At 43.6% G+C, this 144,179-nt stretch overlaps 1 protein-coding gene and 1 pseudogene across 1 annotated transcript; both read left to right on the top strand.

Annotated features, from left to right (window-relative positions):
- The first annotated feature begins 25,688 nt into the window (after nucleotides 1-25,688).
- LOC117368259 lies at nucleotides 25,689-40,440 on the top strand (annotated as a pseudogene).
- A 34,770-nt stretch (nucleotides 40,441-75,210) lies between these two features.
- LOC117350013 lies at nucleotides 75,211-143,446 on the top strand. The gene is made up of 3 exons (XM_033923883.1): nucleotides 75,211-75,354; nucleotides 124,413-125,056; nucleotides 141,825-143,446. The coding sequence occupies exons 1-3, from the start codon at nucleotides 75,286-75,288 to the stop codon at nucleotides 142,162-142,164; spliced, it is 1,053 nt and encodes a 350-aa protein (XP_033779774.1). The 5' UTR covers nucleotides 75,211-75,285; the 3' UTR covers nucleotides 142,165-143,446.
- The last annotated feature ends 733 nt before the right edge of the window (nucleotides 143,447-144,179 follow it).

The following is a 144,179-nucleotide window of genomic DNA, read 5'->3' as shown; positions in this document are numbered from 1 at the left end:
AACCGGTTCCTACTGAAGGACAAATATTGAATATTACTGAGATATTGGAGAAGTCAGGCAAAGAAGTGGTAACACCTGCAACATTAGTAGCTATTCTAGCTCTTTCTATAGATAAATCTTGGTTATTGAGTCTATTTTTTAAGAATAAACAGAAGGAATTTCTTGGTTGTAAAATTCAAATGTTCCCTGATGTTTCAAGGGAAACTCAAAAACGTAGACGTGATTTTCTTCTTTTGAAACCGGGGGTCATCTCGTTGGGGGCTACCTTTTATCTAAGACATCCTTGTAAGTGCATTGTCCATTATCATTCCACTAAATATGCATTCTTTGAGCCTCAACATTTGATTAATTTTCTGGCTATGTCCCCTCTGGACAAGGAGAAAATTCAACTTGAGCTCTAAAAGAAAATAGTAACTCCCAACCCGATCTATATGCATATTTTTACTTCTTTTGGTTGTTTTCTTGTTTTTTGTCGCAAACTAATTCTTGGATCTAAAGAGGACTTGAACTGATTTCACCATAATAGTTTTTCTTGTAAACTACTTAATTTGTTAAGTATGGATTTATATGATTGTAATATGTTTGGTTAAATTTGCTTTCTGTACAAGTTTTACTTGATATTATATTGAAATCAATAAAATACTTAAATACAAAAAAAAAAGAATATCTGGAAAGAGGGGTAGAGATATGATATGAAGTATCTGGAGTGGCCAGGAAGAGGTTGAGAGGGAGCGTAAAGGAATGGGAGACTCAGATTCTGAAACAGTTCCAGAAGCTGAAGAAACAAAGAACATAAGTACAAATCTCCTGGGGACCCATCACATATCCACATGAAAGGTCACTTGGGCAGCCACAAAAACCAGAGATGTGAAGAAAGTACAAAAGTATCTTTATTCAGCAAATGCAGTACTCCTGGGCAATAAAAGTTCTGCCTCAGAAGTGCCCAAAACAGGAAATACTACTGTTATTTATACCATTCTCATATACATGTCGGGATGCTACAGGGGGGGGGGGTTCTATAGGTTAGTTACAGACAGTTTAACAACTCATGATTAGTCCTTATACAAAGCATACCATTGGTCATCTGGATGTCCTTATGAACTTATAGTAAATACACAAGTTATCTAAGCATTGCAGTTTTGATACATGTCCAGCAGAAACAGAAATGTAACACGTGATTTCCCAGAAAAAGGCACCCTACTAAGGAAGTGAAACTTATCCTAAAATAATCAGCAAGCTAAGGATATGAAACTTATCCTAAAATAATGAGCAAGGCCCACATTCCTTCAGGCAAAGTAATTCAGGTAAAATCATAATAATAGAGGTCGCTGACCCCTTCACAACCAGGACCAAACCACTTAAAGCACTGCTTAAGAGCCTCAGAATCTCTGCATCTCCCAGCATATCAGCAAAGACTAAGTGATAATCATCTTGAAATTTACCTATGCTGCCTGATAACACTCCTGCTATAAAGAGTTAAGGAGAAAATACCCAATTCTCACAAGGAGAGAAGATTACAAGGGCTGCCTCTGATATTATTATAGTCACATTTAATCATCAAAACAAACCTGAACCAAATTTGTGGGTTTTGAACACCAGTATTGGAGTGGTCTGACTTATTGAAAGGAGCACACATCATGTCTCCTAGATTTGGTTGGTTTCAGCCCTGCTCCCAAACCAAGAAATCAGCTATGTGAGCAGTCTCTTCATACAGTCTCCAGACATAAGCAAGGTTTATGGAAATTTCACTTTGAAGTTTCATTATGAAGTTCACTGCTGTGCTCCCTAGGATGCCCCACTGCCCGGCTGGAATGTCTGTGTGGCCAATCTGCTAACAACATCAATCCCTACTACAGTACATCCCAATGGCTTGTTTTGTGTATTTTCCTTTTGAATCTGTTTTTTTGAAATTGGTTCAGAAAGATAGATGCACTCAGGACAAGCACATCTGAGACATGGCCATTTTCGAAACACAAAACGTCCAAACTTGGATTTGGACAGCATATTGAAAATGCCCCTCTATATCTGGTGGGATTGCCTGAGAATTCAACTATTCTGGGAAACAATCTAATATAATAAAATGCTAGGCCGCGCATGCACACTAAAAAAATGTGTTCCCTGATCCCGTCGCGAAAACACGACTGCGCATGCGCGCCCCTGGCTCTCATTGTGCACTATGCTCAAGCTGCCGCCACGGCTCCTCTCTCGAACTGCAGCAGGATCGAGAGAGGAGCTGCGGCGGGGGCTTTCAGGACAGAATATGATTACCATGTTTCTTTAGGCAGCCCCGGTTGTTTACTTAGATTCAATGTCAGCATTAGGGTTTGCCGGCCGCCAGCCGTGAGAGCCGGGTGAGGAAGGCCGCCACAGCCTCGCAGCTAGGTAGGGGGACAACAATTGCGTTTATGCTCAAACCGCCGCCACGACTCCTCTCTCGAACCGCACCAGGATCGAGAGAGGAGCTGCGGCGGGGGCTTGAGCATAAGCGCCATTGTTGTCCCCCTACCTAGCCACGAGGCTGCGGCAGCCTTCCTCACCCGGCTCACATTGAATCCAAGTAAACAACCGGGGCTGCCTAAAGAAACAAAGTTTCACTGTGCTTGGCCCGCCAAACCATTCCTGCCGTTGCCGAAATTTGCCCCACCATTCCTTCCCTTCCTCCATCAGGTACAGTTCAGCTCCGCCTATGTTAAAAGGAGCTGCTTTGAAATTGGAGCCCTGCCGCCACCGTAACACGTTCCCTCTGCCGCGGTCCCATATGTCAGAGAAGGGGCGGGACCAAGGCAGAGGGGAAAGTGCTATGGCAGTGGCAGGCCTCCGATTTCGACGCGGCTCCTTTTAACATTGGTGGAGCTGCACTGCACCTGATGGAGGGAGGGAAGGAAAGGTGGTTGTGCGCTGTTGAGCCCCTCTTTGCCCTCAGACCCTCTCCTAACTGCTCCCTTCAGACCCTCTCCTAACTGTCTCAGACCACTGGGGGGAGGTGCCTGTCTTCAGCTGCAGGGATGGAGGGAAGAAGAAAGAAGGGGCCCTGGCAAGCGAGTTATCAAAAGCCAACCATAGCCTGGGATCCCTACATGGTATGACCAGACAACAAAAGGTAAGAAAAATAATTTTATTTTCTGTTTTGTGATTACAATATGTCAGATTTGAAATGTGTCTTGAGGGAGGCTGCCGCGGCGGCTTTGGACATAGGGGTACCATTTTCGTGGGAGAGGCTTGGGACACGGGGACGGATACGGGAGGGGCTGCCGCTGCAAAGGGCTTTGGTGGGGGAGCCAGCCAGACCGCGAGTGTGGGGCTGTTGTAAGCGCGGATTGGTCAAGGAGCCGCCGCTGCCGAGGCTTTGAAATTGCTCTCCCACCGTCACTCCCTCCCGCCCCGGCTCTGCCTCTGCCCCTGCCCAGGTTCAAAAGCAGGAGAGGCGGTCATCTAGCACCCGTTAATCTAACGGGCTTAAACACTAGTGAGAATATAAATTCATAACTACAAATGAGACATTCCCATGAACTACACCATAATGTTATTAGGTACAATCATAGAATCAGAAACAGTGGCGTAGTGAGGGCGAGAGGTGCCCGGGGCTGTGTTGCCCTTCCCTGCCTTCTTCTCCACCCCCCCCCCCCACCTCCATACACTGCTTCCCTGCCCCCCACCTGCCACGTGTGCACTGCTTTCCTTCCCCTGTACCTCTGTAATGTTCTTGGCACGAGCAGCAACTCCCAAGCTGCTGTTGTGCCAGTGTCAGCTCTTCCTCTGATGTCACTTCCTAGGTGAAGATGGTTAATGACATCTGAGTGAGGTGTTAAACTGATAACTGACTTTGCAACTGGCATCATCACAGACCCAGTACAGCATGAAGCCTTGTTGCAAGGAGTTGAACAGCATTGCAAGCTTTATCCTGCCTATTTCAAGAAGACAAATTTCTGTTATTTTCCACAATAAAGTGCAGATATTGAAGGTTCATTTAACAAAATACTGCTAGGGTTTTTTTTTTTTTTTTGCATAAAAGATGTTCACTGATCCTTACTCTGATAGTTCTAGTAATGTGCCTTATATAAAACAACTTATATAGACATTCTATAAGATAGATACACTACTCCAGCTGTCTCACTTGTTATTTTGGAGTCTAACCTATGTGTACATTGTAAATGGGGGTGAACCACAGTGTCAGTGACCAGGGTGTACTATCACGTGCTACAGTGTCCACATTTATCATTCCCCCCCCTCCGTATTATAGGTGGTACAAATCATTTAGAGGAATGATAATATGACCTACTAATCAACTCCCGTTGATTACGTGAAAAAGCAAAATGGGGAGCAGTGTGAAAAATCTCATGGTGTTGTAAAATGTACCAGTTATGCTTAATTATGCGTTTGTTCTGAAACGCTTTGTGTGAATAGGGTAAAACGCAGACTAAAGCAGAATCTTCCATCAATGTAGTATCTTGTAGCAATAGTTGTCTCTGCGCAAAAAGGGCTCTTTTTATAACTCCCTGTTGGTAGCCCCTCTCTTGAAATCTTTGCCACATATCTTTGGCGCGTATCTTATACTCAACAATTGAAGAGCATAATCTTCTCAGTCGTAAAAGTTGTCCAACGGGAAGATTTTCCCATGAATGTCTGGGGTGATGACTGTCAAAATTTAACAAGTTATTACGATCCATGGGTTTGCGGTGAATGGTAGTTTCGAAAACACCTTACAAACGAATACTGATGTTCAAAAAAGCAATGGTATTTGAATTGATGGTAGCTGTAAAAAAATAGATTTGGATCACATTGAGTCAACCATTGAACAAATTCCAAAAATCCATTCAGAGGACCAATTCATATTACAAAGATGTCGTCAATAAATCGTTTCTACATGTGTATTTTTTTCAAAATATCAAGAGGTGTACAAAATGTTCTCTTCAAAAGCACTAGCAAAATCAACTCGGATATGTGAAAATTCAATAATACTCAAATCTACACTTTCACAGTAGCAAAAAATAATAAATCATGTGTCAGTGGACAGTGCTGCCTCAGTTCAAGTGAAGAGGAGTTTCAAAAAAATGGAGGAAAAAGCCTCAGACTGGAGCCCTCCCACCACCATAATGGTGGTCCAAGGTGGTTAGACAATAACCTCACTGGCAAAACACCTCCATTTGCACTCCCCATACATAAAAACTTTAGGCAGGGCTGTTTGTGCATACAAAGAAGATAGTAGAGATTGTCAACTTATCTTCGAATGATCGGTACACCGACGGTGGCCAGCGTTTCACAAATCTGACATAAAGACAAGCAACAGTGGGGTCAGGTGCCCATTGCCGTGCCTTTTACCAGCATGTACCAGCATTATTGTCAAATTTGAAATAATATCTCCCTAAAGCTATATTAGCTATGGTTAGCAGAAAATCAATTCAAGATGTGTCAGAGCTACACAATCTGCATGTTTGTTTTACTATTATTTTCCTATTCTGGCTGTGAAACATCTTATCTGTAGTGTAGTGTCCTCAGGGCCAGTGTTCCTTCAAAGCTGGGCGGGAGTCTTCCAAATGCAGTGCTGCCAGTAGGTGATAGTGCTTCAGTATTGAGCAGGTCCTGCAGAGTCGTCTGTACCTCGCTATTGAAAATGTAGTGAAACCACACCCCCACTGACAGAACTATAGGTGAAGGAATCCAGGGAACAGTTTTCAGGGTTGGCCTTGTCACTTTTATTTATTTATTTTTTTATGTATAGCAGTAGCAAAGGCAGAAGACTGACTGTGTTCTGAGACTCTGCTGATCAAGGAAGCCAATGATAAGAAATTCAGATAACTTTGATGGGAACCTGCCGCCTTCACCCCTTCTCTAGTCCTTTTCAGTGATTTGAAAACATCTGCCCTTAAAAAAAAAAATATATGGGGGCCCCTGTTTTAAACATTCAAATTCATGTCTTAGTGTACTGTGTAACTTATAAATGAATCAGATTCATCATTATAAACACAGCATAGTAGTGAAGTTTAATACTGCCAAAGAATGTTTTTGCCTGCCTTCAAAATGTGTTTTAAAAACATCTGCCTGAGGTGTCCAGGGGTTTCCTGCTGTAATGAGTTTTGGCTGGGATTCAAGGCATAACAGTAATATAATTTGTAGTAGCACCAGTTACATCGTTCTCCCTCCCCCCCCCCCCCCCATCTCTTTTGTTTGCTTATGTTTTGGGGATGTGAGGACGGGATAGCTCACTCAATTCAGTTTCATAAGAGAGTGAGTGGATACAGGAAGGAACGGAGAGGGAGGGAGCAGGGTAAGAGATAAAGAGAGGTAGAGAAAGGAAAAAAATAGTTAAAAAGAGAAATGAAGATAGAACAAGGGGGAGAAAGAGAATGAGAAAGGAACAGAGACGTGTTTAAAGAGAGGGAAGGGAAATGTGTTAAGAAATGAGAGAGGAGACCATGAGAATGTGAATATGGAAAAGTAAAACAAAAGGAAAGAGAGAAGAGAGGGGAAAAGCTGAGGGTGAGGAAGAAGGAGAAGAGCTGGATATTATATAGAATATAAATTTCAGTGACTGCAGCACCCAAAGAAACCAGAGACGGAGAGAAAGAGGAGGACGATCTCACCCTGGAGACACTTATCCAGATGGGGATGCATTGACACTACAGGTGAGGGCAAGCTTTTTTCCATCCTGTTTAGGTTACCTGGGAGGTCACAATGGCTTTCCCTTTCTCTCCCACCCACCATCACCTGCATGAACTTCAGGAAGTCCTTTTCACTTCTCCCTGCTTAGCTTTCCACTGTAAGCTCTTCTCGGAAGGGGGGGGGGGGATGTCATTGCAATCGCGTAGCTTTTCTTGTACAGTTCTATGTACCCTGAGAACGCTTCTTAAAATTTTGCACAATTGTTATGCTGTCTAGAATGCCAATAGGAAAGAGGCATCAGTCAGAAAAACCAAGACGGGATTAAAATAATCCTCCAGGAGTTAACAATAAAAGGAAAGAGAGCTAGAAAGAGGTATGTAGAGAGATAGATAATGGGAGAAAAGACTCGGACAAATGAGGTCATGTAGGATAGAAGAGGAGTACTGTATAGAAACCCACGACCCTGCAAAATTTTGCTGCTATTGAATTGAGGAAATTTATGGGGTCCATATTCGCCGTAAACAGGACAGGAAAAACTCATGCTTATTTCAACCAAGCTGACAGTCTCTAACGTAGTCGTATTTCCTCATGCACAGAGCACGCTGAGCAAAACTCTCTGGCAATCAATCAAAGGTATGCCAGTCCTGTTCTTAAGTCTTTTTCTCACATTATTATTATTTTTTTCTGTGGGGAATCTCTGCAGCTTTTGGGATTCAATCTGAGAATAGATTTCAACAGTTTTTTTTCCCTTATACAGTATATATAATACAGTATATTATATACAGTATATATAATACACATACATATAGAGCTCCTTTTACTAAGGTGCGCTAGCATTTTTAGCGCACGCAGGATTTTAGCGTGTGCTAAACCTGCGCTACACTTCTAGAACTAACGCCAGCTCAATGCTGGCATTATTAATAATAATAATAATAATAATAACAACAGTTTATATACCGCAGTACCGTGAAGTTCTATGCGGTTTACAATGATTAAAAGGTATTACAGATCAAGTGGAATAAACAAAGTTCAGAGTTGGTGAATAGCAGTTCTAAAGATCATTTGTTGAGGACTAAGATTGTATAGGTCAGTTGCCTAAGTATTTCAGGAACAGATGTGTTTTTAGGCGTTTCCTGAATTCCCTATAGGTAGTAGACACGAGCAGTTGTTCCAGGTCTTTACCTCATAGTGCTGCTTGATGTGAGAAAAGATGTTGGTGATGGCTTTTAAATTTACAACCTCTAACCAGTGGAGAGACAAAGTTTGGATGTGAAGTTGGATGTGAAGTTCTCTCTGTTGGTTGTGAAGGAGAAAAGGTTTGTTATATATTTAGGGGCTAAGCCGTAAAGTACCTTGAAGAAAAAACAGCCAAACTTGAATTTCACACGTGCCTCCATCGGCAGCCAGTGCAGAAGTCGATAGGAAGGTGTCACGTGATCAAACTTCTTCAGTCCACAAAGTAACCTAACCGATGCATTTTGTACCAGTTGCAATTGCCGCATGTTTTTCTGGGAGAATGCCAGGTAGGTGATGTTACAATAATCGAGTTGACTCAGTATGAGAGATTGTACCAGAATTCTAAATGATGGGACATCGAAGTAAGCTCTGATGGACCCAAGCTTCCAGAAGGTGAGATTGATCTTTCTAATCAGGGAATCTTTCATGGTCATGCTCTGGTCCAGTGTTACTCCCAATATCTTCAAAGTGAGTTGAATGGGATAAGTAAGGTTATTGATGTACAATGATGCTTTAGTGTCAATTGGGCGTGGCGATGCTATAAAAAATTTTGTTTTCTCTGAATTTAGCTTTAGTCTGAATTCAGTCATCCATTGCTCCATCCGATTTAGTGCTGCTGTTGCTTTGGGGGTGACTTCTGAGACAGAAGTAGTAAATGGGATAATTATCGTAAAGTCATCAGCGTAGCTGAATAGTTTTATCCCTAGTTGGGACAATTGTGCATCCAATGAGGCCATGTAAACATTGAAGAGCAGTGGGGATAATGGTGATCACTGTGGCACGCCGGATGGTTTGCTCCATGTATCAGAGAGATCGTAATTAAAACGGACTTGGTAGGTGCGTGATATAAGGAAGCCTCGAAACCAGTTTAATACCTCTCCTCTGATTCCAATTGCATCTAAGCATTGTAATAGTTTCCCATGGTCCACCAAGTCGAAGGCAGAGCTCATGTCAAATTGCATGATTAGGGCGTTGAGGCCCTTACTAAACAGCCCTTACTGTCTCAGTGCTAAACTGAGACCTAAAACCAGATTGAGTTACGTACAAGAGAGAGAACTGGTCGAGATATTCCATCAGTTGGGTGTGTGCCATTCCTTCCATGATTTTTACAATAAATGGGATGGATGCTACTGATCTATAGTTAGTTACTGATGTTGGTGATTCTTTACGATTTTTTGGAATTGGGGTTATTATAATATGACCATTATTAGTGAGGAATTTTCCATTGTTTAGGTTATTGGTTAGGTAATTCATTAGAGATAGTTTAAAGTCTAATGGAGCTGCTTTCATAATTTCTGGGGGACATGAGTCCAGGACGCAGTATGATTTAGAGTATTTGTTATATAACTTGATGTAGTTATTCCATTCTAAATTGTGGAACGAACTCCAAATCATGTCCACTGGTATTTCATTTCTTTGTATATCAGTTGATTGATGTTCGTATTCGGCAATCATTGAGTAGCTATTTCTTAGGTTTTTAATTTTTGAATCGAAATGTTGTGCTAGATCATTTGCTGAGGGTAGCTTGATGTTATGTATGGGTTGAGTGTAGCATCTGGTGTCAAATAAATTCGTAACTATGTTGAACAGTTCTTTAGTATTAGTTCCTTTTGAGCTAGTGTTTGATGAGTTAATTTTGGATGAGTAAAATGTTTTATGTTTTTCTTTTATCTGCTGTGTGTAGAGTTTAATTTTGGATCTCCAGTTATTCCGGTCTGACAGCTTTCCCGTTTTTTTCCAGATTGTTTCTAATCGTCTTACTGATTGTTTCATTGTTAGGAGTTCAATGTCAAACCATTTGTTGTATTTGTTTGAGCAGCTTTTACTATTTCATTTAGGGGCAATATTATCTAAATGGATATGCTAGTTTTCATCCAGTGGTCATAGAAATCAACTCCTTCTTCTATCTTCGCTTGTAGATTATATTGTGACCAATATTCCTCTGGGTTGATATGGCCTCTTTTTGTCCATGGGCGTGTCTTAGATTTTAGCCGAGTCCAGAATAGATTGAAATAATAAGTTAAGGCCTAGCGTGTGCGGCAATTCAGCACACGCTATTCCGCGCGTTAAAGCCCTAACACACCTTTATAAAAGGAGCCCATAGTGTGTTCCTCTGCACTCGGGCAAGCTATCTCTGAGCTATTCTTTGATAAAGTGTGATAAACTTTCAAACTTCTTTGCTTTGCTTTCTCTATACAGTGATTATTAATCACAATCAGAAGATAGTGTTGGGGAAAAAAATCAAGAAAACAAACAGTATGGTAAAAAGTCTAAGAATGTTTAATTCATTTGCTGGCAGAAAAATCAAATGGGCAGTCCCACATGGCTCACACAGCATTTGGCAAGATGACATAATTTGCCCATGCCAAAAATGTGTCCACTTGGGCAGGTGACTAATTTTTTTTTAAACCAGCAAATGAACTAAATTATTCAAGAATTTTTATCATATTGCCTTGTTTTCTTGATTTTTTTCAACCTTTTCTTCTGACTGAAGACTGTTTATTGGTTCTTTTACCTTTCTTTGACGTTGTTATTCACTGCTGTTCAAACGGTATGCTGTGTCTGTTAGGTGTACGTTGTCTTATATGTGTCATAATCCAAGAAAAGGGACAAAGTCTTAGAAACTGAGTTATTCAACTGGCTAAGTAATCAAGAAGATGCCAGAGATATACCGTTTCAATTAACAAAAATTCTTAGTTATAAAAAGAAGCCAACTGACATTGTTGCCTCGTTTCTCAAGTGAGCGTGCACTAAGACTTGGTCCCTGTTCTTAGATTGTGACACATATTACAAATCTTAATAAAAAGGTTGAACTACATAGTAACATACATAGTAAATGACGGCAGATAAAGGCTTGAATGGTCCTTCCAGTCTGTCCAACCATACATGCTCCATAAATTAACCATTTAATTTAAAGAGTCCTTTTTCTTAGATATTTCTGGACCAGAAACCCAGAGCCTGCCTGGTAGTGTGCTTAGGTTCTATCTACTGGAGTCTCCATCAAAGCTCACTCCAGCCCAGCCATCAAAGCCCTCCTCAGTTTGTCCTCAACTGAATGTCCATATATGGGACACAGACCGTGTAAGCCTGCCCAGTACCGGCCTTAGTTCCTTCAATGTATACCCATTATAAGAACATAAGAACATAAGCATCGCCTCTGCCGAGACAGACCACAGGTCCATCATGCCCAGCAGTCCGCTCCCGCGGCGGCCCCCCTATAAGTGATCTAATGCTCCAAAGCATTTTGTACTGTATAGTAACCCTCTAATAGTACCCTTCAATCCCCTTTTCCTTCAGGAACTCGTCCAATCCTATTTTGAAACCCAAAATCGTACTCTGCTCTACCACCTCTTCTGGAAGCGAATTCCAGGTGTCCACCACCCTCTGAGTGAAGAAGAACTTCCTAGCATTTGTTCTTAATCTGTTTCCCTTCAATTATTTTGAGTGCCCTCTAGTTTTTGTTGCCCCCGCCAGTCTGAAGAATCTGTCCCTCTCTACCTTCTCTATACCCGTCATAATCTTGTAAGTTTCTATCATATCTCCTTCTGATTAGAGATCCTATGTGTTCATCCCACACTTGCTTGAATTCTGTCATCATTTTCTTCTCTACCACCTCCCTCAGGAGCGCATTGCACGCATTAACCACCCTCTCCTTAAAGAAGAATTTCCTAAATTACTTTTGAGTCTACCACCCCTCAACCTCAAACTATGCCCTCTGGTTTTACCATTTTCCTTTCTCTGGAATAGATTTTGTTCTACATTAATAATGAAATTAAAGCTGGTCAGGCCAGGAGCAGATGTGCAGGTCAATATTAGCTCTGTCAGCTGTGGCACTAAATGGTTAGAGTTGACAGGAGCTGGGAGCGCAGTTAGGGTGGAGTTGAGACTTATCTGGGAACCGCTCATAGCATGACATTTTTGCTGTTCTAAGTAGCTACATCCACTAGGAGGAAGATTCTCAAAACTTACTGTCAAAATCTGACGGGCCACTGTAACGGCTGTAATTGTAACAATTTCAAAAAGACGAGCCATTCTCAAAAAACCACGCATGCAAATGAGGTTCGCAGAGCCTTGCGACGGGCTGCTAAATTTATATATGATGAGCCACTGGTGATAGCAATCGGAGCAAGTGAAAAAGAGGCTTAAATGTGTGCATGTGTCAGGGAAAAGCAACGCTGCCGTCATCATCTTTGGGTCTCGAAGCATATCTTCTCATTGGGACAACGTGGAGAGCGCGAGGATAAGAATCACCATCCATAATGCCGCCCGCTTATGTAGTATAAAATGTGCGTGGCTGACAAATGCCTATAATTCACACTTTTTGTAATTTTTTAATGTCGAATTTTATCATGAGCCACACAGCCAGAAACACATGCCTGAGATGTGATTTTCACTGCACCGGCACTTCTCGAGCAGTCGGTGATTTTTCCTCACCAAAAATGCTGGCACCGCACTTGGGGAATCACACGGCAATGATAGAGAATCGCCAGGAGTGCTTCTTTGAATATTGATGAGCCCATTTTACTACCATTTTAATATTATTGACCTTGTTGTACTACAATTGCATGGCAGAGTCGGAGACTGCTAGAAAGCTTGGATAAGACCACGGTAAGCCATTTTATAATCAGCCGCAAAAATAGATGCATGCTAAACTGGCTGGAATAGGTTTAGCAGCCATTGTTATGGGCACAGTAAGTTTTCAGAATCTTCCTCTGAGTATCAGCAGGGCCCACACATCCAGTGGCTATTCCAGACATGGAGAAGAACCAGCACTATTATTGAGAAAGACATAGGGAAAGCCACTGCTTGCCTTGGATGGGTAGCATGGAATATTGCTACTCCTTGGGTTTTGGCCAGGTACTAGGGACCTGGATTGACCACCATGAGAATGGGCTACTGGGCTTGATGGACCATTGGTCTGACCCAGTAAGGCTATTCTTATGTTCTTATTCAGGCTTAATCCATTTAAAAAACGTTTTATTGCTCCTGTGTTCTCCTTTCTATGAAACTAAATTTCCAGTATCTTCCCACTGACTTTCATCTTCTGCAAAGCAGTGCTTCTGAAACCAAATGCTTCTCCACAGTTGAATAGTGCAACAGTATAGGAAATAATATTCCAGTTGAGAGAAATGTTCTTTTTCCCTGAAGTGTGATACAGTGGGACAGAAGCGCTAGAAATGCCTGGGGATATTCTTATTCCAGTGTGTGATACTGAAAAGATACAGATGTCTTGGGATGCTGTTTATTTCCTGCAGTGTGATGAGGCGGAGTGTTTTCAATAGGATGTCTAAATACGATTTTGGATGTTTTGTGGAAAACATCCAAAAATCCAGTAGCGAACATGACCATTTTCAAAACAGGAAAATGTCTATCTTTTTGTTTCAAAAATGGCCATTTCTTAGATGTTTTTGTGCTCAGTGCATCTACTTTTTTGAGCCATTTTTGGAAAAAAAAAAACAACAAAAAAAACCAACAACAACCAAAACCCCAACCCAACATCCCAAAGAAAAACACAAACAAGCCATTGGGATATAGAAGGGGCCAGCATTTTAGTAGACTGGCCAGACATCCCAGCAGAGCAATGGGGCACTGCAGTGGACTTCACCTAAAAGGTCCCAGTTACATATTTCTTCATAACTTCCTTATATTGTGTGGTGAGCCCTCCAAAACCTACCCAGAAACTACTATACCTACATATAGGTAACACCAGCAGCCAGAAGGGCTATTGTTGTGGTGTACAGTTAGGTACTGTACATTAGGTTTGGGTGAGCTACAGAGGGCTCGCATATTCCACCACAAGTGTACTTGGGTTGGGGTCTTTATCTCTATAGTCCATTGCACTGACCACTAGGCTACTCCAGGAACTTGCTTGCTGCTCCAGTAGGACTGGCCATAACATCTGAAGCTATCATAGAGGCTGGTTTATAATGTTTCTTTCACATTTTGGGGGTAGGAGGGAATGAGTGACCACTGGGGGGAGTAAGTTGGGTCATTCCTTAATCCCTCTGGTGGTCATCTGCTCAGCATGGGCATCTCTTTGGCATTTATTTGTTATTGAAACAGGTCTAGCCTGAAATATTCAGTTTTGATTCTGGGTGTTTTCTACAATGTTCCATTATTGCAAAAAAAAAAAAAAAAAAAAAAGGTCCAAATCATAAGCTTGTCCTAGTCTCGCCCAAAACATGCCTGTTACACCAGTAGCATAGTAAGGGGGGGGCAGGGTGGTGGACCAATCTGGATGCCTTCTTGATGGGGGCACTGGCACCTCTCTACTCTCCCTCCCCCACACCAAGCTTGCGCCCTCCATTCCCCTGTGCCTCTTTAAATCTTCACCAGAACGACCGTCTCTGGCCTGCTGCTTGCGCCAGTCTGCCTCCCCTCTGAATTCACTTCCTGGTCACAGGGTCAGGAAGTGACATCAGAGAGAAAGCTAGCACGAGCAGCAGGCCAGAGAAGCTGCTTGCATTAGCAAAGATTTAAAGAGGGATAGGGGAAGGAAGGGCACAAGTGAGGCATGGGGGGGTGGAGAGGAGGGTGTAGGAGCTGGAGCCCCAGGTGCCTCCTACCCTCAATACGCCACTGTCCAACATGCCTCCTTGAGATTTAGATACATTACAGGAGAACAGCATAAAAAATCGTGTACAAAATGCATTTTGAAAATAGCAATTTAGATGTTTTAGAGAAACCCCCCCCCCATCCATTTGCCACTTTATTTCACTTTTTAGACTTTTTTGGTTTTGAAAATGAGCCCCATAGTGAGATAGAAGAGTAGAAGTGTCTGAGGATGTTCTTTATAAAACTTTCACTAGCACACCATGGTTTGCATTCCCAGTCTGCAGACTGGAACATGAAAGAAACCTGACTTCTACCAATTCCTGCAACAGAAACATTCTGGTGGACTCTTTCACCTCTACCGAACATGCACAGCACAGACCAGACAAACTTTCGGGAAATACAGAACTCAGTAAGGGCTCGGATCTATATATGGCAGCTAAAAGTTAGATGCCGACTAGTGCGGCGCTAAACATGATTCTACAAAAGTTAGGGTCACTTTATAGAATCATGCTTAGCACTGCCCAAGTGGCCTTAGGCATCGCTCAGCGTCCTAACTTCAGGTGCACCCTATTTATGCCAGGGTTTTCTTGGCCTAAATGCCTGCACCTAAATTAGGCACCTACATGTAACCCACACCCACGATTCGCCCCTGACCATGCCTACTTTGTAATAGGTGCCTTGGATTAGACACCTGCCTCAAAGTGATAGGCACCTACCAAGTTACTTCCAATTATTGGCACCAATTGTCTGTTACACAATTAAGTTAAGCACCTTCGTCGGCTAGGGGGAGGTGGACCAAAAGTGCAGGGAGGAAGGAAGAGATACGTATGCTGGACCTGCAGGACGAAGAGCAGAGGAGATGGATGGATGCTGAACCCATATATGTGTGTTGGGGGGGGGCAGATGGACCAAAGGTGTAGGGGGGGGAAGAATGGACATGGATGCGGGAGATGGATGGATGCTCAACCCATACATTTGGAGGGAGAGGGGAAGTGATGTAGACCAGAAAGGAGGACGGGAAGGGAGGAAGAGATGCTGGACCTACAAGTGGGGTGGGGATGGTGGGATGATAAGGAAGAGAGAGTTTATTGACTGCCATTTAACTAAAATTGCACACTGCATTCACAAAGCTGTTTTTTGTCTTAATTTACTTTTATTTACTGTATTTCAATATTAATATCAAATCAACACAGAATCTATGGTATGGGGTATAGTATTGGTTAGGCCTATCTTTTATAGTAACTCTCAAGCAACCAGAAACTACATTTATCTGGCATCTACCAATCCCCATGGGTGCCGGTTAACTGAGAGTCTACTGTACACAGGTGAAATCTGAACTGGAACCCTTAAAAAGCCAGACTTGCATGTAGTTGTAACACTGGAGAAAGAGATAAAGAAATGCTGTGCTGTGTGAAATGCAAAGTCTTAAGATATATACATTTCCCTAAACTGACAAACAATATAAAACACTTTCCACAAAAGAATGATCCAAGAACATCTCTCTACAATCGAGGGGAAACAGGAGGTGTAGCAGAAAAATATGTTATCATACTGCCAGGCCAGCAACATGATCTGACCAGTGACCGGAGACAATATGGAACAGTAAGAGAAATTGGGAATGTCCCTTGTCATTGGCCTTTCTGTGTTTTGTGAGTCTTTCCTTTTCCCACATGATGGCTGGAGAAAAATCAAATGTACCCGCTTGATCTGCCTAGTTAAGATTTGTCTATTTTGGGTAGATGTGCATACGAATTTTCCAACATATCCAAAACCAACGTCCCCTCCCTAACACTTTTTATCTGAATTCACAAATCTTTTCCTTCCACTGCCTTCCGTATCTGTCCCAAGGATCTCCAAAATATGTTACAGTGATGGCCTCCTCCATCTTTTCTAGTAGATCATTTTAGGATTTACCATCTTCAAAACAGGCAATCCACACACATAGGTCCCCTTCTGTGTATTTTTAAACCTTGAAATCTACAAAAGTGGTCAATGGTTTCTGTTATAAAGCCTATGTGGAGAGACTTAGACACCTCAATAGGTATACTCCGGAATAAAGGCAGGAGAGACTTTAAATATCTCTGTGGCATTAATGTATGGCGATGAGCCTTTTTCAAATAAAGGAAAACTCTGGAATGAGAGGACATAGGATGAAATTAAGAGGTTATGGGCTCAGGAGTAATCTAAGAACATAATAATAGCCTTACTGGGTCAGAACAATGGTCCATCAAGCCCAGTAGCTTGTTCTCACAGTGGCCAATCCAGGTTGCTAGTACCTGGTCAAAACCCAAGGAGTAGCAATATTCCGACAAGAGCAGGCAGTGGAGGCTGGGTCTGGGGTGGGACTGGGGCATAACCGGATGGGGATAGGTGGAACTGAGTGGGCCTGGGGGCGGGTCTAGAGGTCCAGAGTTTACTATAGTTAAATCTGGCAACCCTAGTTATAGATGTAAATTATTATAACTAACCAATCAAAGTCCAGCCCTCCCATTCTCATTGGATTTTATCCATGGCTGTTCTTTCAGCTTGCTGCAGCAGTGCTGTACCACTACTGTTTAAGAGATGCAATGGCCATTCTGTGCAGGTTACCCAGTGAGTTCTTGGAGACACAAAGCAATCATGCCATGGCTGTCTAGGTCTGACAACAGATATACGTACATAGTGTCTTACCAATAAAGTTTTGTGAATCTGAATCTGAAGAAAACGGAAGAGAGAGAGAAAAAAAATAATAGACATACAGAAAGTGGGAGGAGAATAGGACTGAGTAGGCAGCACAGCAGGAAGCAGAGGAAATAACAACCCAGAAGCTAGTTGACCTAAGACCCACCAAAAAGTACAATCAACATTTTTTTCTTTTCATCTTTTCCACCGGTAGCCCTAGATCAGATTAGTATGTTGGTTGAAACAACTGCCACTGGAAATGTGTCATGGATCAGACATGAACTGCAGGGAGGAAAAATGTTGATGTTGCACACACAGACCCTGTGATTTTAAGGCATGGTGACATCCTCACTGAAGAACATACTCTGACTATAAAAGGGTAACAGTTGTAGTGAGAGAAGGGTTTTTTGCCGAGATTTGCTACAAGGGAAATCTGTGGTGACTGTCTTACCAGGGCACAAATTATATTGCTGTGATAGGGTAGATTAAATTGATGGAGGCGTAGCATTATACATCAAGGAGAGCCTTAAAATGGCCATACCACGTTCTATCATACAACGTTCTACCACACCACATCATACTGTGCACCATTGTCTTCCTATGCTATACTATAAGCCAGTGTTTCTCAACTTCTTCAAGCCAAGTATCCCCTAAGCCTAACAAATACCAACCGAGTACCCCCGCCCAAGTTCCGCCCCTAACTCCACCCCCATAATAATAGTACTAATTGTAATGCAATTTCTTCCATCCAATTTTCATATACACAGAATATAATCTTATTAATATATAATGGTAACCACAAAATTACAAAAAAATTCAAAGCACACTGTACATAGAGAAAATGTTAATTAGCATTTATATTTGGGGGGTTTTCTCCTAGAGGTCAAGGCAGATGACAAATATAGTGCAAAATATAGACAGCAGATATAAATTCTCAAAACGGACACATTTTGATCACTAAATTGAAAATAAAATCATTTTTCGTACCTTAGAAACATAGAAACATAGAAGATGACGGCAGAAAAGGGCCACAGCCCATCAAGTCTGCCCACTCCAACAACCCTACCCCCTTGAATTTACCCCCCTAGAGATCCCACATGTGTATCCCATTTCCTTTTAAAATCCTTCACGCTGCTGGCCTGGTGATTTCATGAGTCTCTAGTTGCATGTCCTTCTGACTGTGCATCCAATATTTCTTTCTGTCTGCCTCCTGCATGCTTCCTCTCCTCCAGACCTCATTCCCTTCACCAACCAACATCTCTCTCTGTCCCTCCATGAGTCCAACTTTTTTCCTCTCTCCTCCATCCCCCATTTGAAACATGTTTCCCTCTCTCTCTCTCACTGTCCTTTTCTCATTCTCTCCCTTGCTGCAAAGGGAGTAGGGAAAGAAAGAGAGAGATCCAGGGTGCATCTCTCCCACTCCCTCTACTGCCACATCTAACATTTCTCCCTCCTTTCCACCAGCCCACCATCTTTCTCTCTGCCTCCTGCACACTTCCTCTCCTCCAGTCCTCATTCCCTCCTCCAACCAACATCTCTCTCTCTCTCTCCATGAGTTCAACTTTTTACTCTCTGACCTCTCCCACTTCACCTGAGTGTGACATTTCTCCTTCTCTCCTTTCTGCCCTCCCCATCCATCTCTCACTCTCCTTCTCTCTCCATGGGTCCAACACTTTCTGCATCCTGCACGCTTCCTCTCCTCCGGACCTCATTCTCTTCCCCAACCAACATCTTTTTCTGTCCCTCCAATGAGTCCAACTTTTCTTTCCCTCTCCTCCACCCCTATTGGCAACAAATCTCTCTCTCACAGTCCATCTGTCTTGAGAGATCTAGTCATCTATCTCACCCCCTCTACTGTCACATCCAACATTTCTCCCTCTCTCATCCCCTGTTTCATGTGCAGCATTTTTCATCACTGACCACCAACCCCATGTCCATTTCTCCCATGTCCATGTCCCTCTGCAGCACCATACCACATCTCCCTCCATCACTATGTCCAACATTACTCCCCCTGTCATCCCCTTCAATCTGTCCCTCTGTTCCCTGTACACCACTATATCCAACATTTCTCATCCTTCTTTCCCCATGCATCTCTACCTCTCTCCTCTTTCTCTCTATGCCCAGTTTTCCTCTTTCTTACTTTCCCTTTCACTCACAAACTAATGCTCAACAATTCTCCTTCTATTCCCTCCCTCCTGTACCAAGTTAGTGCCCCCTCCCTCCCTCCCTTCTGTGTTCCATGTTCATGCCCCCCTTCCTTCCGTGTCAAGTTCATGCCTGCTCCCCCTCCATGCCTTCCAGCTGTTGTCCAAGAATTGTACTCCTCCAATGTCTCAATTTGCTCCTTCTCCCTCCCCCCCACTCCTTTCTCCCTTTGTCCTCTTATTCAAACCGCACTGCTCCTTCTGCCTTCAGCGGCATGTTCGGGGAACGCACAGCAGGCAGTGATTTACACGCTGCATGTGGCTGACCCACAAGCCTTACCTCCGACGTCAGCTCTGATGTCAGCAGTAGCTATGCCACTGCTTGGCAACATACCCATGGCCTGTCCATGCTCTAGCAGTTATGTCCTAAGGAGAGAATTCTATAAATGGCTCTCAAAAATGGGCACCGAATCGGAAGCCAAGGACAGGCCTCAACGACGAGATGAGAATGGGCACCTGTAAATTTGGCGTCAATTGCTATTCTATAAAGGGTGCTTGCCCTTTAAAGAATAGTGCTCAGCACCAATCCCTACGCTAAATGTAAGCACCAGACGTACGCCTGCTGAAACCTGGTATAAATGCTGGTGCCCAAGTTAGGTGCACTGAAGCTTTATTCTATAACTATGCAAGCAACATTTTGGGATGTCCCAACATGCCACACCCCCTTATGAGTTACATGATAGTAAAGTTAGGCGTCCCACCATATCGAATAGTGCGCTGCCAGATGTGCATGCAGATCCTAATTGGGGCCAAGCAACTTCAATTATTGATTGTTGACACCCAATTATTGGTAGTTAAGGGCTCATTACTCAGTAAATTTGAACGAACATCTTGAGTGCACTTTTGGGTACCATATATACAATCTGGAATAAGTGCCTAGTACTTATAAATGTAACTGCCAATTACTGATGCCTCTCATGCGTTTAAATGCTATTACATTACATTAGTGACTTTTATTCCGCCATTACCTTGCGGTTCAAGGCGGATTACATAAGAGGTTATCTGGACATTTCCAGAAGAGTTACATAGTTGAGCGGGTTATTCAATAACACATGCGCAATTGGCCCCAGACCCTGCTCCTCAATCTGCCTTATGATGGCCAGAAAAGTAGGAGCCAAAGATGATTTTATAACATCACACTTTCCCTAGAAAATGGGCCTTCTTTTATTGCCTCACTGTTCAGGAGAGTTCATTGGTGGCTTGACAAAATCTCTTCAGACAAAAAGTCATGATGAAGTGACCAAAATTTCATGATCAACTATATACGCAGTGGTGTAGTAGTGGGCACTTACACCTCTCCTTTGCACATGTGCCTTCACTCCCCCCCCCAAAAAAAAAAAAAAAGTACCTCTAGCTCTTTGCTGGCATGAGCAGCAGCTCCAACCTTTCGCTTGTGCCGGCCTCAGTGCTCCCCTCTGATGTTACTTCCAGGTCCTGCGATTAGGAAATGACATCAAAAGGAGAGCTGAGACCGGCTCAGGCAGCAAGTTGGAGATGCTGCTCGCGCCAGAGAAACTAAACAGGTATGGCGGAAGGAAAGGGGTATGTGCACCTGGGGGGGGAGGAGTGGGGTGGAGAAGAGGGCGAGGGGGGGGGCTCCCCTGCCATGGACGCCTCCCACCCTCTCTATGCTAGTGTACAAGTATATATGTGTAAACCCTCCTTTAGATAAGTACCTAGATGAATGCCTAGACACTGCCAGAAGGTGGCAGGAAGGGCACATTAAGAATTTTTTGGCAGGACTGAGGCCAGGGCCAGCTATAAAGCTGGTAAGCCAGGCAAGTTAGGTATCAGACTTCCATTCCACTCATACAAAATTCCAGACCACTCAATGTAGTAAAGTCAAAACTTGAACTTTACTGTTCTCTCAGTTGATGAAAGCACATTTCACAAAAACATTAGCAACTCGATATCCTTTCTCCTCCAGCTCACAAGATTTCACACACAAATTTTTTTTAAGGTATACAGGGTAAGCTGATGTTATTTTGTTCTTGTCAATTTCTCCCATGACATTTTATCATCATGACATATTGTCTGAGGGCATTTTATCATGGAACTGTGCTCTCCTATTGTTCTGTAATATGCTGGGGGTTTTACAAATCAAAGTGTGGTAATATAGTAGTGCCACTAGAGGTCTCTGCAATCTTCATAATGCAGAAGGTTAGAGACGAAAGTGCTGCTGATAGTACAAAGCAGGTTCTTACAGAAAAAAGGAGCACTGTAGTTCAAATTCCCTGCTACCCCTCCCAATCATTATAGCAGAAAGGAGGTAAAAGTAGGTTTCCCTGCAAAATACTACTATTTATTAACCTACTGATGTCATATTTCCACTTTGGCATCCCCCTCTCCAAGTGGGGAGAACCAGCTAGTAAAGTCATCTCCGATCTTTAACAACTCTTAAGCACAACAGCAATGGCTATAAAAATATACCATTTCTTTGGTCAGCATCAATCTGTAATCAATAAAAGCCTCCCCATGATTATTCCCATTCCCCACTGTGGTTCCTCTTTGCCCCCCACCTAACACCAGTAGGCCATCCCTGGGCCTACCTTAGGAAGCCCTGGTGGTCTAGTGACTTCTTCTGAGGCAGGAATGGATCCCACTCATTCCTGCCTGGAGCCATTGTTCCAATGGATACAGCTAGCGAGATTTCCTACGGCGACCTCACAAGACTGCTGTGGGAGATCTGGACAGCCATTTTGCGGTTGGAACGAACATAGGCAGAGAACTCGCTCCTGCCCATTGGTTCCAGTCACAAAATGGCTGCCAGGATTTCCACGGTGGTCTCCCAAGGTTTTAATGGGAAGTCTTAGCAGCAGCACAGGAGTAATTGTAGAGGGCAGGGAGTAATCACAGGACTGCTGCCAGTAGGGGGGTGGGCTTTTTCATTTACAATTTCAGTTTCTACTGAAACCAAGTGGCCAGTTTTGGTTACAGATCAGTTTTGGCAGAAACCAGAAATTCTTGGTTCGGCCAGGCTGTATCCCATTGCAGGGAGAGATTTGTAGTACCCAATCCTGCCATTTGAAATCAGTGCTACAAGTCCCATAATGCACCAGGATGGAATGATCAGAAATTCAGGATTGTCCCAAAATCTCTAGCCTGAAACTGCACATTTTGGCATCTCTATAGATCTTTGTTCTTATCTGAAACTCAGATCAAGGTCTTCTCTCTCCATAAAAGACAGATCCAGAGAGGAAGATTATATACTCTGAATAGCAACACTCTCCACTCCCTGGCTAGATCCACCAGGAACAGATACATATAATATCACAAGCAGCACCAGGACCCTGCCACATAACTCTACTCCCACAAGCTGGAGACAGAAGGCAGGATTCTTCCTTTCTTCTAGAAAGAAACCCCCTAAACCAAAATGAACTAGGGTTTAGAACTGTTCTCTTTACCTGTCAGTGTCATTACCTTCTTATCTTCAGCCTGAAGCTGGATGCTTGGGCCTATAGGACCTGCAAGCTGAGAGAAGGAGTATAATTCTCTCCTCTTCTTCCTCTGAGTGAGAGATACAGAAAGACAGCTCAGGACCAAAAGTAGGTATACAGTATGGGGCTCATAATCGAAAGAGAAATGCGTCCAAAAACCGGCCTAAGTCGGCACTTGGATGAACATTTCTCAAATACGTCCAAGTGCCGATACTAAAAACGGGATATGGACGTATTTCTGAATGACCTAGGCCTTCATAGTGCCGCTGAACGACCAAAGTTAAATGGGGCATTTCGGGAAGAGTGTCGAGGGCGGGAGTTGGGCGGGATGTGGGCTGGCTTAGACTTAGTCGTACAGCATGTATAATCAAAAGTTATACAGCCCACAATCAACGGAACTTGGACGTTGACTTAGACCATGTAAAACATGGTCTAGGTCACAAAAACCCACCTAAAGTCACCAGATAAGCACTGCAAACACATAATACAGACCCCCATATACTACCCCAGTGATCACTGACCCCCACCCCCATAAAAATATTAATCACATCTTTAAAATTCAGCCTCCAGACCATCATCACCTGGCCGCCTGGAATAGGAAAGCCTAGTCGTCCAGCACAGAGGCAGCTTAAGTCATCTTGGGGGTGGGTTAGGGACTCATTGAGAGGAGGATCCATGCCCATAAGCTCCTGTAATCACTGCATTGATACTTAAACATGTGCACTGCTCTATACACCCCCAAAACCCTTTTTGACTGGCATATAAGTGGTTCCTGCAGCCATAAGGGCTATTGGGGTGGTAGATAAGTGGGTCTAGGGGATTCTGGAGGTGGTTTGGGCTCACCGTAACCTATAAGGGAGCTGTAGGGAGGAGAAGACATGGCACCCTTTTTGTGAAGTTCACAGCAGTGCCCTATAAGGTACCCCACTATTTAGGTGGCATATCTGAGTGTACAGTCCATCACTTTGCAGACCCCTCCCACAACCAAGAGGGCTTGTTCTAGGCGTTTTGGACTTGGACGAAAAGTTGGACGAAAATGTTGTATGAAGCGGCTTGGACGATCAGATTGGCAGGATGTATAATTAGACGATTTTCAAAACAAAAAAAAAGTTGGACGTATTTTTCGAAAATGTGTCTTAAGCTGTTTTTTACTTTGGACGACTTGCGAGATAGACGTAAACGGACTTAGACGTCCCTTTCGATTATGCCCCTCCACGTATTCATTATTTCTTTTTATTTTACAGGAGTCACAAATAACAGTTACATTGTTTTGTTTTTACTTGATTATTGTTCAGTAGTGTATTATACCTATGCAATACCTGTACATTAAAAATAAATAATGAATACATACTGTATACCTACTTTTGGCCCACCCTGAGTATTTCCTGGATAGAAAACAAGATGGCTTATAAAAGGGAATGTGGGCCTTAGAATTGGAAGGACTTATCAGTTTGTCTCAGAGACCCAGAGAGGCCAGAGCATTTTGCATATTCTATCCAATTTGGACTGAACCATTTTATAATAGTTGGGAGACACACATGCATCCATATACTGTACATGTTTCTATTATTGTACTTTAAAATTTTTAAAGTTCACAAATACAACTGACCACACCAGCAATTAAATTTTCTGAGTCAGAGACAGAAAGATACAGAGAGAGCCAGAGAGGGAAAGTAAAAGTCTTGCTAAACCCGAATGGGAAATAGTGCTTAGAGCTCAGTGTTGCGAGTTTCACCCTGCTGAATTGGATTGTGCTCAAGCAGTCCAGCGTAACACTCTTCTAATTGCTTCTTGGATAGCTTTCAATGCTCTTTGCTGCAATCTGCAGGGCCCAGGAGGCTCATTTGGATCATTCATTACTCTAGCGTATGATTACCATATGGCTCCAGAAAAAGGAGGACGAATTGAGACATCCAGGTTTTACTTCCAGTGCTTTCAATGGAAGAAAAGCCCATATGTCTCAATCTGTCCTCCTTTTGCTGGAGCCACACAATAACCCTACTCTGGCATATTAGCTGTAAGGTTATTTATTTATTCATTCAATTTTCTATACCGTTCTCCCAGGAGAGCTCAGAAAAGTTTACATGAGTTTATTCAGGGACTCAAGCATTTTCCCCTGTCTGTCCCAGTGGGCTCACAATCTCTCTAATGTACCCAGGGCAATGTGGGGGGGGGGGGGGGGATTAAGTGACTTGCCCAGGGTCACAAGGAGCAGCATGGGTTTGAATCCACAACCTCAGGGTACTGAGGCTGTAGCTTTAACCAGTTTATATACTGCAGGACCTTGAAGTTCTATGCGGTTTACAATAATTAAAAGATGTTACAGATTGAATGGATTTAACAATGTTCTGCCGGTTAATATTGATTGAAAGATGCTACAAATTGAGTGGATTTAAAAAAGTTAAAAACTAGTGATCAGTTACGCTCTCCCCTTTATGTCATTTATGTCACCTTCTTCCTCAGATTCAGATTCAAAAATTTTTTAGGCACACAGCAATGCCAAAGAAATTCATGAAACAATGAAAGGAAGAAGAAGAAGAAGAAAAAAAGCAGAGTACAAAAGAGAAGGATAATTTTGCAGCTGCTGGTGATGCTATGTAGTATTTCTGGTGATTTCAGGGAAAAGTTTTAGGAGGACACTCAACTGCAAACAGCAAACTTAACACATTCTTTAAAGCCTGCACAAAACAATCTGATTTTGAAACACAAGGTACACTCACCAGTTGGGTTTAAATACTGGGCTGTCATACAGCCAGATCCCTGCTTGTAAATATGCTCATTGCAAAACTAGGCAAAGTTACTTGCATTACTGGCCTGATGGGTACAACACTATGCAACACTTTTTTAATGCAGCCTATTATGAAGTTACACACAGAAAGTTTAGGGGGCTTTAAATCCATCTAAGTACCTTCAGGCAACCTGTGCAAACCTCAGTGGTCCAGAAGGAGGTGGGGAGTGGAGGGACCATGATTCGCAGGTGCTATGTTGTTGGAGCATGCCTGGATCTTCCACTGCAGCAGTACAACTGGAATCATGCAGGACTTCTGAGCCCGTGTGTACATTCATTCAAGGTCTTGCTAAGTTTCAACCTTCTCAGGAAATCTGTATGAAGAAAGGCACAAAACACAGCAAGACCCAGAGCTCAGAGGACAGCGCCATGATTCTACTAAGCAACTTTGAGCTGCTTGGAAGTCTTCTGCTGGCACCCCTGCTAGTGGGGAGAGATGTGATGATATGGTATTTTCAACTGGAAGGGGCATAAGTGGGAGCCCCACCTAAGTCTCACTCATGCTTCTCCCCAGTATACACCCTCCTTGCAAATACACAGGTAAGCAGAAGTTTGCAGTTTCGGTATGGAGTATCCTTGAAGGATACTGTTGAACATTTAGGGATTCCCAATAGAGGTTTCAAAAATGTTGAAAGAAAGCCAAGAGTGCTTAAGAGGGAAGCAGAGTAAAGAGGTCAAGTTATCCTTGTCATCTTCTCAGCAGCCTGTAGATACAAGGAAAAAAATCAATTTGAAGTATCTGTATACAAATGCAAGAAGCCTAAAAACTAAAATAGGAGAGTATATAGCACTGAATGATGAGATAGCTATAATAGGCATCTCAGAGACTTGGTGGAAGGAGGACAATCAATGGGAAACTGTATTATCTGAGTACAAATTATATTTCAAGAATAGAGTAGATCAAATTGGGGTTGGGATATGCTCGAATGTTAAAGAGGGAATTGAATCAAATAAAATAAACATTCAACATGACATAGATAGCAGTGTGGAATCCATATGGATAGAAATTCCATGTGTGAAGAGAAGAGACAAGACCCCACACACATACACATACTGCTAAACGACGTTCCTATTCCCACATCTACCAACTCCTCAACTTTAGGAAAGCAATAAAAACATACCTGTTCACCTAACTCCCATGACCGATAGATTACAAAGAAATGTATATTGATACAAGATCCTCGGTATGTTTCACATTAGGATAAAAACGTCTATTGTAAAATCTTGTACTATAACTGTGACAAATTTAATCTGTATATTATGGTTATTGATACTAGATCCCTAGTATGCGTTGAATTAGGATAAAAACTTATACTAGAACCCTCGCTCCCCCCAAAAAAAAACCTGTAACCTGTCCTGAGCTCTTTGGGGAGGACAAGATAGAAAATGAATTGAATAAATAAATATTTTCCCTTTGGGGGGATGTATCCCATAAGTCAGGAAGGAAGACATAGTACCTTTTCTAGAAGTTTTGGAGTTAGAAAAAGGTCGGAACTCCTTTACTGTGATAAAGCAACTGAAGGTTCCAGAACAGCTCAACAGCCAGAACTTTAGCTGTCTGTACAAGAACTCTGACACATTCCACAATACTAATCAGTAACTCATGAGTTTCCATTTTTTTCTTTTTTACCAGATGTCAGAATCAACCTCCAATGTTTCTGAGGTGCCTGGAGAGGGAAAGGAGGCCACAGGGGAGCCTGAGGCAAATCAGCTGGACTATGAAAGGTCCTCCTCCCCTTGCAGTGGTGAGAATTTATTTTTTGTTATTATACAAGAGGAGAGAAGCCAACCTCTGAATTAGGCATTAAAATTACAGTGGCTGTCCTGTGATTAATTCAAGAGTGGATAACTCACGCACAAATATGAATTTATTCTGTTTGATTTATCAGCAACGAGGCAATCACTCCAAATGACACGTCCAAAACTCAAAGCAGTAAGTAATCTGAACTAACTTGGAGCTTTAATTTATATTCACATAAAAGAATACTCAATGGCATGGTGACAACAGCTTATATGTTAGTTCAGTTCTTGTAGTTATCATCTCAACATGTTTCAAGTTTCTTTATTTTTAATATACCGTTTATCAAGCAAGTGTCTAAACCAGGGGTGGGCAACTCTGGTCCGCGAGGGCCGGAATCCAGTTGGGTTTTCAAGATTTCTCCATTGAATATGCATTGAAAGCAGTGCATGCAAACAGATCTTATGTATATTCATTGGGGAAATCCTGAAAACCCAACTGGATTCTGGCTCTCGAGGACTGGAGTTGCCCACCCCTGGTCTAAACGGTGTACAATAAAATCAAAGTAAAAAAAAAAACCATCGTATCAAAGGTTAAAAATACAGGGCATAATCTCACTGAATACATAAGATGGGAGGAGAAAGGGGGAAGGTAAGTATGTAATTGCATCGAGATAAAAAGAAAAGGGAGGTGAATTGGGAATGGAAATACATTAGGGTAAGGCTCGCTTCAAGAGAAGCGTTTTGGTTGTGCAAGTGAACTCAGCAGTTTGATTTTCCAAAGGACATCAAGGAGTGAAAGTATTTCTATGTGAGAACTAGGATTAAAGAGCAAAGGCGTCTTTGAAAAGAAATATCTTAAGTTTAGCTTTAAATTTTTCAGTTTGTCTACCTATATCAGGGGATACTAGATGACTAAGGGCCCCTTTTACAAAGCCGCAGTAGCAAGTCCCATGCGACGAATGCAACGCAGCCCATTCCTGCGGGGTGCATTGCATTTGCCACACCAGGACTCACTACCGCAGCTTTAGAAAAGGGGCCCTAAGAGTAACTAGTGTTGTGCCACCTAGAAAAAGACGATGGGAGTAAAATTTGAATATTAATAATACAAGATTTTTTTAATATAAAGGAGTAAATAAAAATGAACAAAAACTTTGCAAATCAACAAAGCACAAAATGGAAATAAAAACAAAAAGAGAGAAAAAAATGAAAGTAAAAGAGAAAGTCAACGATAATGTCCGCCCATTTTTGTGCTCACATTGAAACAGCATATTACCTTAGCCAGCATTGTAAAGTGGTTAAGCAAAACGTCCTTTGAAAAATGAATGACACAAATACTGTGAGGTTTATGAGGGGGTACTGAAAAGTTCCACAGTAGCAAAACACCCCACTTCCGAGTGTCCAGCATGGACAGAGGTCCAAAGGGTCTCCAACATCCACTTAATTGCACACAAATTGTATATTACAATTATTCCAGTGGGTAATCATACTCGTCCATGACCCTTATGTTCACCTCCTCCTTGATGTCTTTCTGAATACATATTGTTGTTTCATAACCAAACATAAGAACATAAGAATTGCCCTGCACTCCATGCTTACCTTTCTAGGAGTAAAAACTTGGAATGGCCTTACAGAAAGGACCAGAACTGAACCTTGCTACATCATCTTCCGAAGAAAACTGAAAACCCATCTGTTCCATACTATGGGCTCCTTTTACTAAGGTGCATTAGGGCCTTAATGCGCGGAATAGTGCACGCTAAATTGCTGTGCACGCTAGACTTTAACGCCAGCATTGAGCTGGCATTGTTCTAGAAGCGTACCGCGCAGTTTAGCATGTGGTAATTTTGTGCGTGCGCTAAAAACGCTAGCGCACCTTAGTAAAAAGGAGCCATTAATCTCCTTTATCCTCCCCTCTCCTCCCTTCCTCCACTCTCCCCCTCTTGCCTCTCTTTACAGTCGCCTTGAGCCTGTATAGGTATGATCGATGCACAAATAGAAGCTTAGATTAAATATCCTACAATTCTATGCAGATTACAAACTATTCAGCATTATTCCCTAACTGTTCCGGCGGGCTCCCACTCTATCTAATGTACCTGGGGCAATGGGGATTAAGTGACTTGCTAGGGTCACAAAGAGCAGTGTGGGATTTGAGCCCACAACCTCAGGGTGCCGAAACTGTAGTTCTAACCACTGCACCACACATTCATGCAGTGCGCTTCTGTGCTATATTTTTAAAGTTTTCTTTCTTCTCTTAGCTTCTCTATCCTTTAGGCTCCTTTCACTCTTTTACTCTATGCTCTCATCTGTCTCTCCCCCTACAACATTTATATCTCACTGCATATCTCTTTCTCTTCCAGGCCCTGCTGTTACTCGCAATGAGAGCTCCAATATCACTCCAGACTCCTGTGAAAATGGTCCTGACCCCCACTCCAATGGCCATACTTACTCCTATGGAGCTTCATCTGTGTGCAATGCCCCAGGGACACAGATTCTTCAGCAGAAGCCTCACATCAGTCCAACCTCCTCCGTCTGCACTAGGATCATCAGAGAGAGCCAAAGCAGCCACAAGTCCAGATCCTCTCAGATCCAGGATTCCGCGGGTGATGGTGAGGCAAGCTTTGTTTGAGGACCCATTTTTCTGTGCTTTTGCAACTGTGAAAGTTGCACAGAATTTCCCTCTTGTTGCATAATTGTAGGAGATTGGATGACCAACTTAATTTGAGGGGCATAGCTAGCCCTCCAATTTTTGGGGGGTGGTTGGGAGCAGAGGTGGACTGGGGGGGGGCAGCAATGCATTCTTTCTTTTCTCCCTGACCCCGGCAAAACAAAATAATACCTTTCCTGGTGTGGATGCCAAAGTCTTGCCAGCCAAACCTCATCCTTGTGCTACTGCAGTACACAGGAAGTTGGGAGCATGCCACTAGCCGTTGATGCCTCGAGCACGCTTAGTTCTTGCGCAAACTGAGCATGTATGAGGAATTCCGATGTAAGCAGCTAGAGACACACTGCTGACTTTTGTACTGCAGCAGCATGAAGGGGAGCAACTCAGCAATAAATTTCTTTGATTGGCAGGACTTATTCCCACCAGCCTTGTTAACAGGAAGTGCACGTTTGGAGGGGGCCTGAGCCCAAAGTGAGGGGGAAGCCTGCCCCCACCTTGTGGCTATGTCACTGCTATAGTCTTATTTTCCTCCACTATATTCTGGAACTTCTTTTTCATCCTTTTCTCCCTGTGATCATCTGTAAACTTCTTCCTGCCTCCTCTCTCTTTCCTAAGGTTGTCAACTAGATCCAGATTTGCCTGACAGGATTGATTCAGTCCTAGATGCAAGGACATGTAATCTTGCTTTTTTTAGGAAATGAAATGGAAAATCAGAAACTACAAATCCTAATACAGTGGGGTAAATCCAGAACTGGATCAACCTTTTTAGGCAAATATGGATCGTGTCAACCCTCCAATTTCTGATCCCCTCTCTTTCCTTATTCCTTCTCCCCTTTCCACACCACTGGCTTGCAAAAACGTCAAAGTGCTGATTTTCAAAATGTTTTCTGGATGTCTAGCAGGACGTTTTCCCCACTGTGTGTCCAAGGATCAAGGGGTACATTGGAGGTGTGTAACTGGGCGGGCTTTGGGCAGGTTTAGACTTGGACGTTTTGCAGCTATAATCAAACATTTTTTAAGACATCCTGGACGGAACTTTGATGTTTTGGGCTAGACCTGTTTTAGAAGTGTCAAAATGGTACCCAAATTGACCAGATGACCACTGGAGGGACTAAGAATTGACTCCCCCCACACTCCTCCAGTGATTACACACCACCTCCTACCCCACAAAACTCTGAATGAAAAAGTACATACCTGTCTGTAAAACAGCAGCATCTGGTATGGGAAAGCCAGGTAGAGCATCACACAGATGTCTTAAGTAGCAGGTGGGTGGACTAGTGAACCATAGAGAGGAGGAGCCAGACCTATAGGGCACTCTAACCACAACATCTATGGTGTTAAGTGTTAGCCAACCAAAACCCTACTCTACTGCCATATAGGTGCCACTTGGTTTTGGGGGGGCTCACTCTAAATTATAAGGGGGTCATGATGAGATGTGCATGTGGTACTGTTTGTGTGAAGTTCACAGCAGTGCCCTCTAAGGCAGTGTTCTTCAACCTTTTTACACCTATGGACTAGCGGAAATAAAATAATTATTTTGTGGACCGGCACCGGTCCGCGGACTGGCAGTTGAAGAACAATGGGCTAAGTTGTGGACCAGACCCCACCCATCTCTGCCCCAGACCCCGCCCCCATAATAGTATTAATGTAACACTATTTTCTCCATTCATTTTTCATATATACTGTACACACAATATAATCTTGTTAACTACAAAATTAAACTACACAAAGCACACTGTATGCTTCTCAACATTTATTCCTACCAGAACACAGATAACCCCTATGCAAATACGGGACCAAAAGCTAAAAGTACTAATATATACAAACAAACAACTAAGATGCAAGACTCTGCATGCAGTACAACCCCCAGAGAAATAAAATGCATTTCTTCCTGAACAGTTTAAAATATAGACAGCAGATGTAAATTATCAAAATTGACACCATTCGATCACTAAATTCAAAACTAAAATCATTCCCCCTACATTTGTTGTCTCCCTCCCTCTTTGCTGTGCCTTAACTTCTGGCCTGCTCCCGCCTAGCCGTTTTATGCTGCCCCCGGTGTTATTTTTGAGCCGGCTCCCTCTTCCTCACTGAGCAGTGCACAAAGCTACGGGCAGCGGCTCCTCCCACCTCCCACACCTCATTCAAAAGCCTTCCCTCTGACGTTGCGACATCAGAGAGAAGGCTTCTGGTTCAGGTGCAGGACGTGCATAGGAGCCACTGCCTGCAGCTTTGTGCACTGTGGCAGTGAGGAAGAGGGAGCCGGCCCGAAGATAACACTGCATCGATTGCACTGCAGACTGGCAGTTGAAGAACACTGTCTTGGGTCTGATGCATGTGCCGGCCCTGTGGACCGGCAGGAAAATTCTGTGGACTGGCACCGGTCTGTGGACACTGCTGTAAGGTGTCCCACTGCTCTGATGGCATGTCTGGGTGGCCAGTCCGTTACAAGGTTTGCCCCTCCTAAATACAAATACAGACCATTTGGACATGTCAACTTGGACGTTTTTTGGATCAAAAATGAGGTATAATAAGTTTGGATGTTTTGGTGGCTTGGACATCCTGGCGGCCTGAACATCCAAGTAGATGATTTCTAGTGGCTAACCATTCCAAAATAGCTGCTTGGATGTTTCTGACTTTGAACATTTTGCAGGAAACATCCAAAGTCGGACTTAGATGACCTTTCAAAAATGGCTCTCTAAGCCTATTTTTGAAATACGTAATTAGTCCATGCCTGAGGCTGAAATTTTGCAGGATTCTGCAGTTGATATCCTTCTGTCTTGTAGTATAAATAAGTCACATACTCCACTTTTGGTACCTTTTTGCTTAGCGGGTCATAACTGGTGGCCATGTTTTCACCTGCTGTTAGGGCAGGCAGTTGAGTAAGTCTAAAATAGGACATGTGCATTTTGAAATTCAGAGCAAATTCTGTAAGGAGGCCACCGATATTTATGTGCCATATATGTGCATAAATGACCAGAATGCTGGCATATACCGTACATGGTCTAGCTATACACTATCCTTTAAAATGGCACCTAAATGTGATTGTATGTACTTTGGAGATGGGCACAAAAAAAAGAGGCAAAAAAGACATAAAAAGTGATCACACAGTGACCCAAGCCAGAGAAATCAGCAATCAAGAACACAGAACCCACCATAGCCATGTTTGGCAAATGCGAACAGAGCCTTCCCAGGACAGTACAAGGGGAGAAAATTCTGGCCTAACTGGCATTTAAAGGAAAAGGGTGTGTATGTCCCTTTGAAGGGGAGGAGGGTGAATTTATGAGCTCTAAGAAGAGTTGCCAGATTTTTCAATCAGAAAATCCAGACCCCCCTAGACCCACCCCCCAGGCCCGCCCAGTAATGCCCTAATCTTGCCCCTAGTCCCGCCCTAGCCATGCCCCCTGCTGACTGCTCTTGTCGGGCAGGGAGGAAGTCTTCGCGTGCGCGAACTTGTGAACTTTCTCCCCGCCCGACACGATTTGAAGAGGCTTTTCAAAACCCAGATAAAGTGCTGGGTTTTGAAAAGCTGTCCAAGGAAATCTGGACATCTAGTAACTCTAGCTCTAAGGCAAACCTGCTAGTTCTGCACAAACTGGATGGAGTTAAGGGATGAAGGCAGTCCAACTACATTACCCAGGAATTAGCCATCTGAGTGGCCCAGAGGAGAAGGGGGAGGGATGTGTCAGATCCCCCTTGGAGCATATAAACCACCCTTAGATGAGTAGGAAAGGAGAAATCTCATAGCCTCAGAAGCAGGAATGTAACCAGGAGGCAGAACTGAATAGGCCTGGCCTGCCAACCCAGCAGGCACAGGCTTCTAGCCACCAGCAGCAGTTCCTATGCATTGCCGGTGGCTGACCCAAAAGTCTTCCCTCTGACGAGTTTGCATTTTGCGTTAAAGGGAAGGCTTCTGGGTCTGCAGCCAGAAGCGTTTAGGAGCTGCTGCCGGCAACCTGAAGATGCTGAATAAGGCAGGGGTGGGTGCGAAAGGAGGGAAAGAGAGAAGCTGCATGGGCGTAGGTGGGTGGGAAGGGAGGGAAAGAGAGGCTGCTGCACAGGCTGGGGGTGGGGGGGGGGTATGGTTGGAAGAAAGAGTATAGAGAGCGATGTCCACCCATTTTGGGCTCAGGCCTGCTTAAAATTGGCTGTCTGTCTATGCCAAAGGAAAAGGAGGACAGTTGGAAGCTGGGACCTGGAGAGATTATGATGGAGAAGCTCTATTGGGAAGCCTCTTTTCCCAGAACCAAGGTAGACATTTGGAACTGATATAAATGGAGAGGAACAAAGTACTGTTCTGCTCAGACTTAAAAGTGGTAGGGGTGGGAGAAGTCAGCAAGAGGAATTGGCTGGCAGCTGTTGGTTTTTTTTTAAACTAATTTTTGTTTGACAGCTGAAGGTAAAGTAACTGTGGAAAGCGTGTGTGTTCCAATCCAGGGAGGGGAGGCTGTTGAAGAAAAAAACACTAAAACAAATAGTGGGTACCATCCAAACAACATGTATTATAATTTGTTTTATTTATTTTAATTTTTTATCTTCTTTCTTTATTTCAATTTTTTTTTTAAATTAATTTTGCTGTTTTTTAAATTTCTTTTTGAAGTGTAACTTATCGCCACCTTGGAATTGTATTATATATATTTTTTAATTTTAACCAGGTACCTTAGCTAGATTGTGAGCCTTTCGGACAGATAGAGTAGGTTTTTTTTTTTTTCAAGTACCTAATTTCATTTTAGTTTGTAAGCCGCACTGACCTACTGCATTAAGCGGGATATCATAGTAACATAGTAACATAGTAGATGACGGCAGATAAAGACCCGAATGGTCCATCCAGTCTGCCCAACCTGATTCAATTTAAATTTTTTTAAAATTCTTCTTAGCTATTTCTGGGCAAGAATCCAAAGCTTTACCCGGTACTGTGCTTGGGTTCCAACTGCCAAAATCTCTGTTAAGACTTACTCCAGCCCATCTACACCCTCCCAGCCATTGAAGCCCTCCCCAGCCCATCCTCCACCAAACGGCCATATACAGACACAGACCGTGCAAGTCTGCCCAGTACTGGCCTAGTTCAATCTTTAATATTATTTTCTGATTCTAAATCTTCTGTGTTCATCCCACGCTTCTTTGAACTCAGTCACAGTTTTACTCTCCACCACCTCTCTCGGGAGCGCATTCCAGGCATCCACTACCCTCTCCATAAAGTAGAATTTCCTAACATTGCCCCTGAATCTACCACCCCTCAACCTCAAATTATGTCCTCTGGTTTTATCAGATGTACAATAAACATGAACATAATGTTAGTTTTGATTCATAGGGCTCCTTTTAGTAAGCTGCGATAGAATTGCCATGCGCTCTAGACACTAACGCCAGCATTGAGCTGGCGTTAGTTTTTGGCGTGTAGTACAGGGTTAGCGCGCACGGCAATGCAGCGCACACTAAAAACGCTAGCGCACCTTAGTAAAAGGAGCCCATAGTTTAATTTAATTTATAAATTTTTTTTACTTAGTTTATAAGGGAGAAAAGACCTCAGCGGGTCAGGCACGCCATTGTAATAACAAGTTTATGGCTGCCAATAAAGACCTCCCATCATCTCTTTCCAAAATAAATGCACTATAATGTACATTCAATCTTGATCTAGATTATATAACTTGCATGAATTTTAACCAGTACCGTACACTTTCAGCGGCGTTTATAAAAATAAGTGCTTTTTTGAAAGTATAGGCACTATCTTATCTTGTATTGATGAAATTTTAAAAAATGTTGAAAATTAAGTTTAAATATTTATAAAATATATTTAAAAAATTTCAAAATGATTCGTAACATAAAAAAATTATCTTTGGGTCTGGGCTGATGATTGAGATATTGACCTGCAACAAAAACTAGCAGTCAACTGCCTGAATTCCAGGTCTCTGAGGCCCACCCCCAGTGTTAAAGTTGATATTTTTGTGCAAGAAGGTTGTAAGATATTTTTTGGTTTTGACTATTTATCTTAACACCCGATTTTGTATTTGTATCTATGGTTTTACCCCTAAAAATCTCCCCACACCCCATTACTGCTGCTATTCCAGTAACAGCAAAACAAAGATAAAGGCATCAAGGGGCCGCTCTAGTCATTCTCATAGCTGATGGATCTGTCCCAGAACTGAAAGTGATGTCAGAAGGAGGTGGGGCCAGCAGCCACAAGGATGAATAGAGTGGCCCCATGATGCTTTTATCTTTGTTTTGCTGCCACTGAAGAAAGGGGGAGAGACACGCTGGATGGAAAGGGGAAAGAGGGGATCAGGCAATAGATGGAAAGAGGTTAGAGAGGAGGTCAGTTTCTGGATGGAAAAGGGAAGAGAGAGGATCAGGTGCTGGATAGAAAGGGGGAGAGAGGGGTCAGATGCTGGATGTAAGGGAGAGAGAGGAGGTCAGGTATTGGATGGAAGGGAAGGAGAGAGAGAGGAGTCAGACACTGGATGGAAGGGAGGAGAGAGAGTGCAAATGCTGGATAGAAGGTGAGAGAGAGGAGGTCAGGTGCTGGATGGATGGGGGAGATGAAGTAGATTCTAAATGGAAGGGGGAGAGAGGAAGTCATGCATTGGATGGAAGGGGAGAGAGTTATCAGATGCTGGATGGAAGAGGAGGAGAGAGATAGGGGTCAAACACTGGATGGAAGGGAGGAGAGAGAGAGTGCAAATGCTAGATAGAAGGGGAGAGACAGGAGGGCAGATGCTGGATAGAAGGGGGAGATGAAGCAGATGCTGAATGGAAAGGAGTAGAGGGGACAGATGCTGAATGGAAGGGAGAGAAAAGAGGTTAGGCACTGGATGAAAGGGGAGAGAGAGGGTTCAAGTGCTAGATGGGAGGAAGGGGGAGAGAAAGAAGGGGCAGCTTCTGGATAGAAGGGGGAGAGGAGGTCAGGTGCTGGATAGAAAGGGGAGAGAGGAGGTGCTGGATGAAAGGAGGATAGAGAGAAAGGGCAGACACTGAATGAGGGGGAAGAGAGGGAGGGGGGCAGGTGCTGGGTGGAATGGGGAGAAGCGGAGAGGGAGCAGACACTGGATGGAAGGGAAAGAGAGAGGAGGGCAGATGCTGGATGGAAGTGGGAGACATGGTCAAATGCTGGATGGGGGAGAAGAAAGAGAATAGAATTAGAGAGAGACTGGGAAATAAGAGGAAGTGAAATAGGAGAGCCAGAGTGATAGAAAGAGATGACAAGCTGAAGGAAGACAAAGTAAGTTTCAAGTTTTATTAAAATTTGATTTAATGCTTATCAATAGTTCTAAGCGATTTATAAGTTAAAAAAATAGGGGATACAAAATGATAAATAAAATCACATATACAAGACATAACAACCCCCCCCCCAAAAAAAAAACCAACTAACCAATAACAAAAGGAGAAAGGGAGGAACTACAATTATTATTTTTTTAAAATCTTTATTGGTTTTCCTATCTTCAATATAATGCTCTTGAATACATAAATATATCATATATAGAACATAAGAACATAAGAATTGCCACTGCTGGGTCAGACCAGTGGTCCATCGTGCCCAGCAGTCTGCTCACATGGCAGCCCTCCGATCAAAGACCAGCACCCTAACTGAGACTAGCAGGAACTTGTCTAACTTTGTCTTGAATCTCTGGAGGGTGTTTTCCCCTATGACAGATTCTGGAAGAGCGTTCCAGTTTTCTACCACTCTCTGGGTGAAGAAGAACTTCCTTACGTTTGTACGGAATCTATCCGCTTTCAACTTTAGAGAGTGCCCTCTTGTTCTCCCTACCTTGGAGAGGGTGAACAACCTGTCCTTATCTACTAAGTCTATCCCCTTCAATTTAAGCACATTTACCTTTCAAATATACAAAGCTAATCAATTTCTCCCCCCCCACCCACTCACCTAATGATAATTTAATAAAACACAGAAATATAGATTTCCCCAATAACCTTATCCTATTAGCCATATCTTTTCATCTTCCCACCCATCCCAAGTGTAAATATTTAAAAATCAAATTATGACAGAAATAACCCCACCCTCCCACCCTTCTCTAGATGTGTACCAAAATAAACAAAAACTGACTCACAATCAAAAACCTCTTATAGTGAGGTAACATAAGATGTCAACGGGCCCCATACCAATTTAAACATATTACCATGCCCCAAACTATCATCCTTTCAAATCTATAACTGGAGCAAAGATTTGCCCACCAGAAAGGAAAATTTAAACGATCATAGTTCTTCCAGTTTCGGGTTATCATCTGGATGGCTATTCCAGTCATTATAAGGAAAAGACGGCCTTTATATTGAACTACAATTCTTAATAGGATAGAAAACATGTAAGATAATAACATCGGGAAAGGGAAAATAAGAGAGAAATAATAATTAATTGAAAAGAAAGAGGGCAGAGTTAAAAATCCTGAGTTTGATTACTGATCAACTGACTTATTAGTCTGCAAAGGTGTCTCTAAAGAGAAAGCTCTTCGATGAACATTTAAATCTTTCTAATGAGTTCCAGATTTGGGGGTTGTAACCGAAAAGATGTCTGTGCGTCTAGTATTAATAACTTTCAAGGACGGGATGGATAATAGGTATTGTTCAGCTGATCTCAGGGATTTTAGAGTATTGTAAGGAATTCATCATTTATCTGGGAAGGCTGGCATATTTGAAGCCCTGATTTTGAAGGTTATGAGGGCTATTTTGTACATTATTCTGTGTGTGATCGGGAGCCAATGTGTGTTAAATAAAAAAAGGGAAACTGTAGACTGTATAGTAGGAAAGAATGAAATCTGGACAAAGGCAGAAAAATAAATTGAAGAAAGCTGAGTGGAAAAGGAGAAGAAAGAGAAAATGACAATTTGACAGGAAATATTGTCAAGAGAGTTAGGAAAACAAGGAGAGCAGAAATCAAAGACTGGCACCAACTTATTTAGAAAAAGTAAATGACCAGACAACAAAGGTAGAAAAAATTAATTTTAGTTTTAGTTTAGGATAAAGTAGTGTGGTAGCTGTGGCCCCCTTTTATCAAGTTGCATTAGGGTTTTTTTTTATTGCTGTGGTAAAAACTCCAACACTCACAGGGCAGGGTACCATAATTGCTGTTTACTGTCCTGACCTGAGGAAAGTTTTGCCTCTGATAGCTAATTGAGAAATGTGTTTATTCCAGTAACATGGTATCATATTACCCACATTTGATTTGAATGTTATTTCCTCAGTAGTGGAAGCTATGATAAAGATCATTCCAGAGTCTGGTAGAGGCTTTAGCTAGAGTGTCTATAACTTGATAATCTGCATCAAGGGTACAATGTCTAAGAAAGGTTAAAAAAAAAAAAAAAATCCAGAATGAGGATTCAATGTCAGTCTTATTAAAATTCTGACCTAGAGAGTTGCAAACAGGCCAGATTTATGGGATATCTCTAATGAATCTGCATAAGAGAGATTTTGCATACCCACTACCTCCATTGTATGTAAATCTCTTTCATGCCTATTCATTAGGGACATAAGAGCCAGCTCTGTGGGTGCTATGGGTGCTTGAGCACCCCTAATATTGAGCAAACCTCTTGACTGTGTCCATGGAGGGGTCATTTCTGTGGGATTTAGCACCCTCAATCATTTTGATTAGGGATATCCCCAAATTCTGATCTGTTTCCAGCCCAAACTACTCGAATGCGCTGTTCACCGCCGTTGCCTGGACTTCCTTTCCTCTCAATCACTGTACTGAAACTGCCCTTGCTAAAGTCTCTAACGACCTGCTCCTAGCCAGATCCAATGGACTATACTCTATCCTCATTCTTCTCGATCTGTCTGCTGCCTTCGACACTGTTGATCACTGCCTCCTCCTTGACGTGTTGTCCTCGCTGGGATTCCGGGGTTCTGCTTTCTCCTGGTTATCTTCCTATCTCTCTCGTCGTACCTTCAGTGTATGTTACGGTGGATCCTCCTCTGATGCCATCCCGCTGTCTATCGGTGTACCCCAAGGCTCTGTCCTGGGCCCTCTCCTCTTTTCCATATAAACCGCTCTTTTGATATGCTGATCTCCTCTCATGGTTTTCAGTATCACCTCTGTGCTGATGACTCCCATATCTACCTCTCCACGCTGGATATCTCTGCGGGAGTTCAGGCCCGAATTTCAGCCTGCCTGTCCGACAATGCTGCTTGGATGTCTCGCCGCCATCTCAAACTGAATATGGCTAAAACTGAACTCCTTATCTTTCCACCTAAACTTGCCTCCCCCCTCCCGCTGTTCTCTATTTCGGTGGATAACACTATCCTCCTCCCTGTCTCATCGGCTCGCAACCTTGGGGTGATCTTTGACTCTTCTCTGCTCAAATCCAACAGACCGCCAAATCCTGTCGCGTCCTCCTCTATAATATTACCAAAATCCATTCTCTTCTCTCTGAACACATGACCAAAACCCTTGTCCTTGCTCTTGTCACCTCGTGCTTAGACTACTGCAACGTACTTCTCTCGGGCCTCCTGCATGCCCACCTCTCGCCTCTTCAATCCATTTAAAATGCTGCTGCACGACTCATGTTCCATGAGAGCCGCTATTCTCATATTACCCCTCTCCTCAAATTGCTTCATTGGCTCCCCGTCCATCTCCACATACAGTTTAAACTCCTCTTGCTGACTTACAAGTGCATTCGCTCTGAAGCCCCCATATCTCGCTTCACTTATCTCCCCCCCATGCTCCTCCCCGTTATCTCCGTTTGTCGGGCAAGCCCCTCTTATCTGTACCCTTCTCTTCCACTGCCAACTCCAGACTCCGTCCCTTCTTTCTTGTGGCGCCGTATGCCTGGAACAAGCTACCTGAATCAATACGTCATTCTCCCTCCCTAGCAGCATTCAAATCCAAACTACAAGCCCACTCCCTGCTGTCAGATACCTAGAGCCACTGTATCATTTCCTCTACTATAATCTCCCCAACCCCGAAATGTCCTGTCTAAATTAGATTGTAAGCTCTTCTGAGCAGGGACCATCTGTTGTATGTTAAAATGTACAGCGCTGCATATGCCTTTCAGTGCTTTAGAAATAATAAATAGTACCGGTAGTTGTAACTTGGGACAAACCTAGTCTAAGAACATAAAGTTTGAGCAACATGTTTTTGAAGTGCAGATGCAGATATAAAAGGTTCAATTAAAAACACAGCGGTGTCTAAGATACCTTTTGAAAAGAAAGGAGCCTCCTTGCAATCTAATTGACATGCTGTAGTTCTATATATATAAAATCGGAAGTATGTATGTGTGTATGTATGTATGTGTGTGTGTATGTGCCGCGATCACGCAAAAACGGCTTGACCGATTTGAACGAAACTTGGTATGCTGATCCCTCACTACCTGGGATGATATGTTCTGGGGGTCTCGCGGCCCACCTGCACACGTGGGCGGAGCTACAAACAGAAAATCTGATTTCACCCATTCATGTCAATGGAAAAAATGTAAAAAGCTGCCAACGCAAAAACGGCTTGCCCGATTTGAACGAAACTTGGTATGCAGATCCCTCACTACCTGGGGTGATATGTTATGGGGGTCTCGCGGCCCACCTCCACACGTGGGCGGAGCTACAAACAGAAAATCAGATTTCACCCATTCATGTCAATGGAAAAAATGTAAAAAGCTGCCAACGCAAAAACGGCTTGCCCGATTTTAACAAAACTTGGTATGCAGATCCCTCACTACCTGGGGTGATATGTTCTGGGGGGTCTCGCGGCCCACCTGCACACGTGGGCGGAGCTACAAACAGAAAATCAGATTTCACCCATTCATGTCAATGGAAAAAATGTAAAAAGCTGCCAACGCAAAAACGGCTTGCCCGATTTGAACGAAACTTGGTATGCAGATCCCTCACTACCTGGGGTGATATGTTCTGGGGGTCTCGCGGCCCACCTGCACACGTTGGCGGAGCTACATACAGAAAATCAGATTTCACCCATTCATGTCAATGGAAAAAATGTAAAAAGCTGCCAACGCAAAAACGGCTTGCCCGATTTGAACGAAACTTGGTATGCAGATCCCTCACTACCTGGGGTGATATGTTCTGGGGGTCTCGCGGCCCACCTGCACACGTTGGCGGAGCTACATACAGAAAATCAGATTTCACCCATTCATGTCAATGGAAAAAATGTAAAAAGCTGCCAACGCAAAAATGGCTTGCCCGATTTGAACGAAACTTGCAACACATCTTCCTTTTCAGTTTAAGAGATTGCAAATTCCAGTGAGACTTGCATTCTCTATCACAATCAACAAATCACAGGGACAGACTATTACATACTGTGGAGTGGATTTAAGATCCCCCTGTTTTTCCCATGGACAACTCTATGTTGCTTGCTCAAGGGTGGGTTCACCCAAGAATTTATATGTTCTTGCTCCTGGAGGTGAAACTAAAAATGTTGTTTATAATCAAGTTTTGTGTTAGTTGTATTGTATTCATTTTGTCAAATATTTCACATTATAATTTGAATATTGTACTTTTTATAAAGCTGTAAAAAAAATAATTTCATTCACCACTAAAAAGTATCTTTATTTGAATCCATTTACAGTGTTCTTGCTATAATTAAATACCCGTGCAACGCCGGGGCATCAGCTAGTATCTTCTACTTTCTTGGCAACTGGTGTACTGTTCCTGGTTTTCCCTGTGTGATCACTCTTTGGAGGTGGGCATTTACATGGGCAGAGCTTGGATGGCGCATGGGCAAGGTACACAGTGATATTCTAATACATAAAACTTTGGTTTGCGAGCATAATTCGTTCCAGAAGAATGCTTGTAATCCAAAACACTCGTATATCAAATCGAATTTCCCCATAGGAAATAATAGAAACTCAGACGATTCATTCCACAACCCCAAAACTTTAATACAAAATACTGTACGTACTTGTATTTCAAGACCTCGCTCATTTAGAACAGTCACTACACTCCTGCAGTGTGTGACATGTGAATACTGTGTGAACTTGTATTGCAAGACATTGCTTGTATATCATGTTAAAATTTAATAAAATGTTTTGCTTGTCTTGCAAAACACTTGCAATCCAAGGTTTTATTGTTATCTGTTGAGTCTTCTTGACCATTGTAATATAGTCTATTTAACATGCACCAAGAAAGAGATGGCTAGACTTAGATTAATTTAGAATACGGCAGTGAAATTGATTTATGGTTTAAAGAAATATCACCATATGACACCCTTCTATCGCGAGTTGCACTGGCTCCCGGTGGAGGCTCGCATTTTGTTTAAGTTGGGATGTCTTTGTTATAAAGTCGTGCTTGGTATTGCTCCAATTTATATAACTGACAGATTCCTTATAGCATCTTATAAACATAGAAGAGGATCACATGCTTTGTTTCTTTTTCCATCTGTTCAGGGTTGTGAAAGCAAGAAATCTTTGGATCATACATTAGCATTCCAGGCTGCTTCCTACGATACGGAATTTCGAACTTTGTTGAGTAGCGCTTGTTCTTATAAGCATTTTAGAACTCAATTGAAAACTTACCTTTTTTCAAAGTACCTGGTGAATTTATGTATATGCTTCTTATGTTGTTTTATTATTAATCTTTTGTTAACCGCGTTGAACTTACGGTTATAAGTACGATGTTATGTTATGTTATTTAATTGTAACCACAGAAGGGCTGTGGATTAAATCCCTTCCCCTTTTCCTTTTTAAATAGATCTTTCTGAGGGTAAGTTTGAAATGAATGTCCAATGTTGTCCCAGGCCCCTCGTGTAGAGAAAAAGTGAACATGGGCACAAGATCATGCAGATAGAGCACCACAGAGATTTCATTTTAAAATCCCCTTGCCCGTTTCTCACAGATATAATCCATACTTTGTATCTGCAAAGCATGTGGATTAAATACTCCCTCTGGCTGGACCCTCTAATGAATTTTCTAAAGGCACCTGCAGAAAACTATCCTCTCCAGAATTGCTTCTAAGAAAAAAAGCAATTGTCAATCTATACAGCGGCCACTGAAAAGATCTCAGCCCAACCAAGAAGAGAATGATGTGAAGCCATGACACTTTTTGTTCCATTTCATATCAATGAAACAAAAAGTGTCATGAAAAGTGTGGAATAACGTGTAGGTTTCATGGTTCCACATCATTCTCTTCTTGGCTGGGCTGAGAACTTGTATTCTCTCTGACATATCCCAATATATATTAAAAAAGAGATCTTTTTGATAGAGCAACTGTGTGAAAGTAACCTGGAAGTTGCAGTTCCACACATAAACATTATCAGATGAAGTGCAATCGGTCACTCAGTACATCTTGGTGATAACATCAAGAAATGCATTCAGGGCTGATGTTGAAGGTAATGGAGAGGAGGAGAGAGCGGATATTGTGGTTGGGCCATTTGGCCTTTATCTTCTGTCATGTTTCTATGTAATATAAAGAAATAAAACAAAACATAGAGGAGATAAGGTGATATCTTTTTTATTGGACTACACTTATCCCTCCGTATTCGCTGTGATAGGGGATTAACAGACCCGCAAATAGAGAAAAACCGCGAATAACTTTTTCATATGTTATTCGCTGTTTTCTATTAAAAACCGTGAATAACATGGTGGGAGACCTGGCCTGTTCCCGAAGGAGAGGCATAACATGGTGAAGAAAGTGCTGAGAATCAGCGATTTTCTCTGTAAACACTTGGAATCAACGATTTCTCTATGCAAGCTGACATAATTTGGGGGGAGGAGCCAGCAAGCTAAAAACCATGAATAATCGAAACTGCGATTGCTGAAACCGTGAATACGGAGGAAGAAGTGTACATGAATTTCTTGATTATTAATTCAAGTTTCAAGTTTAGTAATATTTTGATATACTGACCATCACAAGTATCTGGTATAACATCAGCGCTGATGTTAAAAGCACTTTGCTCTTGAATCAGTGGGATTGTGGGCTTCTGTTTTATTCCCAATCAAAAATTCTTTCAGCTTTGTAACATGTATCTCCAGTGCCTTGAATATATGATTCTGATGCTCTGTCCATTCTGTCTTTTCTCTCTTCCCATTCCCTATCGTCCTTCTCTGTTCTGTACTCCACCCCTCCCCCACCCCCTCCTCAGACCTGTGTGCTTCAGCCCTGCTAGCCTGCCTTTTCTGCCAGTTCTATGACTGCCTGCTCCTAATTCCCAGTGCCTGCTGCCTGTGCAGCCATGCCCTCTGCTCCTGCCACCTCTGCTCCCTGCCACCTTTTTGCTGCTCTGTCCTGCCAGACGCTCTCCCCTCCCTGTGTGATACCACCTGTGGGGGCTGCTGCAGCGGCATGGACTACTCTTTCCTGGAGACCTGCTACCAGACTACTGAATGCGTAGAGCTGGCGCTGGAGATCTCCGAGCTCTGCTACCACTGAGTAACTTTCCACACCTTGACTAACAACCCTCTCCTGTTTCCTGCCGGCAAAGGTGAGACACAACAGGGAAATGTGTGCCGCCCAACTTTACTACCAACTCAGAGCTCTGCAGCCAGATGAGGAAAATACATACACAGCTTCCTCCTGGATGAAATGTCTTAATGCTAGTTTTTGTGCTTGTTTTCCAGAGAAGTTCATATAATATTATTATTATTATTAGGGATACCAGATTTTCCGATGTAGAAATCCGGACACATGGCCAAGCCCTGTTCTACCTCCAGCACCGCCTCAATCCACCTCCAGCCCTGCCCCTTTATGCCCCACCCCCACAAAGCCTTATCTTTCTTCTCCAACCGTCAGGCCATGTCTGGAGGGCCTCCGAGCATGCGTAGATGCATGTGACATCGCCCCCGCATGCTCAGAGGCCCTCCAGATGCAGCTGGAGCTCAGGCTTTCCAAAACCTGGACAAACTACCAGGCACCCAGACAGTCCTATAAAAAGAAGACATATATGGGTTTTTCCAGATGTCTGGTAACCCTAATTATTATTTTTCTAGAGAGACAATTGTTTCTCAAAGTTGCACAAAAACAATTACACTTCTCTCTCCGTATTCGCTAGGGGATTAACAGACCCATGAATAAAGAAAAACCGTGAATAACTTATTCATATGTTATTTGCTGTTTTCTATTAGAAACCATCGTGAATATGGTGAAACCGCGAATAACATGGTGGGAGACCTGGCCTGTTCCTGAAGGAGAGGCAAAACACAGTGAAGAAAGTGCTGGGAATCGGCGATTTTCTCTGTAAACGCTTGGAATCAGTGATTTCTCTATGCAAGCTGACGTCATTTGGGGGGGAGGAGCCAGCAAGCTAAAAATCGCGAATAATCGAAACCGCAAATACGAAGGGAGAAGTGTAGTAACAAAGCCTGACATAGGAACTAAGAAATAGGGCAGGTCTTCCCAAACTATGTGGAACACAAAATCCATGTATGGGGTCACAACCTGAGCAGGCCTTCTATAAGACGTCATTGTTCCATGCCCTGGGGAAGTTGCATGTATTCAGGAGCCACAAAAAGGTTGATAAGCATTAACATAAGATATAAAATGACTCCTCCTCTTTCTCCTCAATCACACAGAGGAGTCAATGCCATTGCCTTGATTATTGTCAGTAAAATTAGCCCAATCAGTCCTATTATAATTTTCTTGTGAATTCAGCTTCAAACTGCTCTAAACAGTTTTTTTCGATTGTTATTCATTTTCAGTCACAAGGGTCCAGAAAAGAAACTCCTACCAATATAACAGCAGATAACTTTCCGATAACATTTGTACTTTACATAATCATTTATCTGTTCATGAACACCTTCTTCAGACTCTTCTCCCCCTTTTCTTCCCCCCCCCCCCCGGTTTCAAAACCTGTAAGGCTATCAGCTCCGGATACTCTGAATTTTCTTGGTTCTATTTGGTCCACTTTCATCTCTGTCTCCACTCTAACGATCAGTAGGGCTCTGTATGTCCTCCTCCAAGACAACTTTATGCTGCCTGGATTCTTTCTCTTTCTCATGGCTTTGCCTGCCTCTTGCTCATTATTCATAAGAGCATAAGAATTGCTGTTGATGGGTCACACCAGTGGTCTATCGTGCCCAGCAGTCCGCTCACGCGGCGGCCCCCAGGTCAAAGACCAGTGCTCTAAATGAGTCCAGCCTCACCTGCGTACGTTCCAGTTTAGCACAGGGGTGTCCAACCTGCAGCCCGAGGGCCACATGTGGCCCCGTGAAGTATTTTGTGTGGCCCTGGTCGAGGGCGATGCAGTGTTTTCCTCTGCTGCCTCCGGGTGTTTACCATCTTGCCGGCTCCCTCCTCTGTCTTGCTGCAGTGTTTGCACATTTGTGCGGCCCCAGTAACATTTTTTTCAGCCAATGCGGCCTAGGGAAGCCAAAAGGTTGGACACCCCTGGTTTAGCAGGAAATTGTCCAACTTTGTCTTGAATCCCTGGAGGGTGTTTTCCCCTATGACAGACTCCGGAAGAGCATTCCAGTTTTCTACCACTCTCTGGGTGAAGAAGAACTTCCTTTCGTTTGTATGGAATCTATCCCCTTTTAACTTTAGTGAGTGCCCTCTCATTGTCCCTACCTTGGAGAGGGTGAACAGTCTGTCTTTATCTGCTAAGTCTATTCCTTTCAGTATTTTGAATGTTTCGATCATGTCCCCTCTCAGTCTCCTCTTTTCAAGGGAGAAGAGGCTCAGTTTCTCCAATCTCTCACTGTACGGCAACTCCTCCAGCCCCTTAACCATTTTAGTCACCCTTCTCTAGAGTCTTTACTGATGCATGAAGACAGGCCAGGATCTGCTCTCTCTTGAAGAAACCAAATCTTGATGCATTAGTTCAAATTATAGACCAGCCTCCAGCTTAGATTTTCTATCTAAAATATTGGAGATGGTTTTTCAGCAACTTCCTTAGTACATTGATAAATCCCTGCTATTAGTCAGAGATATTTTGCATTTCTGAATGATATTCATAGAGCAGTTGACCAGGGCTAGGTAATGTTAATATTGTTTTTTGACCTTTGACCTGATCAATTGTAAGCTTCTTTTAACCTGGTTAGCTTCCAGAGGTTTATCTGGAAATGTACTAACTGGTTTTCTTCATTTCTCCAGGGGCGTACGGTTAAGGCATCATTTGATCAGTCTGTTTCTGTAGCACATAAACAGTTTTGTGGGATCCTGCAGAGCTCAGTGCTGTCTCCCGTACTGTTCCACATATGTATCAGTCTGCTTCAAGGAAACACAGACACAAAGATGAACGAATCCCAAGCAGATCTAAATTAGTTCTTTGTTCAAAAGTCCAATATTCCACAAGACGGTGCTTTAAAAATTATACAAGATGCCTTGCTTGGAATTATATTTTTGAAGGGTATTTTTAAAGACTGTTTTATTTGGACTTTTGAATAAAGATAGGGTTACCATATGGCTCCAGAAAAAGGAGGACGGATTGAGACATCCGGGTTTTACTTCCATTGCTTTTAATGGAAGTAAAGCCCAGATACCTCTATCTGTCCTCCTTATTTCCATTGCTTTCAGCAGAAGTAAAACCCGGATGTCCTCCTTTTTCTGGAGTTATATGGTAACCCTAAATAAAGAACTGATTTTACAGTCAAAAATTGATTTGTCATAAATTACAAAAACTAGCGTCCCGCTTCATGAAGTTACAGAGAAATACTTTAAAACACAATAGGAGAGGTGTGCTGAAGAATGAGTAAAAGTCCTGGACTGATGACAAATGAGTATCTGCACTCATCAGATTGCATTCATTAATAACTATGAAGTCAATTCAAAGCGGTTTACATGAGCAGCTTTGATGGACATGTGAACATTAACTTCAGTAATGATGATATAGTCCAGGGGTAGGCAATTCCAGTCCTCGAGAGCCGGAGCCAGGTCAGGTTTTCAGGATATCCACAATAAATATGCACAAGATAGGTATGCATCTCAAGGAGGCAGTGCATGCAAATCCATCTCATACATATTCATTGTGGATATCCTGAAAACCTGACCTGACTCCGGCTCTCGAGGACCGGAATTGCCTACCCCTGATATAGTACATGAGTTACAATATATGAACTATATTGAAGGGAATTGATTTAGTAGAGAAAGAGAGATTGTTCACCCTCTCCAAGGTGAAGAGAACGTGAGGACGCTCGCTATAGTTAGAAGGGAAAAGATTCCGTACAAATATAAGGAAGTTCTTCTTCACCCAGAGAGTGGTAGAAATCTGGATTGCTGTTATAGGAGAAAGCACCCTTCAGGGATTCAAGACAAGGTTGGATAAGTTCCTACTGGAACAGAACATATGCAGGTAAGACTAGACTCAAATAGGGCAAATCTTATGTTCTTTACATTACACTGCTGGAGTTATGACAAAAGAGCTTAGTAATGATATTATATACAGAATAAGATTGTTTCTGAAATGTTCATTATACATATACACATACAAAACATTTATCATAGGGCTCCTTTTATCAAGGTGCGCTAGTGGGGTTAGCACGTCGGACATTTCATCACGCGCTAACCCCTGTGGCAAGCCAAAAACTAATGCCTCGTCAGCGTTAGCGACTAGCGTGGCAGGCGGTTTAATGCGCGGTATTCCGCGCGTTAAACCCCTGCTGCAGCTTGATGAAAGGACTCCTTAGTCTATCCTTGGATTGACTCAACAATTAAGAGTACAATAACCCTATAATCCAATCATTATTTATTTAAAACTTTTCTATACCGCTTTAGAACTACACGGTTCACCTGAGTTAAAACATATATAATAATTATGACAAACTAAAATCTTAAAATCAACAGGAGAGAACTATCTTTTCTTTTCCAAAGAACTGTTAAGCCATAAGAATGCGGTGACAAAACAATTGGGTTTATAGCTGTTTCTTGAATTGAAACCGACCAATACATTGTGGCAACTGACCCGTTAGAGCATTACACATCTTAACACCAGCTGTGCAGAATGTCATTGCGCTGCATAGTCACCTTGCTTCCTTGAGGTTCATAAATTTTTATTTTCAGATCGTAAAGATCTGCCTGGTTTATAATTCGCAATGACATGTTGAAAATGCTACGGAATTTGATGATAAACAGTTTGATGTATCACAAAAATAACTTTGTGTTGTACTCGAAATAAAATTGGTGTCATATGTGACATCCTATCTACACCCAAAATTAACCTGGCCGCAGCATTTTGTGTCAATTGTAATGCTTTTCCTCTTGTCTTGGAAATTCCAAAATAGAGTGTGTTGCAATGGTCCAACCTCGACAAAACCATCATTAACCTCTATAAATATACATACTAAACCAGGGGTGCCCACACTTTTTGGGCTTGCGAGCTACTTTTAAAATGACCAAGTCAAAATGATCTACCAACAATAAAATTAAAAAAAAACACAAAGTACACTATACGCAGAGAAAATGTGAATTATCATTTATATTCCGGGGTTTTTTCAAATAGGTCAAGGCAGATGACTTTATGCAATGTCACCTCAGTAACAACTATACAAAAATAGACAAATATACCCCCTCCCTTTTTACTAAACCACGATAGCAGTTTTTAATGCTGGGAGCTGCGCTGAATGCCCCACGCTGCTCTCGACACTCATAGGCTCCCTGCGCTAAAAAACACTATTGCGGTTTAGTAAAAGGGGGTCATACTGCAAAATATAAGCAGCAGATATAAATTCATATACATTTTGATCACTAAATTTAAAATAAAATTATTTTTCCTACCTTTGTTGTCTGGTAATTTCATGAGTCTCTGGTTGCACTTTCTTCTGACTGTGCATCCAATATTTCTTCCCTTCTTTCAGCCTCCTGTATGCTTCCTCTCCTCCAGACCTCATTCCCTCCCCCAACTTTTTCTTCCTCTCTCCCTGCCCTTCTTTCTGTCTCCCTGCCCCCCTTTCTTTCTGTCTGTCTTTCTCTCTCCATGCTCCCTTTCTTTCTTTCTGTCTCCCTGCATGCCCCTTTCTTTCTTTGTCTTTCTTTCTCCCTGCCCTCCCCCAAGCCACCGCCGCTGCCATCACTGCCACTGCCGAGTTCTGAGCTCTCCCTGCTTTCTGACGCAGTAAACAGGATGCAGAAGCACCGGGCCGACCAGCCTTCCCTCCCCGAAATCAATCCTGACGTTGGAGAGGAAGTTCCGGGCTAGCCAAGTAGCGATTGGCTGACTCGGAACTTCCTCTCCATCAGAATTGACATCGGGGGCTGGTGGTGGTGGAAGGCTGGTTGGCCCGGCGCTTCTGCATCCTGTTTACCGCGTCGGGAAGCAGATAGAACACGAAGGCAACATGAGTCTACCATGGAACTAGGAATGTGCACCACGACCAACTCGCGTTGCCTTCGCGCTCGACCTATTAGTTGTCATTTAAGTGTATCATCATTTAAACTTCCTTTGTATATCCTGCTAAATCCTATCATGTATGAACTATGAAGTAGTGAGCTATATTCACCATATTATCACCCCCTCCCCTGGGTATTTCAGCAGATGTGTATATTTTTTTGTGTGCTGACCCAAGAGTCCATGCGCACACATTTTTGTGCTCGGCCTATTTGCATGCTGTTTGGGGAGCAAAAGGTCTACATTGCTTGCATTAGGAAACCACGCACTAATTTGTACTACACAGTTCAGAGGGAAGTAAAGTGGCTTCTCTTTCTCTTATTCCGAGGTCACACAGAGAGTCAGTGACAGAGCAGATCATTAGCATTGTAGAGTGGGAGACTAACTGCACTCAGTGCAGTGATGTATATATCCTGCTATTTTCCCTGATTTCCGTTCTTTCGTTTTGCTCCACAGACTGCTGTGTTCACGGTGTCCTGTCCTGCCTTTTCTGTGAGTTCTGCAACCTTTGTTCCCTTTTGGTGGACTGCCTAACATGTGGAAGCAGCTGTGTGGAGCAATGCTGCTATGGCTCCCAAGGTTCCTTTGGGGATGAGAGCCCTGACCGCTGTGGCATGGATTGTGGAGTATTACAGGACTGCTGTGGATCCTCCGAGTGCCTGGAAATCTGCTTGGAGTGCTGTTCCATCTGCTTCCCTACCTGAGGCTCACAGCAGAGATCCAGCTACTTCAAGTCTCACCAGAGAGAAACACGACTATGGAAATAGGAGAGAGTACCACCAGGGGTCTTAGTGACAGTTCACAAAGACTGCATATGGAGACACTATGGCTATATCCTCTTCAGAGTTACTGGTTGAACTGGGTCCTCCTCTCCCTCTGTCTCCTCACCTGTCTCTCCCACTCCTGCTGTCTCCATCTCTCTTTGCTTCTGCCTCATTTCTCTTGTACTACTTATAGGTAGTGGCGTAGTAAGGGGGATGGACCGTCCCATTGCGCCGGCACCTCTCCGTTCTCCCACGCCATGCTTGTACCCTCCCTCCACCTCCCCCTGGTACTTCTTTAAATCTTTGCCAGTGTGAGCAACTTTTGCATCCTGTTACTTGCGCTGGCCTAGCTCCCCTCTGAAATCACTTCCGGGTTGCGGGACCAGGAAGTGATGTCAGAGGAAAAGCCAGCACCTGCGCGAGCAGCAGGCCAGAGGGGCGCTGGGGAAGATTTAAAGTGGTACGGGGCAAGTGAGTTTGCGAGTGTGGCATGGGGGGAAGAGAAGGGGCAGGGGGCATGGAAGGAGCACAGGGGTGCAACTGCCCTGGGCACCTCCCACCCTCGCTACGCCACAGCTTGTAGGCCCATTTTACATAGAATGTTGAGATTAGGATTGAGACATGCTGGTCAGGATATTCTGAGTTCTAGCCAGATGTATGAGGAAATGCAGGAGTTCACATGGCACACACAGGGGGAAAACCATTTTACAAATATATACAGTATATGGAAGAAATGAGGGGCACAAACTGCAGTTTTGGTTTGGAAGTACTGATTTCACAGCTTCCACGTATAAGTGACACTGCTTCCACATATAGCCAGCCCATTTTACTATATGTCTGGGAAAACCCAGTTCATTTAATAAAAAGCTTTCCCATTTCAAGCCCCTGTGTAATACACTAATTCTGTTTATCTGTTTTAGAATGATCCATCTGCAGGAATGAGTGTTTAAATAAAGATAGATATATATATATATTTATTTTTTTTGCAGGGATATCTGCTCTAATGGTATTTGGCCAAACAGAGAAAGAGGGGAGACTAACTTTGCCAAATAAAGCGAGCAGCACAAAAGAAAGGGCAAGGCCGATGTCCTTATAACGTAACATAAAGTTTCTTATATACCGCAGCTACCCTGCAGTTCTGTGCGGTTAGCAAAAATTAAAATGCAGGTGCACATGGTATAAACACAGTTAATTAATCAAAATATTTCCCGAATAAAACAGTCTTCATAGATTTTCTGAATGCCACGTAAGAAATAGGGAAAGAAAAATACATACTAAATTGTGTATCCCGTAATGCTGCCATATACAACCAAGGCAAGCTTAATTTGTTTAAATATCCAACAAGGATTCAGGTTTCGGCAGGAGACCTGCCTTCTTCAGGGGCCAAAACAACTGATGAAGTTGTGATGTGGTATGGAGTTGTAATATAAACTATTAGAGAAACCTTTATAAACCAGATACACTGGTTTAATCTCATAGAGTGTGACATCTCTATGAGCAGACAGATTCAAACACAATTAGAAAAATTGAATGACCAGAGCACACATGTAGAAAAATTAATTTTATTTTTAATTTAGGATAAAGTACTACCCTATTTCCCCAAAAATAAGGCCTATCCCAAAAATAAGCCCTAGCATGATTTTTAAAGATGCTCCTAATATAAGCCCTACCCAAAAAATAAGCCCTAGTTAAGATCAACCCTCAAAGCCCTCCCCCCTGCCTGAATGTCCCCGACACTCCTTGACTCCATCCCTGCTCGATTCGCTGAAAAAATCTGACTCGTCGATTCAGCAACCCCCATCCCAGTGAGACCTGACACACATGCCTCTGCTCTGAGGCCTCCTAAAGCAGCAGCAGCGGTAGCTCTATGAATGGGCTGCTTCAAGGCCTTCCCCGCCGGGGGCCTTCCCTCTGCTGAATCACTGATATCATCAATAATACAGAAGAGGGAAGGCCCCAGTGGGGAAGGCTGCAATGCAGCCCTTTCAGGGTGCTGCCACCACTGCTGTTTTTGGAGGCCTCGGAGTGGAGGTATGTCTGTCTCACAGTGGGAGGGTCGGTGGGGTTCTGATGCACAGGGGGATGGGAGGGATAGAAAGATGCTGCATAAGGGGAAGGGTGAGAGGGGAGGAAAGATGCTGCACATGGGGGAGGGGGAGAAAGGAAAGTGGAAGAATTGGGGTAGAGGAGAGGAAGCGAAAGATGATTGCTGTACATGGAAAAAAAAAATAAGACATCCCCTGAAAATAAGCCCTAATGTGTTTTTTTGATCCCAAATTAATATGACACTGTCTTATTTTTGGGGAAACACGGTATCATAACTGTGATTCTGCTCTAATGATTAATAGATAAAAATACAACATATGTAGACAAAAATTAAATGGAATCCTAGAAGTCAGATACTGCACACAATGCAATACCACAGAAAGAGAAACAGTGACTTGTGTCCCGTTCAATGGAAAATAGAAAAATAGCAGGTGTAAATTTCAAAAACTGACATATTACAATTGATAATGGAAAATAAGATGATAGCTTTACTGTACCTTTACTGTTGACTTAGGTGTTGCCTCCTGCCCTCCCCACCATAAATAATTAAACTAAAGTTGTATTATGTGTGGTAGTAATCATGAGAAGATCATAGGGGCGGGGGGAGAGGAAGAACAAGGAGAAGCGGGGATTGGGAGACCCTCTTCTTCATTTCTGCCCTAGGCCCCACAATGTCTAAAACTGGCCCTGCTAAGACCCCTACTCGCTTCTTTCTTCTTTTTTTTTTTAACCAGTAAACTGTATATTTATTATGTATATGGTTTTATGACGGGTTTTTTTGTTACATAGAAGTTTGTGGACCCCTGTTAGATTACAAAAATTAGATAGTTCCAAGTCTAATAGATGCTATCACTGTCACCTTGAAGCAGGGACATTAGATCACTTGTTATTCTGTTGTGCCTTGATACTTAAATTCTGGAGATCTATTTGGGGTCAAATAAATGTGATATTAGAAACCTCGCTGTCGTTATCATATGATCTAGTGTTGTTTGGAACTCTTTTATTATCCAAGAGTTCAATCGATATACATAAGAATAAATTATTCCATACCATGACAGGAGTTGCAATGCAACTTATCACGAAAAATTGGAAGAATTGGGATGGGCTAAATTACAATTTCTGGTGGGAATCCTTATGCCAAGTTTATAAATTTGAATGTACACATGCAACACTAAAGTAATTAAAAAAAAATTTGTGACTCATTAACAAAATTTTGTTTGACTTGATCATTAGCATTACCCTTTAGTTTCTCTATGAGTGTTGAACACATCCAGGAAGGGAGGGGGGTGGTAATATATACTTATTATTATATTTGAATGTAACGAGAGCTGTTTATTGAAATATTTGTTCATTATCTGCTGCACTTTATGTTGGCTTGAAAAAGAATAAAGAATTAAAAAAAAAAAATAATCGCTTCTTTCTTAAAACAACCTTACCTCTGAGATTCTCTTTATAGCATTTTTGGGTCCCTGACTGGTTAATTTCTCAACACCAGGGGACTGGTCTTGGCTAGCTGAGAAGTACACATTTCATCACAGGTGCCCTCAATCTGTCATTTCACCCACAGCAGATTGGCTATAGAAAGGCTAGAACTTAGTCCCTCAGCTCATCCTCTATCACCCTTTCAATCTCTACTATCTCTTTTTGGCTCCTCCATGTACAATTCTTTCCCTCCTCTCTATTTCACTTCACTCTCTACCTGTCACTATCCCCATCATCTGCTCCATGTTCCTATTCTTCCCCTCTATCCCTAGCTCTCCTAGGGTTACCAATTTTCAAATCAGGGTCCATTATCCAATTGCAGACATTTTAACTTGTATTATTCAATAAGAAAAACTATTATAATGATGAAGACTGTAGAAAACAGCCCAAAAAGACACTAATACTGTAGCAGTAATGAATATTTATTTTTCTTTCATAAACATACTAAGCTGATATATAGGGAAGCATAAAAGCCAAACAAGACCATCTTCCATCCTCAGAACTTGTGCATGACTTAATCCCTACTAACCTTGTTCAATACACAGACCTTATAATACAGCAACCTAAGTATTGTGTACTGGGTCCAGGGGCATAACCAGACATCCAATTTTGGGCAGGTCTGAACCTAAAGTGGGTGGGCATGACAACTCCCCATGCACCTGGCATCTCTCCCTCCCTCCCAGCTGATCTCAGGTCACTTAAATTTACTTCCCAACACCCTCGCCCCACAGTACCTTTTAAATCTTATATGTCTTCACCAGCAGCGAGTAGCAACATATTCCCCTTGCTCAAACAAGCTCCAAGCTTTCCCTCTTGAAAATTCTTGGCCCTGCGAACAGGAAGTTACATCAGCTAGATGTAAGTTGGGTTGTGTCACACAGAAGTCTTGGGCCATTGTGAGCAGGAGGGATATGTTATTGCTTATTGCTGGTGAAGAACTAAAGGAGTTAATGGTACTGGGGGAGTGGATTTGAAGTAACCCTTGATTTCCTGGAGGGAGAGATGCCAGGAGTCTTTAGCTGGTGGGGTTTGGGGATCCCCGCCAGCTACATCATTCCTGTGCCGCAGCTGGGTGGGCCTGAGTCTAAAGCCCATCCATGCCCACCTGTGGTCCATTAAACCCAGTATCCTGTCTCCAAAAGTGATCAATCCAAGTCAAAAGCACCTGGCAGAATCCTTAAAAGATTCCGTACTATTTAAATCATAGTTGCCAATGTGTTTAGTAATTTACCCCCATTTTTACAAAGCCCGATAGTGCAGACCACTGCAGTAACTACCACGAAGCCCATAAGGATTTAAAGGGCTTTGGAGCTCTAGCGCAGCTTTGTTAAAGAAGGGGGTGTTATATATGGCCCCCTTTTATCAAGCTGCATTAGGGTTTTTTTATCGACGGCCGCTGCAGTAAAATCTCCTCCGCTTTTTTTTACTGCAGCGGCAAGCGATAAAAAAACCCCTAATGTGGCTTGATAAAAGGGGGTCTATGATAGTCTGTACCATTTTGCTTGGTACTAATGTCAGATCCCCAGGTAGTTTCCTGGATCACTCTGAAATGTTTTTTTTTAACTGGCATTGCATTGGACACTTTCCATTTTTCAGGTACCGCAAACAATTTTAATGATAGGTTATAGATTATTAATTGTTCTTTAAGTATGCTGGGGTGCATACCATCCAGTCCAGGTGATTTGATGCTCTTTAGCTTGTTGATTTTGCCTATTACATTTTCCAGGTTCTCTGACATTTGTTTCAGTTCCTCTGTATTATCATCTTTAAACACTATTACTGCCAAGGGTAGTTCCCTTATATCTTCCCAAGTAAACATCAAAATAAAGGATTCATTTTGTCTTTCCACTAAGGCCTTGTCCTCTCTGAATTTCCTTTTTTCTCTTTGATGATCTAATAGTTCAACCTTCTCACAGGCTTTCTTTTCTAATGTCCTTGAAAAAAGTTTTTTTTTATTTTAAGCTTTTGCCTCTATAGCAAGCTTCCTTTCAAATTCTCTTTTTTCCTTCCTTATCAGTGCTTATGCTTCTTCCTGTTTTCTTCATTTGGATCCATATTTTGAAAGATATTCTTTTGACTCTTATAGCCTCTTTCACCTCTCCTTTTAATTATGCTAGTTATTATTTGGTTTTCTATATTTTTTTTAACATATGGAATACATCTGGTCTGGTCTTCCTAGGAGTTCCTATATATTCATCCCCCAGGATAGGCCCACACAGGTATATTTACATCTCCTCCTTAGGGGGGAGGGAGTGGAATGTGCCTGTAGCCCATAAGGCGATCCATGTTTAATAATAACATACTAGATGATAGCAGAAACATATCAAGCAACCCATCCAATGTATCCAGTAATTCCTATCCCACTTGTCAACCATCAAGTGTGACTAGCTATACAATATCACTTCCTGTCCAAAGCTGTTCTTGTCATCTTGTTCCACTGGGTAGCTGAGCGCACAAGATTCCCTTTTCAATTCACACCCTGCACCTCTCTCCTCCCATGTCCAGACACAGAGACTCACTTACCAGCATGGCTATAACCCATTCATCCTGCCTCCTAAATCCCCAAGGCCTCTCCGTATTCGCGGTTTCAGCATTTGCGGTTTCGATTATTCACGGTTTTTAGCTTGCTGGCTCCTCCCCCCAAATTACATCAGCTTGCATAGAGAAATTGATGATTCCCAGCACTTTCTTCACCATGTTTTGCCTCTTCTACAGGAACAGACCAGGTCTCCTATCATGTTATTCGAGGTTTCACCATATTCACGATGGTTTTTAATAGAAAACAGCAAATAACATGAAAAAGTTATTTGCGGTTTTTCTGTATTTGCAGTCCTGTTAATCCCCTAGCACAGTGAATACGGAGGGAGAAGTATAGTGCCACCATCAGTCTACTACATCCACCAATAGAAGTACCCCCAGCCTGCCACACGGAGCTGGCTATGGCCCTCTTTTACTAAGCTGTGGTAGAGGTTTCTACTGCAGCCCAGAGCGCTAAATGCTCCAATGCTCACAGAATTCCTATGAGCCCCAGGCTGCGGTAAAAACCTCTTTTACGGTGTAGTATAAGGGGGGGTATATGAACGTCGGAGCATTTAGCGATCCAGGCCATGAAAAAAATCTCTACCGTGGCTTAGTAAAAGAGGGCCTATACGAGGCATTTGCACCAGTGCTGCGTGAAGCCTGCCAGAATGAGGCAGCTCCTAAATAATTCTTGCACTCTCTGCACTCCTAATTATCTCTGCTTCTGCTGCAAGGCCTGCTGCTTGTACTTGTCGCAGAAAGAATTACTGTCCTGGAACAACAAGCACCTGGGTTTATTGAGCCCCTCAGACTCTCTCTTGCTGTGCCACTGACTGCTAAGTCTTTCAGCGTGCGATTTAAAAAGGGCATTTTTAAAATGAACATATGAAAATGCTTTATGCACTGTTTATCAGTCCTTTGTGTGTGCATGAATAGACCCATATATTGTATATACTGGTGAATGAAATTTAATTTTACCTAATATTTCCAGTTCTGTAAGTTTTTAATAAAGGTGTGTATTCTTTCTCTGATGTCACACATGATTGCGCTGCTCCTTCCCCCTACTATCCCTCATGGTATGATGAGTGGCTTGGCTGCTGCAAACCCCTCCACCCCACCCACCTACCCACACACACTTGGGGGCAGACACAGCAAGGCACAATATGTGTCCTTCTCAACTAAACAGGATGCAGCCCTCCAGCCCTCTGGTGACTCTCCCTTCTAGCCTTGCCCAAAATATCAGGAAGGAAGAGGGAGAGAAGGGAGAGGCAGAGACAGGGACCCTTCATCCTTTGTGCTATGCAGAGGAAAACAAAATATTACCCACATTGATTGAATCAATAGGTCTGCTTTAACACATTCTTACCAGCACACGCACCAGGGTGGTCCTTCCCATCTCTGGCAGAGGTATTTTAGGGAAAGTGCATATAAAACTTCTGCGGAGGTCATTTTGATGGTTCTGTTATCTGATCCTCCTGGAATGATTATTTCCCCTCTGGCTCCTCAGGGACAGTGCTTCCTGCCCAATGTACGTAAGCCGGGTGTGGCCTCGGAAGCTTATAACTAATTAAGGGAACAAAAGATACCCACTCTTTAACTTTCCAGTTTCTCTTACTGCTGTGGTAGTGAAGAACAAAGTTGGTCCATCCAGCTACGATCCCCTGACAATTCTAGAAAAAGATATAATCTGGCTCAGTAGCTTTACCCTGTCATTTGAGAGACTGAATCTCAGTTTGTGAATCTGGCTTCTGCTTTTCAGGTTAGGTGGTGCTAGCCATGCTGTGGAGATGGTGTTCTCACTCCGTATGGAGACTGTGAGATACCTCACATAATAGTTTCTTATATCTTAATGGGTTAAAGCTTGGTTTCTGTTTATACTCTCACTTTTAATTTAATCTACCTGCTTTTGATTTTTTTGCATTTGTGGTTTATTTTTGTAAATAATATCCTTGTAAACTTTTGCTGCTAGATTTCATTAAGGATTCAAATTGTATCTAATCATCTGTAGAAGAAGTTAAATTGCGAGTAAAATCTACCTCAAATGTTTAATTAGCTGAACCCAAATTGTGGATGTCAGCCTGCTAGAACAGGGGTAGGCAACCTCAGTCCTTGAGGGTGCAACCCAGTTGGGTTTTCAGGATTTCTCCAATGAATATGCATCAGATGTATTTGCATTCATTGCCTCCATTGTGTGCTAATAGATCTCATGCATATTCATTGGAGAAATCCTGAAAACCCAGGCTGCCCACCCCTGTTTTAAGTACACTCACCATCAGTTCTTCTAGGTCTGATTTGGTTCTGCTTAATCAGAATCAGAAAGATCCCTACGTGTATGTGAATGAAGTTCAAAGTAGAATTTGCAGGTTTCTGCTGTCTGTGGGCTGGTACAAACTGTAACTGGAAGATGGCTAGGCCTTAAGAATGAAGTTCCCAGGCCTTTGGAGTGAGGGAGTTCCATGAAGATCCCAAGGGAGAGAGAACCAAGGGTGCCCTTGGTGAGAGGTGACCTTGGTGAGAGGGGAGTAAGCACCAACCTCTTTGCCTTCTTTGAAAATGACTTGTTTTCATTTCAACGGGTAGATGTTTAGTCTGCAGCAGAGGAAAGTGGCAGACATTGGAAACAAGGAGTTTGCGTTCTAGAAAGAGAGGTTCTCAGAGTTTGTTGGTGAAAGAGGATTCTTTAAGAAGGAAACCTTGCAGAGTTGAATGCATACTTAGCATTATATTCAGGAGGAAAATTGGATTCTTGTTCAGGAAGAGAGATTCAATAACTCTATTCAGGTACCAGTACAAGGAGAGTCCCAGAGGAGAGGATCTCTAAAGAGTATAATTTAGTTATTTAAATTTTATCTGCATATCTAAAAATCTATGTAGCTAAAAATAAAGCATACAGTATTTTCATAATGTGACCAACGCCTTGCCACCGAGTTCTTTTTAATGGGTATGAAAACTCTGTGGAACAGCCACCACACCCTGGACAGGACATAACTCAATGCGATCTTTCAGTGCTGTCCTCCATTCTCAGCTATTAATCAGAGTTCAAAACAAAATCATGAAAATCTTAATTTCAATACAAAATGGCTATCTTTCCATGTGTTAACAACTCCAAGCAAAAACTTCCTCCATTGCTTAAGGGACCACACTAGGGTTACCAGATTTTACGTATGTAAAATCCGGACCCATAGACCCGCCCCAGCCTCGCCTCTAATCCTGCCCCCCTCAGCCTGCTCGTCTCGGTTGGGAGGGCAGATGCCCCTCCTGACGTGATCTTTTCAAAACCCGGACATGTCTAGGTAAATCTGAATGTGTGGTAACCCTAGACCACACTCCAGGATTTTGAGCCCAGACCATCCATCTGTGTTCTGTACTTGTCAGCATCAATCTTCTCCTGACTTGCCCCTCTTCCTTCTGTCTGCTATCAAGAAGAATGTTCTCTAAGAAGGGTTTGGACCCCAAAGCCATGCTGTCCTTTAAACTGTCCCATCTGTTTTCCTCTGGAGAACAAGACTTCAGATAACTGCTTTACAGGTGAATTGAGGATTACTAGGCCTATCTTTTTCCTGCATTACAGAAAACATTCTTTTCAATGCCATTAGGGCTGGACAGCTAGGCTGGCTCCAGAAAAAGAAGGATGGATTGAGAATTTGGGTTTTACTTGAATTGAAAGCAATGGAAGAAAATCTCAGATGTCTCAATCTATCCTCCTTAAGAACATAAGAATAGCCTTACTGGGTCAGAACAATGGTCCATCTAGCCCAGTAGCCCATCCTCATGATGGCCAATCCAAGTCACTAGTACCTTGCCAAAACCCAAAGAGTAGCAACATTCTATGTTACTGATCCAGGGCAAGCAGTGGCTTGCTCTATGTCTTTCTCAATAACAGACTATGGACTTTTCCTCAAGGAAATTGTCCAAACCTTTCTTAAAACCTGCTACGCTATCCACTCTTACCACAACCTCTGGCAATGCGTTCCAGAGCTTAACTACGGTATTCTCTGAGTGAAAAAAATATTTCCTCCTATTGGTTTTAAAAGTATTTCCCTGTAACTTCATTGAGCATCCTCTAGTCTTTGTAATTTTTGATGGAATATAAAATCGATCCGCTTGCACCCATTCTACTCAGGATTTTGTAGATGTCAATCATAGACTTCAATCATATCTCCACTCAGCTGTCTCTTTTCCTAACTTAAGAGCCCTTACCTTTTTAGTCTTTCCTCATATGAGAGGAGTTCCATCCCCTTTATCATCTTGGTCGCTCTTCTTTGATCCTTTTCTAATACCGCTATATCACTCTTGAGATAAGACCAGAATTGAACACAATACTCCAAGTGAGGTCACACCATGGAGCGATACAGAGGCATTATAATATTCTTAGTCTTTTTTTTTAACCATTCCTTTTAATAATAATGTTTGCTTTTTTAGTCGCCACCGTACATTGGATGGAAGGTTTCATCGTATTGTCTACAAGCACACCCAGATCTTTTTCTTGGGCGCTAACCCCCATGGTGCATCCGGTAACTGATTTGGGTTATTCTTCCCAATGTGCATCACTTTGCATTTGTCCACATTAAATTTCATCTGCCACATGGATGCCCGGTCTTCTAATTTCCTAAGGTCTGCCTGCAATTTTTCACAATCTGCATGCGTTGTAACAACTTTGAACAGTTTAATGTCATCTGCAAATTTAATCACCTCACTCATCATTCCAATTTCCAGATCATTTATAAATAAGTTAAATAGCACCGGTCACAGTACAGATCCTAACAGCACTCCACTGTTTACTCTTTTCCATTGAGAAAAATGACCATTTAACCCTACCCTCTGTTTTTTTATCCGATAACCAATTCCTAATCCACAACTGAACTTTGTCACCTATCCCATGACTATTTAATTTTCTCAGGAGCATCTCATGAGGAACTTTGTCAAAAGCTTTCTGAAAATCTAAATACACTACATCAACCAGCTCACCTTTGTCCACATGGTTATTCACACTTTCAAACAAGTCAAGCAAATTGGTGAGGCAAGATCTCCCTCTTCTGAACCCATGCTGACTCTGTCTGATTAAATCATGTTTGTCTATGTGTTCCACAATTTTATTTTTTTTATAATTATTTCCACCATTTTGCACGGCACCGAAGTCAGGCTTACTGGTCTGTAATTTCACGGATCTCCCCTGGAACCCTTTGAAAAAATCTGCATAACATTGGCCACCTTCCAATCTTCAGGTACTACAGATGATTTTAGTGACAGATTACAGATCACTAACAGCAGGTCAGCAATTTCATGTTTGAGTTTGTTTAGTACCCTGGGATGTATACCATCCAGTCCACGTGATTTATCACTTTAATTTGTCGATTTGGCTTAGTACCTCTTCCAGATTCATCGAGATTTCTTTTAGTTCCTCCGCATCATCACCCTTGAAAACCATAAAGACCAAAGCAAAGAATTCATTGTCTCTCTGCTATGGCCTTATCCTCCATGAGCACCCCTTTTGCTCCTTGATCATCCAAAGATCCCACAGATTCCCTCTGAGGTTTTCTACTACCTATAACAGTTGTTATGAGTTTTTGCTTCTTTGGTAAGTTTCTCTTCATATTCTTTCTTAGCTTTCTTTATTAATGCTTGGCATCTAACTTTCCAATGCTTGTGTCTTTTCTCATTTTCTTCATTCAGATCCTTTAAAGGATGTTTTTTTCGTCTCTAATAGCCTCTTTCTCTTCACCTTTCAAGAGAGGAACCCAAGGCGCATGATGCACCGGGGTGGGGCCTAAGGTCTGCATTGCACAGGAGGAGGCTGGAGGAGCAGAAGGGACTGAGCATCCCTCCTGCTCCCAACTTAAAAGTACGAGGGAAGGGGGCATTTGGTGGCAGGTGTTGGGTGGCAGGAGGGAGGGCATCCCTCCTGCAATTTGTGTCGGGGGGGAAGGATAGGGGCCGATGGCATGAGGGAGTGGACATCCCTCCTACCATATTTTTCAGCATGGGGGGTGTTTGGTGGCCGGCAGGTGGAGGAAGAGGGGGCCGATGGCAGGAGGGACCGAGCATCCCTCCTGCCATATTTTTCAGCATGGTGGGGAGAGCGTCAGGTGGCAGAAGGGAGTGGGCATCCTTCCTGCCATTTGTGGGTCACTGCATGGCAGAGGGGGCACACGTTTGCCGGGAGGGGGGGGCAGTTTTTTGACAGGTCTGCCTATTTTTTATTCTTTTTTTTATGGGGTAGATATTTTGCATGTGTAATACACGCAAAATATCTGTACCATGGAAAAAAAATGAAAAAAAACCCAGGCAGGCCTGTCAACAAACCGTCAGATCTGTCGGTAACACAGTTTACAGCAGTCGGGTTTTAGGATCGTAAAACCCAATGCAAAATAGCCAAGCAAATGTTAGTGAATCAATCGCTTGGCTATTTTGCATGGGGTTTTACTTATTTGCATGAGTTGGATCGGATCGGATTGGAAAATGGGGAAAAACACTCGATGGGCCATTTAGTGAATTGGGTAGGTAGCAGCGATCGATCGCTGACTAGTGAATCGGACCATGGAAAGAATATACAGAAAATCTATACAAGAAAGGCAATGAGTATAACATTGGGGAAACTGAACTAGAAACTGACGCTGAAGAACCAGATATTGTAAAAGAAGAAGTTATAGCAGCAATTTAAGCTTTATTGAAAAACAAGTCACCTGGTATCGAAAGTATTCCAATTGAATTAATCAAAGACTCAGAGGGTGCTATCATGGCCCTTACTTGACTGTGTCAACAGTTTTGGAATGAGAAAACATGGCCAACTGATTGGAGAAGATCACTGTTTATACCTGGCGTCACCAAAGAATGGTGACGCCAAGGACTGTAACAACTACAGAATGATTGCATTAGTTAACTTATTATGAAGAACTGGAAAAACTGGAACCGGTTAAATTATAATTTCTGGTGGGACTCTTTATGCCACATTTTTAAAAAGGAGTGTGTGATTGCCTTACAGCAGGGGCATTGTAGGAAATTTAAGGATGTTTGGGAGCCATTAACAAAATTCTGTAAGGAATGATTATTATTATTTGTTTTCCCTTTGAACATACACATCCAAGGTGGGTGGGAGTAGAGGTGGGGAATATTTTAATTTACTTATGGTTGAGTGCAACTGTTGGGTATATAGACTGGGTTGGGGTTGTTACATATATTTGATATGAAATATAATTTGATAAAATTTAAGTGCTGTTAAAGTGTAAAATGTTATATATTATGTTGCACTCATTGTTAGTTTTAAACTGAATAAAGATTTACAAAAAAAAAAATTCCACAAGCCAGCAAAATAGTGCTGAAAATACACTTCTCCCTCCATATTCGCTGTGATAGGGGATTAACAGAACTGCAAATACAGAAAAACTGCAAATAACTTTTTCATATGTTATTCGCTGTTTTCTATTAAAAACCATCGTGAATATGGTGAAACCACAAATAACATGGTGGGAGACCTGGTCTGTTCCTGAAAGAGAGGCAAAACACGGTGAAGAAAGTGCTGGGAATCAGCAATTTTCTCTGTAAACGTTTGGAATCAATGATTTCTCTATGCAAGCTGACGTAATTTGGGGGGAGGAGCCAGTAAGCTAAAAACCGCGAATAATCGAAACCACGAATGCTGAAACCGTGAATACGGAAGGAGAAGTGTAATACAATGAAAGCTACAATCATACATTGAGCAAGAACTACCCGAAGTTCAGGTTGGTTTCAGAAAAGGTCAAGGATCAAGAAGCTTTATTGCCAATGTTTGATGGATATTGGAGAAGAGCAAAAAATAAATAAATAAATACCAAAAGCCCCTATACTTTTACATCTTTAACTACAGCAAAGCTTTTGACTGTGTGGCTCATCATAAACTATGGAGAACTCTAGCACAAATGGGAATGCCCAAACACATAACTCAGCTGATAAAGAGCCTCTATGAATATCAAGAAGCTGCAGTGAGAACAGAATATGGCAACACTGATTGGTTTCCAATAAAACGTGGTATCTGCAAGGATGCATCTTGTCACTTTCCCTGTTCAACCTTTATGGTGAAGCCATCTTTGAAAAGCACATTTGGAAGAAGAGAGTGTTGGTTTCAAAGTTGGTAACTGAAATATAAACAAACCTGTGCTAAGCAGATGATGAAATGCTCATTACCAGCAGCAAAGAAGACATGCTATATCTACTAAGAAAAGTCAAAGCTGAAAGTCATATGTTGGGCTTAAAATTGTACATAAACAAGATGAAGATCATGAACAAGGAAAATGATTAAGATTTTACTTTCAAGCTCAAAATCTTCACCTTCGATTGAAATCCTTTACAACTTCTATTCTATCTCCTGAGCTCTTTTGTAAACAAAGATACAACTGGCAGGGAAGAAATACTCTGCAGAATAGCACTTGGTCATTCTTCAATGAAGGCTCTCAACAAAGTATTAAAAGGCAAGGAAATAACACTCCAAATGAAGATCAGGCTTGTCCAGCATTCATTTTCTTCAGTGGTCAATTATGGATGTGAAAGCTTTACACTATGGAAACAAGACAGAAAGAAAACTGACTCGTTTAAGCTTTGGTGTTGGAGAAGGATCTTATGCGAGTGCTGTGGATCACCAGAACTAACAAATTGATTCTGGAAGAGATCAAACCAGCTATGTCACTAGAAGCCCAAATGATGAAGTTACAACTATCTTATGTTGGTCATACTGTCAGGGCCGCCATCAGGGCAGTACTACCAGTCCTGCATTCAGGGGCCCGGAGCTGACAAGAGGCCCGGGCTCCCCCAGGGTCCTAGGCAGTGTTCTAAGGCAGGGGCGCCAGTAGCTCGCCAAGGCAAAGTGAGTCGATCACCCAGGACTCACTTTGTCTTGGCGATCTAATCTATCAGGCCGATCAGTCTTCCTCTCCCCGATGTCAATTCTGCAGTCGGAGAGGAAGTTCGGGCCAGCCAATCGCTGCCTGGCTGGGCGGAACTTCCTCTCCGACAGCAGAATTGACGTCGGGGAGAGGAAGACTGATCGGCCCGAAGCAGGGAGAGCATGCGTCGGCGTCGGCTTCGGCTTTGGGGCCTGTTATCCATTGGTGGGTCCTGTTCCTCGATGGCAGCTGCAGTGGCAGTGGCTCGGGGAACGGCAGGGAGAAAGAAAGAAAGAAAGGGGGCAGGCAGGGAAACAGAAGGAAAGAAAGAAAGGTCAGGGAGAGAGGAAGAAAAAGTTGGGGGAGGGAATGAGGTGTGGAGGAGAGAAAGCATAAAGGCTGATAGAAGGGAAGAAAGATTGGATGCACAGTCAGAAGAAGAAAATGCAACCAGAGACTCATGAAATCACCAGACAAGGTAGGAAAAATGATTTTATTTTAAATTTAGTAAAGTGGAGGCAGTATTACCACAGTTTTCAAAGGAATTTGCCCAAATAACTTAATAGTTAATTGGGTAAATTCCCAGAGATGAAAACTTCCCTTCACTTACTATGCACAGTTCTGAATTTATATCTGCTGTCTATATTTTACAATATGGTCCCCTTTTACTAAACCGCAATAGTGGTTTTTAGCGCAGGGAGCCTATGAGCGTCAAGAGCAGCGCTGGGCATTTAGTGCAGCTCCCTGCGCTAAAAGCTGCTATTGTGGTTTAATAAAAAGGATGGAGGGTATATTTGTCTATTTTTGTATGGTTGTTACTGAGGTGACAATGCATAGAGTCATCTGCCTTGACCTCTTTGAAAAAATCCAGAATAGGAATGATAATTAATATTTTCACAGTGTATAGTGTGCTTTGTGTTTTTTAATTTTATTGTTGGCAGATCATTTTGACTTGGTCATTTTAAAGTAGCTCACAAGCTCAAAAAGTTTGGGCACCTCTGAGCTAGAGCGTTGAAACTGTGTATTTCTATTTTATCCCCCCTTTTACAAAACTGTGGAGCGTTTTTTTAGCGCCAGCCGTGGTGGTAGCAGCTCTGATGCTCAGAATTCTATGAGCGTCAGGGCTGTTACCACTGTGGCTAAAATCCACACTACAGTTTTGTAAAAGAGTGAGGGGTTAGTTTGTGATGACATATTCCATACTAGGCGAAGGTGTTTTCTGTGTTCTGTGTGTTCGAAAGACATGGTTTTCTGTTAGGATTGACGGTGTAGGATTGATTGGTCTGGCTTGTTTAGTTTTACAATGGGTGTATTGATGTACTGCTCATTGCAATATGTAAGATGCTGCCTTTTCCTAGGTACTCATGTGTGACGTGTGGTTTGTTACTAAAAATCATGTTTTTCTTACAGATGGGGGGGGGTGCCAAAAAATGATGGGCCCCGGGTGTTACATATGCTACGTACGCCACTGTATGTAAAGAGACCAGAAAGCTGGCGTAGCAAAAACTTTAAGTAAATTGTTATTCTTCTAAGTTTTGAGTATTTAACCCTCCCACAATCTCACGGGCACTCGTTTCAAGTTTATTGAGATTTTGATTTAAACTCAATATCAAATATTTTCAATGCGTATAACAAAAATAAATTTGGGGAAATAAATAAAACCATTTCAACAATAAACATACAAACATATCCATAGATGATTAAAATTACATAAGGAGTACAAGGATAAACTACATTTGTTTAAAAATGCGTTCTCCGCGCCTGCTCATAAATTTGTTGACTGGAAGGATCCAGCAATGTGGACAGATGCCATTCAGGACAAAGACAGAGAAAGAATTGTGCAATTTGGATTAATGATGGAAGATGATTTAAAGCAAATGGCACAGTCTATGAGTAAAGATCTTGACGGACGTTCTTTTTATGAATATCTCCTCTATGCCAAATCACCCAATGGACGTGAGAAGATTTTACTGGCTTAGGTGGAGCATTAGCAGAAAAGTATGTGTGTATTCGGCCCATGGAAATAGGGGGAGGCTGTCAGGGGGGGGGAAAGGGGTGCGTGGGGGGCCCAATAGGATTGCTCAGTAAGGGGCCCAGAAATTTCTGATGGCGGCCCTGCATACTGTCAGAAGAGAGAGATCATTGGAGAAGGACATCATGTTTGGAAAGATCAAAGGAACCAGGTAAAGAGGGCAAACTGCAATCAGATGGCTGAACATGTTGAAAACAACCATGGGAATGATGCTGGAGGACCTTACTGGACTAGCACAAAACTGATTTCTTTTTAGATCTGTAATTCATCAAGTCACTAGAACTCAAGCACACGTCAATGGCACCTAAAACGGATATCTCAATCTGTCCTTCTTCTCCTGGAGCCACATGATAACCCTACACAACATTAAATGTCTGGGTATAACACCAGTGGTGGTCAGCAAAACGCTGAGCATTACTGGTCTAAAACTGATCCCAATATTTGTTTTACACTGGCCTTATAAAGCCTGAGTTTTTTTCCCCTAGGGAGAGGCTCAACCAGAAAAGGGAATTTCAAATCAGGATGTACATAATCTCCTGAGCATTTTACAAAAGGCTTACTGAATATGAAGCCTTTTATAAAATACTAGTGTTTAAGCCCGTTATATTAACGGGTGCTAGAATAGATGTGTAGACTTTTAGCACAATGGGTCACTGAGGTGTTTCTTTCTTTCTTTCTTACTTTATGTTTTTTATCTCTCTCCCTGCCCCCCTTTCTTTCTGTCTCTGTCTCCCTGTGTGTCTCTGTCTCTTCCCTGGCCCCCTGTCTTACTGTCTCTCTCCCTGGCTGTCTGTCAGTCTTTTTTGTTTCTGTATCTTCTCCCTTCGCGAGTGTGGGGCAGTTGTAGGCGCGCATGTGCACTCCTTCCGGCCACGGACATATGGAACACGCAGGTAGGAGTGCGCATGCGCCGCTTAGGGTTTATTATCTAGTCATTAAGCCCGTTACATTAGAATATATGTCTGTCTGTCTCCCTCCCGCTGACTCTCTCTCTCTCCCTGGCCCCCTTTCTCTGTCTGTCTTTCTGTCCCTCTCCCTGCACCTGTGTCTTTCTTTCTTTTTGTCTCCCTCCCTCCCGCTGGAGCCGGGAGGTTTGTGGAGGGTTAACGGGCGGAGCGGGGCTGCTCTCCACCACTCAGTTGCTGCCACTGGAATGCAAACAGGGCCGCGAGTGTGGGGCAGTTGTAGTTGCGCATGCGCACTTCTTCAGGCCACGGACATACGGAACACGCAAGTAGAAGTGCGCATGTGCGGCTTAGGGTTTTATTATAGAGATTGTAAGGATATGGGGAGGTTCATGTGTAGTCTGCAGCACAATCAATGGGAACAGCTATTTTTATAAAAGAACATGCTCAAAGAAAGCTCCATTTCTCGGGATTATGAACATTTAAGTATCAATTTTACAACCTATCCAGGAAGAGGCAACCAAGAAGGTGAACTAAAAATATTATGGGCGCCTTTTACAAAGGTGCGCTAGCGTTTTTAGCACATGCTTCCTGAAAAACTACTGCCTACTCAAGAGGAGGCGGTAGTGGCTAGCACGCGCTAAAACCGCTAGCGCACTTTTGTAAAAGGAGCCCTATGCTGTTAGATTTTTGCAGAGTTTTAAACAAAAGATAGGCAAGCACAATTGCCCCCTAAGGGCCAGATTCTCAAAATAAAATTTGCCTTTAACGTGCTCGCTAAATACGTTCTGGCTGATTTAGCGAGCACATATTTTAGCAGCGGATTATCAAAATGGCTTACAAGGTCTTTTGCAAGTTTTCTAAAGCTCTCCGACACTGCTATGCAAATTGGCTCTTCGATATTTAAACAAGCACTCCAGTGGATTCTTAAAAATCACCAAGCCATTCTCCAAGAGCGAAATCAGCAACTGGTCCAGGGGTGCTGGTACAGTGCCAGCACTGTGAAAAACACATCTCTGGCGTGTGGTGTGACATGCAATTAAAAAAAAAAAAAAATCCCATATTGAAGATCGGCAGAAGAGATGCCCTCTCTCTCCTGCTGCGTTGCTGACAACTAACACCCCCAACCCCCCTCGGCAGCGGGAGAGATGTCCAATCTCTCCCGCCCAACCAACACATCCCCAGTCAGTGAGAGAGATGTTCAATCTCTCCTGCTACCAACCGACACACCATCTCTGCCGCTGCTGGGGGTGGGTGGGTGTTGGTTGGTGGCGACCGGGAGAGATTGGGCACCTCTCCCGCTGCTGGGGGTTGTGTTGGTTGACGGCAGGAGAGACTGGGCATCTCTCCCGCTGCTGAGGCATGTGTTGGTTAGCAGCACTGTGTTGGTTTGGAGGCAGGAGAGATTAGGCATCTCTCCCACTGTTTTGTTTTGGGGTTTTTTTTAATGTTTATTCTGCACATGTGTCCATCACTATCACCAGCAATGGGCACATGCAAATTTAGCGAGTCTTTGCTACTCTCCACCAACCTCATTTGCATGAGCATTTTTTGGAGAATGGCCTGCTTTTTTAAAATCGCTACTGTAATGGCTGCGATAGCAGCCCCTCGTTTTTTTATGTGGGGGTTTTTTTTTTAGAATCTAGCCCTTGTGAAAATCTCAGGTCCCAGATAGCTGACACTTACTCTTTCCTCAGAACACGTGAACAACTGACATCTAGGACACATATATTGCCATTGGAAAATCATAAATACCAGACCCATACATACCAAAATGTGCCCCCTTCAAAACTGTATACATAAAGGGTGACTTGGCAAATGCTTCTGCTATTTTACAGTAAAAAGAAAGAGTGTTTTCCATTCATCCACATGAAGACAGCAGGCCCCCATCCTGTTATCCTAAGATGATTAGCTTTCTGCTGGCACAGGGACTTTAAAAATAAAAAATACTATCTCCTTCCACTAGATGTCACTAAAACCTCACAGATCTGCAAACTCAGAACCTTGTCAGTAGCTGAATTCAAAATCTTCTTGTTGCATATCCAGGGCATTAAACTTGATTAGGCATCTGGCTAGGGCAGCAGCTTCTGGGGGATTCTAAAAAGTCCCTGTAGTCAGAGCAAAATAATAAGTCCTAACAACAACAATAATAGGTCCTAACATAAACTCAATGAGCCACAAGTGCATGCTTGTATCTGCAGGGAGAATGGGCAGTTGTCAAATAGCCCACTTGCCTAGATTATACTGGGAAGGGTGGAGGGGTGATTCTGATTGTTGAGGGACCAAAGAACCTAAAGATTAATTGGATGGGGCCACTGGTCCCGTCCTTATCCCAATTTTGCAAGGAGCAATAAAAATGGTTGGCAGAGCCACAGAAAATATTCTTTCTTTCCTAGATCCTTTTGAAGAAGCCTGTTGCTTCTGATGTGCTATTCTCTGCTTCCCAGCCTTGACCATAGGAGTAATACCAGTATTCTATGTCCTCTTTCATTTGACTGTTTTTCATTTGGTGGACTGATAATTTTATCATATCAATGATCTTAAAGAGTCGAGTCAGACTTTTGTTATTTTATTGTAGTCTGCCTCTTCTAGCATTTCAGCTCTCCTCGCCTTCGCTCCCCCATTGTTGCAGAGGAGATGTATTTATGATCTTGCATTCATATCCTGCAATTGCTTGACAGTAGGAACAAAGCTCCAGTCCTGCATCATTATCACGGTCAGCATAATGGTTATCAGCCTACCCAAGTCCCATCATTCAACCTCTAATGGCCCTAGCGGCTTAATAAAACAACTGGTCTCTATGGAAACCAATACAGAAGGTGGGGGGCAGTAGAGAAAGAGACAGGCACACAAATGGGAAAAGAGACAGAAAAATGAAGGGGGAAGGGAGGAAGAGACAAGAAAAAGAAGATAAATACTGACAGACTTATAGAGATAAGCAGACGGAGGGAGAGACACCAAGAGATGAGGCACTAGAATCAAGATTGGGGAAATTCAGTTTGGAAAATACAAGCTGGACTGCTATTGATCACAGATACCCAGCTTCAGGAATGAACAACAGGAAGAAAAGGGGTGTGGTGCTTTGTAGTGTACCTCACAGGGAGGGTCATTGGAGTGGGCAGACTTGATGGGCCGTGGCCCTTATCTGCCGTCTATTTCTATGTTTACTCAGATGTAATATCGGTCACTATGGACTGATTTTATAATTGGATGCCTAGCTGAGAAGTCCACACAGCTGAATCAAGCTAGTGATTACTGAGCAGTAGTAACCTGCAGTTTGGTTTACTTGTTTCATGAGTGAATCAAGCTAACAAGAACAAGGGCACACCCTTCCAAATATCAAGGACAGTCGACTCCACCTAAGTGCACATCGGATAAGCGCACACTCTGGTTATCCGCACCCTACCACCACGGTCCCGTTTTTTTTTTTTTTTTACATTAAAGTCAATGGACGTAAACTCCAGATATTTGCACTGCTGATAAGCACACAATTCGCTTATATGCACTGATGTCATAGGTCCCACCTCTATTCTTTCACGCTACCTTCACTCCGGTTAAATGCAATCATGGGTCCTCTATATTTATTGCACTGCATTTACTATACCCCCACCCCCCTCCCTGGAACATCACAGCATCGTGAGCCGTCCTAGACAGCAAGTAAACGGGAGACCTACGCCAGCACACTGAGCACTCACCAGCACCTTCCTCTCAGCACTGCTTGCTGTTGCCACCATCACCCCAGGTAGCTGTCAATAATAGCTAAACGATCGCCTGACTAAAGAGTGGTACTCCTATTAAGCGCACACTCCACTTAAGTGCATATGGTGGTTCGGTCCGGAGGCCTTGCACTTAAGCGGAGTTGACTGTATTTTATGTTTATTCACTACACTGAGAGAGGAAAGGTGCTATCCTAGTATTCTGAATGCCACTTGATTCTGTGAATGTGAAAGATTTTTGCTAGTAAAAGTGGAGTATGTTCATATTCTCTTGTTCCGAACTTCTTATCCCCTTCTAGGTTTACCCCCGATGCAGCCCGAGAGCAAAATGTGGCCACGTTGGGTCTTGTTTGCTCAAGAACTCTCAAACAGAATACCTTTCTGTAACCTGGATCATGTGACAAATACCAAGTCTAAATATGATGGCCATGTTTTTGAACATGGATGCCCCTTCTCCTTCAGCAATCAGAGCTGGACAGCCATCTTTTGGCCCTTCCCTAGTCCCACCTAAACCACGCCCCCCTTGCCATATGGACATACAGCACTTTTAGACATCCATACTCTGGCTTTATGAAATAGATATTTAGACAGCCATGCAATATGGATGTCCAAAACATGAATAGAGGGTAGAATGTCGACTATGAATGCTAGGATCGGAGCATCAATGATATCTGTGGCTGGTGTAGAACTATGGAATGCCTGCGGTTTTGTTTGGGGAGGATGAATTTTAAGAAAATGCTGAAAACTCAATTATTTGCCAATGCCTTTTTATGCTAAAATATATTTCGGTTGATAATCGCCTTTTAGAATTTTTCTGACATCAATGTATGGTTTAAAGCTTGCTTGTATTTCTAAATTGCTTGAATTTGTGCTCTATCCCTATTGTAACATGGATGATTAATGATGTTGTTTAGACATGTCTATGTTATATGTGATAATTGGAGGGAAACAAGATTTTATACATGTGGCATAGTTCAGTGGTCTCAAACTCGCACTTCGGGGGGCCACATGTGGCCCGCCAGGTACTATTTTGAGGCCCTCGGTATGTTTATCAAATCACAAAAGTAAAATAAAACAGTTTCTTGATCATATGTCTCTTTAGCTATGAATTACAATATTATTATTAAGACTTAGCCAAAAGGAAAGATTTATAAACTATAAAGAGTTTTACCTCATGCAAAATTGTCATTTCTTTAATAAAACATTAACTATTTTTTTCTGAGGCCCTCCAAGTACCTACAAATCCAAAATGCGACCCTGCAATGGGTTTGAGTTTGAGACCACTGGCATAGTTGTATGCGTTATATACATTTTTAAATAAATACCTTCTGCTTCTAACATGCACAGAAATGTAGCATCTAGGTTATCGAATTGCTCTTTTTATGGGGTTGCATCATTTTGCAAAAGTCCTTTTCTGAATGCAAAACAAGATTTATACATGGAAAACATTTTATAAAATTTCCCTTCTCCCCCTCCCCCCCTTTCCACTTGGGAGGACGAATCCGTGCTGATAGTTGGTTACAAACCAGTTCTAATGTTTAATGTCAAATCTAAGAATCCACTGGTCTTTCCTCATGCCCCATGTACAGCAGCCTCCATAATGACTGTGCCCCTGTGCATTCTCTTCCTCTTCCTCTATCTCAGTTTTCAGTCATTTCTAATCAGTATCTGCCATAAAGAGTGAGGTTTTCTCATTTCTCCTTTCTGTCTCTTTTTAAGTCTCTATTTTGCTCTCTCTGTCTCCGTGTGTCTCTCTCTCCTCCCCTTTCTGATGCAGCTTTAGCACCAGACTCTCCTCCTCCTCCTTCCGTAGTCCACCTCAGAGCCTCCACCCTTCATCATCTCTCCCTCTCTCCTGTTTCTTGGGGCAGCCTCATTCTCCATCCCCCAGTATGATGGGCCCTACTTTCCTTCTCACCTCCCTCCTTCTCTCTTCCAACACCCTTCCTACTTTCAGCAAGGTAAGACCCAGGGAAAGGGGGTGAAAACAGGGGAGTCAACACTGCCCGATGTCTTCAGCTTAGCTGGAGGATTTTATTGTGGCGTCGGAGGTTTGATTTTTGTCTTTTTGGGTCAAGACATGGAATGCAGGTGGATCATTTTTTAGTGGATATACTGGGGCTGTGTGTGTGTCATTGTGGGAAGCTTGCACTGCTGTTGGCTTTCTCTGTGCTGAGACACTACGTAGCTATATGTGAGGAAAGCATGTACTGCAGCCACTGAGATAGCGTGTGTGTCTCGGTGTCTGTGAGGGAAGTTGCTACTATCTATGTTGTATCTGTTCAGTGATGGGGCAGTGTATGTGTATGAAAGAGAGAGAGAGGGAAACTTGCACTGCTGCTACCTATGTTACATAGAAACATAGAGAAACATAGAGTATGACGGCAGAAAAAGGCCGTCGGCCCAACAAGTCTGCCCACACAAAGAACCCTCCCCCTAAGCATTTCACCGGAGCGAACCCACATGTTTATCCCATCGTCCTTTGAAGTCCCTTGTTGCGTCTGTTCTTATTATATTGTATGCTGAGTATCTAATTGTGTAAACCGCTATGAACTGCTGGTTAGGCAGAATATAAAAATAAATTATTATTATAATTCTGTGATGGAGCAGTATATGTGTGTGTGTGTGTGTGTACCTGTCTTGCTGGCTACCTGGGGCAGAGCATCCCCTCTTCCAGGCAGTGAGGAGGTGCGTGAAATGGTTGTGGTACCACGGTCTGTGGTCCTCCCCCCACCTCACCCCGCAACAGGAAAGTGATGTGCGGGGTGGGGGGAAGTGGAGCCTATGGCACGGGAATGGGAACTACAGCCCTGTGACTGCTCCAAGCACCCCCCCCCCAACTCCCTGCACTTGGAATGGACCACCCTCACCACCCCACTCTTAGCAAGCTAGAGCCGCACGCAAGTGTGTGTATGTGTATGAGAGAGAGAAGCTTGCACTGCGTTGTGGCTGTTCTGTGGTGGGGCAGGGATGTATGTGTCACATGTCTGTGAAGAAAACCAGTCTGTGAAGAAACCAGTTCAGTGTGTGCATGTAAGCAATTTATTTAAAAACAAAACTATACAATAGATATAAAGAAAAAGAAAAATAATGACATGAAATTATTTCCCTCTCTTTTGGAAAATTGACAGCATTCTCATAACAATAATTCCTCTCATTAACTTTCTCCCCCACTTGATCAATTACTTTGTTGTATGTTTATTATCTTCTGTTACCTGAAATTCCACATTTTTGAGGGACACGGAACATTTCGCTTTCCGTAAATGATACATCTGTAACATTTATGAACCAAACTGCTGCAACTTGGTGGTATCTGTGAGGCAAACTGAACGGACCATATACCACCAGAGCGTAAGTCTCATATTTTGTTACAGGAGATGTGACATGGCCTCCCGTCTCTGAAAATGAGCACTCTGTGGTCTTGGTAATTCCAGCACAGCTGGGCCTTGGACAGCCTCTGCCATTGTTTATCCTTTTAATTTTGTTTCCATGCAATGCTATCAAAGTAGCATCTCTTGCTCTCAGTGGTATTTAGGAATCCTGGTAGGTCCTTAATGTTTCCTTCTTATTTCCTACTAGTCTTTAAGCCCGTTACATTAACGGGTGCTAGAATAGATGTGTCTGTCTGTGTTTCTTTATATCTCTCTCTCCTTGGCCGCTGTCTGTATCCTTCTGTCTCCACCCCCGAGCAAAGCTGTCTGCCCCCAGCACACACCTCCCCCCCAAAGCAGCCCCCTTTCCCTCTCCCTAACTGTCTCTCCATGGCCCTCTTCTGTCTTCCCCCCCAGAGCAAAGCTGTCTGTCCCAAGCACACCTCCCCCCAAAGCAGCCCCCTTTCCATCTCCCTATCTCTCCATGGCCCCTTCTGTCTCCCCCCCAGAACACCCCTCCCCCCCAAAGCAGCCCCCTTTCCCTCTCCCTGTCTCTCCATGGCCCCTTCTGTATTCCCCCCCAGAGCAAAGCTGTTTGCCCCAAGCACACCCCTCCCCCCAAAGCAGCCCCCTTTCCCTCTCCCTGTCTCTCCAGGGCCCCTTCTGTCTTCCCCCCAGAGCAAAGCTGTCTGTCCCCAGCATACCTCCCCCCCAAAGCAGCCCCCTTTCCCTCTCCCTATCTCTCCATGGCCCCTTCTGTCTCCTCCCAGAGCAAAGCTGTCTGTCCCCAGCACACCTCCCCTCCAAAGCAGCCCCCTTTCCCTCTCCCTGTCTCTCCATGGCCCCTTCTATCTTCCCCCCCAGAGTAAAGCTGTCTGTCCCCAGCACACCTCCCCCCAAAGCAGCCCCCTTTCCCTCTCCCTATCCATGGCCCCTTCTGTCTCCCCCAGCACACCCCTCCCCCCAAAGCAGCCCCCTTTCCCTCTCCCCCTGGCTCCTGGTATTGATCCCCTTCTTACCCTCCCTCCATTCCGGCATCTTCTGGCCTGCTCCTCTTCAAAGCAGCCTGCAATCGTGGTGGCCGGCTTTAGCGAACCTAGCAGGCCACTCTCCAACTCGGTAGCACGTTCCCTCTGACGCGATCCCGTGCATCAGAGGAAGCATGCTACTGAGGTTGGAAAGCGGCCTGCGAGGTTCTTTAAAGCCGGCCACGATCGCAGGCTGCTCTGAAGAGGAGGATCAGCGGTGGCGACGGCAGCGGCGAGTGAGGGCAGGAGGTGACGCGGTGAGGACGTGTGCAGGGAGAGAGCACAGTCGCACCTGTGAAGGCAGGTGGCGAGTGAGAGGCAGCGGCGAGTGAGGGCGGGCGGTGACACGCCGAGGACGCGGGCAGGGAGAGAGTGGTGCGCCTTCAGCCACCGCACGCACCTCCAGCCCCTGCAAGTGCCGTGAGGTGTCAAATAGAATACTGCCACAGAAGCACACCTCATGGCGCCAGGAATCACGAATTTTCAAGAGCGCATGCGCGCTCCAGGGTTTTATTATTATAGATGCACTGGCTAAGAACTGTTTATTCAGAAGATTTCCTCTAAAATTATAAAATGCAGGTTTCTGTTATTTCTTGTTTGGTGACACCCTATTTCCTGATTCTTTTAGCAGATTGCAGAAGACAGGATGGTAATAATCCAGTTCCTTTCCCTATTCTTATAATGTTTCCCCATCCATCCAACTGGAGAATATTGGAACTAACCTGTTATTTTTGGATTTATGATGGGAAAAAAACATTATTACAAATGAAAGCACACAAAAGTTAATTTAATAAATATGATGGCCAGTGTTTAAATCATACACTGACTGCCACGACTTTCTGAGAGCAGAGGAAAGGTGAAGAGAAGATGACATTTCTCTGGTTTATGTTTTTTGCCATATGGAGCAGGAAGCCCTGCTTCTGACCTGAATTAGGTGTTGATTAAGGATCTGTGAGGAAGGTAGAATAGCTGTAAAGGTAGTGTGGCCACATGGCTCCAGAAAAAAGGGGACGGATTGAAACATCCGGGTTTTACTTCCATTGAAAGCAACCAAGATGTCTCAATCTGTTCTCCTTACTTCCATTGCTTTCAATGGAAGTAAAACCTGGATGTCTCAATCCGTCCCCTTTTTTCTGGAGCCATATGGTCACACTATAAAGGTCACCAGGGCAATCTGATTACTGTGTTAGCTTCAAAGGGTCTGTTTGTAGCAGTCCCCTAAGAATAAAACGTTCTATAGAGAGGAAGTCTAAGAAAACCTTTTTTCTGAGAGCAGAGAAGAGTTCATTTCTCTGGGTAAGTGAACATTATTTTCCACTTTGCTTGGATAATTTAGGGATAAAAGATAAATTGTAGATTCCTTTATGATGACAGTTAAAAAATTTTCAAAGAGCAAACTACTTATTATCTAGTTTCCTTAGTATAAAAGCCTAGTTTTAAACTTGAACTTTCTGCTAGAGATAGAAAATGAACTGTTATATCCTAGAGCAGGGATAGGGAACTCCAGTCCTCAAGAGCCGTATTCCAGTCGGGTTTATAGGATTTCCCCAATGAAAATGCATGAGATCTATTTGCATGCACTGCTTTCAATGCATATTCATTGGGGAAATCCTGAAAACCCAACTGGAATACGGCTCTCGAGGACCGGAGTTCCGGCCTACAGCATTAACAGATAGCCTAGAGCAGTGCCTAGCTCAGTCTTCAGTTGATGTAGTGTAGTGCATTTAGAGTTTCAGAAAACTTTCAGTGTTCCCCATGAGAGACTCCTGAGAAAATTAAAGATTCATGGGATAGGAGGCAATGTTTGATTGTGGATTAGGCCATTTTTCTCATTGGAAGTGCCACTGGAAATTGGAACAAGTGATGTGATTAAATTTGGATATGTCACTAAACGGTTCAAAGTTGTTAAAATGCATGCAGATTAACAGATGACATTTAATGTGGACAAATGCAAAATAAACCACAAAAAACAGGGAGGAATGGAGGGGGAAGTATAGTAGAAAAATTAAAAAATATCACTCCAAAATAAAAGCACCACACAAGCCAAGAAAGCTAGCTTATTACTTAAGCGAAAGAAAAGCCTCAGACAAATGGAGAGGTGTACCCATACTCTTCCACCAAAGCATCATAGGCAAAAAAAAACTTTCGTACAAGTTTAAAGTTAGCAGGTGGGAGCACAAAATAGCTGAGAATGATTAATGGTAAAAAACCACTGAACACAAACAGGCCAGGCCAAATGCAAAGTGATGCATAGTGGGAAGAATAATCCAAATCATAGTTACCAGATGCTAGGGTCCACCTTAGATATAGTGGAATTAGCAATGGTTCAAAGAAGAGCGACCCAGATGATAAAGGTGATTGAATTCTTCTTGAATAAGGAAAGACTAAAGAGATTGTGGTTCTTCTGCTTGGAAAAGGGATGGCTGAAGGGAGATATGCTTGAAATCTACAAAATCCTGAGTGGTGTAGAATGGGTACAAGTGAATCTATATTTTTACTCCATCAAAAATTACAAAAACTAGGGGGGCCACTCGATGAAGTTATAGGGAAATACTCTTAAAACCAATAGGAGGAGTTCCTAGAGGAAAAGTCCATAGTTTCCTATTGAGATAGACATGCGAAAGCCACTCAGATTGGTAGCATAGAATGTTGGGTTTCTTGTCAGGTACTTGTGACTTTGATTGGCAACTATGGAAACAGGATTCTGGGCTAGATGGATCATTGCTCTGACCCAGCCTGGCTATTCTTATGTTCTTATGTTTGTACGAATGAATATTGCCTCTAAATTATTAAACGTTACATATAAAATTTTTTGATTTCATCTTCTGAATTTTTTTTCTGAGAGGAGACTGAATTTGTAATTAATTGGTCAAATTCAGAATGTTTTTTATTTCTTGCATTTCAACAAAAATGGGAAACTTCAGAATTTCTTATAAATTTTCTAAAGATGTAGAATCAGGATTCTTCAGAAGCTAAATTGTCTTCATATTCACCTTCCTACCAGCAGGTAGAAATAGAGACCAAGGCCTTCATTGATGTCACTTCTTCCTAACGCGGTGTGCTCCAGTAGAAAATACTTAATCCCATAAAATTAAGAAAGTGAATTACATCTGAATGAGCTGCTACTGACTTCATCTGAATTTGCTCCCTATGAAATACCGCACCCTGAGGGAATTAAGAGTCAACCTCTTGTCCAAACCTCCCTACAGAAAGAACAGGATGGTGGAGGTGGAAACCTTCAAAGGGATAGTAGGCATGTTCTGTTAACCATGCTTCAAAATGTCTTCACGCTCTGATTACTGGATTGTTGGTTTAACATTGCCTAAAAATTGAATGTGACTGTTGGGCAGACTGGATGGACCACACAGGTCTTCATCTACCGTCATTTACTTTGTTACAGTGCTACGATACATTATTAACTCGCAAAATCAATGTCTTTTGTGCCTTTAAAAGCTGTAACTTCCCCAAAGTAACGTCTCTCCAGGACCAAGCCATAAAACATAGAAAGGAGTCTTCCATCTGAATTGGCTCCTGGTGAAAAGATCCCTTAACTACTAATACTACTATTAATTATTTCTATAGCGCTACCAGACGCACGTCGCGCTACACAGAGTCACAAAGAGTAAGAAAACAGTCCCTGCTCGAAAGAGCTTACAATCTAAACAGGCAAGACAGACAAACAGGACGTCATGGATACAATTAAGGGGAAAGGTTAATCAGCGGGCTGGGCTGGAGGGCAGAGGGGAGTACAGGACAATCAAGCCATTGTGACATCAGTGATGAGGTTGTCTTTTATTGGTGGAAGGAGATATTATGACATCATAATCTCAGCTCTGCTTCCCAAAGATAAACAGGATGTCATGGATACAGTTAAGGGGAACGGTTAATCAGCGGGCTGGGCTGGAGGGCAGAGGAGTAGGGTTAAGAATTGAAAGCTTTATCAAAAAGGTGGGTTTTCAGTCTGCTTTTAAACAAGGGAAGGGAAGGAGCTTGTCGGGTAATTTATTCCAGGCATAGGGGGCAGCTAGATGAAAGGAATGAAGTCTTGAAATGGCAGTGGAGGAGAAGGGTAGCGCTAAGAGTGACTTATCTGAGGAATGGAGTTCTCTGGGAGGTGTATAAGGAGAGAGAAGCGAGGAGAGATATTGAGGGGCCACAGAATGAATACACTTGTAGGTCAGCAATAAGATCTTGGAACTGTATGCGATGGCAGATAGGGAGCCAGTGAAAGAGAAAGGGGAAGAGGTGTTGGATTTATCACACCCTGATTCTCATTATGTCAGAATACCTGGGTTCCCTGAATTCACCTAGCACTGGCTCATGCAATACCCTATTAACAAAAGGGTACAGTGAACATCCTTAAGGAACTATTTAAAGGAAACCTATGAGAAGCCCCAGGTGCACCAGGTCAATCACCCAGGGGAAGGGGTAAAACACGGACCTGACGGACCTCGCGGATCTAAACCCGCATGTCCTTAAAAATCTGAGGTCCGTGGCACTTGTAGTTAGTTTCTGGCTCTGACAGACCTCGATGACAGTTTAGCGCTGACGGATCCGTCTCAGCTTAGGGAGGGAAAAGTATTAGGATCCATCAGCGCTAAAATGTCACCGAGGTCTGTCAGAGCCAGAGACTAAAACCATTCTAACTACAAGTGGCACGGTCAAATAGTGATTTAAATTCAAATATGAATAATCCAGGGCTCCACTGTGTTAAATCCTACTGAAATAAAACACTCAATCTCTGATTTCATGTTGCTTCTTTCATTGTTTATTAGAGTAAAACTCAATGCCCATTATTCATATTCAGAATTTTGTATTCAGTTGAATAATAATTTTCACTGCCGGGGTACAAACTCTACCGCCAGGACAGGTCAGGCCAGAAAGGAAGAGGAATAGCCCTGTACATAAAAGAAAGCATACGCTCAACCAGAGTAGACACAGCGGCAACGACCAACAATTTGGAATCGCTATATGTTAAAATACCGGGAAGGAAAGGGCCCGAGATAAAGATGGGCCTGTACTATTGTCCACCTGGGCAAACAGAAGCTATTGATGAAGAAATGGAAGCCGAGATGAAGCGAGAATGCAAAAGCGGTAACATGATTATTATGGGAGACTTCAACGATCCCGGGATAGATTGGAGTCTTGGTAGCTCAAAATGCGCCAGAGAGACCGGATTCCTGGAGGCTATACAGGATTGCTTCATGGATCAACTTGTTAGAGAACCGACGAGAGGGAACGCCACTCTGGATCTAATCCTAAATGGGCTAAGAGGACCTGCGAAGGAAGTGGAAGTAGTGGGACTGTTGGGAAACAGCGATCACAATATGATCAAGTTCAAAGTTGAAGTAGAAATACCGAAGGAAAAGAGAACCATAGCGACAACTTTTAACTTCAAGAAGGGAAACTACAAAGCGATGAGAGTAATGGTAAGGAAGAAACTTAAGAACACCTCAAAGAAATGGCAGACTGTAGAGCAAGCTTGGTCTTTATTCAAGGACACGGTGATCGAGGCGCAAAATCTACATATACCAAGATTCAGAAAAGGGTGCAAAAAGAATCGAACAAAAGACCCAGCATGGATAACCAAAGAAGTGAAGAAAGCGATAGGTGACAAGAAGAATTCATTCAGGAAATGGAAAAAGGGCAAGACTGAGGAGAGCTGGAAAGAGCACAGGAAGCATCGAAAAGAATGTCATTGTGTGGTTAGAAAAGCCAAAAGAGTATATGAAGAAAGGCTAGCCAAGGAAGCACAAAATTTCAAACCGTTCTTCAGATATGTCAAAGGGAAGCAGCTGGCTAGGGACTGCTGGATGACGAAGACAGGAAAGGAGTGGTGAGGGAGGAGAAAGAAGTGGCGGAAAGACTAAACAATTTCTTTTTGTCTGTATTTACAAAAGAGGAAACATCCAACATACCGGAACCTGCGCAAATCTTCAAAGGAGCCCAAACAGATAAACTAACATCCATGGATGTAAGCCTTGAAGACGTACGCAGGCAGTTAGAAAAATGAAAAACTGACAAATTGCCGGGCCCGGACGGAATCCACCCAAGGGTTCTGAAAGAACTAAAGGAGGAAATAGCGGAACTACTACAGCAAGTTTGCAATCTATCCCTGAAAACAGGCGTGATCCCGGAGGATTGGAAGATAGCCAATGTTACACCCATCTTTAAGAAGGGATCGAGAGGTGACCCTGGGAACTACAGACCGGTAAGTCTGACCTCGGTTCCAGGGAAAATTTCGGAAGCGCTGATAAAAGACAGCATCGATGAGCATTTTGAAAGAAATAAACTTCTAATCATAAGCCAACATGGCTTCTGCAAGAGGAGATCATGCCTAACGAACTTACTGCACTTCTTCGAAGAAATTAACAAACGGATGGACAAAGGGGATCCCATAGACATCGTATATTTAGATTTCCAAAAAGCCTTTGACAAGGTATCACAAACGCCTACTTAGGAAACTGAAGAACCATGGGGTAGAAGGTGACGTGCACAGATGGATTGGAAATTGGTTGGCGGGTAGGAAGCAGAGGGTTGGAGTAAAGGGCCACTACTCGGACTGGAGGAGGGTCACGAGTGGTGTTCCGCAGGGGTCGGTGCTTGGTCCGCTGCTATTCAATATATTTATAAATAATATAGAAACAGGGATGAAGTGCGAAATAATAAAATTTGCAGACGACACCAAACTATTTAGTGGTGCTCGGACTAAAGAGGACTGCGAGGAACTACAAAGGGACCTGAATAAACTAAAGGAGTGGGCGGCGAGATGGCAGATGAAGTTCAATGTAGAGAAATGTAAAGTATTGCATGTAGGAAGCAGAAACCCGAGGTACAGCTTTACGATGGGAGGGATGTTATTGAGCAAGAGTAACCAGGAAAGGGACTTGGGCGTAATGGTGGACAAGACAATGAAGCAGTCGGCACAGTGTGCGGCGGCCACTAAGAAAGCGAATAGAATGCTAGGTATAATCAAGAAGGGTATTACAACAAGAACGAAAGAAGTTATCCTGCCGTTGTATTGGGCGACGGTGCGTCCGCATCTGGAGTACTGCGTCCAATATTGGTCGCCGTACCTCAAGAAGGATATGGCAATACTCGAGAGGGTTCAGAGGAGAGCGACATGTCTGATAAAGGGTATGGAAAACCTTTCATACACTGAGAGACTGGAGAAACTGGGGCTCTTTTCCTTGGAGAAGAGGAGAATTAGAGCGGACATGATAGAGACCTACAAGATCATGAAGGGCATAGAGAAAGTGGAGAGGGACAGATTCTTCAGACTTTCAACAAATAAAAGAACAAGAGGGCATTCGGAAAAGTTGAAAGGGGACAGATTCAAAACCATGCTAGGAAGTTTTTCTTCACCCAACGGGTGGTGGACACCTGGAATGTGCTTCCAGAAGGCATGATAGGTCAGAGTACGATATTAGGGTTCAAGAAGGAATTGGACAGTTTTCTGAAGGAAAAGGGGATAGAGGGATATAGATAGAGGACTACTACACAGGTTCTGGACCTGTGGGGTCGCCGTGCGAGCGGACTGCTGGGCACGATGGACCTCTGGTCTGACTCAGCAGAGGCACTTCTTATGTTCATTATATGTCTTTGGTTGAATAGTAAAATATTCTATATGGTACAGCTCTAAATATGATAAAATTTGGAAATGTTAGTGGATAGTTGTCAGGTATGGAAAGCCATCTATAGGGTGAGGGCCATGGCACATAATAAGGAGACCAGACCAGACCCATCACCTCGCGCTTAGACCACTGCAACTCGCTACTCTCAGGCCTTCCACTTAGTTATCTCACTCCCCTCCAATCCATCCAGAATTTGGCTGCACGACTCATATTCTGGGAGAGCCGCTATATTCACGTTGCCCCTCTCCTAAAGTCACTTCATTGGCTTCCCATCCGTTTCTGAATACAATTCAAACTCTTCTTACTGACCTACAAAGACACTCACTCAGCTGCCTTTCACTATCTCTCTTCGCTTATCTCCCCCTGCTTTCCCCCCTCCCCCATGAGCTCCACTCAGCTGATAAGTCCTTCCTATTTGTGTCCTTCTCTTCCTCCACCAACTCCAGGCTCTGTCCCTTCTACCTTGTTGCGCCATATGCTTGGAACAAGCTGCCTGAATCCCTAAAGTAGGCGCAGTCTCTGGCAGTGTTCAAGGCCCAGTTAAAAGCCCACCTCTTTGAGCGTGCTTTCGATTCCTAACCCCTCTCACCTTGGGTTCTGCATCCCCAACCCTAAATGTCATCTCTGTCCAAATTAGATTGTAAACTCTTCAGAGCAGAGACCATCTATAAATGTCAAAAATGTACAGCGCTGCTTATGCCTTTCAGCGCTATATAAGTGATTAGTAGGAATAGTAGTAGCAGGTAATGTTATCAGTCTGCAGCCGGAAACTATCCCAACACTGTTACTACTGTGTGCTAAATTACTAAATTAACCTGCTGCTATATGACGTGAGGAGACTGAAGATGCTGTTTACTCCTTTTTAAAGGACATTTCATTGCTGACACCACCACAATATGGCTTGCTCTACTCAAGTGATTTACAGCCAGACTGATTCATCAGGAGTTAGTCCTGCATGAGTCAGAGAGAGCTGAGAGCTGCCAAGACAATGTGACCTAACTTAATTACTCTGAAGAGAGAGCAACCTTCCTACATCCTACCTCCCCCAGCACCAGTGATAGGGCCAAAGTAAGACTCCAGCATAAACATCTGAAGAGAGACCTTAGGGAAGAAGACAGCAGAGCCAAGGAATGAGCTCAGCATGGGTAATTAAGGAGAGCCCTCATGGGACGAGACAGCCACTTCCTAAGACAACCAAAATATAAATACACCATGCACAACCAAAATGACACCTCGAGAAGAGGGGACAGCAGCCAAATTATGAATCCTGAATGATCAACTGAAGAGAGCCTTCGGGGAAGAGAGAACAGTACCCTGCGACATCCAAAATATTAATACCCTGTGAATAGAGGAAGGGTGACTTCAGTGTGCATCAAGCATGAGCAGCTTAAATGAAACCTCAGGGAAGGAGACAAAGGCACCAGAAGATGTCAAAAATGTCACTTCTCTTTAGCTCCAAAATCAAACTTGGGGAATATAAATCTAATATTTGGTGGCCAGTACTGGGTAGACTTGTACAGTCTGTGTCTGTGTATGGCCGTTTGGTGGGGGATGGGCTGGGGAGGGCTTCAGTGGCTGGGAAGGTGTAGATGGGCTGGAGTAGGTTTTAATGGAGATTTCGGCAGTTGGAACCCAAGCACAGTATTGGGTAGAGCTTTGGATTCTTGCCCAGAAATAACTAAGAAAAAAAATTTTAAAAATTTAAATTGAATCAGGTTGGGCAGACTGGATGGACCATTTGGATCTTTATCTGCCGTCATCTACTATGTTACTATAAATAACCGATCCCCTCCCTATATCATTTTAAACCTAATACATTATATGTAAACTAACTTCGGAAGTGCTCAGAACCCGCAGGTAGAGAATCTGCAAACGGGGGACACGCTTCAAAATGCAAACCCCCTTGGTCTATCACTGCGCTTCCTCCTACACTGAAAATCTGTTTAATTAATCTTATTATATTATTTTATTGTGATTTTCTTCTTTTATATAAAGTGCTTAGTGCTTGAAATTCATGCTTAAGGTTTCAATCATTTCATATGAACGCTAAAAAAGTCCATAGCCTGGTGAAGTCGATGAAGCTGACTGTGATGGTACTATCGGGTTCTGACGCATTTTGTCCTCGTGGGCTGCCTCAGAGAACCCCCCACTTCTTGTGACAACCAAGAGGACTACTGCTTCTCTTTCCGTTCTTCGGTGCTCTTGCATTCTTCAGTGCTCCTGCACTTAAGAATGGAAGGAGAAGTAGTAGTCCTCTTGGTTGTCACAAGAATTGGGGGGTTCTCTGAGGCAGCCCGCGAGGGCAAAACGCGTCAGAACCTGACAGTACCATCACAGTCTGCTTCATTGACTTTACCAGGCTATGGAATTTTTTAGCGTTCATATGAAATGATTGAAATCTTAAGCATGAATTTCAAGCACTTTATATTAAAGAAGAAAATCACAATAAAATAATATAAGATTAATTAAACAGTGTCACAAGGAGCTGCAGTGGGAATCAAACTCACAACCTCAGAGTGCTGAGACAACTGCTCTAACCACTCCAATATATATATTGAGTGCTCAGAAACTCGGTGCTGATAAGCATTGCTGATCTATTCAGATAAGTGACTGTTTGATTAACATCTTAAAGCTTCAGAGACTTTAAAGATTGCCTTTTGTGTGTAATAACTAGAACAAGCTTTTCAGGGCTATTATCAAAACCTACCCAATACTTACTGTACCCACTTGTACACCACAACAGTAGCCCTTATGCCTGCAGGTGTTAACTTTATTTAAGTACAGTACGTTTTGGAGGGCTCACCATACAATAGAAGCAAATTATAATGACATCCGTACCTGGGACTTTTAATATGACATTCACTGCAGTAATCCTTAGATTGCCCCTCTACTCTGCTGTGCCGATGTACAAGAGCCATGTGAATCTGTCATACAGGCTGGACAATACTGGGGGGGTTTCACATCGTTGGGTGATGGGAGAGGGTTGGTGATCACTGGGGGAGTAAAGGGGGGGGCGGGATCATGCCTTAATAACTCCAGTGGCCATCTGGTCAGTTTGGGCACCTTATTAGCACTTAGACGCTTTTAAAAAAGGTCTAGCTCCAAACGTCTTTAAAATAAAGCTCTGGATATTTTTTAAAGGTTTGATTATCCCTGCCGAGCGTCTAAGTCCTAAGCCTGCCCAAAACACGCCTTTAACATGCCCCCTTAAGATTTAGACACACTGGAGACAAAACAACCAGAAAGATGTCTATAAAGTTTGTTTTGAGAATGCCCACTTGGACGCTGGGCCGGATTTTCCTATAGGCTAGCTAGGCTTCAGCCTAGGGCCTCAAGATCCGTGTCACATTTTTTATAAAGGTTAATACCAATAACAACATGTTTCATTTAACATATTGATATATATCACAGTAATGATGTATTTTATTATCTCTCATGTAATTTACAAACTTAAAAATGGGAGGTGAAAGGGCCTCATAAGTGGAATAGCCTAGGGCCTCTTTTCATCTAAATCCGGCCCTGCTTGGACGTTTTGACTAGTAGGATGTCCAAGTGCTAGTATATGCTGTTTTTTGGACATCTATCTTTTTTGAAAATGAGCCCGTTAGTATCTATATAAAGTGTGTGTGTATGTGTGTGTGGAGGGGCATAATTAAAAAAACGTCTAAGTCTCCTTTTGGCCTAAGGCCCTAAACATTGAAAGTAGCAGCAGGGAAAATGTCCATTCTTTAAAAAAAACATCCAAAATGAGGTTTTTAAAAAAAAGAGTGGCTTACCTCTACGTTCAGCAGTTTAATCGCCCAGACCACCACTACGTCTAACCTTAGAACACATTATCAACCAAAAAATTGCCCAAGTCCCAAACGCCCAAAACAAGACCTTTTAGGCGAAGGAGGGGCCAGTCCTTTGCCTAAAAGCTGGATTCTGTAACCAACACCAGTTACAGAATCCCCCCTCCCCTCGCAACGATTGCAGCGGGAGAGATGCCTAATCTCTTCTGCCATGATCCCCTCCTGAACTGCCGCGAAACGTGGCAGGAGAGATACCTAATCTATCCTGCCGTGGTTCGCAGCAGTTCAGGGGGGGATCATGATCACGGCAGGAGAGATGACCAATCTCTTCTGCTGCGATTGCGAGCCACCCCGCACCTCTGAAAACTGACAGTACTGGCAGGAGGGAGCCCAACCCCTCCTGCCGAGGCGTGAGCCCCCGAACTCCCCCGACTCCCTCAAATACCGGCAGGATGGAGCCGAACCCCTCCTGCCGAGGCTTTGATTATCGGTACTTGGACGATATGGCTTTTTGATCGTCCAAATACTGATTAGGCTACTTTGTGAATTTTTAAAAAAAATTATGAGCCTCATACTGTGTATGAAAATAACACACATATATATGTGTGTATGTGTATGTATATATATACATACATACACACAGTATGATTTTTTTTTTTTTTACACTGGCAATTTTTTTTGCCAGTTGTGTGAGAATCCTGATTAACTGAGTCTCTACCGTGTGTGTTAATCAGGTTAATCAGAATTCACACAGAACTGGCAAAAAAAAAAATTGCCAGTGTAAAAAAAAAAAAAAAAATCACCCAAAGCACCAGCAGCAGCGTCCTGAACCACAAATCCTCCCTCAAGCTCCCAAGCAGCTACAAATCCCCGTCCCGAAGAACCAGCGCCTGAACTGTAATTCCCTCCTCCTTCCCTCAAGCCCCGAAGTAGCAGGAGGCAGTCCTGAGCTACAAACTCCTCCCTCCCTCAAACTTTTCCTTACCCAAAGCACAGCAGTCAGCAGGAGACAAAGGCTGCTCGCAGCCAGCCCTGGCAGGGCCTTTCCTCTTACGCGTTGAAAGTGACATATATAGAAACATAGAAACATAGAAATAGACGGCAGATAAGGGCCACGGCCCATCAAGTCTGCCCACTCCAATGACCCTCCCTATCTATCTTTGCGGATAGATCCCACATGTTTGTCCCATTTGGCTTTAAAATCTGGCATGCTTTTGGCCTCAATAACCTGAAGTGGAAGACTATTCCAGCGATCAACCACCCTTTCGGTGAAGAAGAACTTCCTAGTGTCACCGTGCTGTTTCCCGCCCCTGATTTTCCACTGATGTCCCCTTGTTGCCGCGGGACCCTTGAAAAAGAAGATATCCTCTTCCACTTCGATGCAACCCGTGAGGTACTTGAATGTCTCGATCATATCTCCCCTCTCTCTACGTTCCTCGAGTGAGTAGAGCTGCAACTTCCCTAACCGCTCCTCGTACGGGAGCTCCTTGAGTCCCGAGACCATTCTGGTGGCCATTCTCTGGACCGATTCCAGTCTCAGTACATCCTTGCGGTAATGTGGCCTCCAAAATTGCACACAGTACTCCAGGTGCGGTCTCACCATGGATCTATACAGTGGCATAATGACTTCAGGTCTACGGCTGACGAAACTCCTGCGTATACAACCTATGATTTGCCTTGCTTTGGATGAAGCTTGCTCAACTTGATTTGCAGACTTCATGCCTTCCCTTACAATCACCCCTAAGTCTCTTTCTGCTTCAGTTTTTGTCAAGATCTCGCCATTTAGGGTGTAAAGCTTGCATGGATTTCGGCTTCCCAGGTGCATGACTTTGCATTTTTTGGCATTGAAACTGAGTTGCCAGGACCTAGACCAGTGCTCCAGTAGAAGTAGGTCATGCATCATATCATCTGCCATTGAATTATTGTCTGTTGTGCTCTTGTTCACTACATTGCTTAGCTTGGCATCATCGGCGAATAATGTTATTCTTCCTCAGAGCCCTTCTGTCAAGTCTTTTATGTAGATGTTGAACAAGATCGGGCCCAGGACGGAGCCCTGTGGCACTCCACTTATCACCTCTGACATTTCGGAGGGGGTGCCATTCACCACTACCCTCTGAAGCCTACCTCCAAGCCAGTTCCCAACCCAATTTGTCAATGTGTCGCCCAAACCTAAAGAACTCATCTTGCTTAGCAACCTGCGGTGTGGTACGCTATCAAATGCTTTGCTGAAATCTAGGTAGACAATGTCCAGGGACTCACCAGCATCCAGCTTCCTCGTCACCCAGTCAAAGAAGCTGATCAGGTTGGATTGGCAGGATCTCCCCTTAGTAAATCCATGTTGGCGGGGATCCCTTAGTTTCTCCTCGTCCATGATTCTATCCAATTGGTGTTTGATTAGGGTTTCCATTAGTTTGCTCACTATCGATGTGAGACTCACTGGTCTGTAATTTGCCATCTCCATCTTGGAGCCTTTCTTGTGGAGTGGGATGACGTTAGCTGTCTTCCAGTCCATCGGGACATTACCTGTACTAAGGGAGAGATTGAAGAGCGCGGATAGCGGTTCCGCTAGGACATCACCCAACTCCCTGAGCACCCTAGGGTGTAGGTTGTCAGGCCCCATTGCCTTGTTGACCTTGATTTTTGACAGCTCGCAATAGACGCTGCTGGGTGTAAACTTGAAATTACTAAACGGGTCAACTGATTTAACCCTTGTCTGTGGCTGAGGGCCGATTCCCGGCGCCTCGCAAGTGAAGACTGAGCAGAAGTATTTATTTAACAGTTGGGCTTTTTCCGAGTCCGTTTCTACATAGTCTCCGTCTGGTTTTCTGAGACGTACTATCCCTCCCGAGTTCTTATTTCTGTCACTGATATACCTGAAGAAAGATTTATCTCCTTTCTGGATGTTCTTTGCTAGAGATTCCTCCATGCGGAATTTGGCCTCCCTAACTGCTGCTTTGATGGCCCTTGACTAATAAAACGCTAGGCCATGCATGCGCAGTTCCATCGTGTGGGTCCGTTTTCCGTGAGATGTACAGCATCTCAGATAGGAGTGCGCCGGAAACACTCTCTCTCTCTCCTCCCCAGAGACGGATGTCGGACACGGCGGTTATCGACCCGTGCTGTTTTTTTTTTAATCTGCCCTGCTCCTTGCCTGAAGTCCTCTCTCCTCCCCCGAGGCTGTTGTCAGACGCGGCGGTTGTCTCCCCCGAGGCGGATGATCTTATGGGAATCAATGTTCTTCGCTCTGCCCTGCTCCTTGCCTTACTATATTTTTAAGTTGAAAGACCAGGCAGCGGCTCCTTTCACGATCCCCACCTGCGTCGGAAGTCCAATGCAGTCGGGGATCTTGAGAGGAGCCGCCGCCGCCGTGTCTTTCAACTTAAAAATATACTAAGGCAAGGAGCAGGGAAGAACGATCTTCAAAATGGCGGCAAATCGATCTCCGTTTTTCCGGAGGGGTGGGGGGGTCTGGGAGGAGAGGGATCGCGGCCACTCAGCACCCCCACCGAGGAGCCCAGCAACTTTCCGCTGTCCAACTCATTTGCCCCCCCCCCCTCTTCCCTTACCGCGAGCCCGAATGGCGATTTAAGCAGCGTGTCAGCACTCTTCACACGCTGCTTCGGGCCCTTCTACTGCACTGATTTACTCTGGAATGTCCGGAGCAAATCAGGGCACTAGAAGGGCCCGAAGCAGCTTGTGAAGAGTGCTGACATGCTGCTTGAATCACCATGTGTAGTCGGGCCCGTGGGAAGGGAAAGGTCTCGGGCCCGCGTTTGTAGTCGCGACTGTGGGAAGGGAAAGAGGGTAGAGGAAACGCTAATGCAGGCACAGGGAACTGGTGTGGGGGGAGGGAATGCAGCTTTGGACAGACAGACAGAGGGAGGAAGGGACACAGAAAGACACAGGGGCAGGTGCACAGGGAACTGGTGTGGGGGGAGGGAATGCTGCTTTGGACAGACAGACAGAGGGAGGAAGGGACACAGAAAGACACAGGGGCAGGTGCACAGGGAACTGGTGTGGGGGGAGGAAATGCTGCTTTGGACATACAGACGGAGGAAGGGACACAGAAAGGCAAGAAGAAAGACACAGGTGCAGGTGCGGGACAGCGGGAGTCACGTCAGGAAGGGTGCGGGATGCCGGGTGCAACTGGGCAGCTGTCGGGAGCCCCTGATCACGGGCAGAGCAAGGTAAATGTATCATAGGGATAAGAAGGAGGAGGGGGGGAGAAAAAGGAAGGGACGCCTACTGCTGGACAGGGGGAGGAGGAAAGAGGTGCTGATGGACGGGGGAGGGGTGAAGAAAAAGGAACGGAGGCCTAATGTTGGACAGGGGGAGAAGGAAGGTGTTGCTAGACAGGGGGGAGGTAAAACAAAGGGAGAATGGCTGCTGCTGCATAAGGAGACCTGTGAAGGGGTGGTGGTGGACACAGGGGAGGTAAAAGGAAGGGAGAATGGACAGGGGGAGCAGGCAAGGGGTGGTGATGGACAGCCAAGGAAAAAGAAAGACAGAAAGAAAGAAAGCGGCTAAGGAGAGAGAGAGAGAGAAATAAAGAGAGACACACACACATATATTCTAGCACCCGTTAATGTAACGGGCTATAAGACTAGTATATATATATATATATATGTATTCATTAAATATATCATTTTATTTTCAGTCACCCTGTTTGCTTGCAATTTTCTGTTGAAATTCTAAAGTGGGTGCACATCATATATTTTTTTGTATTTTGCATTCTCCGTGGTTGTCATTGAATTCAATGTGGCTGGTATGACCTGAGGACTGGGCTGAAAACCTCTGACAAGCAATGCTGCATAAGGATAGGACTGACTTTTATGAAGTCTGATTTAACCACTAAACTTAGGCAGCTAAATGCTGAGTGGCTGACTCATGGCAACACACAGAGTGAGAAATCCACTCTATGATGTTTCATGGCAGAGCACAGGAGTGGTTTGTCATTGCCTTCTCCTGTGCAGTGGGTGGCTCCACTTTGTTGCTGCTACTCAACATGGGGCCCCCTCAGCCTACAGTGCGAGGTAGTCCCAGGCCTGGTCCTGCTTAGCTTCTGATAGTAAGAACAGGCCTACTCAAGGCAGTCAGGAGAAACGCACCTCTTGAATCAGCTTATATTAAGTAAAATAAATGGTAGAGACAAATCAGTGCAGAATACCAACACTTAACCACATAAGTGGCAACTCCACGCCTGGGCTGCACAAGAAATATCTGGCTTTGAGTTTAGCAGTCTGTGGTAATGTGTAGTGACACTAACCACTACTACCACTTATCATTTCTGTAGAGCTACCAGCCATATGCAGCGCAGTACGTTAAGGGTGGGGAGAGTTTCAAGTTTAATTAATTTTAATATACCGACCATCGACGTGCACCTGGCCGGTTTACAATGCTAAAAATGAAAGGTTAAAATAAATTTTGTAGGGGGGGGGGGAAATGTGAACATTAAATAGGCAAATTACAAATATGAACATGAGTTTGAAGGTAAAGGGGGGAAGTTAATAATTACATCATTTAAAAACAAATTAATTAAAGGGAAAGGGAGGGGGGTAGGATTAAACACCAGGAATGGGGATCGCTTCTTAAAAGGGAAGGGATTGGGATTTGTATACTGCCTTTTTCTAGTTATACCAGCACACTCAAAGCAGTTTACATACGGGTACTTCAAGCATTTTCTCTATTTGTCCTGATGGGCTCACAGTCTGTCTAATGTACTTGGAGCAAAGGAGGATTAAATGATTTGCCTAGAGCAGGGGTGTCCAATGTCAGTCCTCAAGGGCCGCAGTCCAGTCGGGTTTTCAGGATTTCCCCAATGAATATGCATGAGATCTATTTGCATGCACTGCTTTCAATGCATATTCATTGGGGAAATCCTGAAAACCCGACTGGACTGCGGCCCTCGAGGACCGACATTGGACACCCCTGGCCTAGAGTCATGGGGGAGCAGGGCAGGGTATGAACCCACAACTTCAGGGTGCTAAGGCTGTAGCTCTAACTCAGGGGTGTCAAAGTCCCTCCTCGAGGGCTGGAATCCAGTCGGGTTTTCAGGATTTCCCCAATGAATATGCATTGAAAGCAGTGCATGCAAATAGATCTCATGCAGATTCATTGGGGAAATCCTGAAAACCCGACTGGATTCTGGCCCTCGAGGACCGACTTTGACACCTGTGCTCTAACTACTGAACCACACTCTCTAAGTGCCACTAAATATCAGTGACTATCGCTGAACAAGCCATTTTCTGGCTGGCTAAATTGCTTTGAATATTGACCCCCAACAATATCTCATCCTTGAATAATTGCCACACAATCTATCTAATTTACCTGGACCAATGGGGGGGGGGGATTAAGGAACTTGCCCAGGGTCACAAGGAGCAGTATGGGTTGAACCCACAACCTCAAGGTGTTGAGGCTGTGGCTTTAACCACTGCACCGCACTCTCAGCCAACCTTGAATAATTGTGACGTGTTTGCTGCAGTTTCCCCAGAAACACACTTTTAAGGAACACGTCTGGGCAATGTTTCAAGCCTCAATCAGGTTCTATGTCCCACCTGCCTTGATGAAGCCATTCAGGGTGACTATTTGTTCCTTAGGTACAGAGCAGCAATTTTATTTATTCAGTTTTCTATACTGTTCTCCCTAGGGAGCTCGGAACAGTTTACATGAACTTTCTTATTTAACGATGCTTTTGTAATCTAACACCATTGGTTTCTTTTGATTAATATTCAATAAATCTTGGAACTAACTGTCTTTTCTCCCCCACAAAATTTATTCAATTATTTTTTATCCCATCCTTATGTGTTTTCCATTTCTGGTTTCCCACTCTGCTCAATTACATTGTAACTTCTTCCCCTACCTTTCCCTTCGTTTCCAGTTTGTGTAGTTATTGTCTGTGTCTTGTCAGTTTTTAACTATTTTAAAATTTCTTTTATTTTGTAATTTTAATTCATGTGTAAATCGCTTTGAATATAGACAAAGCGATTAATCAAATAAATATTAAACTTGAAACTTGAACTTATTCAGGTAGTCAAACATTTTTTCCCTGTGGGCTCACAATCTATCTAATGTACCTGGGGCGATGGGGGGGGGGATTAAGTAACTTGCCCAGGGTCACAAGGAGCAGCGTGGGGTTGAACCCACAACCTCAGGGTTCTGAGGCTGTAGCTTTAAGCACTGCGCCACACTCTCAGCCAACCTGTCCTAACTCCTTACGGGAAATGGGTGGGCTGGGATAAACAGACACAAATCACTGACTGCGTTAACTGCTGTTGCTGGCACCAAGTGCATGTTCCTAGCATCAGCAGTTATTACTCATCAAGGTCAGCCAACTCTTAGTTTGCATTCATGCCGAGTTTCTTCATCAATCTGGCTAAACAAAACATTGCCTCCATTGCTATTAGCTGCGTTTCCATTTGACTGGCTTACATCTCATTTCTTTTCAGAGCACCGGAGTCATAATGGGAAATGATGAAAGAAATTCATCCATGGCAGTCCCATTCTGAACTCTCTGCTGAGCCCTAATGATCCCCTGCTAGCCAGTATTGGCAGCAAAAGCCTTCATGTATGTCATCATCCCTCCCACCAATGGCTCAGATTTTCTCATTGCTCATTGCTTCTCTGTTGATGACTTTCAGTCCCACTTGATCATCAGAGCCTCGGGGTTTGTTTCCCATTTTTTTTTTTTTTTTACAGGTCAAGACAGATGGAATTGAAATTTCAGTTTAATTGCTTTTTTTCTTTTTCTTGCAAATTAGACTGAATAAAATATTAAATGTGCCGACGTCAACTATGCAGAGCATACACACCGATAGGTTAAAAAACAGCATGCCGAAACATATTTTCAGTGAAGCTCTTATCCTGGGAAGCAGATTTATTGGTTCTTGGGTACAAATATTTATTCTGAAACGCACAAACAAATAAATCTGGAGAAATGCACCTCTCAAGTCAGGTTATTATAAGGAAAATAAATGGTAGAGACAAATCAGTGTGATGAAAGCCATAAATGCTCAGTCTGAGCCTGCAAATTCTGAAGATAATTAAGAACTGCTATGACAGGAGTGCTCTCAGAAACATGGCCTCCATAGATCTCAGAGCTGTTGTAACAGCTAGTAAATAATGTTAATACAGTCAAATCAGGATAATAAGGGAGATAATAAATCAAAAATAGGATGCTCAAACTGCCAAATAATTATTAAAGAGAATCCATTGTACAACACAATTTATATATGTTCTCATAAATGCTTATTTCTAGTACAAATAATAAATAAAATAAACATACATATATAAAATCCAGAGGACTAAACTAAAGATGTAATAAAAATTGGCACATTAGTCTCTACTAGTCCACACTTCTAAAATGCAAACACTATCATCAATAAATAAAGTTCAGAACTTATCTGGAGCAGATCCCAGGATCGGCAATAGGTCCAATATTTATTGAACTTTAGTTGTAATCCCCAAAAAATGGACAAAGACTAGATCTCAGTCAATTGCAGCAATTTAATCCAACTGGAAAACTAAGGGCTCCTTTTATGAAGCCGTGTTAGCGGTTTTAGTGCACGCAGCTTTTTAGCGTGCGCTAAACCCACGCTACATGGCGAGAACTAATGCCAGCTCAATGCTGGTGTTTGCGTTTAACGCGGCCGGCAGTTTAGCGTGCGCTATTACGCGCGTTACACCGCTAACACGGCTTCGTAAAAGGAACCCTAAATTTCCTAGGCAATCAAAGATGAAACCATAAAGTGCAAGGGTAAATTCATCCTAAAAGTGGCAGGTGCAAGTTCATCATATCGAATACTACAAATTCATGCATTATCAATCCATAACACATTCGATTCCATAATACAGTGCCAGGTCCCTTGAACAATGGGGCTCTTGGAATGAACAGGTGACTGCTGGTAGTAGACCTCACAAAAGATGGAGTGTTGAAGGCACATCCGTAGATGATGTACTAGTATAGCCTGATGTGAGGTCTCATTTTCTGATCATATCCGCAAATCATATGTCAGTGGCAAGATGTGCATCAGTATATGCAAATTTGTAGAAATCTACATTATGAGTGCTTCTACAAAGGCCCCTGCAACTGAGACTATTATACGTGGAGGGCCATTTTTGATAGAATGTCTAAGTCTGAATTTAGATATTTCACACAAAACATCCAGAGTTGGAAGCTGAGAAATGTCCATTTACAAACGGGACATCAAAATAATTTTTTTCCAAAATTACCTGTTTGGACATCTTGACTGCCAAAAAGTCCAGACCACCAGGACATCTAACTTTATTCAACACTAGACTTTAAGCTAGAATATATGTCTGTCTGGCTTTCTTTCTGTCTTTCTCCCTACCCCTGTCTTTTTCTTTCTATCCCTCTCTCTGGCCCCCTTTGTCTGTCTGAATTTCTGTCTCTCTCCCTCCCTGCCCCTGTGTCTTTCTTCCTTTCTTTCTGTCTCCCTCCCCACTTCCCTGTGCAGCAGCCGCAGCATTCCCTCTCCCTCCATTTCCCTGTGCAGCAGCATTTTTTTCCCTCCCCCCACTTCCCTGTGCAGAAGCCAAAGCAGCATTCCCTCCCCCTCCATTTCCCTGTGTAGCAGCATTTTTTTCCTCCCCCCCCCACTTCCCTGTGCAGAAGCCGAAACAGCATTCCCTCCACCTCCATTTCCTTGTACAGCAGCATTTTTTCCTCCCCCCCCCCACTTCCCTGTGCAGAAGCCGAAGCAGCATTCCCTCCCCCTCCATTTCCCTGTGCAGCAGCAGCATTTCTCCATCCCCCTTCTCTTCCCGTGGTCTGGCCGGCTCCCTTGCCGGAGTTATTTTTCAGTTTACAGGTGCTGCCGCGGCTCCTCTAATGATCCCCACCTGCATTGGAAGTCTTCTCTGATGCAGGTATGACTCGTGAAAGGAGCCGCCGCAGCACCTGTAAACTGAAAAATAACTCCGGCAAGGGAGCCAGCCAACTGGCAGTTCAATGAGAGCCACAGCTTCCTTAAACACATCCTCCTCCCCCCCTTCTCGCTGTCTAGCCAGAACATAAAAATACACTATGGCAAGGCAGTAAGGGAGCAGGGAGCAGGAAGCAGGCCAGATCGAACAACAGAACTTTGAGGTCCGCGAGTGTGCTTACAGGAAAACAGAACCCTAAGCACATGCGCATTCCTACCTGCCGGGGACCTACTGATCACGGAAAACAGAACACGCAAGTAGGAGTGCGCATGCGCACTTAGGGTTTTATTGTAGTAGATTTTCAATCACAACATCCAAGTTAGAAATGTCCAAAACAGCACCATTTAGATGTGGATAGGGACACCATTCTAATAGACTGGCCACATAGACATGCCAACAGAGCAGTGGGGCACCTTAGAGGGCACTACTGTGCACTTCACAAAAAGGGTATCAGATATACATCTCACCAAACAATCCATATAATTTATGGTGAGTCCTCCAAAATTCCCCCCAAACCTACTCTACCTACCTGTCTACCACCCCAATAGCCCTTATGGCTGTAGTTGGTACTTATATGTCAGTATAGTAGGGTTTTGGTGTGATCATACTTAACACCATAGATGTTGTGGTTAAGAGTGCCTTATGGGTCTTGCTCCTCATCTCTATGATTCACTAGCCCACCCACCTAATTAAGGCACTTGTGCAATGCTGTTCTAGGATTTCCCATACTAGATGTTCCTGTTCCAGAGACAGTATGTACTGTTTCATTCAGATCTTTGGGGAGTGGTTTGTAATATGGTTTGTAATATGACAGGAAACCAAGATCTTTGTTGAGCCTGTCTAGTGGGTGTCAAAATATTTTATCATTTTGATTTCAAAGGTCTTACAATCCTGGATTGTCTTAAATTTTCCTTTTAGCATTCTCACCTTACAAATCATTGGGTTCAGAGATGGGATAATAACTGTGTATTTTCAGCACTGGACAGTTCCCTGTGTAGGACTATAGTACAAGCCCTGGATGGTCATGCACCTGATCTATATAGTAACATAGTAGATGACAGCAGATAAAGACCCGAATGGTCCATCCAGTCTGCCCAACCTGATTCAATTTAAATTTTTTTTAATTTTTTTTAATTTTTCTTCTTAGCTATTTCTGGGCAAGAATCCAAAGCTTTACCCGGTACTGTGCTTGGGTTCCAACTGCCAAAATCTCTGTTAAGACTTACTCCAGCCCATCTACACCCTTCCAGCCATTGAAGCCCTCCCCTGCCCATCTACCACCAAACGGCCATACACAGACACAGACCGTGCAAGTCTGCCCAGTAACTGGCCTAGTTCAATATTTAATATTATTTTCTGATTCTAAATCTTCTGTGTTCATCCCATGCTTCTTTGAACTCAGTCACAGTTTTACTCTCCACCACCTCTCTCGGGAGCGCATTCCAGGCATCCACTACCCTCTCCGTAAAGTAGAATTTCCTAACATTGCCCCTCAATCTATCACCCTTCAACCTCAAATTATGTCCTCTGGTTTTACCATTTTCCTTTCTCTGGAAAAGATTTTGTTCTACGTTAATACCCTTCAAGTATTTGAACGTCTGAATCATATCTCCCCTGTCTCTCTTTTCCTCTAGGGTATACATATTCAGGGCTTCCAGTCTCTCCTCATACGTCTTCTGGCGCAAGCCTCCTATCATTTTCGTCGCCCTCCTCTGGACCGCCTCAAGTCTTCTTACGTCTTTCGCCAGATACGGTCTCCAAAACTGAACACAATACTCCAAGTGGGGCCTCACCAATGACCTGTACAGGGGCATCAACACCTTCTTCCTTCTACTGACTACGCCTCTCTTTATACAGCCCAGAATTCTTCTGGCAGCAGCCACTGCCTTGTCACACTGTTTTTTCGCCTTTAGATCTTCGGACACTATCACCCCAAGGTCCCTCTCCCCGTCCGTGCATATCAGCTTCTCTCCTCCCAGCATATACGGTTCCTTCCTATTATTAATCCCCAAATGCATTACTCTGCATTTCTTTGCATTTAATTTTAGTTGCCAGGCATTAGACCATTCCTCTAACTTTTGCAGATCCTTTTTCATATTTTCCACTCCCTCTTCGGTGTCTACTCTGTTACAAATCTTGGTATCATCTGCAAAAAGGCATACTTTTCCTTTTAACCCTTCAGCAATGTCACTCATAAACATATTGAACAGGATTGGCCCCAGCACCGAACCCTGATGGACTCCACTACTCACCTTTCCTTCCTCCGAACGACTTCCATTAACCACCACCCTCTGGACCGCCTCAAGTCTTCTTACGTCTTTCGCCAGATACGGTCTCCAAAACTGAACACAATACTCCAAGTGGGGCCTCACCAATGACCTGTACAGGGGCATCAACACCTTCTTCCTTCTACTGACTACGCCTCTCTTTATACAGCCCAGAATTCTTCTGGCAGCAGCCACTGCCTTGTCACACTGTTTTTTCGCCTTTAGATCTTCGGACACTATCACCCCAAGGTCCCTCTCCCCGTCCGTGCATATCAGCTTCTCTCCTCCCAGCATATACGGTTCCTTCCTATTATTAATCCCCAAATGCATTACTCTGCATTTCTTTGCATTTAATTTTAGTTGCCAGGCATTAGACCATTCCTCTAACTTTTGCAGATCCTTTTTCATATTTTCCACTCCCTCTTCGGTGTCTACTCTGTTACAAATCTTGGTATCATCTGCAAAAAGGCATACTTTTCCTTCTAACCCTTCAGCAATGTCACTCACATACATATTGAACAGGATTGGCCCCAGCACCGAACCCTGAGGGACTCCACTAGTCACCTTTCCTTCCTTCGAGCGACTTCCAAATGAGAAAGGGAAATGGGAAAAGGAAAAACACTACACAGTAGAGGATGTCAGGACAAATTTGTCCCCATCCCTGTCTCATCCCTCTGAGTTCTGTCCCTGCCCCATCCCTGCAAGCTCTGTCCTCATCTGCACAAGCCTCGAACACTATTTTAGATTTAGTCCTTAGTGGAATGCAGGGCTTAGTAGGAGAGGTAATGGTGATGGGTCTGCTGGGAAATAATGATCATAACATGATCAGATTTGAGCTGATATTTGGAGTGATGTCTCTAAAGAAATCTACTATAGCGGCATTTAATTTTTCAAAAGAATGACTACGATAAAATGAGGAAATTGGTTAAAAAGAAGCTAAAAGGATTGGCTGCAAAAGTTAAGACTTTAAATCAGTTATGGACATGAATTAAAAATACCATCATGGAAGCCCAGACCAGATGTATTCTGCATATTAACAAAGGTGGAAAGAAGAGCAAATGAGAGCCAGCATGATTAAAAGGTGAAGTGAAAGAGGCTATTAGAGCCAAAAGAACATCAAAGAATGGAAAAAAGATCCAAATGAAGACAATAAGAAGAAACATAGGCACTGGCATGTTAGATGCAAAGCATTGATAAATAAGGCTGAAATAGAATATGAAAAGAAACTTGCCAAAGAGACAAAAACTCATAGTAACAACTTTTTATTTATTCATTCATTCCATTTTCTATACCAGGGGTAGGCAATTCCAGTCCTCGAGAACCACAGGCAGGCCAGGTTTTCAGGATATCTACAATAATTATGTATGAGATAGATTTGCATCTCAAGGAGGCAGTGCATGCAAATCCATCTCACATATATATTCATTGTGGATATCCTGAAAACCTGACCTGCCTGTGGCTCTTGAGGACCGGAATTGCCTACCCCTGTTCTATGCCGTTCTCCCAGGGGAGCTCAGAATGGTTTACATGGATTTATTCAGGTACTCAAACATTTTTCAGGTATATCCAAAAGCAGAAAGCCTGTGAGGGAATCCATGGGACCATTGGATCATCAAGGAGCAAAAGGGGCACTTAGGGAGGATAAGGCCATAGTAGAAAGACTAAATTAATTATTTGCTGTGGTCTTTACAGAAGATGTAAGAGATCTACCTAAACTAGAAATGTTTTTAAAGGGTGATGATGTGGAGGAACTTAAAGATATCTCAGTGAACCTGGAAGATGTACTGAGCAAATCGACAAGTTAAAAAGTGATAAATCACCTAGACCGGATGGTATACATCCTAGGGCAGTGGTTTCCAACCCTGTCCTGGAGGAACACCAGGCCAATTGGGTTTTCAGGCTAGCCCTAATGAATATGCATGAAGCAAATTTGCATGCCTATCACTTCCATCATATTCAAATCTCTCTCATGCATATTCATTAGGGCTAGCCTGAAAACCCGATTGGCCTGGTGTTCCTCCAGGACAGGGTTGGGAATCACTGTCCTAGGGTACCGAAAGAATTCAAACATGAAATTGCTGATCTGCTGTTAGTGATCTAACTGAAATCATTTGAAGTACCTGAGGATTGGAGGGTGGCTAATGTTATGATTTTTTTAAAAGGGTACCAGGGGTGATCCAGGAAATTACAGACCAGTGAGCCTGACTTCACTGCTGGGAAAAATAGTTGAAACCATTATACAAAATAAAATTAGGGAACACATAGACAAGCATGGTTTAATGGACAGGATCAGCATAGGTTCAGCCAAGGGAGGTCTTACCTCACCAATTTGAGCATTTCATTGAAGGTGTGAATAAACATAAAGGAGAGCTGGTTGATGTAGTATATCTAGATTATCAGAAAGCTTTCAACAAAGTTCCTCATGAGAGGCTCCTGAGAAAATTTAAAGAGACATGGGAAATGAGGCAATGTTTTGTTGTTGATTAAGAATTGGTTATTGGAATGAAAACAGAGGGTAAGGATAAATGGCCATTTTTCTCAAAGGAGGAGGATAAATAGTGGAGTGCCACAGGGGTGTACAGTATACTGGGACCGATGCTATTTAACATATTTATAAATGATCTGGAAATCGGAACAATGAATGAGGTGATTAAATTTGCAGTGGTACTAAGGGCTCCTTTTACGAAGCCATATTAGTGGTTTAACGCACATATCGCATGCTAAACTTCCAGCCGCGCTAGACGCTAACGCCAGCATTGAGTTGGCATTAGTTCTAGCTGCATAGCGCAGGTTTAGCGCTCGCTAAAAAGCTGCGTGCGCTAAAACTACTAACGCAGCTTCGTAAAAGGAGCCCTAAATTGTTCAAAGTTGTTAAAACTCATGCGGACTATGAAAAATTGCAGGCATACCGTAGGAAATTGGAAGACTGGATATTCAGATGGCAGATGAAATTTAATATGGACAAATGCAAAGTGATGCACATTGAAAGAATAATCCAAATCAGGGGTAGGGAACTCCGGACCTCGAGAGCCGTATTCCAGTCGGGATTTTCAGGATTTCCCCAATGAATATGCATGAGATCTATTTGCATGCACTGCTTTCAATGCATATTCATTGGGAAATCCTGAAAACCCGACTGGAATACGGCTCTCGAGGACCGGAGTTCCCTACCCCTGATCCAAATCATAGTTACCAGATGCATATGTTTTGTATCATTTTGTTGTTGATTCATAATATTATGTATGTAGATTTGTAAACTGTTTTGGGCTCTGTTGGGAGGACAGGATAAAAAAAATTGAGTGAGTAAATAAATAAATGCTAGGGTCCACCTTAGGGATGAACACCCAAGGAAAAGATTTAGGAGTCATTGTAGACAATACACTAAAACCTTTTGCCCAATGTGCAGCAATAGCCAGATAAAAAACAAACAAGATGCTAGGAATCATTAGAAAAGGGATGGTAAATAAGACTTAGACTATTATAATGCCTCTGTATCACTCCATGTGCAACCTCACCTTGAGCATTGTGTTCAATTCTGGTCGCCATATTAAAAAAGATATAGCAGAATTAGAAAAGGTTCAAAGAGTAATCAAGATGATAAAGGGGATGGAACTTCTCTCAAATGAGGAAAGACTAAAGAGGTTAGAGCTCTTCAGTTTGGAAAAGAGATGGCTGAGGGGTAGATATGATTAAGTCTACAAAATCCTGATTGGTATAGAATGGGTACAAGTGAGTTGATTTTTTACTCCATCAAATATTACAAAGCCAAGGGGACACTTGATGAAGTTACAGGGAAATACTTTCAAAATCAATAGTAGGAAATATTTTTTTTTCACTCAGAGAATAGTTAAACTCTGGAGCATATTGCCAGAGTATGTGATAAGAGTGGTTAACGTAGATGGGTTTAAAAAGGGTTTGAAGAAGTTCCTGGAGGAAAAGTCCATAGTCTGCCATTGAGACAGATATGGGAGAAGCCAATCCTGCCCTGGGGTTGGTAGCATGGAATGTTGCTACTATTTGGGTTTTTGCCAGGTACTCGTGGATTCGCCATTGTGGAAACAGGATACTGGACTAGATGGACCAATGATTTGACTTAGTACAGGTATTTTGATGCTCTTATGTTCAATGCTAAGCTGTTGTCCGGGCATTGGTACAGAAAATAAATGTCTTCTGTGAAACTGAAGAATTATACAGATACTGGCTGATGTAAGTGCTGGTTCCTGCATACCTAACTAGGCAAAGATAGTTCTGCATTTTATGTGGCCCAGTTAGGTATGTGGGCTAAGCACTGAATATCACCAGTGCTTGCATAACTTCCGAGTCCATCTCAACTCCACTTCTGGACCATGCTGGTGCTGCTTGGATTGGTCTTGGGTGGTGAGAAACAATATTTCAGCAGCACTGCCCAGTTCAGTGCCACTAAACAGCTGCTGCTGGCCAGTTTAGTGTGATATAAGTGGCAGGAGCCACAGACACACAAACACACATAGATACACACACAGGTATGCTTACACACCAGACACATGGAGACACAAACAAGGCGTAATGCTTAATGTTCATTAATTTGATGAACTGGTTTTCTTATGGGCCAGTAAAGCAGAGTACAAGCTGAAAAGGAGTGGAAAGTCCGCATGGTTTCCTCCCATGTTTTTGAAGGCCAAAGTGGAGAAGGGTTCCATGTGAACAGCAGTTGAACATGGGTCAGTCGGTCCTAAGAGATAGGCGAGCGCTGTTCGGAAGGGACGGGTGATGGCCTCCATCGCCCTCGGTCAATTGAAAGGGAGTCGGGTTCAGATCCCCGAACCCGGAGCAGCGGAGATGGCCGCTGCGAGGCGACCAGTGCGGTAACGCAACTGATCCCAGAGAAGCCGGTGGGAGCCCCGGGGAGAGTTTCATGTTCATTAAAATTTGATGCAAACGCTTATAACATAGTTTCAAAGCGAATTACAAATATAAAAAAGGGGTAATAAGAACATTTCACACATATATTAAGAAAAAATAGACAGACTTACTGAAAACAATGAGGAAAAGGGGTGGAACTCCAAAATGTTTGAGAAAGATAACATGGAAGGGTCAAACAATGTGGAGGGGCTAAAAGCAGAGGCATATATGTTTTAAAAAAAACCAACAACCCGTATAAAAATAATTTTGACTGGTGTATTCTAATTTCTGAAAGCATCTTTCTCTTTCCTCCCATGTTTTCACTCTCCAATCCATGCTGAGCTCTTAGTGATTCAGATGTATATTTCAGTTTTTTTAATATAAATTCCACTGTGAAATCTAGTGACTGAACCTTACAGTTTTCCTAATGGTTGAACTTTGGCATTTGCTACTGGTAGTTATGGGGCTCATAATCGAAAGAGAAAAACGTTCAAAAACCAGCCTGTCGGCACTTGGACGATCATAAACGAAAGACGTCCAAGTGCCAATATTCAAACTGGGTTTGTGACTTAGACCATTTAAAACATGGTCTAAGTCACAAAAACCCACCTAAAGTGACCAAATAAGCAAACACATAATACAGACCTCCACACACTACCCTAGTGATCACCGATCCCCCCCATAAAAATATTAATCACAACTTGAAAATTGTGCTTCCAGAACATCATCACCTGGCAGCCTGGCATAGGAAAGCCTAGTCGTGCTGCACAGAGGCGTCTTAAACCATCTTGGAGGTGGGTTAGGGACCCATAGAGAGATGGACCCGTGCCCATAAGCCCCTGTAATCACTGCATTGATATTGAAACGTGCACTCCTCTATACACCCCCAAAATCCTGCAGCCATAAGGGCTATTGGGGTGGTAGATAAGTGGGTCTAGGCGCAGGGGTGTCAAAGTCCCTTCTCGAGGGCCACAATCCAGTCGGATATTCAGGATTTCCCCAATGAATATACATGAGATCTATTAGCATACAATGAAAGCAGTGCATGTAAATAGATCTCATGCATATTCACTGGGAAATCCTGAAAACCCGACTGGATTGCGGCCCTCGAGGAGGGACTTTGACACCCCCTGATCTAGGGGATTCTGGAGGTGGTTTGGGAGGCTCACCATGACCTTTAAGGGAGCTGTAGTGAGATGAAGACATGGCACCTTTTTAGTGAAGTTCACAGCAGTGCCCTGTAAGGCACCCCACTATTTAGGTGCCATGTCTGGGTGTTCACTCCATCACTTTGCAGACCCCTCCCACGTCCAATAGGGCTTGTTCTAGGCGTTTTTGACTTGGATAAAAATGTAGTATAAAGATGGACGATTTAGCGGCTTGGACGATCAGAGCAGCAGGACGTATAGTTAGATGATTTTTGAAACAAAAAAAAAAAAATTTGGACGTATTTTTTGAAAATGTGTCCTAAGCTATTTTTTACTTTAGACAACTTTGCGACTTGAACGAAAACGGATTTAGACATTCCTTTCGATTATGCCCCTCTATGTGTATTATGTCCTAGTAGTGGAGAAATTCAGCAGTATCTATGGCCATGCTTTAACTAAACACTATAAACAAAGAACTATTGCTTTCTATCACCTTTGCAAGAAGAATATTGGAGATGTCTTAAAGAATATTGCTTTATGTGATTCCTGTAATTACTCTTCATAAGAAGCTATGATTTGGTTAACAGGGAGAGTAGCACCCTGTGGTTAAACTATAAAATTCATCCTTTGAAATCTATTAACAGTGCCATTTAATGGTTTTATATATTATATCACACTTGGGCTTATTTTATCATTCCTTCTAAAACAATGGGATATTTAAGAAATGATCCTTTCAAACTATCTCTTCTCTCTCTTTCCAATAGAGATACGCTACATTGAAGACCGACAGACCACACAGATATACTCATACACCACCCCTTCACAGGCAATGCAGATACAAACACACACACATGTGCAAAAGAGTTAGGAAGAATTTCATGATCCATATGCTTTCCTTACCTGTCTTTAGTTTTTGCCTGCTTAAGCATGATATCATTTATCATGTGCGAGGATGTCCCTTATCTAATGCAGTTGTCCTGCTTTCAGCACTAGACATTACCTCTTGTGATCACATACAAATCAATGTTCCGTCATTGTGGTCAGCATCTGTGATAATATCAGCTTGCACAATTAAAATAAATCTGGATATTCAGCAGTGATATACGCATCTTGAAAAAAACCCCCACTGTATTCTGTATTTTCTATTTTAAATTTTGATGACTGAAATTTGTATTTTTTGTTGTTCTCTGTGTGCTTTCCTATTTTAACTGGCGTTCCTTTTTGATTTTTTATACGTGGAGGGGGCATAATCAAAAGATACGTCCAAGTCTGTTTTGGGCCTAAGTCGCTAATCGCCCAAAGTCAGGCATGGGAAAAGGTCCATTTTATTTATAACCTAACTAATTTATTTTTCTCAAGTACTTTAGCAAGAATGTGAGCCTTTGGGACAGTCAGGGAACTCTAAGTACTTTCTCTTCATCTTAATTAATCTTACTTATTGCATTTCTTCTGTTTCTACTGTAAACCGCTTAGAACTTCACGGTACAGCGGTATATAAGAAATAAAATTATTATTATTATCGAAAAATAGGTCCAACATATTTTTTTTTCAAAAATCATCTAACTGTACATCCAGCTGTCTGATCGTCCAGACCGCTAAGTTGTCCATCTTTATACCCTCATTTTCATCCAAAAATTCATCCAAGTCAAAAATGCCTAGAAAAAGACCTCTTGGACATGGGCGGCGTCAGCAAAGTGATGGACTGGACACCCAAACATTGCACCAGAGTAGTGGGGTATCTTAAAGGGCACTGCTGTGAACTTCACAAAAAGGGTCCCACATACATATGTCACCACCACAACCTTATAGGTCATGGTGATCCCCCCAAAACACCCCCAGAACACACTAGATCAACCTATCTACCACCCCAATAGCCCTTTTTTAAAAAAAAAATTTGATTTTGTATACCGTTCTGCCAGGAGATCTCAGAACAGTTTTACATGATTTTATGCAGGTACTCAAGCATTTTCCCCTATCTGTCCCGGCGGGCTCACAATCTATCCAATGTACCTTAATGGGGCTTATGGCTGCAGGTGCCACTTATATGGCAGTACATAAGGGTTTGGGTATTTTTTTTGGGGGGTGCACATGCTTCACCATGCATGCAGTGGTTAGAGTGACTTATGGGACTAGGTCCTCCTCTGCACAGTTCATTAGCCCACCCCCAGACCATTTAAGCTACCTCTGTGCAGCTCTACTAGGCTTTCCTATGCCAAGCTGACAGGTGCTGATGTTCTGGAGGCAGATATGTAAAGTTGTTATTACAATTTTTATGGCAGTGGAGGGGGGGGGGGTCAGTGATCACTGGAGGAGTGTACTTTGTCCCTACAGTGGTTATCTGGTCACTTTGGAAACCTTCTTGTGACTTAGACCTGGTTTTAGATGGCCTAAGTCACAACGTCCAAGTTCTGTCTAGGCAGTGTTGTAAAACTTTCGGTTATACATGTAGTACAACTAAGGGCCTCTTCTATTAAACTGCCCTCATCACTCCTCCTAAAACTTCCCTTTTAGCTCTGGGTGTACTACAGCACCTTGAAGGCCTAAGTCGTATTCAGATACATCTAAAACCCGGTTCGATTATCGGCACTTGGACGACTTGTCTCACTGATAATCTAAGTGCCGATTTAGTCCGGTTTTTAGACATATTTCCGCTTCGATTATGAGCCCCTTAGTGTTTATTATAAACCTCTGAAAACTCTGAGTAAAATTCAGCGGTATATCAAATCCGAATAAACATAAACATATTTACTCACTCACTGGAAAGGGTGGTCAGTACCTGTGCTTCTTCCCCTCCCTCCCATTTCTAAAATACTGTGTGCACATTAAGAACATAAGCATAGCCTTACTGGGTCAGACCAATGGTCCATCAAGCCCAGTAGCCTGTTCTCACAGTGGCCAATCCAGGTCACTAGTACCTGGCCAAAACCCAAGGTGTAGCAATTTTCCATGCTACCAATACAGGGCAAGCAGTGACATTCTTAGTCTTGTTAACCATCCTTTTTTTAATAATTCCCAGCATCCTGTTTGCTTTTCTGGCCACCACCACACATTGGGCGGAAGGTTTCATCGTATTGTCTACAATGATACCCAGATCCTTTTCTTGGGCGCTAACCCCCAAGGTGGACTCTAGCATCCAGTAACTGTGATTCAGGTTATTCTTCCCAATGTGCATCACTTTGCATTTGTCCACATTAAATTTCATCTGCCACTTGGACGCCCAATCTTCCAATTTCCTAAGGTCCACCTGCAATTTTTCATAATCTGCATGCGTTTTAACAACTTTGAACAGTTTAGTGTCATCTGCAAATTGAATCACCTCATTCATTATTCCAATTTCCAGATCATTTATAAATAAGTTAAATAGCACTGGTCCCAGCAAAGACCCCTGTGTCACTCCACTGTTTACTCTCCTCCATTGAGAAAAATGACCATTTAACCCTACCCTCTGTTTTCTATCCGATAGCCAATTCCTTATCCACAACTGAACTTTGCCACCTATTCCATGACTCTTTAATTTTCTCAGGAGCCTCTCATGAGGAACTTTGTCAAAAGCTTTCTGAAAATCTAGATACACTACATCAACCAGCTCACCTTTGTCCACATGTTCATTCACACCTTCAAACAAGTCAAGCAAATTGGTGAGGCAAGATCTCCCTCGTCTGAACCCATGCTGACTCTGTCCCATTAAATCATGTTTGTCTACGTGTTCCACAATTTTTTTTTTTATAATCGTTTCTACCATTTTGCCCGGCCCCAAAATGAGGCTTACCGGTCTGTAATTTCACGGATCTCCCCTGGAGCCTTTTTAAAAAATCGGCATAACATTGGCCACCCTCCAATCTTCAGGTACAGATCACTAACAGCAGGTCAGCAATTTCATGTTTGAGTTCGTTTAGTGCCCTGGAATGTACAGTATACCATCCGGTTCTGGCGATTTATCACCTTTTAACTTGTCGATTTGGCTCAGTACATCTTCCAGATTCACCGAGATTTCTTTCAGTTCCTCCGCATCATCACCCTTGAAAACCATTTCCGATTCAGGTAGATCTCTTATATCTTCTTCTGTAAAGACCGAAGCAAAGAATTCGTTCAGTCTTTCCGCAATGGCCTTATCCTTGCACTTAGAGCCTGATTCTATTTTTGGCATCTAAAAAATCAGTGCTGACTATAATGGCACTTCAGATTCTACAAGGTGTGTGTACCTTTTAAAGAATTGTACTTAGTGCACGTGTGTGTTGCATAACTTAAGCAAACAAACCAAAACTGCAGGCGTGTACACGATGCAGGCAAATTTTATTGTGACAAATAAATTATATCTAAAAACCTTTTTACCAATTAAGGGACCCAACACGGTCCGTGTTTCGGACAACCTTCTTCAGGGGTCCGTGGTAAAGAAGAAAAGAAAAAATTGTCACAAAAAAAGCTGAAAAGATAACGTTGAATATTACACCAAAAGTCGCAAACTACTATGGATAATCGCCAAAGTTTCTTTTCTTTTTTACCACGGACCCCTGATGAAGGTTGTCCGAAACACGGACCGTGTTGGGTTCCTTGCTTGGTAAAAAGGTTTTTAGATATAATTTATTTGTCACAATAAAATTTGCCTACATCGTGTACACGCCTGCAGTTTTGGTTTGTTTGCTTCTGGTTGTTTTTTTACTGCAGACGAAGTTGGACCCCCTGTCTTTTCTGGTTTTGTTGTGTTGCATAACTTAGGCATATTCATTTAGGCCAACTCAGAACAGGTGTAAATGCCTGTGCCTAAGTTGTGCACGCATTATGCATATTTTATAAAAATGCACATGACCTGTAGGAATGCCCATGATCTGCACCTGGCAACACCCCTTTTCAAATTCACATGCTGCAACTGGTGCATACTTTGTATACAATCGCGCTTTTTATTTGTTTATTTGAAAATGTCTTATACCACAAATCTATAGATCTAAGCAGTTTACAACATATGTACATTCATAAACTAGATATAAAATTAAAACATAATACTCTTCCTCCTACTATTTTTCTATAACAAGAAGTTTTTCTTGTAAAATTTTATTTGAAATGATAAATAAAGAATTAAAAAACAAACAAACCATACTACTCTTCAAGACATACAGTGTTCAAGTTCTAAAATTTCTGTTTTAAATTCATAAAAATGCATGAGAAAACAGATGTTTTTAAATTTTCTAAATGCCAATTAGCATCAATTACAATGTGTTAATTAGAAATTATCTGTACTAATTAGGTCAATTAATTAAGTTGTGTATGCACATCATCTTTGTGCCCTGAAGTGCATGCACAGTCTTAGGTGCCATATAAAGAGAATTTGGGGCTAGATTCACAAAGCAAACCGATTGTGTACCGATCAATTTGCGACCCCTTTACGACCAAATTTCCCTCCGGCCTGATACACTTACCTGTACTGCGATCCGCTTCTAATCTGTGCATGCAAATGAGGAGAAACGCATGCAAAGTAGACAGGGATGCAATTCACCAAAGAAATTTTGTGCTGGCCAATCAACGCAAGAAGCGACTGCTGGGGACCAGTCGAAAACATCTTTCCAACTCTCCTGCTCTCTGCACACCCTGCTCTGCCCCATCTGTCTCCTGCCTGCTCACCCCGAATGCTGCCTTGCTCTGCCCCATCTGTCTCCTGCCTGCTTGCCCCAAATGCCGCCCTGCTCTGCCCCGCACTATGAGCCCATGGTTTTAACCTGCGGGTTTAAAGCGGATTAAAACCACGGGCTCGCTGGGCTACAAAAGTTAAAAAAAAAAAGTTAAACCATAAAAAATTAAAAAATTTGCAGCTCACAGGAGTCTTGATGGTCTGCGCATGCATGGGATCGCACAATAACGATGAGGGTGTTCCTCCGAGCGCCCTCATTTGAATGTTTCCATTTTGTGAATTTATTGGACCTGCCCGGATCGGGCCCAATTGGGCAGGTTTGTGAATCTAGGTCTTAGGGTCTAGCGTACTAATTTGCACACTCATATAAAAGAATGACAGTTACACATCTAACTTAATTGTTATATTAGGCACTAATTGGTACTAATTACCAGTGATAGGCTATAATTGGAGTTAATTGGTGCCAAGTAGCATAACTTTGCAGTTACATGTGCAACTGCCCTTGGTCATAATTCTTATAACCTTAGCATATAATTCTTTTAGAATGCAACTGCTGGGGGGGAGGTATGTGGGAGGAACATGGGCAGGGCAAAAGAATGATCAGTCCTAAGATTAGGTATTGAAATGTTGACTTCTATAATTGCAGTTATATGCATAATTTTCAATATAGTGCTCACACTTAGCACCCTGCATTGTAGTGCTTAACTTCATAGAATTACCCCTATCCAGATAGTGGTGGTATTTAGCACTGGGATAGAAACATGATGGCAGATGGCCCATCTAGTCTGCCCATCTGCAGTAACTATTATCTCTTTCTCTCTCTGAGAGATCCCTCATGCCTATCCCAGGCCCTTTTGATAGAAACATGATGGCAGATAAAGGCCAAATGACTCATCTAGTCTGCCCATCTGCAGGCTGCAATGATTTTCAGGAGCATTATCTGGATGATGCTGCAGAAATGTGATAATGGCTTCCACATCAGTGGAAGATAAGAGCTTCTGAAAACTGGGCCCATAGATTTCTGTTTCTAGTCTGATTTCAGCACTGGACAGCTCCTGATGCTGTGAAAGGACTGAGGAAGGACAGGTTCTATTTATCTTTTTTTAATTTACTACTTAATACACACAACAAAGTATGCCTAATTAAGAAAGAAAATTAACATTACAGAATTCTCAAAAGATTTAACAAAAGAACATATCTTAAATAGATTTCCTAAAATCCACATCATGGAGGGAGATCTAGAGCAGGGGTGTCAAAGTCCCTCCTCGAGGGCCGCAATCCAGTTGGGTTTTCAGGATTTCCCCAATGAATATGCATGAGATCTATTTGCATGCACTACTTTCATTGTATGCTAATAGATCTCATACATATTCATTGGGGAAATCCTGAAAACCCGACTGGATTGCGGCCCTCAAGAATGGACTTTGACATCCCTGATCTAGAGCAATGTAATAAACATAGTAATATAAATTATAATTATTGAATTAACATCACTAAGGGATCCTTGCGGTAGGGGTTTAATGCACGTAATACCGCGTGTTAATCTGCCTGCCGTGCTAGCCGCTAACGCCTGCATTGAGCAGGTGTTAGTTTTTTAGATGGCTGCGGGGGTTAGCGTGTGATGAAATATCCGACGCGTGGCTTGATAAAAGGACTCCTAAGTTAGGCTAAAATAGATTTCATTCTCTACTAAATCTTTTTAGCTTTTTCATATTCCAAAACATATTTCTCCAGGTAGGAAACATAAAAAAATATATACTGTTTCCCCTTAGAAACATGGCAGATAAAGGCCAAATGGCCCATCCAGTCTGCTGATGCAGAGCATCCACTATTTCCTTTTCTCCCTAAGAGATCCCAAATGCTTGTCCCACACTTTCTTGAATTCAGACACAGCCTTTGTCTCCACCATCTCTACTGGGAGACTATTCAACACATCTATCACCATTTCTGTAAAAATGTATTTCCTTAGATTATTCCTGAGTGTATCACTTCTTAACTTCATCCTATGCCCTCTCATGCTAGAGCTTCCTGTCAAATGAAAGAGATTTCTTTAATGTGCATTTATGCCACATAGGTATTTAAACATCCCTATCATATCTCCCCTTTCTCGCCTTTCCTCCAAAGTATACATAATTGAGATCTTTAGGTCTGTCCCGATACACCTTATAACAAAGACCATTGACCATTTTAGTAGCTTTCCTCTGGACTGACTCCATCCTAAGTATATCTTTTTGAAGGCATGATTTCCAGAATTGTATACAATATTCTAAATGAGGTCTCACCAGAGTCTTATAAAGGGGCATCAATATCTCCTTTTACCTGCTGGCCATACCTCTCTCTATGCACCCTAGCATCCTCCTAGCTTTTGCCATCACCTTTCCAACCTGTTTGGCCACCTTTAGATCATCACATACTATCACATTCTTGTGCACAAAAGTTCTTCACCCCCATTCCCTCGGGTTTTTGCAGCCCAAATGCATAATAAGAACATAAGAACATAAGCAGTGCCTCCGCCGGGTCAGACCATAGGTCCATCCTGCCCAGCAGTCCGCTCCCGCGGCGGCCCAAACAGTTTACGACCTGTCTAAATCACCAGAAGGGGCCCCCATGCCTCCTTGGTTTCCTAATTGAGTCCTATCTTCCTATCAAAGTCCTAGCCCTCCGGTCTTGCCTGCACGACCAGGTTGGGTTTCTGCATATATTTTCTGGTTAGCTTTCTCAGTATCCCACGATCCCCTTATCCCTCAGGAATCCATCCAGTCTCTGTTTGAATCCCTGTACCGTACTCTGCTTGATCACTTCCTCCGGTAGCGCATTCCAAGTGTCCACGACCCTCTGGGTGAAAAAAAACTTCCTTGCATTTGTTTTGAACCTATCTCCCTTCAGTTTCTCCGAATGCCCCCTCGTACCTGTTGTCCCCTTCAGCCTGAAGAATCTGTCCCTATCCACCCTCTCTATGCCCCTCATGATTTTGAAGGTCTCTATCATATCACCCCTGAGCCGCCTTTTTTCCAGAGAGAAGAGCCCCAGCCTATCCAACCTCTCAGCATATGGGTAGTGTTCCAGCCCTCTTACCAGTTTTGTTGCTCTCCTTTGGACTCTCTCAAGTACCTCCATGTCTTTCTTGAGGTACGGCGACCAATATTGAATGCAGTATTCCAGATGCGGACGCACCATCGCTCGATACAGTGGCATGATGACTTCCCGCGTCCTTGTAGTTATGCCCCTCTTTATGATGCCCAGCATCCTGTTGGCTTTTTTTGAGGCCGCTGCGCACTGTGCAGATGGCTTCAGTGATGCATCCACCAGCACACCCAAGTCTCTCTCAAGATTGCTTTCTCCCAACAATGCCCCCCCCAATTTGTAGTTGAACAACGGGTTCTTTTTCCCTATATGCATAACCTTGCATTTTTCCACATTAAAGCGCATTTGCCATTTGTTTGCCCAGTCTTCCAGCTTGTCTATGTCCCTTTGCAGGTCCTCACACTCCTCCTTGGAGCTAACTTTGCCGCACAGTTTGGTATCGTCTGCAAATTTTATAACCTCGCACTTTGCCTCCTTTTCCAGGTCATTGATGAATATGTTGAAGAGTAACGGCCCCAGCACCGATCCTTGTGGCACACCGCTCGTGACTCCCCGCCAGTCAGAATATTGGCCCTTTACTCCGACCCTCTGCAGTCTACCCGACAACCAGTGCTCGATCCATCTGTGCACATCCCCTCCCACCCCGTGGTTCCACAGTTTCCTAAGCAGCCTTACATGTGGTACCTTATCAAAAGCCTTTTGAAAATCGAGGTAAATGATGTCGATGGGTTCTCCATTGTCCACCTGACTGCTTATTCCCTCAAAGAAGTACAGAAGGTTCGTTAGGCACGACCTTCCCTTACAGAATCCGTGCTGGCTTGTTCTCAGTAGGCCATTTCTCTCAATGTGCTCGCAGATGCCGTCCTTTATCATAGCTTCCACCATCTTCCCTATAATTGAAGTCAGGCTCACCGGCCTGTAGTTCCCGGGGTCACCCCTCGATCCCTTCTTGAAGATAGGTGTGACATTCGCCAATTTCCAGTCCTCTGGTACCTCTCCAGTTTTCAAGGATAGGTTACAAACATGTTGGATTGTGCCCGCTATTTCTTGTCTTAGTTCCTTCAGAACCCTTGGGTGGATCCCGCCCGGACCCGGTGATTTGCCGCATTTTAACCTGTCTATCTGTTTGAGGACATCTTCCTTACTTACCTCTATGTGCTCCAATTTTTCAGCCTGTTCCCCACGCATGAGCTCCTCTGAGTCTGGTATATTAGAAGTGTCTTCTCTCGTAAAAACTGACGAGAAGAACGTGTTCAACCTCTCAGCTATCTCTTTATTCTCCTTAATCACTCCCTTCCTATCTCCATCGTCCAACGGCCCCACCTCCTCTCTCGCTGGTTGTTTCCCCTTTACGTAACTGAAGAATGCCTTGAAGTTTCTTGCTTCCCTGGCCAGCCCCTCTTCGTATTTCCCTTTTGCTTTTCTAACCTCTCGGTGGCATTCTTTTTGGCATTTCCTGTGCGCCTGGTGATTTTCCTCTGTTGGATCCTTTTTCCATCTCCGGAAGGATACTTTTTTGTCATTTATTGCCTTCTTTACTTCTGCTGAGATCCAAATTGGGTCCTTTGACCGCTTGTTTTTGCAGCCTTTCCTGAAACTGGGGACGTATGTTTTTTGTGCTTCCTGCAGCGTGTCCCTAAATAGGGTCCAGGCGCTTTCCACAGCCTCCATCCTAAAGATGTTTCTGAGCTTTTCCCTCATAGCAACATAGTTCCCTTTCTTGAAGTTGAGCGCAGTTGTTGCGGTTCTCCTTACTATCGGTGTCCCCCTTTCTAATGTGAATCTGATCGCATTGTGGTCGCTGTTGCCTAGTGGTCCTCCCACTTCTACCCCTCTTGCAGGCCCCCCTAATCCGTTCAGGATGAGGTCAAGGGTAGCATTCCCCCGCGTCAGTTCCCTGACCAGTTGCTCCATGAAGCAGTCCCTCACAGCTTCTACAAATCCTGTTTCCCTAGTGCAGTTGGAGTGACCTGTACTCCAGTCTATCCCTGGGTAGTTGAAGTCCCCCATCACTGTTACACTTCCAGTCCTGCACTCCTGTCTCAGTTCCGCTTCCAGGTCGTGTCCGAGTCCTTCTGGCGTGCCAGGTGGGCGATAGTACAGCCCCAGTTTTATGTCTGCACCCTTGTTTCCCGGCAATTTGACCCATAGCGATTCCAGCCCCTCTGCCTTCGTTGCCATATCCATCCCGACCGAGTAGGTAGAGTCCTTTATATATAGTGCTATGCCTCCCCCCTTCTTGTGGGTCCTGTCTCTCCTGTAGAGCTTGTACCCCGGCAGCGCCACATCCCATTGATTCTCCTCTGTCCACCATGTTTCTGTAATTCCAATTATATCCAGGTCTTCCCCCTTGGCCACGACCTCTAGTTCATCCATCTTGGTCATGAGGCTTCTTGCATTTGCGTATAAGCACCGCAGGTCCCGTCGTTTTTCCTCCACCTCTGCATTCACCTGGGCCGCCACTCCTGTTCCCTGTACTTCTGTTTTGCCCTTTGCCTTTACCCTCATAGCTTTCAGCTTCCCCACATTTCTGCCACCCCACTTCCCCGCTTTTCCTCTGGGTTTTCTTGCCCCCTCCTGGGCCCCGGCCTCTGTTTGATCCCCCTCGCCTTGTGCAGCCCCCAAAATGCCCTCAGCTTCCGTCCTCTTGCCACCCAGTCCCCCTGTGTCTCCATGCCCATTAGTCTCCATCCAGCAAGCTCCCTTTACCTGTTGTTTCCCTCGCTGTCTGATCCCTCGCTGTCTGATCTCTACTTCCTCCGTGCAGTCAGCCCTTTCAGCATCTGTTCTGGATACTGTTGTCCGAAGCGTCAACATCAGATCAGCTGTCGGCTTTCCCCCTCTCATCAGTTTAAAGCCCTCTCGATCTCCTTCCTCACATTGGTAGCCAGTAGTCTAGTTCCCTCTGTGCTCAGGTGCAGGCCGTCCCGCCGGTAGAGCTTACTCTTTCCCCAGAAGGACGTCCAGTTCCTTACAAAGTGGAAGCCCTCCTCCTGGCACCATCTCCTCAACCATGCATTCACAGCCTGGAGGTCTGCCTGCCTTTTTGCATCTGCTCTCGGCACAGGCAGGATCTCCGAGAATGCTATCCTCCGGCTACTCCGCTTCAGTTTTCGTCCCAGGACCCTGAACTGGTCAGTCAGCGTGGCCATGCTGAAGTTTCTCCGGCTCACATCATTTGTTCCGACGTGGATTATCACCGCAGTCTCCTCCGTCTCTGCTCCGTCCAGGATCCTCTCGATCCTATCAGTGACGTCACGTGTCTTGGCCCCTGGGAGACAAGTCACTAGCCGATCCTCCCTTCCTCCAGCTACGTGACTATCTACCTCTCTCAAGATCGAGTCTCCCACCACAATAGCAGACTTCCCTTTCCTCAGCAACCTCCTCTATCTCAGGTCCGTGTCCTCGGTGTAGTGAGGTGTCTCACCCTCGGGGTCTCGGTGAGTCCCGGTCTCCTCTTCTTGTGTGGTTCCTCCGCTAGGTCCTTCCCCGGTGTCGCATTGTGGAACCTGGGTCTCTTCTGCCGACATCCGTCTGTGCAGTCTCTGGTCCTGTCCTTCCGCCTTCCTATAGGCCTCCTCGATGAATCTCTCAAGGTCCCTCACCTGGTCCACAATGAGGCCTGCTCCATCTGTGTCCTTGGTTGACCAGCTCGTCTCCTCTATGTTGCGCAGTCCCTCCAGTCCATCCAGTTCCTGGACCTTGACCCTCAGTCTGCTGACCTCCATCCTCAGGCTTTCCAGTTCCTGACACCGACCGCATATGTATGCCCGCCTCCCGGAGGGGAGGTAGTCATACATATGGCACTCAACGCAGTAAACTGGGTAGCTCTGCTGGGTTCCTGTAGCCTCCATTTCTTTCTCCTTGCTCCTACGGTCCCTCGGTGGTTGAGAGTGGCTTTTGGCGTGCAGCTAGCTGAAAGAGTAGAGAGAGAGAGAAGAGTGAGAAGCTGCAAGGGTAGAGAGAGAAAGAGAGAGAGAAGAATGAGAAGCCGAAAGGGTAGAGAAGGAAGAAAGTGGAGAGAAAAAAATATAATTTTTTTTTTTTTATTTGGGTTAAAGTTAGGTTTGCTGCTTGCATTTCTTAACACTAAGGGATCCTTTTACAAAGGTGCGCTAGAGTTTTTAATGCATGCACTGGATTAGCGCGCTAGCCGAAAATCTACTGCCTGCTCAAAAGGAGGCTATTCCGCGCGTTAAGGTCCTAGCGCGGCTTTGTAAAAGGAGCCCTAAATCTTAGCTGCCAAATATCAGACCATTCTTCAAGCTTCTCTAGGTCCTTCCTCATGTTCACACCATCAGGGGTGTCTACTCTATTGCAGATTTTGGTATCATCCGCAAAAAGGCAAATCTTACCTGACAGACCTTTAGCAATATCACTTACAAAAATGTTAAAAAGAACAGGCCCAAGAACCAAACCTTGAGGAACACCACTGGTAACATCCCTTTCTCAGAGAGATCTCCATTGACTACTACCCTCTGTTGACTTCCACTCAACCAGTTCTTGACTCAGTCTCTCACTTTGGGGTCCATCCCGAGGGCTCTCAGTTTATTTATTAGACACCTATATGGAGCATTATCAAAGGCTTTGCTAAAATCTAAATACCTCACATTTAGTGCATTCCTTCTATCCAATTCTTTGGTCACTCATTCAAAGAAATTGATCAGACTTAACTGACACACTTAGACTTAACTGCCTCTAGTGAATCCATGTTGCCTCGGTTCCTGGATTCCAGAAATGTCACTATTCTCTGTTTTAGAAGTGTTTCCATTAATTTACTTACCACAGAAGTCAGGCTTACCAGACTGTAGTTCCCTACTTCTTCCTTACTTTCACTTTTGTGGAGAGGGACCACATTTGCCCTTCTCCAGTCCTTCAGTACCACTCCCGATTCTAGAGAAGCATTGAAAAGGTCAGGCAGCGGAGTACTCTCTGGCCTCATCACTTTGCCACCTTTAGTTTAGCTAGCTCCTCATGAGCACAATCCTCTGAAAATCAATCAGAGTCTACTATACCTCCATTCTTATTTGTGTTTGCCTTCTGCAGTCCTGCTCCCAGATCTTCAGCTGTGAACACACAACAGAAATATTTGTTAAGCAATTTAGCTTTATCTTTATCAGCTTCTACATATTTTTCCACTTCACCTTTGAGTCTCACAATGTACATTTGCACTTCTTCCTACTTCTCCCCCCAGGTCCCCTGTTTTTCATGTTGGCTATTTTTCCTTCCATTTGCATCTTTGTTTTCCTGACTACTCAACTATCCTCTCTTAACTTTTCCAGATATTTTTGCCTGTCTTACTCTTTCTGTGATCTTTTGTAGTTTATGAAAGCTAACCTCTTACTATTTACCTTCTCAGCTATTACTTTGAGAACCAAAGCAGCCTTCTTTTCCTCTTACTTTTAGTTACCATCCTTACAAAATGATTTGTTGCCCTCACTGCTTTCCTACTTCTTCCAGATGTTCCCATCCAGACAATTCTTTGACATAATCCCCATCTGAACAAAGTCTAGAACCTTTACTTTTGAACGAGCCCTTTCTACACCTGTATTAATATTAAACCACACTAGACAATAATCACTGGATACCAGATGATTACCCACTGTAACATCAGAAACACTTTCCCCATTTGTAAGCACTAAGTCCAGTATGGCTCCATCCCATGTGGGTTCCATTACCAACTGCTGGAACAGTTCTCTTTGTAGAGAATCCAGGATCTCCCTACTTCTAGAAGACCCTGCAATAGGGATACCCGAATCAACATCTAGCATGTTAAAATCACTAATATTTCCTCTTTAAAGCTGTATTCTGAATGTCTACTATTAAATGTCTCTCTCACTTCTGTCTATGAAGGAGGTCTGTATATCATACCAATGTAAATACATTTTCCATTCCTTCTTTCCAGATTGATACACAGTACCATTTCCTCACCCTGCAGATTCTGCAATTGTGTGGCTTTAATATGATCTATAATATATACAGTACACGCAACTCCTGATTGGTAAGACCCGACTTTAGTACAGGAAAAGGTGGCGGGAGCATACCACGAGTGATTTCCTTCACTCGCCGGCGCTCTGGCTGCCCTCTCCTGCCTCTCCAGCTGCCCTCTCCTGCCCGGTCATTCGCATTCAGAAAATATCACGAATAACCGGGACCACGAATCATGACCATGAATTCGCATGGGAGCACTGTAATGCCACTCCCCTCCTTTTTTTCCTACCCTGTCTTTCGTGAATAGATTATAACCTGGTGTAACTATATTCCATCCCTCAAACACTAATCACCTTAATGTTTCAAAACACTAGTATATAAATCAAATAGTCATGCAACCAATGACTTTAGACTTCAAAGTGAACACTCAGACCCATAACAGAAACTCTAGTGAAAATTCACGGTCAGTTATATTAGAAACCATCACAGCTAGTTTACTGTCTCCACCACCTGCTGTTTTATGATGATAATTGCAGTAAAAAACACAAAGGGCTCCTTTTACTAAGCTGAGATAGTGTTTTTAACACGCGCAAAATTTTAGCACGCGCTAAACCCGATCTACACGGCTAGAACTAACGCCAGCTCAATGCTGGCGTTAGCATCTAGCGTGCGCGCTAAAACCACTATCGCAGCTTAGTAAAAGGAGCCCAAAGTGTTACAAGGAATTATAAAATTTCACTTATCTGACAAGCAGAGTGACGATGCTGCTGCTCTATAACTGCTCCGGGTACATAATTATGTTACTGCTAAACTGTTACTGCCATGCTTTCTCCGACACCCCAACCTGGGTTTCACGGTTGGCTTCTTCAGGAGGGCAAACTATAATGAAGACATAACAGAAATAACTACCAGACCACAGTGAAAATGGGCCGCGGCGTTCTGGAAGCCCAAACCATAAACCACATTGATTATATACTTCACAACAATACATCAAACATTTAAATATATTCGCTTCAGCTTACCGGGATGCAAAACTCCTCCACCCAGGTAGTAGACAACTCTGGCGACATGCAGCCATTAATAGGCCAAGCCCTTAAAACTACTTCCCCCGTGTTTCAACATCATGACATGGTAGGCGGGGCTTACTGGGAACTGAGGGTCCCGTGAAAAACAAACTAAATCTGGAACCAATCAATTTCATTGTTTAACCCCACAGGACACAAAGTGTGCCAGTGGAATATAAACCGATGTTCCTGCTGAACTAAGTATTGGGAAACATTTCCTGTAACTTTCTGTGCTTTCAACAGCACAGTATATTTGACATCCTCAATGGTGTGGCCAAACTCCAACCAATGACCAACCACAGGGGCTGTAAGATGCTGACATCTAATGTTACTGAGGTGCTCAGCAATACGCACCTTGATAATACCTTCTCGTGTGGCCAATATAAAATTTGCCACAAGGGTATACAATACAGTATACAACTGCCTGAGAGGTGCAATCAGTGCCTATCCTTAAATTATATAGCTGGAATTATTACCAAATAATTAGTGCTTCGCTATACATCCACACTTCACTGCACTAACGACACCAGTTGTAATCTTACTGATTTTCATCTATAGAGCTATGTGTGGCTTGCACATAAACAGCAGCCCCACATATATAGATAAGAAATTTCTTTATATATATGTATGTACCTTCAGAATGTAGCTAGGCATTTCATACTACTAGCTACACAAACTCTTCGTGAATCCAATCTTTTATTGAATTTCATTAAAAAAGCTTTTGACATCGATATGTGAACATTTCTTAAGAAAGAACTGAATATTTCATGGGGTGTCCTAATTTTTTCACATGACTGTATGTTGTTATGCATAATCAATTGAATCTCTTTGGGAAGGAGATTTCTCTCAAGAATGATAATGCCTCTTTCTCTATTTCGTTATATAGCACACTTCTGCATGTTCTGTTCACTAAAAGGTAGCCTTTGTCTAGTATTCACAGGTTTAGAAGTCAGATTAAGCCAAGGAACTTATTTGCAGTATATAAATAGGAAGTCATAAGCAAGTGTACTATAAAGACTATGACAAGTTAATGGACTGGCTATGGTGGCAGAATCAGCCCTTCATCTTTCAGATGCCAAAGAGACTCAGGAAGATGGCTGGTTGCTATTGGAAACTAGGAGAGCTCATCTATGCAAGACAAGTTGTTTTTCTGCCCATGTACCTTGACATTATTTTTTTTAAAGATTGAACTTTTTTGTTTATGTTCTCAACTCTTTTTGTTTGTCTCTCCCTTTCTCGTTCTTTTGTTTTATAGCCTTTAGGGAATGGGCCACAAAGTCCTCTCCACCAGGATGTGGGAAGTACCCGACGTCTCCGCCGAGACCTCTCCATGTCTTTGCCCTATGAGGCTGAGATGATGGTTTACCCTCCCAATAAACCCTACCTTCCTGAGGTCAGTGATGCTCTGCTGGCACGGTTAGCTGGCATGCAGAAGGATGAAAGGCTGGCTCAAGCTCTGGAGAGGATGGGGACAGCAGGAAGAACAGAGCAGGGTCTGGAGCGGCTTGTACCAAGTGGGCGGGATCAAGATGATCAGCTGCTTTTGGCCCTGCAGCAGGCGGTGGAAGATGGACGACCGGGAGATAAGGATGCCATATACATGGCCAATCTGTTGCATCGGTGGAATGAGATGTACCAGGCAAAGGGGTACCCCAATCAGCTTCCTGGGCCTGCCAGGTCTACCAAAATGGAGAATGAATTTCAGAGTCTTTATCCTGACTATGATGAAACTGGGCTAACGTCAAACATGGTGATAACTCCCAGCTCAAGAAACCAGCTGAATGCGCAGCTGGCCCAGGAGCTCATTAACCGCTACAGGCAAGACGAAGCATCTCCTTCACGCACAGACTTCGAAGAACCCAATGAGGAGGATGGGCAAATGGATGAAGAAGTCTTAAGGTACCCATGTTCTTAGTAATCAGATGGGAGTTGGTTTGTTCTGCCCACACTTGCTTCTTTGAAGCTATTCTCTATCACTGTCATTTCTTCTTGCAGTGGAGTGCTGGTTGATCTATCAAAAACCACAGAACTTAATGGCAAATAATGAAGGAAAGAAAGGGCCATTCACTCTCTGCCCATTTCCCTTTTATAACACCACATGCTTTATTTAAAATCAGTAATTTAACTAGAAACATCTTGCAAGTATTTTATATAGTACGATGAATAAAATGGTATACAAAAATTAATGTAACCTTCCAAGTACGAGTTCATTTATTTCAGTATCCCATAACATTCTGTTTTCTTGTTTTCCAGTACTCTACACTTCTCATATCCCAGCCAAATTTTCAGTTTTACATTACATTATGATTTATAATCCACCTCAACCCCAAAGAATTAATGGGGGATCACAAAACAAACACTTCACTGGGAAACAGACCCAGTTAAACAATCATAACAAGAAAAATCATTCCAAACTAGAGAGTTGCGCGGGGATAGAAATCCCACCCATCCCCGCCAGAATCCTCTCCATCCCCACCCATCCCCTCAAGGAATTACCTCCATCTCCGCTCGTCCCCATAAAAAGCAGCAATTACTTCTGACAGGATCATCATTTCCACAGTTTCTTTTGTGTTTGCTGCTGTTGTTTTCCTTGTGGAATCTCTTTGGTGGAACCCTTTTTTTATTTTCTGTTCAGGTAATTAACTTATAAACCCCCTCTTTTACTAAGGCTGACGTGTCCATTATATTATATGGACGAACCCTGCTTCCAAAGCTTTCCATCCCCGTGGGAGTCCCGTTGGCTAGAGGGGGGTCCCCATGGGAGTCCTGTGGGCCAGAGGGGGGTCCCCGTGGGAGTCCCGTGGGTTAGGGGGGATTCCCGCGGGACTCCCGCGATCCCCGTTCCCATGCGGACCTCTACTCCAAACCTCATACATTTACCACATCAATTATTCAGAAACCCCCGTCTTTTACTAACGCATAGCGCAGGTTTTAGCACCAGCAGCGGCGGTAACTGTTCCGACGCTCATAGGAATTCTAGTAAAAGAGGGGGAAAGTTTTTTTTTAATAAATATGTTTTTAGCAGTCTCCTAAAAGTCATGGAATTACCCTCAGCTCATGTATAAAAGGGATCTTGCTCCAAACGGAAGGTGCCTGATAGGAGAAGGACATGAACCATTGACTAAACTGTTTCATCTGCTTTGGATATGGAAACTTAGGCCCTCTTTTACGAAGGCGTGCTAAGCGTTTTAGCATGGATGCTAAATCAACGTGTGCGCTAACGCATCCAGAGGATAACATGCACACGTTAGCATTTAGCATGGGCTAATATTTAGCGTGTGCGTAAAAAGCTTAGCGCACCTTTGTAAAAGAGGAGGTTAATGTAAAACAAATTATGAGACAGATGGCCTGCCCTACCTAACTGTAAAGCTATTAGATCCTGTAGATACAGCGGGGACAAACCAACACAAAATTAAAAAAAATATATTATACAAAGTTTAAAATGGATTTGAGCAATAACATATGGATCTGGAATGGCCAAGTTGTCGTCCCCTCACACCCCTTCTAACCCATCACCCACCCCATGATTACTAAAACCTCCCTTCACTGTACTCACGCTATTATATCCTCAGCAATAATGTTATTGATAAATAAAACACAGACACTTTATTGATGGTAAAATTCAGGCCGCAGCTTTGTTTATTGGGTCAACCAATAAGCAATGAACAATTGCTTCACCCCGACCTACAAGACATTGCAATTTTACAGAAATCACAATTGTATTCCCCTGACCCTGCCGTATCAGCAAGAGCCTAGGGGGTGGCATGAATCTCCATGCCCCTCTTCCGTGCCACGGGCCTCAAGACATATTCGCTCACTTGAGCTCCCTTCCCCTTAACCACTCATCCCCAGATGAGCCTAGGGGTGTAGGCATGGACCGCCATGCCCCTCCCCTTACAGGGTCACCTGACCCGCGGCCTCACCATTCATCTGAGCTGACTGCCAAATACCCACTCATCTTCTGATGAGCGAAGACCTTGTAGCTCGGGTTACCGCCACAGGCCTGTAACTTACAGGCCCCCCCACCCAAAAGCAAAGCTGCGACCTCTGGGAATCCCCACAGTACAACTAATCCCAGCAACCCTGTTAAAGAACAACCCAGGAAGGGAACACACAGGAAAGAACCAGGTCCCGCAGAACCCCGGAAACCAGTACCCGGAAAAATTCAACCCCCCCCTTCGACCCTGTCTTGGCAGCAATAGTCTGGGAGGTGTCATGTCTAAACACGCCCCAGTAACAAGCGAGATGAAATCGCCAAACTAGAGCTTGAGAGGACGGCAAACCCAAACACACCAACATACCAGTGCCAAAACACGCGGCCCTTGACCCTGACATGCCGCAAGAGTCATGGGGAGTGGCGCATCCAAACATGCCCCTATAATCAGAGTCACCAGAGCCCGAGCGTGACTCCCTGCCGGTCCCCCGCTCAGTACCTGCCGAGTCACACGCTCGGGATAACTGCAATCCCTAACTTGCCAACAAACCACGACAGAACCCGGGCACCGCTCCCTGCCAACCATCCCACTCATCACCTAATGAGACACATCAAACAGAGCGTTGGAGAACCGCAAGCCCGGACATAACCGCAACCCAAACGCCCCCACAAACCAGCATCCAGAAACCAGTACCTGGAAGAAGCGGCCCCCGACCCCGGTAACTCCCACTACCGGCAAGCTACCAGCGCCACCTGTCCCTGCTCAGCCTGCCCCCGAACCACATCCGTTCCCAAACTGCTCCCAAAGAGATCCCCAGAACCCCCCAATCCTACCCCAGCCATGAATACAACAGAACAGCCCCCCGGATGTCAGCCAAATCCGGACAGTCCTGGCTCCCCCCTGAAGTGCCCCAAACAATCCCCGGGCCTGCCCCTCTGGGAGACCCCTGAACTACCCCCCAGTCCAGCCCCCCGGGGGGACCCAAAACTACCCCGGTCTTGCCCCCTCAAGGAGACCTCAAAACCACAAAGGTCCTGCCCCCCCGGAGAGTCCACAGCACCACCCCGGTCCTGCCCTCCCCGGGGAGTCCACAGAACTCCCCCCTGGTCCAGCCCCCGGGGAGTCCACCGAACCACATCAGGCCAACACCCCCGAGTAGTCAGCAGAACCAAACCTGCTCCCCCCCTCCGGGGAGTCCACAAAACCACCCCGATCCAACCAAATATCTTTGCCATCAATCCTTCTCTTCCCACCCCCTTAGGTACGTACCGTCATGTACAGCTTCTTCAAAATTGCAGGACTCCCCCTTGTTCTTACCATTTCTTGTGGCGTAATAAAGCAGTTACCCAAGTATGCCCCATAATGAATCATGTATGCTTAATCTCTTCAAATGTTAGTATCCCTGTTATGGTTTAATCTTGGTACAATGCTTAGTATCTTCGGATAAGCATTCAATCAAAACAAAAACATGAATAAACTGGAAACTAGAGAAACATGAAACTGGAGACCAAAGAATCACCCTGGTCCTGCCCCCCAGGGAGTCCACAGAACTGCCACAGTCCTGCCCCCCCGGGGAGTCCACAGAACCGCCCCGGTCCTGCCCCCCGGGGAGTCCACAGAACCGCCCCAGTCCTGCCCCCCCGGGGAGTCCACAGAACCATCCCGATCCTGCCCCCCCCCGGGGAGTCCACAGAACCGCCCCGATCCTGCCCCGCCCGGGGAGTCCACAGAACTGCCCCGGTCCTGCCCCCCCGGGGGAGTCCACAGAACCACCCCAGTCCTGCCCACCCGGGGAGTCCACAGAACCATCCCGGTCCTGCCCCCCGGGGAGACCACAGAACCATCCCGGTCCTGCCCCCCCGGGGAGTCCACAGAACCATCCCGGTCCTGCCCCCCCGGGGAGTCCACAGAACCACCCCGGTCCTGCCCCCCCCGGGGAGTCCACAGAACCGCCCCGGTCCTGCCCCCCCGGGGGAGTCCACAGAACCGCCCCAGTCCTGCCCCCCCGGGGAGTCCACAGAACCGTACTAACTCCCCCAGCCCCAGGGAAGGACCCTGACCCCCTACCTAACGGACCCTAAGCCCGCGAGCAAGACCAGCGCCCACGAGCAAGAGCAGTACAGATCAACTGGCAGGAGCCACCTGGCAGAAAACTCACAACTGCAGGGGACCTAGACAGCATCTGTGTCCCCAGGGCCCCAATCAGCCGCAGTCCAGCACAGGCTTAGGGAGCAGCAGAAACAGACGGGGTAAGAGACCCGACTCAGAGGGGCTGCCACAGGCAAAGGCAGCGGAATAGCTGTGAGGTGAGAAGGACCAGCCAACCAACCTCCAACAGCACCCCAATGTCCTCCGGTGACAACGCAGAAGAGCAGGAGCCATGTGCCCCAATGTCCCCCACACCCGTCTCCCCCAACCCGTCCCAGGAGAAGGACGAGCAGTATCCGCAACGCATGTTCCTTGGGGTACAATCCCTAAGACGCAAGGCACCCCCATAGCATGGAACACCGCCCCCCATCCACTGCACCCCCACAACAACCCCGCTGGGGCCCCCACAATATGAGGCCCCCAACAGCCGAGGATGAGATGCAAGCAATCACCGACCATAGGCGCTACCCGGGCCACAAGCCCACCACCATAACCTGCCACTCCCGCACACTCCTCCCCCAGACCCAGCCAACACCCGTGTACCAGAGCTGCACCCCAACATCGACAGGCAGGGTCAGCCATCTGGTCCCTTGTTGTTTTTGTTTTTGTTTTTTTGTTTTTTTTTATTTTGTTGTGATAAGTATGTAGAGTGTTTATGCTGGTGTGGGTTGGTGAGGATAGGGAATGAGGAGCCGAAAGTCCTGCAATAGCGCCAGTACCAAGATGTAGAAACGCAGCAGCACCCAAAGCACTCCCCAACACCCGCCTCCAACACTCAAAAAAAAACCAAAAAAAAAAACCAAAACAACACCCGGCACGATATCGGCAGAGAGCAGGGCTGCTGGCACACCCCACGACCGCCTGAAAGCAACACCCTTGCGCTAGCCCCCCACCCCCAACACACGCACACCGCACCAGCCACCGCCCGCAAGCATGAAAACACGGCTCAACAGTGGGATCGCGCAATGGACCCCCTGTCCTGACCTACACCACCAGAGGGAAGCAGAGCACGTGGCCCCAACGTCAAGCAAAACACCGGTGCCAACCCCGTAAAACGAAAATTTCCCCCACAGCACCCGTAGTCCGTACGCCGCACTACCCCCGAAGCGAGGACCAACCCGCCAGCGAAGAGGAAATCCCGAGCACAGCCCATGGCGCCTGACGCACAGCACAGGCCCCGCACACGAGTCAGCATGCTCGGCCACGTGGAAAATTGGCCGACCACGTCCACCATCGTCCGGGAGCCCAAGAATGGCGCCACAGCGCCCCAACAATGCGCAGACATGATCCCCAAGCAGGCCTAGCCAAACAAGAAGCCCTGCAGAAGGAAAGGTAAGACTCACAAAGTAAAGTAAAGTTGCCTCCAACGGACAGGGATGCACGCTGTTCCCCGGAGGCATGCAATCCCCTAACACTCCTCCCATCATGCCCTACTTCCCGTTGCTCCACCCATCCCTTCGAGGTGGGAAACCAAGTCCCTCCCTCCTACCTCCTATCCTGCTACCTCCCCTCATGCCCTTGCAACTGTCTCCACATGGACGACTACTTGGGCCATCCAGCCCATTGTTATAGTCGCCCATCGAGACAAGCTCTTGGGCTCTTTTTAACTGGAAGCCAGTGCAGTTTTTTTTCCACATAAGGCGTAATTCTATCATACTTAGACAAAGAAAATATCAACCTTGTTGCAACATTTTCAGTTGTCTGCAGCTTTTTTTTAAAAGGTGCCTGGAGCAATCTAAATGTACTATATTGCGGTAATCAGTCTGAGACAATGGGCTCCTTTTACTAAGGTGCGCTAGCATTTTTAGCGCACACAGGAAATTACCGAGACCTACGCTTCTAGAACTAACACCAGCTCAATGCTGGCGTTAAGGTCTAGCACGCGGGGCAATGTAGCGGGCGCTATTCCCCGTGTTAAAGCCCTAGAGCACCTTAGTAAAAGGAGCCCAATATGATATGAGAGGCCGCTGAGAAGTTCTCAGCCCAACCAGGAAGCGAATGATTTGGAGTCACGAAACTCACAAGCTAGTCACACTTTTCTTGACACTTTTTGTATCATTGATATGAAAAGTGGCAAGGAAAGTGTGGCTCCACATCATTCTCTTCTTGGTTGAGCTGAGAACTATTCAACGGCCCCTCATAGACTGCACCACAAGAATAAATGCTGACTCCTCAAAATATTTACGTATCACCTTCAGTCTTTTTAACATACCAAATATTTTTTTGATAATCAATTTAACTTGATGTTCATAGAAAGAAGATTATCTAATTCTATTCCTAAAACTCTAGTCTGCATATCAAAATTATGCATGAGATCTATTTGCATGCACTGCTTTCAATGCAATGCATTGGGGAAATCCTGAAAACCCGATTGGATTCCGGCCCTCAAGGACCGGAGTTGCCCATGCCTGGTCTAGGTGCTACTACTGAAGCCTCCACACTATCAAGGACTAACTTTAAAATACTCAGATCTTGCAAATCATCATATTTTACTTCTCCTGTCACTGAACATCTTTTGCCCTGTTCCATTCTTCTACTTTTTCTTGTGTCAGCTGACTAGTCCATAGGGTCATTCTCTCTAAATCAGTGGTTCCCAACCCTGTCCTGGAGGACCACCAGGCCAAATGGGTTTTCAAGATAACCCTAATGAATATGCATGGAGCAGACTTGCATGCCTGTCACGACCATTATATACAAATCTATCTCATGCATATTCATTAGGGCTAGCCTGACAACCTGATTGGCCTAGTGGTCCTCCAGGACAGGGTTGGGAACCACTGCTCTAGATTGCCTATGCAGAAATTCTAGAATGGTAGTTGAATGTGCAATTGTCATTCTAGAATGATTGTGTAAGTCTGCATTTACACACCTAACTTTATGCATGAACACTTTTGCTAGCTCAGTGGCTGAGGTAAATGCTCACACCTAACTAGCCATTAAAGCGTGTATTCTGTAACCCATGCGAGTAACTGCTTGACATACCCCTGACCCACTCATGCCCCTCCCAGGCCCATGCCCTCTTTGAAGTTGCAAACTCTAGGATTCGAATGTGTAACCTATAGAATATCAACTAAGGTAGGGTTGCCTGATGTCCAGGAAAACCTAGACATGTCCTCATTTTAGAGGACTGTTCAGACTCCTGGACAGACTTTCCAAAACCCAGCTTTTGTCTGGGTTTTGAAAAGCCCCTACAAGCTCCGGCCGCATCTGGAAGGCCTCTGAGCATGCGCGGATGACGTCACACGCATCCGCACATGCTCCAGGCCCTCCAGACGCGGCCGGGGCTTATAGCAAAGAGGGGAGGTTTTCTTGGGGCGGGAGGCAGAACTGAGTGGGGTCATGCGTCTGGGTTTTTTAAAAAAAAATATGGTAACCCTAAACATGCATTAGTGCAAAGTAGCACTAATTATAGTCAATAGGTTAAGGCCAATTAGCAGTTAATTCATTAAGTTACGTGCGCACAGATTTGCATAGTTCATCGTATATTGCAAACTGATTCTTCAGATAATCTGGTTTTGCTTTTTTTCTCATTTGCATTATTCTTCCACTAGATTAAGTGATACTTTATTATTACATTTTCCACAGATTAGAGGAGTACGGTATTACAATTTGGAACAATTTATCTGTTCAAATAAGGTTCAGTAGAAAATTGAAAACTTAATTTATATGATATCTATAACTTAATTTACTGAAGGGTCCTTTTACCAAGGTGTGCTAGCCGTTTTAGCGTGCGCTAAATGCTAACGCGTCCATTATAGTCTAAGGTCGCTAAAATGGCTATTGTGCCTTAATAAAAGGACCCCTGTTTGATGATATCTTAAGTATTTATTGTCTTTGCATTTTCCCATATATTTTATGGCTTCTTTGGATGTAAATCGCCTTGAACCTTTTTGGTACAGTGCGATTCATAAGTAGTGTATTAGATTAGATTTGCATTCTGGTTTTATATTTGGCCATGCAACTTTCTAGGACTAGAGGGTGTGTGAGGGTAAGTCTCTTTTAAATTTCATGTCAATATTCTCAATGGGGAGGGGTAAATAGTCTGCTTTTTTTAACACATTTCCCCAGGGGACTGCTGCTTTTTTAACATATTTATCAATGAACTAGAGATGAGAATAACTAGTGAGATAATTAAATTTGCTGATGACACAAAGTTGTTCAAAGTTGTTAAATCCGCAAGAAGATTGTGAAAAATTGGAAGAGGAGATTGGGAGACTGAGTGTCAAAATGGCAGATGACGTTTAATGTGAGTGAGTGCAAAGTGATGCATGTGGGAAACTATAGATACTTGATGTAAGGTTCCATGTTAGGAGACACTGACCAGGAAAAGGATCTAGGTGTCATTGTTGAAGATATATTGGAATCCTTAACTCAGTGTGCAGCGGTGGATAAGAAAGCAAATAGAATGTTAGGAACTATCAGGAAAGGAATGGAAAACAAAGTTGAAAATGTTATAATGCCTTTGTATTGCTTTGTGGTGGAGCTGCACCTCAAATACCATGTGCAATTCTGGTCACCACATCTCAAGATATAGCGGAATTAGAAAAGGTACAGAGAAAGGCGATGAAAATTATCAAATGGATGGGATGACTTCCCAATGAGGAAAAGCTAAAGTGGTTAGGGCTGTTCAGTCTAGAGAAGAGATGGCTCAGTGGAGATACTGAGTGGAGTGGCATGGATAGACAGTAAACAAGTGATTCACCTTTCCAAAAATACTAAGACTAGGGGACATGTAATAGAGCTATTAAATAGTAAATTTAAAACAAAATGGAGAAAATATTTCTTCATTCAATATGTAATTAAATTCTGGAATTCGTTGCCTGAGAATGTGGTGAAAGAAGTTAGCATAACATGGTTTAAAAAAGGTTTGGATAATTTCCTAAAACAAAAGTCCATAATCCGTTAAGATGGACTTGGAGAAATCCACTGCTTATTTCTAGGATAAGGAGCATAAAATCTGTTTTACTCCTTGGGATCTTTCAAGATATTTAAGGTCTGGGTTGGCCACTGTTGGGTTTGAAGTGACTTTTGGTCTGTCCCAGAATGGCAACTCTTAAGTTCCTATGTCATGTCCTCTTGTTCTAGTATTTCATTTGTAAAATATTAGCCTGAAAAAGCATTATTTTTATCTTTGAAGTATTCAAATGCCTCTAACATGCCCATCGCCTTCATCTTTTCCTCTGGGTTATACTTGCCTACACTTGTTACCTGACCCCTCCCAAGCTTCTCTATCATCAGAACAGGCTAGAACTCCCTCCAGAGCTCCCAACATTTCAAACTGGACTGGAGAGGCTGTTGCCATCTGCATGAACCACCAGCCAGTACTGGAGCTCCTTATAATTCAGCATGCTACGCTCAAGCCATTCATCAATAATATAAAAGTATTAATCAGACTGAGTGCTGTTTCATCATTCATCCAAAAACATCCAGTCTTGCTCTGGCATTCGGACACAAGTTTAATGTTTTAAAAGCACTTGATATACCGCCTTTCAATTTTTACAATCAAAGTGGTTCACAACTCAAAAAACACAATTAAGAAATTAAGAAAGTAACTACATCATCAATGAAGAACAGAGGAAAAAGAACAATCAGAAAGACAGAGAGTCAGACAGGCACAGATGTTCCCACACTGGATGGAAATCCACTGCCCTGGGGGAAAGGCCTGTGTATAGGGATATGCCTTTAAGGCAGATCTGAACTTTGGGTAGGACTGTTTTGCCGGACAACAAGGGGCATAGCAAAAGAAATCTGAGGGGTGCATTGATTCTAAGCAGGAACAGTACATAGGAGGAGTGGCCAGATGACTAGCAGATACGGGGCAGAGGGAACGGGAGGGTACATAGAGGGGTAATAAGAGAGAAAAGGTAGGAAGGGGTGCTTGAAGGTAATACTTTATGTGTTAAAGTCAGTATTTTATGTTGGATGTGAAATGCAATGGAGAGCCAGTGACAGTAGGCAAGGAGGGGACTAACCCGGTCAAAATGGTTAGTGCAAGTAAAACCTATATAGAAGAATTCTAAACTATCTGTAATCACTTTAGTTTGGAAGCAGAAAGGTCCGAATAAATGGTGTTACAGTAATGAAGGTGTAATGCCACGAGGGCATAAGTGAGTAGCACAGGCCTTATCATCAGTGTAATGGCACAAAGGACGAATATGTTAGAGAAGAAGCAGGATTGTACAACTGAAGAGAGATGGAGTTGAAACAAGAGCTGTGAATTTAATGTCACCCATAGATATTTCATGGAATCTGCTAATGTTGTTGAAGAACCTTGTAGGTTAAATGGACTTCCAGCTTGGGGGGGGGAAGCATTAAGAAAGTAGTTATAATGAAAGGAAATTTTTTTTCACACAGAGGGTGGTGGACACATGGAACACCCTTCCGGAAGCCGTGATAGGAAATAGCACAGTACAGGGTTTCAAGGAAGACCCTGGATAGGTTCTTGGAGGACAAAGGGATTGAGGGGTACAGATAAGAGCAGTGGAAGGTTTAGAGATAAGTGTAGAGGTAGGTATAAAATTAGTCAGGGACTGTTGCTCAGGCAATGTGCCTGATGGGCCGCCGCGTGAGTGGACCGCTGGGCAGGATGGACCTCTGGTCTGCCCCGGCGGAGGCGACTACTTATGTTCTTATGTTCTTAATGCAATAGACAAGTTCAAAATGCCAAATTACCCCAGAAGGGTTGACAAGAGTCACTTATTTTTTTCCTTGTATTAACATCTCTGCATTAACATTGCAGGGTGCCGTGTTTACTGTTAGTTTTATACGAAGACAGTATGAGTACCTTCTATGATACCACATACTTTCAGTGAAAAAAACCCATTACACTTTGTGCAGAACTGCGCATGTCCACCTTATATAAAATCAAATCACCAGACCTCTACAGAACTGGGATATCCTAATTGTATTTTATTAAAATTAATTAATAGCTAGTGGTAGTACCCATGAAAAATAATGATGGGAAGGGGGAAGGCATATTTTTACCTTGATTCTCTATAACATTGTACTCCCATTCTGTGGGCTACAGCAAGTGCACAAAATGTCAAGATAAGAACATAAGAATAGCCTTACTGGGTCAGACCAATGGTCCATCAAGCCCAGTAGCCTGTTCTCACGGTGCCAATCTAGGTCACTAGTACCTGGCCAAGACCCAAGGAGTAGCAATATTCCATGTTACCGATCCAGGGCAAGCAGTGGCTTGCCCCATGTCTTTCTCAATAACAGACTATGGACTTTTCCTCCAGGAACTTGTCCAAACCTTCCTTAAAACCAGCTACACTATCCGCTCTTACCACATCCTCTGGCAACGCGTTCCAGAGCTTAACTGTTCTCTGAGTGGGGAAAAAAAAATGTCCTCCTATTGTTTTAAAAGTATTTCCCTGTAACTTCATCGAGTGTCCCCTAGTCGTTGTAATTTTTGACGGAGTGAAAAAACGATCCACTTGTACCCGTTCTACTCCACTCAGTATTTTGTAGAGTATATCTCCCCTCAGCCGTCTCTTTTCCAAGCTGAAGAGCCCTAACCGTTTTAGTCTTTCCTCATACGAGAGGAGTTCCATCCCCTTTGCCATCTTGGCCGCTCTTCTTTGAACCTTTTCTAGCCCCACTATATTTTTCTTGAGATAAGGAGACCAGAATTGAACGCAATACTCCAGATCAGCTTTATGTGGCCTTTCTCCCATAATTCACATTGCTTGAGGCACCACCTTTGGGTGGGATACTGAGAGGAATGTTCAGGCAACTGAAATCAGTCACCATGTGGCCCACAAAGTGATGACAAATATACCTTTCAGAGTTTGGCACACACAGTGGCACCAAACAACGGAGGAAAAATCTCTGCACCAGGCAACGATAGAAATGGAAAAGAGCAGAGATTACCTTGTTGCCGTGTTTCTCAGAGCTGGCATTTTAATCGTCGATGCACACTTTTTAAGTTTTTTATAGATTGTTCACCTGTCTAGTGAAGCGTATTGAGATAATTTTGGATCCCTAATGCAGGCTGACTAGTCGAAACAAGGCCCATGTCGGGCCTTTGTTCCAATCTCATGTATATGTTGGGTGCTGATTAAAATTTACTGACCAGCTTGACACTTTAGTCATCTCTACTCTTTTCCGTTTATATTATGGCACACACAGTGATACTCGCACATCTAGCAAATTATTCATATACAGTACTCCCCCGATATTCGTGGGGGTTCCATTCCAGGAACCCCTGCAAATATCGAAAAACCACGAATACGATTTTTCGCCTGGGGAGGCAGGAGAGGGCAGCTGGAGAGGCAGGATAGTGCAGCTGGAGCACCAGTGAGTGAAGGAAATCACTTGCAGTATGCTCTGACCGCCTCTTCCTGCACTAAAGTCAGGCTTCACCAATCAGGAGTTACTTTGACATGCAGCTCCTGATTGGTGAAGCCCGACTTTAGCACAGGAAGTCCCGGTCGCAGAATACTGCGAATGACCAGGACCGCGAACCGCAAATGACCGGGGGAACACTATACTGTATATGAGACACTGGCGTAGCTAAGGTGAGAGGCACCTGGGGCGGTAGCGCCCCCTCCCAAGCCCTCTTTTCTGCCCCCTGCTCCTTCCCCCCGCCACGTGTGTGTGCCCCTTCCCTTCTCCTGTCCCTCTTTAACTTTCCCAGTGCGAGCAGCATCACCAACATGCTGTCCGCATTGGCGTCGGCCCTCCCTCTGACATCATTTCCTAGGCGTGGGACCTGGAAGTGACATCAGAGGGAGAGCTGACGCCGGCATAAGCAGCAGGTCAGAGTTGCTGCTCACACCAGCGAAGAGCTAGATGTACGGTGGAGGGGAAGTGAAATCGCGCATGGCGGGGGGAGGAGTGGGGAGGTGAAGGGGGGGCAGAGAGGAGGATGGGAGCTGGCGCCCCCATCAAGACGGCACCCAAGGCAACCTGCCTCCCCTTATTATGCTACTGTATTGAGATTATACCTTCTGCAATGTTATGTACAAAGCAAAGAAGAATTATGCCAGAGCTAGGTGGACTTCTACGGTCTGTGACCCTAGAATAGCAGGGACAGATCAAGAATAAGTGGGTGGTGTTTTGTCACATTAATGTCATATGTTATGAGTGTTCTTAGAGGGGGGAGGGGAGACACCTTAAGGCTGATAGTGATTAAAATGTTGTCAATTTGTAACATTGTTGAATTACTGGTTTAATCAAGAATTGACTATGAATGCAACTATGCTGCCACCAAAATGATAAAACTAATCTTCCAGGATTGTGTGACTGACCCATTGGTGATGTCAGTGTTTTGATTACAAAGGGGTATAACCTGTACAGATTGGTAGATAAGGCTCTGGTGGCCTTATTGGGCAGACGTAAGAAAACAAGAAAGCAGTTGGTCTACTAGATCCAATGTGACAAGTAGAAAAAAAGCAGACCATATATAATAAAATCATACAGCCTATATTCAATGAACTCCCAGGATGCAACAACTGCCCGATGTGTTCGTGTTTCGACAGAAATGGCTGCATCAGGGGCAAATCAACCAGCTGGTGAGTGACATACTGCAATAAAACTGTGACTGGGTCCATTGCAAATGACAATCAAGCTTGTTGATATGCCCCTGACACAGTCATTTCTAGCGAAATGAGGCCTGAGCAAGGGACATTGGACTGCGCACTCATAAAGCTCAAGGTGTGAAAAATAATAAAAAAAATGCAACATGGCACTAACGTAAAGTTACCAAAGTAATTTTATTGTGGTTATCTTCAATCATGACACCAAAAGAATACAGCATAATTGCATTATCAGTTACGTTAGTGGGAGATCGTTATAGTTGCCAAAATGCTGGCCTACTGATAACGAGCTCAGCTTAATATCTCAAGTCACTCTATTATATACTTTTGTCTCAGTGTGACAACATCAGTTTCTCAACCAATAAAAATTAACATGGGTGGTCTTAAAAGTTAGACAAAGAAAATTCCTCTACGTTTAAAAGTTTCAGAAAATTACATTTGTTTGCTTATATTCATTTCTGAATATACATTTACATTTTATAACATGTCCAATATTCAAGAGAATTTACAATTATTAACAGGGTGCTGAAAATTAGTCAGCCTGCTTGTCAGCTAAGTTTCATCCACATACAGTGCTGAAAAGTTGTCAGCCTTAGAGGAACGGAGGGCTGACAGTTTCCAATTTCATTGTCTTTACACAGAAGCCTTCCTGTGTTAGAGACTGGAACAGCAGTTTCTAACTTTAAGTTAACCATTTCTGTTGTGTCTTCCATTTTATTTTTAATACCAATTCATATCCACACATTCATACTTGCTTCATTCATATTTTCTTGGGCCCAAGCATTCATAATTCTCATTCATATCTCGGCCATTCATAACTCATATTTAATTTACATATATCTTGGCTTGGGACACTTTTTCTAGCCAGCCTAAAACACAGCTGGTATCAATTAACACCACATGGCCTAGCAGCGGGAAAATTAAACAAAGAAAAAGCAGAGACAGAAGGTCACTGACTCAAAATGGATTCCAAAGCACAAAAGATATAGCAAAACAGAGAACCAAAATGGATTCCATGTATACCCTGGTTTCCTTCATGATCTGGCCCAACAGCAAAGTACATAAAAAGAATATTATTCTTTCCCTTATTTTAATCTGTAGTGTGTTTTTCTGGCCTTGGCTTCATTTATATTCAGATTTTTATTCACCAGTTTGTCGTACACTTCTATTGGGCGTGGCCTTAACTAACACATATGCTTGTATCTAACTAGAATTACCCAGAATCATACAAAAAAACAGACACTTTTGTAGAAAAACTCCACAAAAATACTTCACTATCATGTTCTGATATCCATTCCATTACCGTCCCATAAACATCACCCCCTACTAGCTACGAGCCACTACTCCTCAGGCCACATCAGGCACTTGTATCCTGGGAGTACATTGAATAAAGACTGATTTTATTATATATGGTCTGCTTCTTTTCTACTTGCCGTATTGGGCAGACCGCATGGATCCTACAGGTTTTCTTTATCTGACGTCCTATACTATTAATATACAGCTGGTGGCGATCAACATTTTGCTGACTGCCATTGGCATTATCCCTGGAATTTCAATGCTGAGCCACGTCAGGGCTCTGGCACTGAATTTCCAGGTATACGAGGCTAGCAAAACCATAGCCGGTTTAAGTGCAATATTCATAGGAATTGAATGAGTGCCAGAGCATCACCTCTCCAGCCAGCAGTAAGAAGCACTTCCGCAGTTTAGTAAAAGAAGCCCTTAACTAGCTCTGGAGAACTTCATAAGACAGGCCTGACTTTCATGCGGTCCTATTTCTGCAATTCCTTTGATCAGTTAAGTGCTTAATACAGGCACCTAACTGGCCAAGTGTTGACTCTTCCCCCTGGAATGACCCCAAAATCGCTGGCTTCACGTTGGGTGCTAACCAGACATTTTCAATGGCACTCTTCAGTTAAGAGCCTCTGAATATGCCTGATTAGCCTTGGACAAGCAATTTAAATGGCCAGGTGCCTCTTCTGGCTGCTTAAATCCATTTTAAATATTGGGCCCTATATTACTATTACTTATCATTTCTATGGGGCTGCTAGATGTATGCAGTGCTGTACATTAAAATATTCAATAGACAGTCCCTGCTCAGTAGAGCTTACAATCTAATCAAACAGACAAACAGGACAAGTAGAGGGTTAGGGTTTTTCTTAGGCTGGCATAGGTGCTTTACCAGTGAGTATGGTTAAGAGTTAAAAGCAACCTCGAAGAAGTGATTTTTTAGCCTGGATCTGAGCTTGACATAATGACTTAAGCAGTTTGTTCTAGGAGTGTGGTGCAGCAAGAAAGAAGGAATGTAGAATTGGAGTTGGCAGTAAAGGAGAAGGATATAGATAAGAGGGCTTGCCTGATGAATGGAGTTTGCATGGAGAAGTCTAGAGAAAGATAAGAGAGGAGAGATACTAGGGAACTGCAGAGTGAATATAACTGTAAGTCAATATATAATATACAGTATATTATATAATCCTATAGCGTCTACTTGCTTATCAGGCAGCGAGCTGGGATAGGGAGTTACATTCTCTATTCACAAGGTCTTGCTCTTATATACATTTCAGAAAATTATTAAAATCAATACTGTTCACAAGATTTTTAGAGAACTGAAATGGTTAATGCCTAATCTGTAGATCACTGGGCATGCTCAGTTTTTCTATCTTTTGTGAACCGCTTCGACTTGAGAGGTTTTGCAGTCTAGAAATGTTATGTAATGTGTGTTATATCTTCTGCATCTATACTTTATACTGTAGAAATGCAATAGACAGAGAAATGCTGCTTTCTATCACCTTTACAGGAAGACCACTGGAGACTTTTTAAAGAATATTACTTTCTGTAAGCCCTATAATTACTCCCCATAAGAGGCTATGATTTTGTAAACATCATCTATTTCAATAAGAAACCTTTTTAATATATTTTTATTGTGGCATACTGAGAATGGGAATTAGGTTTCTGGCATTACAGCATGCGTGAAAGGCCTGCATTAACACAGAAACCCAGCTTTGAATGTAACAAGTTAACACCTTCTTTCTTCCTTTGCAGGTATTTAGTGAGTCGAATTCTGGCAGGCATCATTGGAAAACCCCAGCACTTCCCAAGGCGAGATCTTGGCCCACTGGAGTTCCAGGGGCCTGGCAAACGTCTGCGGCGCTCCCTGGATGAAGAGCGCCTACCTCAGCCTAACCTGCTGAGGGTCAAAAGATTGGGAGATGAGGATGAGGAGCCTTCTGCTGTCTTGGGAGATGCCACCTACCGGCTCCAGCGGGCTAAAAGGCTAGAGGAGTCCATGGATGAGCCTACCAAAGCACTCCGCAGCAAGCGCTACGCTGGTTATAGCGACCCTGAATTCCCTGAGCAATTCTTCAAGTATCTACCAGAATAGAGAGGGTGGAGAGGGGCAGGAATTGACAACAGGAAGAGTGTAACAAAAAAAAAAAAAAGCTAAGAATATATATATAATATATATATGTAAACATACAGAATAATCTCTTCTTAATGAATGTATCACATTCTGTATGACATCATGCAGATGACTGATGCAGTTCAAGGGCAGGAGACGGTTTCTTGACTATTTTTGCTTCAGTTTTCTTTTTTAAAGCATTCCTTAATTGTACATGTATGTGTGTGTGTTTGCATTCCAGTACAGGCATTGGAAAAGCTGGTTGGGATTTGGATGGAGAGAGAGACCACAACAATTGTTTCTGGAGATGGGGTATCATCAAAATGGCCTTTGCGTCCCAAAACATTTATACATTTATATACAACTCCCTTCTCCTGAGGCTCTCATTTGACTGGTTAAAAATCCTTTTTATATAACAGTGTCCTGCAAACTGTTCGACACGGCAACACACTAAACCCAGTGCCCCAGCTGAAAGGCATCCGGAAGTGTGCAGACGTCGACATGATGATGTCACGTTGACATCTGTGCATGCACGGAGGCTCTCTGGCCGTGACCCTGAACCCGTCACTTCGTTGACGGGGGATCCTAGAGGACGGGAGATGCAGGGAGAGGAGAAGAGATGCCGGCAAGGAGGAGAGTCGTCGGTGCTGGCTGACTGCTTACAGGAGCCCGCAATAGGCACATCCTGTGGGCAGTCAGCCGGCACCGGTGCCTCTCCTCCTTGCTGGGGTCTCATCGGGGCCATCTGGAATCTGCTGTGGCACACAGTTTGCGATACACTGTTATACAAACTCAGATACTGTAGAAAAATAATGTGTTAAACTCAAGCACTGTCACTTTGCAGTAGCTGAATCTGTAACAAAATGGTCTTTAATAGGCAACTGAGACAAATGAAACTGGGAGTCATGGAGCAAATCATTATTACACTTGGACCAGCACAGAACACATTCTGAGTGTCCGCAGCCATTTCTTCTCTGCAGTGAGTCAGGTGGATATGGGTAATGAGTTAACCGAGCATAGAGACACACATAGGCATCACCCAAAGGAAGGAATATTACCACATTAAAGAAAGTCTAACCGGCAATTCCACAACTCAAGGTGGGTGGTTGCACCTTGCTACCAGAAATAGATCTAACTAAATTCTCTGGTTTTCCTCTTTGCTCTTTCTTTTTTGCCAAACTGCAGCATCAAAATTGTATTATTATTTTTTATGGAAGTAAAAGCTGGTGCCAATAAACCTATCATGGATTTTAGTGTAGCACAATTGGGGAGTCTGATGTTTTCGACAGTTTGTGACATTACCAAAGGGTGAATAAACAAAACCACTTCCTCCCTTACTTGGATAAACAAGGATCTGGGACACTGATCTACTACAGCACAATGAAAGGTACAACAGGCTGCTTGTAAGATTGTTAGTTTCTCGGAAAAATTACCTCTAGAGGCAGGGTTATAATTCACAGCAATAAATTTATGGAGAGAACTTGGTTTAACAAGACAAAATAACAAGCCCACTGATAATTCAGCCCGCGGTGGGCAGCGCTTTGACTACCCGCTGCTGGGGCTCAATCCACAAATTTGTTGCCTTGCCACTTCCAGAGACCGGCATTGAATATCAAAGTTTCTCAATGCCAGCTAGCACATGACCAGTTAAGTCGATATTCAGACTTAACTAGCCATGGCTTAGTGGGCAAAGATAGGCCTGCTTTTTTATGTTGCCTTATTTGCCTTCTAATCATAGCTAGCAGTGGCGTGCAGTGAGGGCTTTCAGGGGATTCAGTGAATCCCCAGCTCTACAGCCCTGCTTTTCTATTTTTATACGTTTTGCTTGATGAAGTTTGATTTGTTGAGCAGACAGCCAGCTCAACCAGTCAAACTGCATTAAACAAAAAGTAAACAAAATAAAAGCAGGGCTCATGGGCTGGGGGTTCTTCAAACCTCCTGAATACCCTGACAGTACTGCGCTGAATTTGATTGGCTGAGCAGACAGAGCCTGCTCA

Source organism: Geotrypetes seraphini, chromosome 1 (genome assembly GCF_902459505.1).
Source record: "Geotrypetes seraphini chromosome 1, aGeoSer1.1, whole genome shotgun sequence".
NCBI lineage: Eukaryota > Metazoa > Chordata > Amphibia > Gymnophiona > Dermophiidae > Geotrypetes > Geotrypetes seraphini.
The sequence above is the reverse complement of the archived record's forward strand: the minus strand, read 5'-3'. Positions and strand labels throughout refer to the sequence as shown.

What these genes read in the sequence shown, in the direction of transcription:
- LOC117350013 (XM_033923883.1), top strand. Translation starts at nt 75,286, where the DNA reads ATGATGGGCCCTACTTTCCTTCTCACCTCCCTCCTTCTCTCTTCCAAC. An exon ending in CCCTTCCTACTTTCAGCAAG is followed by an intron (nt 75,355 to 124,412) that starts GTAAGACCCAGG and finishes TTTGTTTTATAG; the next exon opens with CCTTTAGGGAATGGGCCACA. An exon ending in ATGGATGAAGAAGTCTTAAG is followed by an intron (nt 125,057 to 141,824) that starts GTACCCATGTTC and finishes CTTCCTTTGCAG; the next exon opens with GTATTTAGTGAGTCGAATTC.